Raw genomic sequence first — 138005 nt, forward strand, 5'->3', positions numbered from 1 at the left:
CAGGTAGTCTTGACTAGAAGTGATGTTTGATATTGGAAAAGAGCCATTGAAAAACGTAGGCATTTTCAAAGATTTTCAAAAAATCTCTGCACAATTGCTAAGGTATTTGCAGGAGTTTGACTTTCTAGTGTCACTGTTCTAAATTTTCCATCCTGTATGACACCATGGATCATCTTCCACATTATAGGTAAGAAATGATAAAGGAGCACAGAGCAGTGGGAGGTTATTTTCAGAGTTTGAGATCAATAAACCACTTTGGAAAGTCAGTGGTCAGTGTATCCATCACGGAATTCAGGCCATCAGTTACAGTTCGAGAAACTAATTCTAGCACAGAAAAGAGGACCAGGTAACACTGTGCCAGATAACTGTCTCCATAATGCTGTATAACTACTGTGGATGGCTTTGTAGGAAATATTCAAAGTGTCTGTCAACCCAAAGGGCCAAGTATGTGACAACAATCTTTGCTGCTTAACATAAGCAAAGATTTTTTTTTTCCTCAGATGATGTGAATGAGTTTGTTTCAACAGTTCAATAATACTCCTTAGCTTCAGCCATGACTAAGCCTCTCAACCTACCTGCCGTGAGGAGACTGCTGTGTTATGTGTCCAATTCATCAAACAGCACCTGGAACACTCTGTGGTCCAAACCCTAGGAGGAGATCCAGCTTACAGGTGGTGAGCTCTGTGTCTGTGATGTATTCCATTTTTAACTTCCAGCAGAAAGCAATTTCTGCTGAATAATGCAAATGAGTAGATGTAAAAGCCGTGTCCTTATGTAACTTACGACATTAACTTACGACATTAACTTACGACATAACTTACGACAGTTACTTACATTTAATGGCAAGTCCAATATGAGCATCATCTATCCCAGGAACATCATCTACATAAAATTGTTTGAAAGTTTCCTCTGTTAACAAAAATGAATTTCTTAATTGCTTCCTCGTATTGTGCCTGTCATGGGCATGCTGTCCAAAATATTTTCAATCATAGAAATTCTCAAACCCTTGGGGCTTCCCTGGTGGTGCAGTGGTTAAGAATCCACCTGCCAATGCAGGGGACACCGCAACTAGAGAAAGTCCACGCGCAGCAACAAAGACCCAACACAGCCAAAAATAAAAAAAAATTTTAATTAATTTTTAAAAAAACTCAAACCCAGAGTGAATAAATAGAGCTAATTATTACATCTAAGTACTACTAAATATGTACCTTCATCAGCTGTAACAGCAAACGTCAGAATGTTTAAAACTTTTCACACAATTTATCTTTTCGTTTCCTAGCCATATTTCCAGGACATTGAACAACAGCATTTCCAGTTACGCTTACATTTGCACGTGCTTCCATCTTTTCAGGACACACAGTTTCCGCTACATTCAAAAGATACTCTGTTACAACTTGCGGTCTGTGAAGACTTTGATGTCCCAGGCAGATTTTTCACTTAAATGCATAACTGCTTATTTTATGAACGACCAGAACCTTGTTGACATTTCAGTTCTCTTGGCAGTGCATTAGGCTTTGATCACATCTCTTCCACATCCCTGGTCTTTGTTCTTACAGTGGTTTAGTTCATAGGGCATCTAGGCTGTTTTCTTTAATTACATTTGTCAACTAAGGAAAAAAAAAAAGGTACAACTTAAAGAGTTATGTTTTATTCAAGGACATGACTGCGGACTATAGACTGGGAGGCAGCCTCTCACATAGCTCTAAGGAACTGTTCCAAAGTGGTAAGGGAAGAGCCAGGATATACAGTTTTTGTTGGGGAAAAACAAAAAACAAAAAACAAACAAAAAAAAAACATGTAGCTGAACATCAAACGATTACTGCTAATCACAAAAAAACAGACATGTCAGGTTAATGATTTTAGTGCTTTTCTACATATGGGAAGATGCAAAAGTCTGGGTCCATTGAAATTATTCCTTTGATAAGCATCTTAACTATCTAGGGCCAGATAGTTTTTTTCACCATCCTGAATTTCCTCTCAGGGCACACAGTGGGGTGTGTGGGCATAATTATGGTGGGCATAATTCATTGTTTACTGTAATGGCAGGCAAAACTCTTTGTTTACTAAAATGGCAAGCAGTATTTTTTTGTCCACATACCCTTTGCCAAATAAGCACATAGGAATGGTTTTCAGTTTATAAAGAACATTTGACCCTCTAGACTTATCTTCTTTTTCCTCCTTTTCATAGAGATATGAGAAATATCTTTGCTTTCCTAACACTATGTAGTAGAAGTGATTTTCACAAGCTCAAATCTCAGTTTTTAAAAATATTATAGGGCTTCCCTGGTGGCGCAGTAGTTGAGAGTCCGCCTGCCGATGCAGGGGACACGGGTTCGTGCCCCGGTCCAGGAAGATCCCACATGCTGCAGAACGGCTGGGCCCGTGAGCCATGGCCGCTGAGCCTGCACGTCCGGAGCCTGTGCTCCGCAACGGGAGAGGCCACAACAGTGAGAGGCCCACGTACCGCAAAAAATAAATAAATAAATAAATAAATAAATAAATAAAAATATTATAATTTTCAACCTCTGGATCTAGTATCCCTCTACCTGGTGGGAGAACTGTCCTCTTAGTTTCCTCCAGGGGGTCAGTCAGTCACTTCCACAAAGATGTTGGGTGGGCTTGGTTCCTGTTGCCCCAGAATTGACCCTAGAGCCCACACTATAAACCACCCAGGAAAGTACCCTTTACCTGTAGTCGTTCTCAACCATCCCCTGCTCCAAATTAGGCTTGCAATGGGGAGCTTTGGAGATGCCAATGCTTAGCTTTTCTCCAGAACAACAGCTCAGAATTTTTGAGGGTGGGAGACCTGGGTGTGGATTTTTTTTTAAAGCCCTTCAGGTAATTCAGGCAATTCTGGTAATGTAGACAGGGTTAAGAAGGACAGATTAAAAAAGCAGCCAAGAACTAAGGCTACGTACTTACCCTGAAAGTTTACAAAAATGCAGAAATGCCAGCCCTACTGTAACCAGCCAGGATCCCAACAGCAACCCTCCACCTCGGTCACACTTGAAAAAAGATGAGGGGAGGGAGAGAAGAGGAGGGTGACTTGAGTCATGGGCAGCATGCTGGACAGTGCCACAAAGCCCCCTCAAGGAACTCACCTGTGCTCCTCAGGAGATAGCCAGTACAGGGATGCCTGGCCCCCAGAGGCACCACGGCCAGATAGTGTAGGGGAAGCAGCACCCACAAGACAGTACATTTACCACAGCAGCCAGTAAAATAATGAGACATCTTCCGGCCCCCCTCTCCACACCAGCACCCTGGAGGAAGAGGAAGGAGAGACCGGTGTCTCAGAGCCTACCCCATTCCCATCCAACCCAAGCAGATGGATCTCAGCTCAAACTGTGCTTGGGACAAAGGGAGAAGGTTTAAACCAAATATGAACACTAAATTGGACTGAGTAGTAATAATCAAAAAAGACTAGGAAAGATACAACCTGCCCAAGATATCACTACAGGATTGAAACTGAGCAGGACCTTGTGGGGTCCCACCGGGTACAAAAACCTTTCCATGTCTCCTGTTTCTTGTTTGTAGGAAAAGGTTTTAGACTCCTAGACCTTTCCTTGAGTTCCAAAGCACAGATTCAAACAGTTACAACTAGGGAAGTGAGGGAATGCAGAAACAAAGGAAAAGCAAGCCCAACAAAATCTTTTCCATGATGGTTAGCTTAAACTAATGCCTTGACTTATGACCCCAAACTGTGGAGATAGTGTCCTGTGGCTTCAACCAGCTGCCCCAAGTGAACTTAAAATTGATGACACCAGGGGCTTCCCTGGTGGCGCAGTGGTTGAGAGTCCGCCTGCCGATGCAGGGGACACGAGTTCGTGCCCCAGTCCGGGAAGATCCCACATGCCACAGAGTGGCTGGGCCCGTGAGCCATGGCCACTGAGCCTGCGCATCCGGAGCCTGTGCTCCGCAACGGGAGAGACCACAACAGTGAGAGGCCCGCGTACCGAAAATAAAAAAAATTTGATGACACCAGGAGGGCTAATTAAGAAATGAAGCTGGACTTCCCTGGTGGTGCAGTGGTTGAGAGTCTGCCTGCCGATGCAGGGGACATGGGTTCGTGCCCCGGTCCGGGAAGATCCCACATGCCACGGAGCGGCTGGGCCCGTGAGCCATGGCCGCTGAGCCTGCGCGTCCGGAGCCTGGGCTCCGCGGCGGGAGAGGCCACAACAGTGAGAGGTCTGCAAAAAAAAAAAAAAAGAAAAAGAAATGAAGCTTCTGAACCACCACAAAAGCTCTGAGTAAATAATAAAATGCTTCAGCCAAGGCTTTTGCTCTCTCCTGGAAAGAAGTTAAGGGATCACAAGACCATGATTTACTAGTTTGCTTTGCAGGCGCTCATAGATCAATCACAATCACCAAGGACACCCTGAGTCACACGACAGTGCCAGGAAGTGTGCAACGGAGGTCTTATCAGGAAGGTGAGATCACAAAGACCCCCTCCCTTTACCTTTTTTTGCCTTTAAAAACCTCGCGCCCCAGCCAGCCAACCAGTTGGATTTGAGATGAATCTGGGTCTCCATCTTCTGAGTCAGCGCCTCCTCTACTAATAAACCTTTCTCTGCTCCAAACTCTGTTTCAGTTTGGCCTCACTGTGCATCGGGCACATGAACCTTGGGTTAGACAACAGGATGGGAATAGATTCAACAGCACAGAGCTGAGCACTATGATTAAAGGGGAAATCTTGTTCATGTTCATCCCCCTCACTGAGTTGACACCGCTCCCTAAACCAATTATTCTTTAGTGTTTTCTCAGTCACAGTAGGCTTGAACCCTAGGATTACAAGGTTTTCTTAGGGGTCCTCCTTCCTACCGTCCCTGAGGTGAGGTATATGTTGTCTGGGGATCAAACAGAGACTTGGAGCAGGGCAGGAGGTGGATGTTCCTCTGTCCTTGCACTGGCTTCAACAGAACCCAAGCTTGCAAAGCCTCCTTGGTATGACCGACCACCAGACCCCCTTGGAATCTCCTAACTCCATCAGCAAATTTCCAAACCCTTTTTGTGAACACAGGGAAGATACAGTGATTCTCCCAAGGATGGATGGGCTGTGGGAGACTCCGGAGCAAGGTTGCAGAGTCCCCTCTGCCACTGACACCTCCGCGCAGCCATGAGTGATGGGCCAAGACGTAGGGCCCCTCTCAGAGAGACGCTTACCCTCTCCAACTCTTCCCTCCCACTTCTTTCATTCCTCCCTAACTTGGAAAAGCATTTTCTAGTCTGCATGGTGGTGCTTGAGACAGAAGTGAAAGGAAAATGGTTCCCCAATCACATATTCTTCCAAATCTGTTCTATCCTACACCTGGACCAAAGTTTTTGAACTTAATGGCTAAGAATCTGAAACCTTTGGTGTTTGGTTCCACCATGAGAGTCTCCCCAAAATACAGGTGTCTCCATTCTAGCTCCCCAAATGAGAAAGGATCAAAAAATAAAAAATAAATCGGCCCCCGATCCCTATAAATGCAGTGCCTGCCCACACGCCCCCGATGCTTTCACCTATTAAAATCAGAGATAAACGTGAATGAACACCAACAGAAGATGCTACCAAATCAATGGAAATCAATAATTATGTGCAAGAAATTTGGGGAGATGTTATTTATTCCAAACTTGTATAACTTGGGACAGAATAAGAAAGATGAATTCACTGCTTTTTTTTTTTTTTTTTTTTTTGCCGTACACGGGCCTCTCACTGTTGTGGCCTCTCCTGTTGCAGAGACCAGGCTCCGGACGCGCAGGCTCAGCGGCCATGGCTCACGGGCCCAGCCGCTCCGCGGCATGTGGGATCTTCCCAGACCAGGGCGTGAACCCGCGTCCCCTGCATCGGCAGGCGGACTCTCAACCACTGCGCCACCAGGGATCTGGGCAAACCAGAACAGTTGGTCACCCTAGCATCACCCAATGACTGAGGCGATATTCAGATTTCAAGTATTACCTTCCAACTGCAGTCATGCTATTCTCTCCAGTGGCCTTCCTTTATGAGCAGATATGCACACACTTGAACTTTGCACATGCACATACATGCCACCTTCTTAAAATCCTCCAATGGGCTCCCGTTACCCACAGATCTTCAGATTGGCGTGCAAAGCCCTGCAAACTGCATCTCAGGCCTACTTTTTCTGACAGATCTTGATGCTTTATTTTATTCACTCTACGGAATATAAACACTTACAAGGGCTTAGTTCTCTTTTTAAAGTTTAATTACGGAAAATTTCCAACATACAGAAAAGAGAAGAAATATACGAGGATCCTCTATGTATTAAGCCTCAAGTACTATCAACATTTTGTCAGTACCATCTATCGAAAGTTTTGAGTAGGGTTATTCTATGATTCAAAAATTTCTAGTAGCTTTAGCCCAAAGGATTTTGTGGGTTCTAAAGTAGAAAACTGTAGCAACTTTGTGTCATTTCCCCTAAATGCCATGACCATTCTCAGTCTGTGATTTCATTGCCTTCAGATCGCCATACGTGTGTTCTCTGAATTTTAGCTCTTCCAATTCTACTTTGCCTGTTTCAACAATGGTTAAGTAGGCCCCGCTGTATTTAGCTTAAGTTCCTCTAAAAATGGTTCTGCTTGCTTTTCCTGACTCCTCTGTCTCTTTGGCCATTTGTGATGCCACACAGACCCTGCAACTATTCTGTTTTCTCTTCTCATAAAGCAGTTGAACAATTTCACATTACTCTTCAATATGTCTGTCTTCATTTGAAGGAGTTCTACATTAGTCATAAACTACCCGTTTCTGTTCTCACATAAAAATCAAGAAGAAAAGTCTTAAGATCTCTTTATCCCCCCCTGCCCCCACCAAACTATGTTTTAATTACTTTCCAAATCTCTTTTCCAGCTTTCTCAAAGAAAGCTTAGTGCTGTATGTCTGCCTTCTCAGACATTTTCACCTAGGGTGTGTAGGCAAATTGGTTCTCTGGAGAAGAAAGAAGGAAAGAAAAGAAACAAAAGAAAAGAAAGAAAGAAAGAAAGGAAGAAAGAAAGGGAGAAAGAGAGAGAGAGAAGGAAGGAAGGAAAGAAAGAAGGAAAGAAAGAAAGAAAAAGGAAGGAAGAAAGGGAGAGAGAAGAAAGAAAGAAGGAGGGGAGGGAGGGAGGAGGGAAGGGAGGAAAAGAAAAAGAAAGAAATCCCTAATGTGTAGAATTTTCTGATTTCCATTGGGTAAATTCTCCCACCATGATGGACTTTGAACTACCAAGGAGATGTCAGTGGATGGATCGCGGGGAAGAGATGCACACTATCTACGCCCTCTTGGCGGTAGGAGCCAATTACAGCCCCACACTCCCTCTTCCTCTCGGGCAAAAGAGCAGAAAGATTGTACATACTGATTCCAGAGCCACACAGTCCAGATTTTAACACAGTAGTACCTCTGTGACCTTGGGCAAGTTGCCTAACTCCTCTGAGCCTCAGTTTCTTAATCTTTAAAATAAGGGTAATAACATGTCTGTCTCATGGGGTTACTGTCGTAACGTGCAAAATTCTTAGAACAGTGCCTAACATACTGCAGCCACTGTACAGTAACGCATTTCCTGTTATTACTTGGGACTGAAAATCAAATGGTGTTGTATAAATTTACTGCCACTAGATGGCACCCTCCTCATTTCTGTAGCAAAAACCCTTTCCGCAGAGGTATTCGCAATTCGGTACGAAACAAGTCATTAATTCAATCACAGGAATAAACTGACAAAAATTTTCCTCTTTCGTCTCCCAGTTTAAGCTTCATATTTTCCTCTGAAAATCCATTAGGAACCCAGCTATTGACCCTTGAGTGTAGCCACCTCTAAAACTCTAGGCAGGATTTCCCTGGTGGTGCAGTGGTTAAGAATCGGCCTGCCAATGCAAGGGACATGGTTTCGAGCCCTGGACCGGGAAAATCCCACATGCCGTGGAGCAACTAATCCCGTGCGCCACAACTACTGAGCCCGCGCTCTAGAGCCCGCGAGCCACAACTACTGAAGCCCACCTGCCTAGAGCTCGTGCTCCGCAGCAAGAGAAGCCACCGCTGGGCTTGCCTGGTGGCGCAGTGGTTGAGAGTCCGCCTGCCAATGCAGGGGACACGGATTCGTGCCCCGGTCCGGGAAGATCCCACATACCGCAGAGCAGCTGGGTCCGTGAGCCATGGCCGCTGAGCCTGCGCTCCGCAACGGGAGAGGACACAACAGTGAGAGGCCCGCGTACCGCAAAAAAAAAAAAAAAAAAAAAAGAGATAAGCCACCGCAATGAGAAGCCTGTGCGCTGAAACGAAGAGTAGCCCCCGCTCGCCACAACTAGAGAAAGCCCGTGCGCAGCAACAAAGACCCAACGCAGCCAAAAATAATAATAAATAAATTTTTAAATAAATAAATTTATATTAAAGACAAAACTCTAGGCAGAAGCTATTAATATTTTCAATCTTATAAGAAATCAAACCAAAGTCGCAGTTGTCCCTGTTACAGAGGGGTCACCTCCCTGATATTTGCTCTCATCTCTCTCCCCTTGCTCAAAAGAAGACAAGATGGCTTCAAATATGACGTCCATTACCACATCACTCGTTTCCCTGCTCAGAAAGGAGACCTAAATCAACTGAACAATAGTTCAGTTCTATAAATATTTACTTAGCTACTGTATATGTGAGATACTAGGCCAAGCAGTAAGGATATAAAGGTAAATAAGAATCATATAGAAGCAAGGAACTTACTTATCAACAAATCTACAAGATTTTTCCAGAAATAAAATATTAATTTTTAAAGGAACTCAACAACTTATTTCTAAAACTTATATAGAAGAATAGAGGCATCTACTAGATAGTAAGGCATACTAACCTCAACCAGATATGAAGGCATGCTACGAAGTTATAGTGAGACTAATACACAGGAAAATGAGCATAAAAATGGACTCATTTATCCATGGGAATGCAGATATGATAACATGTGAACCACATATACGTGGGCAGAGGATGGATCATTCATTAAGTGGTACTATGAATGAGACTCACTGTTGGGAAGAAAATAAAGTTGGATCCCTTCCTCTTACCTTATACAAAGGTAAATCCAAATGGATAAAAGACCTAAATGTGAAAGGTAAAATGAATAGAAGAAAATATAGAATAATTTTGTGACTAAAGGGTGAGGAATGGCAAGATCCCAAAAGCTCAAAAAATGGCTGGAGTTCCATTCAATGAAAGGCACAGATGACAGTCAGGGAGAAAATATTCACAACATAGGAGACCACTAGCTAGACTGTATAAGGAAAACTGGGGTACACACACACACACACACACAGAGGCAGAGGAAACTCAAACGCACAACAGGAGAGGTCGGCGTCCTCACCTGTAACCAGAAATACCCAAGTTAAAACAACAATAATATACTACTTCACGTTCATCAGAATGGCCAAAAATTACCCAATGTTGGCAAGGATGTGAAGAAAAGAAAGCTTGGTGCTGCTGGAAGGGGTGTGAAATTGCACCGTCATTCTGGAGAGCAATCCGTCAGGACTTGGTGAAATAAAAGATTCACACATGCTTTGACTGAGAAACTCACTCCCGGGTACATTCCAAAAAAGAAACTGTAGCACAAGTTCATGGGGAACAGAGATAAGGATGGCCCTCACAGCATGATTTGTGGAGGTCGGAGCTGAAGGCACCCCGAGAGAGGAGACGGGTCAGCAAGGTACAGTGGGTGCCCGGTGCAGGATGGCATGGAGCTGTCACCCTCAGTAAGCTAGAGGGACAAACAGCACCGTGGAGAGGGTGCAGAGACGAGTGGAAGAAGCGAACAAGATCTGTAGCCCACAGAGGGGCAGCAGGAGGTATTTCGGGGGGCGATGGAACGGTTCCGTATCTTCACTGTCAAAATAAACTGGATGCCAAACAAGCAAAAAAAAGATCTGTAGCCCAGCACCACCTACGCATATGGAAAACACCTCCCACACAGAACAGCGGTAGAACAGCTGTGGGATGTCATCACCTACAGCGGCGCGTCTGGGAAAGGCACAGAACAGGGCTTCTGGAGCCAGACCACTTGGCTTCAAATCCTGCCTCTGCTGCTTTGCTTGCTCGGTCACCTTGGGCAAGTCTCTCAACCTCTGTGTTTAATCAGCTTCTTCATCTGAGGAATGAGAGATAATAATAGTAACTGACTACTCAGTGGGGCTCTTGTGAGGATGAGCAGAGTCAATAAAAACACTTCATGCCCATCAGCAAGCGCTGAGGTTGTTATTAGCCATAATAATATGAGGGGCGGAGGAGTGGAAGAGAAAATTAAATTAAAAAAAAAAGTGTGTGGACTTCCCTGGTGGCGCAGTGGTTAAGAATCCGCCTGCCAATGCAGGGGACACGGGTTCGAGCCCTGGTCCGGGAAGATCCCACATGCTGCAGAGCAACTAAGCCCGCAAGCCACAACTACTGAGCCCGCATGCCACAACTACTGAAGCCCGCGCGCCTAGAGCCCGTGCTCCGCAACAAGAGAAGCCACCGCAGTGAGAATCCCACGCACTGCAACAAAGAGTAGACCCCGCCTGCCGCAACTAAAGAAAGCCCGCGCGCAGCAACAACGCCCAACGCAGCCAAAAATAAATTAAAAAAAAAAAAGTGTGGAGACTTGTATGTATGGTCATAGTGAGCTATGAATTGAAGGGAATGATTAACTTAACTTGGTACCTGAGGTTAAAACACACACACACACACATACACAGGCACACACCAACACACACGTCTTCCTCCCTGCAGAAGCTTGCAATACAATGGGAGAAACTGAACATTTCAATATACTATGGCAAAGACGTGGTAAGAGAATGCACAGGGCGGTACAGGAACCCAGAAGAGAGGCATTTAGCATAACCTGCAGGTTCACAAAGGGATTCTGGAGGATAGGAGTCTTGATGGGCAGTACGGTTTAGGGCTTAAGATTTGGGACCTGAGTTAGGATCACAGTTGTGCCTCCTACCAGCCTGTATCATTTTTGGCAAGTAAAATTCCCAGAGTAAAGACACCTAGAAAACACCCATCCCTAAGAATATATTATTAGAACTCAAAGACCCCAGCAGAACCTCACCATAACCTTAACTGTGATCAACACTCTCTCAAGGTAGTTCACATCTCTTTAAGAATAATCCCTCAAAGTGCATATTGTCAAGCATGTGTACAGTAACCTAAAGGCCTAAACATGCATCTCCCCCCTGGTTTGTTTAGAGCACGGAGAAGGGGCAGGGCTGTGGCATCCTTTTGCAGTCCTCAGCAACGGAAGGGAACAGACAGTGGTGATCATATCAAATCTTGGAAGCAGCGCGAGTGATGACTGTGCTGGCCTTTGAAATCAGGAGGCGTAACCAGTCAGATGCAAAGGGTCTTTTGAGCAACTGGCCCGTGAGTGGCTGCAAGTCGGCCCACACACCATCATCAGCACGTGTACTGTTGGCTACCAGCTGCCGCATTAAAAAAAAAAAAAATCCACCAGACACACACATTGAGCCAGTAGCTAGAATGTTATTTTGTCCTAAGGATGTGTTTCTTGGTCCAAGAAAGGGACTCGATCACTGGAGAGTTTACAAATCCCATTTGCAAAACACTTGCTAGGTTTGTTCATTTTTCTCATGGAAGGAACACGAAGACAGAAATACTTGAGTGGCCTGAAATTTGCTTAGGGAATGACCTTGGAAGGAAAAGGACATCACAGACATTCTTTCAGGCACAATTCCCAGGGACAGAACTGAATAACATGTTCTCTAGTAGTTTCAAAACCAAAATCTGGTCAGGGAAAGAACACAAGGTGCATTCTTTGAAACGGAGAGCAGTCTCCAACCCAGGAAGTGGCCACCAAAGTTTAGGGTCAGGTTCACAGAGACCAGCTCCAAATTCCACAGGTTCAATTCTCACCTCCACCACTTACAGGCTTTATGACTTTATGCAAGTTTCTGAATCTCTCCATGCCTCAGTTTCCCCATCAATAAAACAGGGACCAGGGTGATAATAGTACCTACCTGAACAGCCATTTGGGTGGACAGTTTGTCAGTTTCTCAAAGAGTTAAACATAAACTGATTGTTAGACCCAATAATTTCACTGCCAGGTATCTATCCAAGAGAAATAAAAACTTTTTCACAAGAAAACTTGTATGCAAATAATCCTGGCAGCGTTGTTCATAATGGTAAACAGCTGCAAATAATCCAAATGCCCATGAACTGGTGAATGGATATACAGAATGTGGTCCATCCAATGCAGTGGGGTGCTTCAAACCCTGAGAAGACATCTAGTAATTATATGACCTCAGAGAGTTCCGCTGTGGACTTCCCTGGTGGCGCAGTGGTTAAGAATCCGCCTGCCAATGCAGGGGATACGGGAAGATCCCACATGCTGCGGAGGAACTAAGCCCGTGCGCCACAACTACTGAAGCCCACGCGCCAAGAGCCCGTGCTCCACAAGAGAAGCCACTGTAATGAGAAGCGCACGCACTGCAACAAAGAGTAGCCCCCGCTCGCCCCAACTAGAGAAAGCGCACTCCAGCAACAAAGACCCAACGCAGCCAAAAATAAATTAATTAAATAAATAAATTTTTTTTAAAAAAAGGAAAGAAAGTTCCACTGTGCCAATTTTCAGTCAAAACCCACTCCTACTCCCAGCCTCAGGAGAAACCACTGATCTGCTTTCTGTCTTCTCCCAAAGTTTCATATAAATGAAATCATATGATATGGAGTCCTTTGCATCTGTTTTCTTTCACTTAGCATATAGTTCGTCACAACTGGGGTTGGAGCATGCTACTGCCATCTAGTGGGTAGAGGCCAGGGCTGCAGGTAAACATCCTACAATGCACAGGACAGCTCCCACAGCAAGAATCACCCAGTCCAAAATGTCAGTAGTGCTGAGGTTGAGAAATCCTGCTCTAGTGGAATGGAAGTGTGAATCGATGAACCAATGAATCGTGTTTTACACTTGAATTTAAGGATTGTCCTCTCAAATTCTAAGAAAAATCTCTAAAAATATTTCAGCACCCCTTCCCTTTCCACGATTTGACATGTGTTGCTCTAATAATAATATTTTTAAAGAAGTCCCCAGGATGGGCAAAATGTCAGAATTATTATATCAGGAGCACTGTGATGCTCTGCACAGATCACCTTTCAGACATGGCCCCCATCTCGCGGGGTGTTGCCAGCTGACAGCCTGTAGGTGGGAAGTCACCTCAGCCAAGGTCAAGCCCTCTTCCCAGGGCAGCTTACATCCTATAACAGGTTTATTGGGGGAGGAGGGCGGCAGGTAACAGGCAAGCAAGTCACCCAACTCGGGGTAACTCTGAAGGGCCAGCTCAGCTTCAGAATTCCTTGGGGGTTGGCTGAGGCCTCTGTTAAGACAGCATCACAGCCCAGCATCTCTCTCCTCCCCTTCTGGTCCCTTCCTTTCCACAGGTGTCAATCATAAAATCAATCCCTAATAGAGCTCCTTCTCTCTAATCTCCAGGAATCAACCTCCCAATTGTGACAACTGGAAACAGTGGCTCTGGCTTCTAAAATTTATTTTGGAATATAAATATCTTTAATGTATAAAAGTCTAATCTAACAGTGACAGAAAGATTCATGCAAACTAACCTCTAGTGACAGAAAGCAGGTCACTGGTTGTTTGGGGATGCAGGGTGTGGTTATTGCCAAGGGACACAGGAAACGCGGGGGGGGGATGGGTATGTTCACATCTTGATTGTGGTGATGCTTTCACAGGTGTATGCATATGTCGAAACTTAGCAAAGTGTACACGTGAAATATGTGCTGTTTACCGTATGTCAGTTATACCTCAATAAAGCTGTTTTAGAAGGGGGAAGAAAAAGAAATTATCAAAGCCTGAGAGGGAGTCTTAGAAATTAAGAAAATTATGTATAATCCCTAATACAGCTATTTTCATTTTTTCCACTGTGTTTTGGTTTTGTCCCTATGTCCAATATGTGAGTATTTTACAAGGGTATAATGACAGCATATATTAGCTGTTCTCAGGCTGCGATGTTGTCACACTGGTATGTCCTGATGAGCTACAAGATGTTCCAACTAAATTTGTTATTAATCGTATTTAAAATGCCTGGTTTGGGGCTTCCCTGGTGTGCAGTGGTTGAGAGTCCGCCTGTCGATGCAGGGGACACATGTTCGAGCCCCGGTCCGGGAAGATCCCATATGCCGCAGAGCGGCTGGGCCCGTGAGCCATGGCCGCTGAGCCTGCGCGTCCGGAGCCTGTGCTCCGCAATGGGAGAGGCCACAACAGTGAGAGGCCCGCGTACCGCAAAAAAAAAAAAAAAAAAAAAAAACCTGGTTTGCCAAGGTTTACCTCTTTTAATATAGCACAGCATATTCCAACACTAGAACCATAATAATGTCAACTTGAGTCTCTTGTATTTTGGTTTCTTATGTGTGGAAGCTAGCACACACAACTTCATATCACCCTTGGCATATCCTTAGGAAAATGTCAGGCGCTGAGAACCAGTGATGTAAATACTCAGTTGTATCTTGGAAAATATTATATCTTAAAACTGTGTCACATGTGTTGGTACATGGCCTTCATAACTGACATTTTCCTTAAATCAAAGTAAAATATACAAAAGCTAATAAATCATGTAAGTAAATCTCCTTGAAGTCCCCTCCCCCCCTTTCTGCCAGTACAAATTCCTAAAGGCACCTTCCTTCCTTTTTTAATTTTTCTTCCTTCCTTCCTCTCTTTGTCCTTCTTTCGTGTCTTCCTTTAGTGGGTAGATAATATACTCACATGGGTCAAAAATCAAAAAGTAGTAAACAGGATATACAACAAAAAGTCTCCTTCCTGCCCTGCCCCCAGTCACCTAGCTTCCCTCCTCAAATGCAACTGGTTTTACCAGTTTTTTAGCTCTCCATCTATCGGTATCAATGAGCATATATGGGCATGTGTATATCCACACACTTAGAGAGTATTTAAACCCTGCAAAAAAAGATAGCAAATTATTTGCACTGTTTTACACCTTGTCTTTCACTTTTTAATATACAGGCTATCATCCAATATTAACACATAAAGAGCTTCCAAATTCTTTTTAAAGTTGTAAATATTATAAATATTGGTGTATTGAATTAGACCCACATGGATGAAGATTTAGGTAGTTTTCCAATATTTTGTTATGACAAACAACGCTGGAATAACCTCACAGCACATCATATTGCATGTAGGTAAACATGTTTATAGTATAAATTCTTAAAAAGGGAATTGCTAGGTCAAAGGGTGTGTGCATTTTTAAAACAGAGAGATATTGCCAAACTGCCCTGCTTAGAGGTTGTACTGATTTACACTCCCACCACTTACATAAGACAATGACTTTCCATGGATTCCTGCCAACTACCTGAGTCATAACCCTTTTTGATCTCTGCCAACTTGATAGATGAAAACATATCATAATGTAATTTTAGCTCACAGTTTTCGTAAGTGTATACAACCAGGTTGGTGTTTTAGAGCCATCTATTTGTCTATTTCTGTGAATGTTCTGTTCATATCATTTGCCTGCTTTTCCACTGGGCTTCTGTTCTTTTACTTTATTGATGTTTTAGCTCTTTCTACACTAGGATAACTACCTTTCTGACTGTGAAATGAACCCAGATATTTTTCCCAGTTATTTTTTGACTTGCTGGATTTTGCCAAACAGATTTTTTAAAAATTTTATGTAATTGAATATATAAATCTTTTCTTCTAAGGCTTCTGCATTTGGTACTAGTTAGCAAAGCTGTTTCTACTCCCAGAATTTTTTTAAAGGTTTTTTCCCCTAAGTTCCTCAGGTACTTTATTGGTTTCTTTCTCTAACATTAAATATTTGATCCATCTAGAGATGTTCCTTGTGTAAGGTGTGAGGTATGGGCCTGGTTACATTTTGTTTAAAATTACCAGTTGTCCCATACCATTTAATAATCTATCTTTTAATGATTTTAAAAAGCAACTTATTTAAAGCATTTCTGGTTTCAAATATGTAACTCCAAATTACATGATTAAAGCTCTAGCGATGTTCTGAATGCAGGCTATTTCACTAACTTGTGTGTGAAAGCTGGGATTTAGTTTCCGTACGCTACCCTTTCTCTCCCTCCTCCAAAGCTTGATAAGTACATCATGTTTAGTTCCTCTGTTACTAAGTACTATTAGTTACTTTAGCTACCTTAAATCATTGACTTACACCGCTATTTCTAGTTCCAACTAATCAGTACCAAGACACTCCTTTCAGCAAAGTGCAGATCATTCTGCGCAGAAGTGTACATATTTTTTGTTGTTGTTCCCACTCCATATTACCCACAACAGGGCCCAATCTAATTCATAACAGTGATAATAATAATGGTGCATGAGGCACTGTACAGACACTCAGATCAATGTTTACCATTCTATGACTCTTAAAATAAATATCCACGAGTTCACAGTGATATAAATAAATCATCAAATGAATGAATGAGTGAATGGGACAATTCTCCTTTCAGAAGAATTCTAATTAATAAACGTAGAAGAAATGAAGGAAATAGAAAATCTTGATTAGAACACCACAGTAATCATTGCTGCAGGCAAGTTCTACTGATAAATGATAAAATTGGTAGGTGAAAGTTTAAGGAGGAACAAGACTTATGCAAGCCTCAAAGTATCTCCCCCAAAATATGTCTTAATTACTGTGATGGTTATAACATATGTCCACAAATTCTCTGATGTTCTTCCCTCCAGAAGGTGGGTTTAATTTACCCAACCCCTAACCCCACCCCCAGAGTGGGCTGCACTTAGTGACTTCCTTCCAAAGAATAGAACACAGAAAGGAGGGAAATACTGATCAACAGTGACCAAGTGATCAAAGTTAACATCACTGATAATAAATCATGTTTATGTTGGAAACCCCCTGACTCGAGTGCAGGAGAAGAGTACTTCACCTCTGTGGTATACTCCCCCCAAATCCATAACCCCAGCCTTGGCACGAGAAAACACCAAAGCCAAATTGAGGGACACTCTACAAAATACTTGCCCAATACTTTTCAAAAGTGTCAAGATCAGAAAACACAAGAAAAAGCCAAAACACTTTCATAGATAAGAGGACTGGTGGCGCAGTGGTTAAGAATCCACCTGCCAGTGCAGGGACACGGGTTCAATCACTGGTCCGGGAAGATCCCACATGCCGAGGAGCAACTAAGCCCGTGTGCCACAGCTACTGAGCCTGCACTCTAGAGCCCGCGAGCCACAACTACTGAAGCCTGTGAGCCACAACTACTGAAGCCCGTGAGCCACAACTACTGAAGCCCACGCCCCTAAGAGCCCATGCTCCTCAACAAGAGAAGCCACTGCAATGAGAAGCCCACACACCGCAGGAAGAGGAGCCCCCGCTTGCTGCAACTAGACAAAGCCCGTGTGTAGCAACAAAGACCCAAAGCAGCCAAAAATAAATAAATAAATAAAAACTTGGGGGAAAAAAAAAGAGAGGAGACTAAAGAGACACGACATCTAAATGCTGTGGGGTACCCTGAACTGGTTCCTGGAGCAGAAAAAGTCATTAGTGGAAAGACGGGTGCAGTATGAAGCCTGTAATCTAGTTAATTTTTAAGTGTTAATTTCTCAGTTTTGGTGTTATACCATGGTTATGTAAAATGTTCACATTAGGGGAAGCTGGTTGAAGGATATGCAGAAACTCTTTGTACTACCTTTACAACTCTTCTGTAAGTCTAAAATTATTTCCAAATATAAAGGTATTTTCAAAATAAAATCTTATTACCGGGCTAAATTAGCTCTTGGATACTTTTAAATTAATATCAGTATTATTGGAGGAAAACAAAGTATAATTTTTTTCAGTTTCAGTGATCATCAAGCAATTAGTTTAATGTGAAAGCGAGTGAAGATAACCTCATTTCTCCTTCCATTTTCTTTGTTTTACTCTATGTAAAGGTTTCCACTGTGTCCTTGTACTCTAAAGGCCTAGGGTTGTTTTTCCAATGCGCACAAATGAGAAGTGGAAGGTTTATTATGTTTTAAAATTCATAAAATTAGCAATACTAAAAATAATTTTAATAAAATTAAATGGAACTTAGAAAGTTCTGTTTCTTTGCATTAAATGTAATCCCAGTATAAGACAACGTGACATACTTACCGGTAAAAGTAGGGCCGACCATTCCCATTATCCCTCCAATTATCGGTGCAGTAAGGTCTCCTTTCCTTCACTCACTCACAATATGTATTGATTAGCAAATATATTCCAGACATCGTCCTAAACTCTTGAGAAATTAAAAATAGAACAAACAAAAGTATCATTGGGGCACTTCTTACTCTGCCCGTCCCAGAAAGTTCTTGTAACTACCAACCAACACTAATATCTAACGTGAACAGGAACTCTTTCACTCCTCACAAGTCTATAGGTAGGGTTATCATTATGTATCCCGTATTTTTATGTCTATTTTTACGAGGGATGAGGATATTGTGGTTCAGAGAGGTCAACAGGCTTGCCAGAGGTGCACAGCTAAGCAAGAGGCAAGGGCATCTCAAACCACGCCCCTCTGCCCCACACTCCACCCCAGGGCAGGGCGGTGACCACGAGGTGGGCGGGTCACCACAGCGGCGAGCTCCCCGGGGGACGTCCCTCACCCTCGCCCTCCGCGGCCGCCCTCAGGTAGCCCCCCACACTCCGACCAACCACCTGACTCTGTCCCGGGGGCGGGTTTCCCCTGCGAGGCTGCGCGGCCGGGGCGGGGCGGGGCGGTCCCCTTGGGGAGGCCGGGCGGCGGGGCGGGGCCGCCGGGCGGCGGGGCGGGGCCGCCGGGCGCAGGAGGAAGGAAGTACCCGCCGGCGCGCTTCCGGGGCCGCGCTGGCTTCGACTGCGCCCAGGCGCACCATGGGGTCGCTGCCGCGGACTCTCGAGCTCTTCTACGATGTGCTGTCCCCCTATTCCTGGCTGGCCTTCGAGGTGACGCCGGGGGAGCCGCTTCAGCCGGGGCTTGGAGGACGAGGGCAGAGGGAAGGGCGAGCGAAGGGCGTAGGGACCGCAGTCTCGTGAAATTCCTGGCGCTGCCCGACGCGTTTTAGGACAAGCAGTTAGAGAGCCAGGCTGAAGGTCACTTTGTTGGTAAACCGGATACGATCACTGGCTCCAGGTCGAACCCTTATAGCCTAAGGCAGGGTCTTCCCCCAGTGGTTAAGAAGATGATCAACTTTAGAGAATAAGGATATAAGCCCTCTTCGTAGCCCTCCGATTTCCGTTTGGTGGTGGGGTGGGGGGGAGTGAAGAACAGATTAAAAACTGCCCACAGGAGCAAAGGTCGTGGGGTCGATTTCTAGCAGTGGAGAGAGTTTTGCCCTTTCAAACCAAACAATTTAGGACGTCCTCATAACCCCTTGTCTGCGCCTATAGCTTCTGGCTGATGACTGCCGTGAAGCACCCTTCCCTCCCTCAGCCGTTTTCACTCTCTTATCTTCGCCCCCGCCCTGCAGGTCCTGTGCCGGTATAAGAACATCTGGAACGTCAGCCTGCAGCTGCGCCCGACCTTAATTGCAGGGATCATGAAAGACAGCGGTATGAAGGCAGCAGCGTTTTCGGCAGGGATTTGAGGGAAGACTGATTGCAAAGGCCCAGGGGAGTGGCCCTCCACTGGGTCTTCATATTGGTGGCAGCAGCTAGTAACATGCCCTCTGCCTGAAACCCCGGTAGGGGTCCCCCAGTCCTGGGACCCTTAGGTCGTCCCTCACCAGTGAGCCCAGCTTTCCACTTGCAGGAAACCAGCCGCCAGCTTTGCTTCCCCGCAAAGGCTTATACCTGAAAAATGACGTTAGGCTCCTGGGACAGCATCTCCAGGTTCCCATCCACTTACCCAAGGATTTCTTCTATGTGATCTTTGAAAAAGGTGAAGAGAGCGGGATATAGATGGGGCCTCAAGTAGAGAGGAGTGGATTTGGAGATTGCAGGGCCAGAAAGGAGGGGTTCGGGTGATTCCATTAAGTGAAACAAGCCTTGGGAAAACTCAGGATCAGAGTTCAGGGAGCAGAAGGTTTGAGGATGTCAGGGGAGGGAGAGCGGGACAAACGGGTTATCAGAAACTTGGGTGGGAGCCTGAGGGCGTTGGAGCACTGGGGGGTGTCAGAAGCAGGAAAGAGCTGGTCTTCCATGGGGAAACAAGCTAGAGGAGCCCTACCTCTGAGTGCCTCCGCCCCACAGGAAGTTTGACAGCCATGCGCTTCCTCACCGTCGTGAAACTGGAGCACCCGGAGTTGCTGGAGAAAGTGTCCAGGGAACTGTGGATGCGCATCTGGTCTCGGGTGAGGGCGGGGCTCTGGGAACCCACCTGCAGGGAGACCCTGGATGATTTGATGACCCTGCCCTAGGTTCAGTCCAGGTCCTGCCTTCCCCATCGTTCACTGACCTAGTGTCCTCCATCACGCCCCTCACCTCGCCACCCCCTCATACTGAGTGTCCTCTTTTTTCCAGGACGAAGACATCACAGAGCCCCAGAGCATCCTGGCCGTGAGTGTCCCCACTCCTCCCGTGGGGAGTCTGAGGACAGTTGACATCCAGGGGCAAAGAGGACATCGTTTTCTTACTGGGTGGAAGAGGTCATAGTTGGGGAGAAAGGACCTTTGATAGGCCAAATTACTAAAGGGTTGGAACTAAGAGGGCTCGCGAAAGACTATCCCATGGTTGAAAGAGGAAGTGCAACATTCTACATGGGCAGCACGTATTTGATGCAAGAAGTCAGTGGGAGAGAGGTGTTAAATGTTGGCACCTGCAGATGTGAAGTACTGGCAAGCCTTGGCCCCAAAGGCTCCAACACAGACCTCACCATCACATCCAGGAGCCTTTAGAAACAGGCTTTAAAAAGACAAAGAGAGATAACTGACTCAAGCCAAAATTACGCAGAAGCCTGAGTGAGAAAAATGAAAATAGCTCAAAACGTTAAAATGTGTGCCAGCCATAGATAGGGCTATAAAAAGTAAGTGTTTCTGCAGGATTAAATCGGAAAATTCAACACCATATTTTTTTTTCCTTAAGTTTACAAAAGACAGTTGAGGCATATTCAAATGTAATAGATAAAACGACAAGTCACAAAACAGTTAAACATACAAAGCATGCTCGATATATCCTTCATCTTTTTATTCTTGCAAAGTCTATGCATAGGCTTGCTTTTTCACTTAATATTTAACAGTCATTTTCCATGCCACTTAACACTCTTGGAGAGTATAATTGTTAGTTTCCACATAGCATTCCATTCAGTGGATTTGTTTACTTAACCACTGCCCTATTATTGAACCCTTGGTCAGAACACAATTTCCTCATGTGGTCAAAGACAACGTCATGGATGACTTTGCATTTCCCAGTCCAGGTCGTGGAGGTCAGATCACAGTGGCTGTCAACCCTGGCTGTATATTAAAATCACCTGGGCACCACCGCCCAGAAATTCCGATGTAATTGTTCTCAGGGATGACATGCAAACTGGGATTTTCAAAAGCTCCCCCAGGAGATTCTCATATGTGTAGCCAAAGTGAAGAGCCACCGATCCCAGCAAACCCCAAACTGAAGCCTTCAACGTTCTCTTGAAGCCAGATACTCATAGCTGTAGCCGTGTGCCTTGTCCAGAGTCCGCAGGAAATTCTATAGGAATTAGAGCCCAGCCCTTGATTCAGGAGTTCTAAGAAGTAGGAAGGCATGAGCCCCAGACTTACTGTCAGGGGACTCAGATTCTAGCATTGGCTCTGCTACTAACAAGCTCTTCAACACTGACCAAGCCATGTACCGTTTCTGGACTTCAGGCTCCTCATCGGTTGACAAAGTGGTTGGGAAGCTGGTCTCTAAGATGCCCTCTGGCATTAAATTTCTGCAACTATGCCTCTGCCACCCACTCTTTCCACCCATCTCGTGATTTTGAAGGGAAAAACAGCCCCTGTTGGCAAGGATAGACCTCCACTCATGGGTGGGTAAAGGCATTGCCAGGATAACATGGGGACAGAAAATTTAAAAAAGTTTTTTCCTAAGATTCCCCTCCCCCACTAACGCAGACACAGTTGTGTTCCCTACCCCATCCCTTCAGGCTGCAGAGAAGGCTGGCATGTCCACGGGACAAGCCCGGGAACTTCTGGAAAGGGTCTCAACACCACAGGTGAAGAACCAGCTCAAGGAGACCACTGAGGCAGCCTGCAAGTACGGGGTGAGCAACTCTATGTCCCCAGCCCCAATGCTGAGACAGGGCGAGGCTCTCGGCTAGGTCCCCATGCTCCTGTCCAAAAGCTGCTCACCAACCGTGAGCCCTCCTGGCTCTCCCAGACCACCCGCACCCTCTCCCTTCCTTTCCCTGGACCCCAGGAAAGGAAGGGAGGGAGCTAGATGGTGAGAGAGGAGACACAGAACTCTCCCCAGAGACCCGGAGCCTCTTATCGGGCGCCTCTGGCTGCTTTGTGTCTGTGACCTCAGACCAGTATTGATGGGCAGCCTGCAACGGCAGCCCAGTAACCACCTGCCCCGTCACCCCCCTTCCTGCGCGCTGACTGCTTGCTCCAGGCCTTTGGGCTGCCTGTCACTGTGGCCCACGTGGATGGTGAAACCTACATGCTGTTTGGCTCTGACCGGATGGAGTTGCTGGCACATCTCCTGGGTAAGTTACAGGTTCACGCTGAGCTGCCCTTGACCCCACCCCTGCGCGATAGCAGTTGCCCAGAAGGGTGGATTCAGAGCAGAACCAAGAACGTTCTAGGCCCTTCCAGGAAGGGAGCCTCAGACAGACACAGGTGTGCCTGAGGTAGAATGGGGAGGGGGCACCCTCCTCTCACAGGAGAGAAGGAAGCCTCCGTACCTTGAAGCCAGGCGGAGCTCGTCCTAGAGAAGCCCCGGGGCTTGTGCGGCCAACCTCTGGCATGATTTTCTCCATCCAGGAGAGAAGTGGATGGGCCCTGTGCCTCCAGCTGTAACTGCCAGACTTTAAGGAGGCCCAGAAGCAGCAGGATTATTGGTATAAAAAAGCAGACTATCTCCCTACCCCTCCTCTACCGTGGGGCCCTGGGACTCTGGTTTCCTGTCTGATAGAGGTTCCTCCCTGGCCCTGGGGGATGCCGGCGAGGGGCTCTGCAGTTCACCGTCTACCATCAGTCTCACGGCTGCTGTTACTTCTGTGCCTCACGAGTGCCTTTCGAGAGCCCCAGACTCTGCTTCCCACAAAATAAACCTAACGCTATTAGGCGTCATATTTCTGAGTCTGTGTCTTCCCTGGTGTGTGTTTGTGTGCTCTTGTTCCTGCGTTCACATCCGGGCCATTCTAGGCGTTTGAGAAGAGCAGCTCACTGTGCTCCCAGCCCCCTGCCCACCTTGGGGCAGCTTATGTGGAGAGAGCGGGAAACAGTCCCTCTTTCTCTTCTACAGAAGCTTCCTGAGTCTGTCAGAGACAGAAAACTAAGCCGGATGGGTTTTGCCACTAACCAGTTGGGCACGGTCTTCTGACCAGCCATGGTGCCTGAGACAGGGCTGGGGCCAGAAGCCCCTGGGGAAGGAAGGCTGGAGGGAACCAGAGCACGACTGAGATTGCGCCCAGATATTTAAACGGGGTCCCGCTACTCTGACCAGCAAAACCAGGACACGGCCAGGCAAGGAGACTGGCCGGAGCTGCCACGGCCTGAAGTTGCTCATCCCCTCATGGTTCCTCCCCCTCACCCACAAAGCAGATCCCAAGGAAAACTCAGGCCTTTCTCCCGGCCTATTATGACCCCTGTTCCCTCCCACACAAACCTATGGCTTTCCCACTCCCCCAGTTACTAATCCAAAGTCCTTGCTCTTTCTGTGCCCACCGTACGATAATCAGAATGCCTTGTGTTTCGATAGGGTCTGGACTTCTTTGACAATACTCTGTTTAGAAGCTGAAACCACACTTGGATGCCTGTGTGGCGACTTAGATGGCTCAAGGGGCTTTAAGAGGAGATGCCATCTTCCCTTTGCTTCACTCTGGCTTTCTCATCTCATATCCCATTTTCCCCTCTTATCCCCTATCACTTTCTGTCTTCCTCCTCTCCCCACTTTTTCATTATTCCAGCATACTCCAGGATTTCAAATCATCCTACCAGGCTTACCTGTGAAGTAATGTCAGAAGTACATCTCCAAATAAGCACTCCTTCCTCCAAAGGAGATTTGTGACATGTGCAGCTAATATAAGATAAAAATATGGGGAAACATAAGGGCAAATTAAAACAACATGGAACTTTTCACGTATTGAAGTTAAATATATTCAAGTATATTGAAGTTACATATGCTGAGAGCAGTGTGAGTAGAGACAAAGTTTTATGAATAGAGATGCTTGTCTCACCATTATTTGTGATATCAAATGACTTAAATATCAAACAGGAGGATTTTTGAATGTCATGGTACATCCAGGATGTAAGGTTTCATAGCCATCAAAAAATATATTTGTGAAAAATTTTTAGGAAATTTGGAAATTCTTAGGATACAATAATTGATTGGAAAAAAGATGAAACTATATAGTAAGATCTCAATTAGGTCTTGATGTTAAAAATACATTACAGAGGGCATTAATGTATTAATCTGAAATAAAATACATCAAAATGTTTTCATTTTATTTGTATAGGTTTTTTAAATGATCATTTATTCTGGTAAACAAAAAAAAAACTTAAGTAAAAAAAAATAAAAATTTGTAAACTCACATTTGGGTACAATTGTGTATCTTCATTGTTTCCTAAATTTATCGATTGCTTAACTTAATCCTAAATCTCATCCCAGACTAATGTGGTATAATCTCTTATTGTAGAGGCAGATTTCCCAGTCCTGGCCACTCTTCCTTTAAAGGCTCTAGCATCCTATTTTTCTTTTTCTTTTTCTTTTTTTAAGAGGAGTGCTCTTTTTTTTTTTTTTAAGTTACTCATTTATTTATTTATTTATTTATTTATTTATTTATTTATTTATTTATTTATTGGCTGCGTTGGGTCTTCGCTGCTGCACGCGGGCTTTCTCTAGTTGCAGCGAACAGGGGCTGCTCTTCGTTGTGGTGCGTGGGCTTCTCTTGTTGTGGAGCACGGGCTCTAGGCGTGTGGGCTTCAGTAGTTGTGGCACGTGGGCTCAGTAGTTGTGGCTCGTGGGCTCTAGAGCGCAGACTCTGCAGTTGTGGCGCACAGGGTCAGCTGCTCTGCGGCATGTGGGATCTTCCTGGACCAGGGCTCGAACCCGTGTCCCCTGCATTGGCAGGTGGATTCTTAACCACTGCGCCACCAGGGAAGTCCTAGCATCCTATTTTTCTAATCCAATGGAAGAATTTAATCTTCACTGAAGGAATGAGACAATTTCTAGACTAATCCTTACACATGTGATCTAGATTTTAATGTCTGAACTTATGCCAAATAGAATAAAAAATGATTATATTAGGGTTCTCCCAAAAAGAATCAATAGGATGTTTATAAATATATAGAAAGATTTATTGTGAGGTATTGGCTCACATGACTACGGAAGCTGAGGAGTCCCATCATTCGCCATCTGCAAGCTGGAGGCCCAGGAAAGCTGGGGTCAGTTCCAGTCCAAGTTTAAAGGCCTGAGAACCAGGAGAGCCAATGTCCGAGGGAAGGAGAAGATGGCTGTCTCCGTTCAAACAGAGCAAATTCTCCCTTCTGCCTTTTTGTGCTATTCCGGCCCTCAGTGGATTGGATGATGAAAACCCGCATTGGTGAGAACCACCTCTTCTACAGATTCAAATGCTAATCTCTTCTGGAAACACCCTCGCAGGCACACCCAGAAATTATGTTTTATCAGCTCTCACGTTGACACATAAAACTTACCATCACAGCGAGAAAAGGAAAAGCCTCCAAATGCAGCTATATTTTATTTCAATTAAGGAACACTTTTCTATAATTTAAACCGTTTCATACTTAGTTGCTTCCTCTCCTCTCCTTCTGATCAACAGTTGTAATATAAAATTTGCAATTATGTCAATGCTCAGAATTCAATACTGAACCACTTCCTTGTGTTGTAATTCAAATTCCAAGCTTACCAAATAATGTTATGCTTCTAAAACACAACTTTTTTAGGTAAAATTCTTAAAAATTATATATATATATATATATATATATATATATATATATATATTTTTTTTTTTTTGGCCGCGTGGGTCTTTGTTGAAGGGCGCCAGCTTCACGGGCTTCTCTCTAATTGCGGTGTGCAGGCTTCTCTCTAGCTATGGCGTGCGGCCTCCAGGGCGCCGTGGGCTCTGTAGTTTGCAGCACGTGGGCTCTCTCGCTGCGGCACGTGAGCTCAGTAGTTGTGGCACGTGGTCTTAGTTTTCCCACGGCAGGTAGGGTCTTAGTTCCCTGACCAGGGATCGAACCCACATCCCCTGAATTGGAAGGTGGATTCTTTACCACTGGACCGCCAGGGAAGTCCCAAAAGTGATACTTTTTTACAGAACCAAAACACAAGTATGGACGTGTATACACTACCAAACGTAAGGTAGATAGATAGTGGGAAGCAGCCGCAGAGCACAGGGAGATCAGCTCGGTGCTTTGTGACTGCCTGGAGGGGTGGGATGGGGAGGGTGGGAGGGAGGGAGATGCATGAGGGAAGGGATGTGGGAACAGATGTATATGTATGACTGATTCACTTTGTTATAAAGCAGAAACTAATTAAAAAAATAAATAAATAAACTTAAAAAAAAAAAACACAAGTGGTAATTAAAGACAACAAAGTATTGCATGCATGTGGTAAAACAAAAACAAAAAACAGAGCAAGGTGTGAAATGAAAAGTGAAGAGTCCTCCCTTTCACACTCTTCACTTTTTTGTGTATGCTTCGAGAAATGCCCCTTTTTTTTTTAACACAAATGTCAGGCATAATACACAGATTCCATATACCCTTCATCCAGTTTCCCCAATGGTGACATCTTGCATGTCTGGTACAATAACACAACCAGAAAATTGGCATTGATACAATCCATCAACCTCATTCAGATTTCACCAGTTTGATATGCACACATTTGTGTGTCTGTGTTTAATTCCGTATAATTTTATCACCTGTAGACTCATGTGACCACAACCAGTCTAGACACAGAATGCTTCCAGCTTAGGGATCCCTCATACTGCCCTTTTTGTAGCTGTAGCCACCTCCCTCCCTCCCTCCCTCCCCACTTCCCTAACCCTTGGCAACCACTGTGATCTGTTCACATAGTTGTCATTTTACGAGGGCTGTATGAACAGAATCAGATTGGCTTGTTTTCACTCAGCATAACCCCCTGAGGTCCACCCAAGGTACTATGTGTCTCTGTAGTTTGTAGCTTTTTTCTTTTTATTGCTGAGTCCTGTTCCTTGGTATGGATGTGCCAGTTTGTTTAACCTGTTGAAGGACATTTAAGTTGTTTCCACTTTGGGGCTGAAAAACAGTTTCTGGACCAAATTCCAACGTGTGTGTGTGTGTGTGTGTGTGTGTGTGTAGGCTTCCCCACACCAACAAGCAATTTTCGGATGCCAGCAGGGTGTTCGAGAATTCAACTCAATTCCAACACTATCTACCCGGAGATAGCATTACATTCCACATGTAAGACCACCCTCCACTTCGAATGCCAGGTGCAAGTCCAGGTTGTCACCTGTGCTTCTGACAGACTGGTTATAAACCAGAGGTTCCCATGACCCCCTTCTCGGGTTTAATTAATTTGCTAGAACGGCTCACAGAACTCAGTAAAACCCATTTACTCACTAGATTACTGATTTATTATAAAAGTATATTAAAGGATATGATTCAAAACCCAGATGAAGAGATACATAGGGCAAGGTCCTGAACAAAGGAGCTTCTGTCCTCATGGAGATGAAGAGATACATAGGGCGAGGTCCTGAACAAAGGAGCTTTTGTCCTCATGGAGCTTGGGGACCAGCATGGTGGCACATGGAAGCATCCTGGTTTCCCATTGTGGAAGCTCTCCGAAAATGGGGTTTTTATGGAGACTTCATTACATAGTCATGATTGACTAAATCTCTGGCCAATGGCAATTGATTTAACCTCAAGCTCCTCTCTCCTCCCCAGAAATCAGGGAGTGGAACTGAAAATTCCAACCCTCTAATCACTTGGTTGGTTCTCCTGGCAACCAGGCCCCCGATCTTTAGGTGCTTCTAAAAGTCACTTCATTCACAAAAGACACCCTTATCACTGTCAATGCTTAGGAAACTACAAGGCTTTTGGAAGCTGTGAGCCAGGAACCGTGGACTAAAACCACATATATATAAGAAATATATTTTGGTCATCTGAATATCCCAATATGTGTGTATATAAATATATATATATATATATAAAAATATATATATATATATATATATATCTTATCAATCACAATACCACAGGGGCTATTACAAGTAAAGCTGCTATGAACATGCATGTACAGGTTTGTGTGTGCACATAAATTTTCATTTCTCTGGGGTAAATGCCCAGGAGTACAATTGCTGAGTCACGTGGTAAGCGAGTGTTTAGTGTTGTAAAGAAACTGCTATACTTTTCCAGAGTAGCCGTACCATTTTCCCTCACACCAGCAATTCATGAGTGATCCAATTTCTCCACATCCTCACCAGGATTTGGTGTTATTACAATTTCTTATTTTACCTTTTCTGATTGGTGTGTAGTGGTATCTCATTGTGATTTTAATTTACATTTCCCTAGTAATGTTGAACATCTTTTTGCCTATGGGGTTGAGTGGGAAGGGGAATGATAGAACTTTCTGGGTGATAGTAATGTTTCCTCTCTTGATTGGAGTTTGGGTTATACCAATGTAAATTTTATCAAAACTCATGGAATGGTCCAGTTAAAATCTGTGCAACTCACTGCCTGCAAATTTTACTTTAAAAAAATGTTAGGGCTTCCCTGGTGGCGCAGGGGTTGAGAGTCCGCCTGCCAATGCGGGGGATACGGGTTCGTGCCCTGGTCTGGGAAGATCCTGCGTGCCGCAGAGCGGCTGGGCCCGTGAGCCATGGACACTGAGCCTGCACATCCAGAGCTTGTTGCTCTGCAATAGGAGAGGCCACAGCAGTGAGAGGCCCGCGTACCGGAAAAAAAAAAGAAAAAAAGTTAACTGTAAACTAATATTTAATTCTTGTTACTTTTATGCACGCTGAAGTAGCTAGGTGGAAGTGTGCTGCTGTCTGCAGCCTACTTTGAAATGTATCAAAAAATAAGATATATTGATGGATAGATAAAGTGATGGATAGATATGTAAAAAAGTATAATGAAATTTATTTTATAAATTTATTTATTTTATTTTAGTTATTTTTGGCTGTGTTGGGTCTTTGTTGCTGCACGTGGGATTCCTCTAGTTGTGGCGAGCGGGGGCTGCTCTTCGCTGTGGTGCGCGGGCTTCTCATTGCTATCGCTTCTCTTGTTGCGGAGCACGGGCTCTAGGTGTGTGGGCTTCAGTAGTTGCAGCACGCTGGCTCAGTAGTTGTGGCTCGTAGGCTTTAGAGCGCAGGCTCAGTAGTTGCAGTGCACAGGCTTAGTTGCTCCACAGCATGTGGGATCTTCCCGGACCAGGGCTTGAACCCGTGTCCCCTGCATTGGCAGGTGGATTCTTAACCACTGCGCCACCAGGGAAGCCCTGTATAATGAAATATTAATTATAGAATATAGATGGTGTGTACATGAGTGTTCACTGAAAAATTCTTTTCTGTGTTTTTAAGAACTCATAATAAAATGGTCTATACATGCTGAACTGTACATACTGATAAGGAACAATCTCCAGTATATGTTGTTAGGTAGAAAAAGCAAAATATAAAAACAATATCTATGACATGCTCCCATGTGTATAAAGAAAGGGAGCCTGATTATATTACATTTGCTTGGTCAATATCTCTCTGGGAGGCTCTCCAGAAAAAGTTGGGAAACTGTAGTTGTCTCTAGGAAAGGGGATTGAGAGACTGAGGTTTGGGGGTGTAAAGAAGATTTACTTTTTACTCTAATCCTTTTTTTTTTTTTTTTTTTTTGCGGTATGCGGGCCTCTCACTGTTGTGGCCTCTCCCGTTGCGGAGCACGGGCTCCGGACACGCAGGCTCAGCGGCCATGGCTCACGGGCCCAGCCGCTCCGTGGCATGTGGGATCTTCCCGGACCGGGGCACGAACCCGTGTCCCCTGCATCGACACGGCAGGCGGTCTCTCAACCACTGCGCCACCAGGCAAGCCCCTCTAATCCTTTTTAACTGTTGAAATCTATACTATGAGTATAGATTATTTTTTTAACTAAAATAATTATTTTTAGTAATCTATATCTTTAAGTTTTATGTTTAAAAAATTTGTTAATATCCACACATTGATACTTTCACACATTGATACCGTCTCAGATACTGTGTTTAATCATTAACTCTTTCATACAGCGTGTCAGGCTGTCATCTTTCCATCCACCTCAGAAAATCCTGGAGACCAATATCAAAAGTGTTACATTTCCTGGATAGATAACTTTAGAGATTAGCAGAGGATGATGTACAATGTAAGTTACAAACAAATGCTTCAGAGTGAAATCCAGTCCCCATGACAGGATGGTGGCCCTGTTACAGGTGGGTCCCTGGTGTGGCCATTACACTCAGACTTTGGCTGTAGCTCCTGGGTCATAGCCAGGCTGCAGGAGCGGGGTGGGAAAGGGGTGATAAGCTTGGGCTTATTTTCACCAATTTACAAATTAGAAACTGAAGCCCAGAAAGGTTAAGTACTTACCCAAGGTCACACAGTTAAGTGGTAGAGCTGAGATTTGAAACCTGGTTTGGCCATCTCCAAAAGATATGTGATTAACCACAATACAGCCCTATTTTCTCGTGTGTGGGGACACAGGTATGTGGGACACTGTTGCCACTATCTGTAGAATTTTCTAATAAAAACAATGCTTTTTGTGTTACTTGGCAAAAACCACACTCAGTTTCTTAAATTTCAGGATTGCTTTTTGTGGCATAGTGCTGAATACCTGACAGCACTGACCACCACTGTTCACTCAGTTCATTCCCAGTGAGCTTTGTACAATGTTACAACTAGCTGGTGAGGGTAATATTTATCCTTACATACTTGGGGATTCTTTGAAAGCATTTCCATCCCCCAAAATATCAATGTTTCTGATTTACTTCCTGTTATGTCATTTAACCACCTTCCCTACACATTTGGAGGAGCTGTAAGGCAACTAACACAGAAGAAAAAACCCTCAACAGAGTTAAAAGATCAAGATTCTGAGTTTGATTCTAACTAAACAAATCGGGGGCTTTCTCTGAGCTGGTTTCTTCCTCTGTAACATGAAAATGATAATCAGATTCACCCCACAATTGTTATTAAGGATCAAATGAGATTGTGGATGTGGACCAAATTGTTTCTACCACCAACACTGTGTTAGAAGAAGTCACGGTGCACATGAGGCTTCTAAGAGCTGTTCAGTTAAAATGTTACTTTTTATGATCAGTCTTAATTAGCTCATAAAAGATGAAAATCCTGATAGAGCCTACAATCTTAATTTCTAATCTTGCTTTATAGGCCAATAACCTTATCTTATCTTCTGATATTCTCTTTTGCTACCTTTGCTATCTGAAAATCAGTCTTTTCTTAAGATGACAAACAATGGGGAAAATGGCATCTAACCACTCCTCCAGGGAAGACCAGGGTAACATCTTAGAATGTCATAGGTGTTGTGTTAAATTAGGTAACGATCTTAGAATGTCATAGGTGTTGTGTTAAATTAGGTAACGATCTTAGAATGTCATAGGTGTTGTGTTAAATTAGGCAGCCAAAAAAAAAGTGTTAAGAGTTGGATGACATAGTGGTTAAGAGCCAGTGCTCTGCACTGGGACTGTGGGTTCAAATCTTGACCCACCCTTGATTAGCTATGTATTTTTCTCAAGTCTCTGACCTCACCTACAAAATGATATAATAACTACCCCTTATTAAATTATATTTTAAATTACCTAATTTGTGTAAAGCATTTAGCACAATGAGCAGTACGTACAAAACACTCCACACACGTTGGCTGTAAGTATAAAACAGATCCAGATTCAGAAACACAAAACCACAGAAATCTGGAGACACAGAAGCACACAGCGGTAGACACCCGTGACCCTTCCCAGAAAGTCTGTGGATTATCTGCACTTCTCCCTTTTCCCCTGACCACCCACTTCCCTGCACCATTATCCTCCAAAATGAGGCAGCGTGGTAGACCAGCCAAGAGGGGAGTTCCAGCCTCTAGCCAGGTGCTTTGTGAGAAGCAGGCAAGTAGAAAGCGGAAAGACAATTCAATTAAATGGTGAATTCATATTCTGCTAAGGATACTAAGTTGATAAAGAAAAAAGGAAAGTAAAAACTTTGGGAAGGAGTTTGGCCACATGCATTCAGAACAATAAAAACTTTCACCATGCTTGTCTCAGTAATGACATTCCTTAGAATTCAGCTGGAGGAAATAACCCCAAAAGAAGGAAAAACTACACCCAAGAAGATAGAATTATTTATATATATATATATATATATATATATATGTATGTATATATATATATATATTCTTATTTTTGGCTGCGTTGGGTCTTTGTTGCTGCGCGCAGGCTTTTCTCTAGTTGCGGCGAGCAGGGGCTACTCTTCCGTTGTGGTGCGCGGGCTTCTCACTACGGTGGCTTCTCTTGTGGAGCACGAGCTCTAGGCGCACGGGCTCAGTAGTTGTGGCTCACAGGCTTCAGTAGTTGTGGCTCATGGGCTTAGTTGCTCCGCGGCATGTGGGATCTTCCCAGACCAGGGCTTGAACCCGTGTCCCCCGCACTGGTAGGTGGATTCTTAACCACTGTGCCACCAGGGAAGTCCAGAATTATATTTTTTAAACAGCTTTATAGAGGTACAATTCACCCCTTTAAAGTGTAAAATTCAATGGGTTGTGTGGGGGTTTTTTTTGGTATATTCACAGAGTTGTACAAGCATCACTACTACCTAATTAGAAAACATTTTCATTAACCCAAAGCAATAAATCCATTCAGTTACTTCCTATTCCTCCCTCTCTCCAGCCCTTAGCAACCACTAACCTACTTTTTTGTCTCTTAAAGCATTATTTTTGATGACCAAGAGGAAAAAAAAAAGAAAAATTGAATAAAATAAACTCAATGTGGGCTTCCCTGGTGGCGCAGTGGTTGAGAGTCCGCCTGCCGATGCAGGGGACACAGGTTCGTGCCCCGGTGCGGGAAGATCCCACATGCTGCGGAGCGGCTGGGCCCGTGAGCCATGGCCGCTGAGCCTGCGCGTCCGGAGCCTGTGCTCCGCAACGAGAGAGGCCACAACAGGGAGAGGCCCGCGTACCACAAAACAAACAAACAAAAACACATGAGCCTAGGACAGTGGTGGCGGTGTAGGAAGTCAAGGGAACTTAAATAGGAAAAAATAAAAAATAAAAAAATAAACTCAGTGTTATTGAATAACATAATATAAAGCTCTGTTAAATTATGGTATATCCATTCAATAAAATATTACCTTATTGGCTGTTAGAAATTACTACAATAAAAACTATAACAGGGCCTCCCTGGTGGCGCAGTGGTTGAGAGTCCGCCTGCCGATGCAGGGGATGCGGGTTCGTGCCCCGGTCTGGGAGGATCCCATGTGCCGCGGAGCGGCTGGGCCCGTGAGCCGTGGCCGCTGGGCCTGCGCGTCCGGAGCCTGTGCTCCGCAACGGGAGAGGCCACAACAGTGAGAGGCCCGCATACCGCAAAAAGAAAAAAAAAAAAAAAAAAAACTATAACAAAAGGCAATTCTGTTACAATGTTTAAAGTTTTTTTAAAGATAACAAAATGGTGAACATACTCTGATCTCAACTAGAGTATATTCTGGTTTGTGTGTGAACAGACTGGAAGAAATGTATAGAAATTTTAACTGGCCATGTTAGGGTAATGAGATTGTGGACAACTTTTTCTTTAGCCTTTAAATATTTTGTAACATTTTATATTTTGTAAAAAATGGAAGTTTTAGAAAATCTATTTAAAATTATCGAAATAGAGAATATATTGTAGGGCACAGCCAGACAGCAGTCCAGCCCCTATGACTTGGATCCAGTTCTTACTTAACAAATCTCTCTAGTGCAGGCTCCTTCTAGCAACCAAGAGCCTTAAGCTACAAAGGTCCCACCTCACCCAGGCTGCATGACTTTTCACACTGTAGACTTTCAGGCCTTCACCCTTTGACCCTCTTACCTCTCAGCCGACACTCCCCAAACCCCCCAGAACTCACTCCTTAACTAAGCCTTCTTAGTTATCATTGCATACCAATGACTCTTGGCCAATTTTCTTCTATTAATATATTCACTGTAGGTCCAAGTCCTTCTGATCCCAGCCGTACTTTCTCCTTATGAGCTGAATAGTAAGAAAATTGGTGGAAACAAGATAGTCATCCCTCCGTATTAGTAGGGGATTGGTTCCAGGACCCCCAAATGTGATGAATGTGGAAAAGCCTTCATTCAAAGCTCACATCTCATTGGATATCATAGAGTACACACTGGAGTGAAACCCTACAAATGCTCAAAATCTGAGGATGCTCAAGTCCCTTATATAAAATGGTTTAGTATTTGCACACAACTCAGCACATCCTCCTGTACACTTTAAAACCATCTCTATGGGGCTTCCCTGGTGGCGCAGTGGTTGAGTGTCTGCCTGCCAATGCAGGGGACACGGGGTCGAGCCCTGGTCTGGGAAGATCCCACATGCCGCGGAGCAACTAGGCCCGTGAGCCACAACTACTGAGCCTGCGCGTCTGGAGCCTGTGCTCCGCAACAAGAGAGGCCGCAATAGTCAGAGGTCCGCGCACCGCGATGAAGAGTGGCCCCCACTTGCCACAACTAGAGAAAGCCCTCGCACAGAAACGAAGACCCAACACAGCAAAAATAAATAAATTAATAAACTCCTACCCACAACATCTTCAAAAAAAAAAAAAAAAACCATCTCTGTTACTTATAATACCCAACAATGTAAATGATTTGTAATAGCTGTAAATACAATGTAAATGTTATATAAATAGTTGCCAGCACTCAGCAAATTCAAGTTTTGCTTGTTGGAACTTTCTAGATTTTTTTTTCTGAATATTTTCTATGCGAGGTGGGATGAATCTGAGTGAATGCGGAACCCGCAGATTTAAAGGGCCAGCTGTAACTGAAACCATGCCCCTCAGATTGCGACTTGAACTCAGCCTAAACCCAGATTGGGACTCGAACCCATGCATCTGGGACTCAAACCCAGCCAAAACCCAGTCTTCCAACTGAGATCACACACCTGGTTTCAGAACTTAATGAAGCTCTGGTTCTTGATGTTTCATCGCAGAAAGAATTCAGTGAGAGACAAACGGATAGATAAGAAGTGGATTTATTTAGAGAAACACACTCCATAAACTGTGGGCCATCTCAGAAGGTGAGAAAGGCACCAGGGTATATGGGGTTGTCAGTTTTTGTAGGGGTGGGTAATTTCCTAGGCTAATGAGTGAAAGGAGTATTCCAGCTATTTTGGGAAGGGGCGGGGATTTCCAGGAATTGGGCCACTGCCCACTTTTTGATCCTTACGGTGGGTCTTGGAACTGTCATGGCACCTGTGGGTGGTGCCATTTAGCTTGCTGATGTGTTACAGTGAGTGTATTGTGAGGCTCAAGGTCTAGAGGAAGTTGACTTGTCCACCATCTTGGACCCATTTGGTTCTAATCAGTCTATGTCATGTCCTCGGGCTATGTCATGCTTTCAAAGGTTGTGCCCAGCCCCTTTCCCTCTGGTTTCATAACAACCAGCTCTCCTGTTACTGAGTCCAAGCACCCCATGCTCGCCACACGATGGGCCAATAAATCAGAGGCGAGGTGTTGAGGCAAGGAACATTTGGAAAGCCGGTAGACCGAGAAGATGGCGGACTAGGGTCCCCCAAAAAAACATCCTATTGGGGTCTGGATGCCAGTTTCTTTTATAGAATCAGAGAAGGAAGTAAAGTAAAAAGGTAGAATAGGGAGAGAGAGGCGAGAGAGAGGCGAGGAGGAAGTAAAGTAAAAAGGACTATCAGTCTGGCAAAACCTCTCTTGGAATGGCCAGCCTCGGGAGGGGATGTGTTCATTTCTTCTTTCTTGCAGCCATTCACAGGTGGGTAGGGTTCCCTGAGGCAGGCCATTATGTATGATTATAATCACAAAAGCAATGAGAAAGGCTAAAGTCAAAGCAACAGATCCCACACGGAGTCAACATTGGCTCTCTTCCCTGTTACACTCCCACCCTGCATTCCCACTTCCTAGAGAGACACAGCTCACTTATCGACTATCCTAGCCTTCCTGTTGCATGATCACCTCCCTCTCCGTTGCCAGTCTGGGACAGAGAATCGACACTGACACCCCACCACTACATACACACACAACCCCAGGCACACTCGCTCTCACCCGTGTCCTCATTTTTGTTCTCCTCCTCTCTCTTCCGCCCCACCCCCACCCCGCAACGCCACACATCCTCCGCTGCAGTAGCCCCGGCTGTGCCCCAGCACTGCTATCTCTTTGGTTTGTCCACTAGTAACGTTCTGAAGGCACGGAGTCCAGCCCTGTCTCAGGAACAAAGTACGCCTCCAGCACCTGCCTCACCCAGACTTACTGCCAGATCCATAACTGAACTGGGTTCCAGATCTCCAGTGTGTGGTGAGGCCAGGTGGAGCGGGAGCCTTCTAAGGAGAGCCTCGACTGTGTTCAGTGAGCACCTACCATGTGTCAGGAGCTGCGTTAGCTTCAAAGATTGAGGATGGTTGACACTAATCACTCACCCTGAGAAGCTCACAACAGAAGTGCTGCCCAACACAAGTTCGCTTGTCTGCTCCACAGTGAGGCCCAAGAAGCCCAAACGGCAGTGTCTGGGGCAGAGAAAAGTTATTGCAAGGGCTGTGCAAGAAGAAAGGGAAGCACTTGCTCAAAGGACCTGAACTCCCTGATGGTTTGGGGGAAGAGTTTTCAAAGGCAAAATACGAGGTGAGGGCTGTGAGGTGTGCGACTTTCCTCTGATTGGTTGGTGGTAAGGTAACAGGGCGGTGCTCCAGGAATTTTGTGCACAGCCTGAAGTTACCATCCTCCACCTGGGAGGAGGCCTTAGCTCCTGTAGAAGAACTCAAGGGTATATTGTCACTATATCCTTTGAGGAGGAACCAGGACTTGGCTTCATCGCAGAGCTATTGTTTCTTGACTGCTCCTCCACGGTTTCTACATTGCCTTCCTTCCGTAATTAGAAACTGTTGGAATCTGCCCTTTGAAACTCAGGGAAAGTCTCGGAGGCTAAAGCCTTTTTCCTACCAACAAGAAACAGGGGACCCAGAAAGGCTTTTGTACCCAGGAGGGCTCCTCAGGGTCCTGCTCGGTTTTAGAAGGAAGGTATGTAAACAGAACGTCACTGTATAGCGGGAAAAGGTGTGGGCAGGGGAGGAAGGGACGCCGTGCGGACGCAGTGGAGACAGTCTCCGCAGCAGGCGTCACCTCGGAGGGGGCCTGTGAAGAATCAAGCGTTAACTGGGCCAAGAAGCATACACAACACGTCTTACGGGTCTGCAGAAAACAAGGAACTTACAGAAATGGTACTTTGGCAGCAGAAGTAGGACACATCATTCCATGCCCACGGTGGTGCTTACAGTGTGCAAAGCACTGCGTGTTCCGCAGAGATCAAATAAACCGTGGCCTCCGCTCCCAGGCACAAAACGTATGACCTAAATATAATGCAAACTGCCCGGAATACCAAGCGCATTGAGCAGAAGGGAGAAGAAATGCGAATTTCACTCTGGTCCGAAGTACAAAGATCACTGGGGGTGAGTCTGGGGATTTCTCTCTTTAGGGCGCTGTAGGGGATGGGTGGAGTAAATAAGAGGCAGAAAAATCAAGGTGGGGCAGTAGGAGTTCAGCCTTCAGCAGAAAAGGGGAGGAGGAATCTCGCGCAGGATTGGGGCAGAAAAGTGGGTGGAACCAGTGGGCGCCACCCCGTCTCCTCCTCCCACCCCCGCCCACAACCTACCTACCTTGCAGTCTGGTGAGACAGGTGAGGGAGGAACTCCTAGCGCTGGTAAGAGGGGCAGGAGGGTCGTGGCTTTGGGGCTGGCATGTAAGGAAGCGGTCTGGCCCCTTTGTAGAATCGGTGACTCCTTCCTCTGCAGAGCTCAGGGAACTCCTGACAGGCTGGCTGGGGGTAGTGGCTGCCTAGGTGCTGCTGCTGTGTTGCAGGGGAATGGAAAGGCTTCTCCCCACCAGCCTCCCAACCCCTGTGCTAATAACTCCAGGCAGGAAACTTGAAATCTGAGTTTACCAAGTGAGGGCCGGTAGAGGGCGGGGGACCGTGCCAGACATGGGACACGGAGAGGTCAAGAATCATCTGGGCCTCTGTCCATTGCCCTAGACCTCTGTCTGTAAGATTCTCAGGTAGTTGTGTCCTGTGGCTTTGTTGTGTCTATGTGCACTTCCTCCCTCCAACTGGAGCATGGGGCTGACGGGAGGAAATGGGAAGACGGGGTCAAACAAGGTAAGTGGTGCCCTAAAGGGTCAGACTGAGGGACTCAGATTGGGCAGGTGGGGGGGTGGACGTTAGATGCAAGCAATAATAAAGGGCGGGGCCTGCCTATCACCTGGATTCCAGAGATGCCGTGAGTCCTGAGGCCCCAGGCAGGGCCTGCCCAGGACTGGATCCTGGAATGGGTAGAAATACAGAGATGGAAGGGAGACCATAGGGAAGAAGGAAAAAGTAAGGAACGCAGGGCTCTGACATAGTAAACTCACATGAGGGCTGGGAGTCAGGACTCCCGGGCTGGTTTCCTGGCTATTCCACACATACTGATACCCTGGGACAACAGTGTGATCCTAGAGAGAATTCCAGAGCTGAAGGGGACCCTGCAGATCACTTCTCTGGGCCATTTATTTGATTTGAGATTGAAGAAACGAACCCAAACAAAGGTGTCTAATATGCTTACTTTGAAATCTAACCCAGCGGTGATGCCAATTGCTAGTTTAGACACAACAGCTGTGTGTCTTTTTGCAGGAGCCTGGCGAGGGGCCATGGTGCCAAGGCAATTGTGGGGGACTCTGCAGAAGCCGCTTCTCTTCCTGTGTTGCACCTCCTTCCTCCTGGGGCTGGCTTTGCTGGGGATACGGCCGGACATCGCCCCTGTTGCTTATTTCTTTCTTACTTTGGGTGGCTTCTTTTTGTTGGCCTGCCTCCTGGCCTGTGTTTTGGAATGGGGGTCTCAATCAATGCAGACCGAGAGCCCAGGGGCCTCAAGCAATGCACGGTGAGTTAAGGGGTGGGCAGGATTGGAGGATTACATGTGGAACCATTCTCCCTGTGTCCCTCTAGACTCTAGGCGGACAGCCTCTGCTTTCCCCCTGTCATAGGTATCAGGGTCAGGGGCTAGTGGAGGGGTCTTTTGCTGGTAGAAGATAGAAAAGGGAAAAAAGGCTTCTTTCAGGAAGCCACTATTGACCTTATTTCTCCCCCCGCTCAGGGACAATGAAGCCTTTGAGGTGCCAACCTACGAAGAGGCCACAGTGTTGGAATCACAGTGCCACCCCCCAGGGGTGGATCAACCACCCTCCTACACCAGTGTTGTAATCCCCCCAGAACTTGAGGTGGGACAGCCTAGCCATCCAGGGGAGAACAGGAAAGCCAGACTGGACAGGCGAGTGGGCTCAGAGGGGTCTGTGATCTCAGGAAGCCCTGGAAGACCTCCAGTCAGCCTGCGGCTTCGGGGACCACGAGTGGCGTCCACTGTCCCTGATCTGCAGAGCTTGCGGGAGCCCCCCAAATTGGAACCTCTCACTCCACCCCCTGCCTACGATGTCAGCTTTGGTCCCCTTGATGATGATGTTTTCTATGGAAACAACTGGACACCCCCCTAAAGGTCTTTCCCAGGATATATCATCTTTCTGCACCAGACCCACTCATTCATTCGAACAATGCTTCCCAGTGCCTGTTATGGGTCAGGAACTGTCTCCACCTGGATGTCACAAATGATGACTTTAACCCAGAGGGGAGTGAGGCTATGGTGAGCCCTTCCCAGTTTTACAGGTGGCACATCCCAGGGATGTAGGTGGCACAATTTGAGTCTTCAGGCAATATTCAGTGACCTACCCCATACCTGGTATTTCCAGTTAGACTGAGGTTGAGATGAGATTCCAGAGAATCTAGTGAAGGAAGAAAAGAAACAATATCTGAGTGACAGCTCTGTTGCTTCTGTTCCAGGTGCTTTGCCTCTATTAGATCACAAAAATGAGGTATTATTGTCCTCATTTGAAAAATGAGGATCCTAAGGGTCAGAAAAAATTGATAATTTGCACAGGGGCACATCGCTAGTAAATAACACACAAATGTCTTGAATTCTGCTCTTCTGATCCCATAGCCCTTGTGTTTTCAATACAAGGCAACAGAAGCCAGTTCATGCACACATCTCTCAATTTCTGCCTTGGTCAATGGCTGGTGAGGGGTAGAAGACTTCGTGTAGACAGAATGGGGGACCAGCTGTGTCTGCAGACAAGGAGTGCTGAGTGGGACCAGGAGTGTGCCCAGAGCTGATCAAAACTGTGATGGTCCCTGCTCCAGATAGGAAGTTCCTGGCCCGGGGGGGCTAGACAGCAGTCCCCAGTGCAGGGTCCCATCCTATCTAGAAGCAGTGGAGTAAACTGCCCCAGGGGGAGGGACATCTGATTCTGAGGATGGGTGGATATGATGGTCAGAAAAGAGAAAACCCGAGGTCCTTGGCGAGGGGTGGTGGAGCATCTAAGGATCCCTCTCGCATCATCTATTATGAAGCACTGGAAACACCTGTACTGTCTGCAATAGCTTCAGCCTCACCCCTGCGCCTGACCACGCTGGGTTTTACCCGAGGACCCCCTGCCCTGCTTCCTCCGATACAAAGAGAACACCAGCTTCTCTGTAATCATGTGCTGTGCCTGTGATGCAGGTTTGAGCCAACCATCGCTGACCCACGCTCATTCTTTGCGCGGGTATCTGTCTAGCGCCTTCTAGTGCTGTCCTTGTCCTCCTTACCCTGGTCCCAACGGTTAACTTTAATAAAGTGAAAAGTCCGGCCACACCCATCTCCATACGGTTCTTGCAACAGGCGGGTGAGGAGAGGGGGGCGGTCCCGGGGAGGGAGCTGTGATTTCCGCGGGAACCGACGGCCAATCGGATGGCCAAGTAGGGCGGGGCGGCTCCTCGCTTCCCCTTCCGCCGAGCGCGCTCGCTCACCCCATTGGACAGCGAGTCCGCCGCGTGGGTTCTGCGCCTGCGCGCGCTCCGGCGACGGCGCGGCCGGCGTCGCGTGGGGGCGGAGCTGGGATAGCAGCGCGCAGGCGCTTTGCGCGCCGGCGGACGGGGGAGGGATGCGGAGGACGCGAGGGTTCGCGGTTTGTTTGGGTTGTGGGCGGTGCGCGCACAGCCCGGGAAAAGCGGGAAATGGCGGCGCCGAGCGCAGGCCCCCGGGCCGCCCTCCAGCAAAATGGGCTGATGACCGCTGATAGGGGGCGCAGGTGAGTGGGGAGGGTCCCAGGGGTCCGTAGTGGGGCCCAGGGAGGGAGACGCGGGTTTCAGGAGTATGGCCCTGGCGCCCCCTCCCCTCGGAGCCCCTGGAAGCCTCGGTGTCCACGCTTCCAGCCAAGGGTGGGAGGCCGGCTGAGCCCCCGAGGGGAGCGCGGGCGGGCGAATCTATTCTGGGCCTTGTCCCTCTCGAGCAAAGACTCCCCAGCCTCGATTCTTCCAACACCGGAGGCTCTGAACCAGGGGAGCTCTTTCCAGTCCTGTCAAATCTCGGTTTCTCTTAAAAGATTCTTTATTCTTTCTGTCCCTGGGTTCCCTTTTGAGGAACTAAACTCTGTACTCATAAAAATTGATGAGACCTGCAGATCTCGGAATTCTGCCTGATGTGCATTTGTTTCGGATTGAATATATCATGATCCGTATTGCGTTGGGTGTGATGACCAGATTTTCACAGCAGTCAACACAGATTTTGGGGTTTGAGTATTCTGAGACAAGGAGGTTCCCGAGGCTCCGAGTGTGTCTCAGCCTCTGCCCCAGTTAAATCATATCATGGCAGACATCACCCAGGATAACATATCTTAATGCCTTCCGGTCCAGACCCAGGTGATGAATTGAGGACTTTGGAACCAGAACCTGCAGAAGGACACAGAATCAAGACTTAAGAATCGCCTTTGTGTCCTTTCCTCCACCCCCTCCCCCCTTTCCCGATGTGTCCTAAAGTTCTAGGTGATTGTGGTTACTTTTGGAAAGTCCACCTTTGAGACTCTGCCTGTAGTATGGAATCCTGCAAGGATTATGTGTGTGTAGAATGGATACTGTTTCAGATTAAACCTAATAAGTTATTGATTGAAAATTCAAGTCTACAACTTAGAGTTAAGAACGGGGAGTGACTTAGTGAATTGTGTGGATGATACTGAGTAGGGAGAGGCTTTTTGAGGGGGCTTCCTAATGCAATGTCAACATTTAAGGGCAGACCAAAGGTCCTGTGAAGGAAACGGGGACCTAGTAAGCAGAGAGGGAAACTGGAGAGAATGGTGTCATGGAAACCAAGGGAGGAGAAAGTTTTAAGGAGAAAATACTACTGGTAAATTAAGGGGAAAAAGTCGAGTAAACCTACCCCACCATTGGTGTGTATCCTGAGGAAATACCCAGAATCCAGCTACTATGTTATTTTGCGATTGAACTATTAACACTTATTTTTACCAGCGTTCATACATGTTGTCATTGTTAACTGCTTTGCTGTGTTCCAAGGTGATTCTTTTTGGGTTTTTTAGTTTATTTATTTATTTATTTATTTATTTATTTTTGGCTGCATTGGGTCTTTGTTGCTGAGCAGGCTTTCTCTAGTTGTGGCGAGCGGGATCTACTCATCGTTGCGGTGCACGGGCTTCTCGCCGTGGTTTCTCTGCGGAGCACGGGCTCTAGGTGCGCGGGCTTCAGTAGTTGTGGCACATGGGCTCAGTAGTTGTGGCTCGCAGGCTCTAGAGCACAGGCTCAGTAGTTGTGGCGCAGGGGCTTAGTTGCTCCGCGGCATGTGGTATCTTCCCAGACCGGGGCTCGAACCTGTGCCCCCTGCATTGGCAGGCGGATTCTTAACCACTGCGCCACCAGGGGAACCCCCGGGATCCATTTTTAAATAGGTTTTTTAAGTTATAATCTGAAGCTGGTACCATATTCCTTTCTCACTGCCATCAGGTCCTTACTGTTGTCATGTACTTGGAAACTGTGACTAAGCAGGCTGGCACACCCTGGATTTATATAAATTAGGCACATAGATGTTATACACTGGAAATGGGATTCTTTTATTTTCTTTATAACATCTTTGTTGGAGTATAATTGCTTTACAATAGTGTGTTAGTTTCTGCTTTATAACAAAGTGAATCAGCTATACGTATACATATATCCCCGTATCTCCTCCCTCTTGTGTCTCCCTCTCACCCGGAAATGGGATTCTTTGAGTTCATCTTTCCAAACGCATAGCAAAACTAAGGAATCCTTGAAATGAAGACATCGCTCGTAAACTAAATTACCAAAATAATTTCGCCTTTACATGCTTTAACTCTTTGAGTGATTTCAGGTTATGTTGATTGTTTTCATCATTGGCATTTATCTACTGTGACTTTCCGTCAGATTTTTTACTTAATTCTGTTCTTATAGGATCCTGGTCATTTCTAGTGTTATTTTGTCACAGGAACTTACCTTTTTAAAAACCATAGTTGTGGGCTTCCCTGGTGGCGCAGTGGTTGAGAGTCCGCCTGCCGATGTAGGGGACACGGGTTCGTGCCCCGGTCCGGGAAGATCCCACATGCTGCGGAGCGGCCGGGCCCGTGAGCCACGGCCGCTGAGCGCCTGCGCGTCTGGAGCCTGTGCTCCGCAACGGGAGAGGCCACAATAGTGAGAGGCCCGCGTACCACAAAAAAAATAATAATAATAAAAATAAAAACCATAGTTGTAATTGGTAAGAGTAGGCTCAAGAAAATGTGTGTGTGTGTCTGATTTATGTTGAAGCTGTCCATTGGCTTGAGTTTTTGCCATTGTATTAAATTATTTTATCACAAAGGATTATTTTAGGCCTTCCTTGGTGGCGCAGTGGTTGAGAATCCGCCTGCCAATGCAGGGGACATGGGTTCGAGCCCTGGTCCGGGAAGATCCCACATGCCGCGGAACAGCTAAGCCCATGTACCACAACTACTGAGCCTGCGCTCTAGAGCCCGCGAGCCACAACTACTGAGCCCACATTCCGCAACTACTGAAGCCCACACACCTAGAGCCCGTGCTCCACAACGAGAGAAGCCACCGCAATGAGAAGCCCGCGCACTGCAGCAAAGAGTAGCCCCCGCTCGCCGCAACTAGAGAAAGCCCGCACACAGCAACGAAGACCCAACACAGCCAAAAATAAATAAATAACTAAATTTATATATTAAAAAAGGATTATTTTAGACTCATATCACTGTCAGCAGCTTAGATAAATAATGTGAAATGTTTTCTGGAATACTCCTTAATGAAAATTGGTGGGTCAGACGGAGGAATATTCCTTCTTGTGAGTATGTGTACTTGTGTGTGTATTATTTTTGTCACGATAGATATTTCCCCTCGTCAGACCATTCATCTCAGAAGATGGTCTCAGTTGAACATCCTCCATAAAGGATTGTATATCATTTCCTTATGATCAGTGTGTTACTGCTTAATACTTCTATGATTTTAAGCACGTTCAATAAAATATGTCTCGTTTTAGTTATCGTAAGTCCTGTTCTTTATATTTCTCCTACCCACACCTCTTCCGCTCCACTTCTCTGTGCCAGATCTTGTACTTGACAGCTTTTCTGTCTTTTATCTGTAGGATATTGGGAATCTATGGCATGCATCCTGACCATCAGGAAGCTCTCAAAAAGAACCGAGTGGTGCTGGCCAAACAGCTGTTGCTGGGCGAACTGTTAGAACATCTCCTGGAGAAGGACATTATCACCTTGGAAATGAGGGAGCACATTCAGGTATCTGAAGGCAAAAGAGAAAAGCCAAGTAAATATATTAGTGGTAGGAAGAGGAACAGAGTATAGTAAAGTGTGAAAAAGATGTCGTGCTTTACTGAGGAAATGAAAATGCTCTTCTACCCTAGAGCATGTAACAGAAAAGACATATAATTCAAGAATAATGGGGGAAGGACTTCCCACGTACATATTTTTCTGTAAAAGGAGTTCTTGAGATGGATGATACTGTTACTAGGAAGCTCATCTGGAGAAACAGAATTACAGCTGGATAAGTAAATGTGATGTCCTGTTTTATTCTTGTATTGTAGGCCAAGGTGTGCAGTTTCAGCCAGAATGTGGAACTCCTCAACTTGCTGCCCAAGAGGGGCCCCCAGGCCTTTGATGCCTTCTGTGTGGCCCTGAGGGAGACCAAACAGGGTCACCTGGAGGACCTGTTGCTCACAACCCTGGCTGGTCTTCAGCACATCCTCCCACCGGTATGGAGCCCTAGACATGTGGTGTGTTGAGAAGGGTTGGTTTGGTGGGAAAGGCATTTTTGAGACTGTGGTGAAGTGGGGAACAGGACTAGATTTCTGTATTATTTGGACCGGACCAGCTCCCTAAGGCCTGGTACGGTGGGTCCTGCTTTCTTACAGTTGAGCTGCGACTACAACTCGAGTCTCCCTTTCCCGGTGTGTGAGTCCTGTCCCCCCCGCAAGCAGCGCCGCCTGTCTCCAGGTGAGAATCGATGGCATAAAATGGGTCCCGCAGGTTGACTTCCGTTTCCTTGACTGACATCTGACTTTGCCCTAGTGTGAAACCCATTTTCGTTCATATTGGAACAGTTTCCTCAGTGAATTTGTTAGGGACCAGCAGGACAGTTTAGATGGGCTATGGGTTGGGCCTGTTTTTCGTCCATCATCGATGGTTTTTTAATGGTGATTGGCCCTTGGAGCAACTTGTGCAGGTAGGAAGTTCCTGCACATAATTGGCCTATCTCCTCTATAAAGCTTAGTTATTTTACGATGAGGAAAGACTACATCATGGGCCTCTACTCTGCTGATTGAGTAGCCTAGTGATTAGAACAAGGGTTTTATCATATACCCCATTCAGTCATTCACTGAGTTGAGCACCTACTACTATATGCAAGCTAAGTGCAGAGTATCCAGTGGTGAGCAAAAGCAAACAGGGTCTCTGCCCCCATAGAGCTTACAGACAAGGGAAGTGAGCAAGACCAGTAATTGTATTAAAAGGCTGCCTGAAGTTATAATGAAGAACTAGAATTGCTGTGTAGATTGTGTGCTAGTTTTTCTGCTCTTTATGATGCAGATACAGTGGAACACTTCCTAGACCATGGAGATGGTCCTCCCGGCCTTCAGGTGAAGTCTTGCACTCCTGAGTTTTATCAAACGCACTACCAGCTGGTGAGTCTTGCAAAATGGCAAGAGGAAAAGCATTGGGAAATGAGATACCCTTCCTGGGCATCTGAACTTAGTTTGTGTATATACATTTCTTTCCTGCCTTTATTAGTCAGAAAATAATTGCTGATTGAATGTGTTCTGTGGGTATTTCTGTACTTGACCTGGTGGGATGAAGAAGAAGAATGTGATGTCTTTGTTTTCTTGAAATGCCTCATCTAGTGGGGGAGGCATAGTTTCTGTCCTCAAGAAGCTCATGGTCTAATCGGCCTCCCCTCCCCAGGCCTATAGGTTGCAGTCTCGGCCTCGTGGCCTGGCACTGGTGCTGAGCAACGTGCACTTCACTGGAGACAAAGACCTGGAATTCCGCTCTGGAGGGGATGTGGACCACAGCACTCTAGTCACCCTCTTCAAGCTCTTGGGCTACAAAGTTCATGTTCTTCTTGACCAGACTGCACAGGTACCCTAGGCAGGACATGCTGACGTGTGCATTAGAGAATGGGACAACACTTGGGGGCCAGAAACGTCCATGCTCCTCTGCCTGCTGGGTTGTGCCTTACTGGAGTTATGTTCTCTCCCTACCTTTTACTTGCTGTGTTCTGCCTCCCATCTTGCAATCTAGTTTAAAAAAAAAAAAAAAAGGGGCTTCCCTGGTGGCGCAGTGGTTGAGAATCCGCCTGCCCATGCAGGGGACATCCCATATACAGTGGAGCAACTGAGCCTGTGTACCACAGCTACTGAGCCTATGCTCTAGAGCCCATGAGCCACAACTACTGAGCCCGCCTGCCGCAACTACTGAAGCCTGTGTGCCTAGAGCCCATGCTCCGCAACAAGAGAAGCCACTGCAATGAGAAGCCCAGATACCACAATGAAGAGTAGCCCCCGCTCGCCACAACTAGAGAAACCCTGCGCGCAGCAGCGAAGACCCAACACAGCCAAAAAATAAATAATAAAAAGAAAACAAAAGAAAAGAGAGAAAGGATTCAGGCCAGCCAGCTGCCTGGGTGTTGACTTCTCAGGGTGGCTGTGCGCTCCCTGAGTAAGAATAGTCCAGGGTCGGGTTCTCATCTTTACATGCTCAGCAACTTGATTCCCAGTCCCTCAGGAGGTGAGATACTGATATGCACCCAACCAACTAAGAAAAGATATTTATAAGTCAGGGTTACACAGGACAGTGACTTCTTGGTTGACGTTGCTGCTTAGGAGTCCAGTTCTCAAGATTACGTTGGCAGATAAAATTCTTACAAGTGAAGGTTTGCTAGAATTGTCCTTGTAAATACTGTTTTGTGGTCATTTCATGAATTAACCTATTTTTTTTTCTTTGGGCTGTGTTCGGTCTTTGTTGCTGCGCGGGCTTTCTCTGGTTGCAGCGAGCGGGAGCTACTCTTCGTTGCGGTGTGCGGACTTCTCATTGCAGTGGCTTCTCTTGCTGCAGAGCACGGGCTCTAGGTGCGCGGGATTCGGTAGTTGTGGCTCACGGGCTTAGTTGCTCCGCGGCATGTGGGATCTTCCCAGACCAGGGCTCGAACCAATGTCCCTTGCATTGGCAGGTGGATTCTTAACCACTACGCCACCAGGGAGGTCCCTAACATAACCTATTCTTATCAGTTGTGTGGCCACAAGACAGATCTGAGCGTAGATTACTTCTGAGCTAGGTTCCTGCAGGTCATAAGCATTCTTGTTAGGAGTTAGTCCCCTTTAGCCTCAGTTACCGGGATGTACCACTGACTTTGTTACCTTTAGGTAGTTCTGTTTTGAAATTGAAAATAGTCCATTGGTAAATTAATACTGATTCTTTATTTTGATTCAGAATAATAGTGCTTTCCTAAAGTTGCTTTTGGGAATATCCGTGGTAAAATTAAGGTTCCTAGAAGATTCTCTTTGGTCTATTGAGGTAGGGTGGTCAGCATTGTCTGTGGTCTTCATTTCTGTTTCTCAGCTGTCTTGCTTCTGTGAGAATAATTGTGTATTTGCAAAATTTTGGGTAAGGCCAGATTCATTGGTAGGGACCTGAATGTTGTTCTTTACATGCTATTACCAGCTTCCCAATAATAGCGCAGGCAAAGAAGTAAACCCACCCTTGCTTCAAAGCCATGGCTGGAACAGCTCCTTTCTACATCAAGCATTCACGTAGGTTGTATGCTTTCCTGAGAGATCTGCTGGGCATGAAGGGAATAAAGGTGGGACAACAGCTGTAATTCTTACAGAGGGAATCCTATTAGAAGGTCACTTAACAAAATGAATGCTATTTACATTTCTTTACAGCTTTTGGTCTAGTCATTTTTTTTTTACTAGGAATTTATTCTCTCATGGTTTTCCAAATTGTATGCAGTTGATAAGGGATTTTATGTGCTTGATAGTTAAAGATATATCACTAAGCACCAGGTCAGCTGTGTACTACTGATTCTTATCTCAGAGACAATAGCTTTGATGGGCCTATGGGTCCACTTCACAAATGCCATTCCCTGATGCAGATTCCAGGACCGGTTGGATTCTGATTCTCTGGTTACGTTGTCCTATAACTTGAATTGCAGTGGAGTTCAATTTTGAGCACCTTATAACAGGGGGCAACTATGTTAGCTGCCAGAGATTTTTTTAAATGTGGACCTTGAGTTCAAGGGACCTCAGTTAGATGAGGGAATCTTGACATCAGTTTAAAAAAAAAAAAAGACACATCCCCTATTTCCTAAGGACAGCAGAAGACTAGAGACAGTGTCTTCTACAGTAGTTAAGAGGAAGAAACCATCACCTGGGTAGATATGGTCAGAAGGATAAGTGGAGGATGTGAGACTTAAGCTGCCCGTGAAGGATGGAAGCTACTGAGGCAGAGGAGGAGTGAAGGGGTCCTACACGGGGAGAACAGCATACAGATTAGAAATATGTGTGTGTTAGGGACCTTGTGGGTGAACCAAATGTCTAGGGCACAGGAGTTCCAAAAATGAGATTGGAGAAAAAGGGACCAGAGTGCACAGGGCCTTGAATGGTCTTCCCAAAGGAATTGGACTTCCTTGTGTTGACATTAGAACATGGTTAGTAGTTTTTGAATAGAAAGGTGACGCATTCACAGTGATGATTCAGGAAGATTGATACGACAGTAATGAATGAGGTAGAGACCAGTGGCAGGGAATACAGTTTGGAGTTAATATCATAATGCCAGTATGAGATGGTGGGGGCCTGGATGGGATAGTGGACCAAAAGGAAAAGAATATACGTGAAAAATAGTATAATGGCAGGATTGTACTGCCAGTGCTTTGTGATTAAATAACTACCTATGGAAGAAGATGGAGAACGTAAGGAATTGAGGGCCTCAGAGGAAGTCAGGACCAAAGATGTGAATTTGGGAACTACTTGTGTAGGAAAAAGACTTTTAAGTAATGAGAGATTATGAGCTTTGAGAAAAAGCAAAAGGGCTAGGACTGAACCTTCGGGATATCACCCTCCATGTATCCTAGTCCTCAGCTCTGGAGACTCAGAAACAGGAGGAGGACATTGCAGAATCAATTTCTGACAGTGGCCAACCGAACTTTCCGATGCAGTTAAAACCAGGTAGCAACAGTGGGTGTGATAATTTGGTGCGCTAGGCATCTGTACAGGATACTATCTTTCTGATAGAACATCTCAAGAGGCTCAATTCTTTTTTTTTTTTTTTTTTTTAACTTTTTGGCCATGCCACAAGGCATGCAGGATCTTAGTTCCCCGACCAGGGATTGAACCTGTGGTCCCTGCAGTGGAAGCGTTGAGTCTTAACCACTGGACCTCAGGGGAAGTCCCTCAAGTCTTTATATAATTTGGTGAGCAAAGAGACAGAACCAAGAAAATTTAGATCCTCTTTTTCTCCCCGTATTATTCCTTTTTGCTTTAGAGATAATTCCATTTAAAAATTGGAGATAGTGTCGTCTCAGAGAATCATTTCACCTGACAGTGCTGGAGAGCACGCTGTTATCCTCACCACTCATGTAGGTGTTCAGTGCTTCTGTTCATCATCACAGTCTTTTCTTCTTGCATCTACCTCATGAGTTTTACTAGTTCTAGACGTACAGTTTATTGTATATTAGGAAATGAGATACACTTTAAAGTGGCAGGTTTCCTTTCACCATGTGGTGGTATTGGTTTGTAACTTGCATTTGGTCACAGACGGATTTGAGGGTATAGGGGCAAGCTATGGCTCATCTCTGGAAAATACAGCTGCCAGTAATATTGTGGGTATCATTTCAGGGAGTTCACATTTCAGGGAGTTTTCTTCTGTGTCCCCCAGCCAAAAACACATGGAAGTGTTAAGAGCCCTGCTATTTATAGAAGTTCTGTAATTTTATCAGAAATAGATCTAGAGATCCTATTTTAAGCTATGCTACTTTCGGAAATATTTCCCCAAATGACTAACCCCCATTTATTGAATGGTTTAATCTTACTAAATTCAGTTACAAAGCCCGTGTGTTAACTTTGGGCTTTGTTGTCTTCTATTTACTGACCTAGTAATCTCAGTTAAGTGCAAAATGCTCCTGAGTGCCTAACCTGTATATTTATTCCCTTCTTGGAGCAAAATGAACTTCACCTATTACAGTTAAATTCTGTTACAGTCAACTCCAGAGGAGCAGTCATACTTATGTAGGCTCTTGAGATGATATATTCTTAAAATGAATGAATTTTGGATATCTTTTACTACCTTAAGATCTCCAATATTATGGTTGGGTTCTGTTTGCTCAGAAAATACACATGCTTTTTCAGCACAGCCAGTTTCTCCATTTCCAGTGCAATTGCAGACTTTCAAGTCTCTTATTAAGACTCAATTATGTGCAAACAGAACTATTCCAAACAGATAAGCAGCTCTCAAACATTAGCACATCAGAATTACCTGGAGGGCTTGTGAACACACAGTTCACAAAGTCTTGGGGGCCAAGACTTCGCAGTTCTTACAGGTTCCCAGGTGATGCTGATGCTGCCCTTTTAGGGGCCACACTTGGAGAACCACAACAATGTATTATACAAGTGTGTGTTTTATTGGGGGCTGTGTATGGACTGTTAGATATATGTGTACCATAACTGTTCTGCCTAGATAGCATATTCTTCATTACATTTTGATCAAGTTCATAGTAAAATGAGCTTTTTTTCTCTCTGCTCATCTCAGAGACAATCCAGACATCTTGAGTTGTAGAGGGAGACATAGGTTTAAAAGTTTGTATCATGTTATTATACTGTTAGGTATAATGCTTCAGTTAGAGTGTTATTCATATATGGCAATCTAGTGCAAGATCAAAAAGATTCTTAAGTTAGACTGCACGGTTTCTTTGAAAAAGTAATATTGTTACCCTTCATGAGACAGGCACATTGTAATGGCAGATCTTTGCAGTATGTGCCAGACATAGCGATAAGTCCTTTCTATGCCATATCTCATTTAATCTTTACAAACTTGGAGGAAATTTACGCTTAATTGTCTTACAAAATGGGTATTAGAGCCTTGAGGGGCTAAATAACTTGTTCTAATTTATGAACCTAGGGATCCAACTTAGGTCTGTCTGATCCCTTGGCCCATATATGTAGTCATGACCCTGTACAGAATCCTCCATAGAGTGTGTTCGTCCGTGGAGAAAGCGTTTTATACAGACATCATCACTGTCTCCGGGAACTTAAATTCTCAGGCAGAAAACAGCAAAGGAGTACTGCTGTCCTCTACTCTCACGATCCTGCGAGCCCGCTGTCACACAGCAGTTCTTGTAGCTGTTACAGTTTACCCGGCCGTCCCCCTTGTGCCATTTATATACAAGGGCATATGCTCTGAAGAAGGATCAGGTTGATGATTGGAGAATGGATAAAGTTAGCTAGCTCGTGCATGATTAGCTTCATTAATAACTTGCTTTAATCCAGGAGTTCTTAACATACCTCGGTGAGTCTGTGAGTTGTAAAATTATATTCAGAATTTTGTCTGAAGTCATGCAGTTTTCTGGTGCATCTCTGACTTCACTTACCGTTGACCACAGGAATGTAGGGAACACACTGTACCTTCTAATAGCTTAGGGTTTCATACACTGAGGAGAAGCTTACATTGGGGCTGACTAGCGGACAACGCTAAAAGGTGTCTTTCTTCTAGGAGATGCAAGCGAAGCTCCGGAATTTTGCCCAGCTGCCCGCCCACCGTGTCACGGACTCCTGCATAGTGGCGCTCCTCTCCCACGGCATGGAGGGCGGCGTCTATGGCGTGGATGGTGCGCTGCTTCAGGTGCGTGCCGTCCCGTGGCCGCAGCTCCGCAAGCTGGGCCGCTTCCCCTCCCGCCTGCCTGCCCCTCTCTCCAGCGGCGGCTGCTGTTGTGTGTAGGGCCCAGGCGGTCCCGCTGACCACCGACCTCCCTCCTCCCTTGTTTGGCAGCTACAGGAGGTTTTTCGGCTCTTTGACAATGCCAACTGCCCGAGCCTGCAGAACAAGCCGAAAATGTTCTTCATCCAGGCCTGCCGTGGAGGTGAGTGCCCCGGCCGACCGGCACCTGGGTGTGGCCCCTGGGCAGCCTCCCACCAGCCCTCACTGTCCTGTTTGCTCCTCCCAGGTGCTATCGGATTCCTTGGGCACCTCCTTCTGTCCACTGCTGCCACCGCCTCTCTTGCTCTGTAAGTGTCTCCCAATGCATGGGGTGTGCTGGGACTTGGGCAGCCCTCGGCTCTCAGGTTGGTCAGCTCTCTGTGCACTGCCACATCCTGTCCTCCAGACGCTCTTTACCAGTGTCTTCGCCTTCTTTCCCGAGGACGCTGCCTTCTTTCTGTGCTTATTAACCCTGATGCGCTTTTTTTGGTTACTCATTCCAGTTAAGGACTTCCCGGCTGTCTCTGCTTCCTAGCCCTCTCACTTGATCCTCTTCCTCTTTTTTTTCCTCCACCTGTCCTCCCCCTTTCCACTTTCTCCTTTTACTTCTCGTCTCACCTGCACTCCGTTCTTGTCTCCTCCCTTCTCTGTGTCACTCACGTGTCATGCAGGAAAGCAGCGCAGAAGCCCCGTGTCAGCCTCTGGCTCGCGCTCTTCTTTGAGCTGCTGCCGTCCCTCTTCTTTCTTGCACGCAGTCTCTTTTACCCCTTGAAGAGCCAGGACTCCCCGACTAGGCTCTGAAGACATGGAGGCCTGCTTCTCATCTTGGAGGAAAACAGTAATAATTAAAAGCTCTAAATGTGGAGTCAAATTCTGCCTCTACCACTGACTAGTTATGTCAAGTTAGAGAAGTTGCTCAATGTCCCTGCACCTTAGTTTCCTCAGTATAAAATGTAGTTAATCATCAGACCTACTTCATAAGGTCAGGCTGTTGTGATGATTAAGTGAAATGGTTCGTATGAAGGACTTACTTAGCACAGTACCTGGCTCATAGGAAATCCACGGAAAGTGCCAGCTCTGACTCTTAGGACATGATCCGTGCCCTTAAGGGGCTTGTAGTTTGATTTAAAGGTCACTTTGTCCAAGCATTCAAATAATACATTTTTTACATGGGTGTGGAGTAACAGATAGATCCTTTCAGGGAAAAGGGGGGAATGCAATATGACAAGCATACCAAGATTTAAAAGATATCCCCTTCCCCCCCAAAAAAAAAGGTGTGCTGAGCCAGAAGTATGCCCAAATCTAATTTAAAAACTGAGCATCTGGGCTTCCCTGGTGGCGCAGTGGTTGAGAGTCCGCCTGCCGATGCAGGGGACACGGGTTCGTGCCCCGGTCTGGGAAGATCCCACATGCCGTGGAGCGGCCAGGCCCGTGAGCCATGGCCGCTGAGCCTGCGCGTCCGGAGCCTGTGCTCCGCAACGGGAGAGGCCACGGCAGTGAGAGGCCCGCGTACCGCAAAAAAAAAAAAAAAACTGAGCATCTGCGTCAGTCATATGTAATGAGATGTGGCTGACCACGTGACAATATACCTTTAGCTACAGCTGAGATTTTGGACTTTGGACTTTGACACATAATAGTACAGAGCTATTGGGAGCTTAAGTAAGAAATAGTGTGATAAATTTTTTTTTCAGGACAATTACCATGGCAGGGAAAAGTGCTAAGAAAAGAGTATGTGCAGGCAGCAGCTTACTTTTTTACGCACCTGCTGTATCCCCAGGCTCAGAGCACTACCTGATATGTAGTAGCACTTCATAAATATTGAATGAATGGATGGAAATTAATCTGCCTAAAAAGCGTAGCAATAATATAAAACATATATATGGGGATACTGTGAAAAAAAACATTTATTGATTAATAGATCTGAGAGACAAAGACAAGGGAGGAGCCTCCTTTCTCTTGAGGGACACATTCAGCTTGGTCTGTTTGCTTTAGGAGGTGTCACTAACAAAATAAAAGGAAATAAACATGTTCGTGATCATTTTCTCCTCCTATGTTCAGAGATTATATACAAATACTAGACCTGGATAGGGAAGAATTGCTCTTTTCTGGGCTAACGTGAATCTTCTCTCTAAAATTAAATCCTTCAAGGCATGACCAGTAGCCAGCTCTTCCTTTGAAAGCCTGAGTTCAACTGTCTTCCGCTGTATCTAGTTAACATAATTGATGCCTGTTAGAAGGACTGCCCCACCCCGGATGACTGGCTCCTAAACTGGAGTGTAAGCTCCAGAAGGGCAGGGACTTTCTCTTCACTATATCCTTAGGGCTTCAAACAAAAACAGTGCCTGGCATATGGCAGTTGCTCAATAAATTTTTATTGGATCAGTGAATCTTGGTCATTTTCTGCACAGACCTTCAAGCCTCACTCCTGTTTCAGGCTGTCTTGGGGGTCCTGTGGAGAGGGAGGTGTAAGAAAGCATACTTACTCCTTCACCTTCGGCGTGACAGCCGTGTGTCCTGTGTCTCTCCTACCGCCCCCACGACAACAGCATCAGAAGGAGAACATGTCTTGGGGTAGATAAGGCCTAGGTCAGGAGGTTGGACATGTGCTCAGGTTATGTTGAGAATCTACTGCTAATATTGAGTAACAGTGTTCTTTTTACATGTTGTAGGAGAAAATAGTCAAATTATCCCAATTTTAAGTTTCTTTAAATTTCTCTTAAATTTTGCACGCCAGCTACAATTTGGCTTATGAAATTAATAAACAATAAGTGATTTAAAAATACCCAAAACACCCTGAAAACAGCTGATCATGCTTAGCTTTATAATTTGTTTATTGATAGATAGATTTGAGGTTGTAGTTTTCATATAGCATAAGTGTAGTAATCATATTTTTGGTTTCTTGTTTTTCTTTTTTATATAGTAAAACTAAATATATCAATATTTTATTGTGTATTGCAATAAGGAGCACTTTGACTTCCAGGAATATTGACAATTGAACAAGTGAATCATGGACACAGGTGGCTTTTCATTCTGTTTACAAGGAGTATTTGATGCAGCATTTTCCCTGTCTTACACAGAGTGGACAAAGCTCAGGCTGTGTATATGTGCATGTGCTTGGGCACGGTGTCTGGCCTGTCACGGGCACCCTCTGTGTGATCGGTGTACTCTGGCAGAGGAATGGGAGTAATGGTGTTTGTTCGTTTGTTTGTTTGTTTTTTAATTCATCGGCCACAGGTTGGAGGCAACAGCTGGAAATGGTTCTTCCCAGTCAAGGTTTCAGGGCACTCGGGCTTGCCTGTGACAGGCCCAAGAGAGGAAATAACATCTTTGTCCACTCTGTCTGCCTTTGTACAGATGAAACAGATCGTGGGGTCGACCAGCAAGACGGGAAGAACCATGAGCGATCCCCCGAGTGCGAGGAGAGCGATGCCAGTAAAGAGGGGCTGAAGATGCGACTGCCCACTTGCTCGGACATGATTTGTGGCTACGCCTGCCTCAGAGGTATCGTGAGTTCCGAAGGAGAGATCCAGAAGGTGGCGTCTCTCTCTGACTGCGGGGGGAGCGGGTGTCGGCGAGGTCCGTCCAGCTGTGTGAGGGTGCCCGGGACCTTCGCTGTGTGCTCACTGCTGTCCTGGTTGCAGGGACCGCTGCCATGCGCAACACCAAGCGGGGCTCCTGGTACGTGGAGGCCCTCACTCAGGTGTTCTCTGAGAGGGCCTGTGACAAGCATGTGGCCGACATGCTCGTGGAGGTAAGTCGGCTCTGTGGCGCCAGGAACCTTCTACGTCCCCGCGCTGTTCTACCTTCCTCCGCCCTTGCCCTGTTTTTCACGGTCTCCCTACCCTTCCTCTTCTGCTGGGATCATGGAAACACCCGATTCTCAAACCATGGGCCCTGCGTTTCTGCCTTTGCAGGTGAACGCGCTCATCAAGGAGCGGGAAGGCTACGCCCCGGGCACGGAGTTCCACCGATGCAAGGAGATGTCCGAGTACTGTAGCACTCTGTGCCGCCACCTCTATCTCTTCCCGGGACACCCTCCCACGTGATGCCGCCTCCCGCCACCCGTGCCACGAGGAGGCCGCTGGACCACAGGAGGCGTGATAGAGCCTCCTGTCTCCAGGACGCACGGTTTCTGTCCCTCCCCCTCAGGGACTGGGAGTATCCCAGGCGCGTTTCACATGCCCATCGTCTCCACCTTTGACCTCGTCTCCACCTTTGACCTTAGACTACAGGCTGGCTACTCCCATGGGAGGCGCTCTCCCTGTGGAACCAGCTCCGGCTGGACCTGTTGCCTGGAGCGTTTGGCCTCAGTCGAGGGACCTGGCAAATGAGGTTAAGAACACCGTGTCTCGATGGGGAGAGGGCGTGTGGGTTTCCTCGATGCTTGTGTTCGGTTTCTGCCCCCAGGGCTCTTGTAGGACGCGTTTGGTGATTGCTTTTATTCCTGTAGTTGGGGTGTCTCAGAGGTATGTCACATCCCAGCCCCATTTGTCTCAGAGTGAGAGTTTGAAAGGTGTCCTGGTTTGACAGAGACCTTTTTCAGTTGATTTCAGAAGGCCAAGCAGGACAGGAGTCACTCTCTGCTGCTGTGGGTGGGCCCTTACCTGTGCATACATTCCCGTCAGTTCCGGAATGTCATCCCCTGGAAGGACTGTCTTCTCAACTCCACTCTTGGCTCTTTGGGGCTCAGGGAATCCAGCGTTCAGCGGAGGTTAGGGTTTGGATGCCTTGTATCTGTTACTTGTTGATCTTTGCCCATGGAAGTTTCAAAGATCTTTTAATCGGTTGTTCCTTCTCTGAGCTTTGTACCCGAAATGAGCCTTGCAGGGCGTGTCAGCAGAGGCAGATAAGAGTGGTAGGCTTGCTCGTACTTTGTAATCTGTCACCTTATCCTCCTTTTTCTTCCTGTGAAGTGTCCCCTCTATAAAAGCTTCCTAGTTATCTCCCTGCTTCCTGTTTCTCCCTTCTTTACCTTCGTCTCATCCTGTTTACTGCTCCACCAACGCTGTCTAAAATACTGCTTAACTGGATCATTTGGCTGCTCAAGGATGTGATGTAGTACCTTGTTCCCTCTTTCTGCCTCAGTATCAAATCCCCTTTTGATTTTATGTGGCCTATTTCCCCTTGCCGTTATGACTTTCCATTTCAGGGAGACCACTGCTATGTATGTTATTTGTTCACCCTAGAAGCCATCTTTATCTGTGCTTTTATGAAACTTCCCTATTCTTTTTTTCTTTTTTTTTTTTTTTTTTTTGGCGGTATGCGGGCCTCTTACTGGTGTTGTGGCCTCTCCCGTTGCGGAGCACAGGCTCCGGACGCGCAGGCTCAGCGGCCATGGCTCACGGGCCCAGCCGCTCCGCGGCATGTGGGATCTCCCCAGACCGGGACACGAACCCGTATCCCCTGCATCGGCAGGCGGACCTTCAACCACTGCGCTACCAGGGAAGCCCGAAACTTCCCTATTCGTAAAAGCCTTCTTTTTTGCTGCTGTTCTTGCCCCTTTCAATCCAGTCTCTGTATGACAGATTTTGGTTTGGGTTTTTAAATATAAATCTGATGCTGTTACTCCCCTGCTTGGAACCCTCTGGTTTCCTATCACACCTCAAATAAAATCCAGACTCTTTACCTTGGCCTGCAGGGCCTCATTAAGTGCTGATTTCCCTGTAAGCAACAGCCCACTGCTGTCCTCAGTTTCTCAAACATTCTGAGGTCTTTCCTGCCCTGGGCCATCAGACACTCTTCTAGGGTCCACTAAGCTCCACTCCTCACCACTCTTGGCTCTGGTGGCTTCTTTCTTTATCCTTCAAGTCTGAGCTTAAATGCCACCTTTTTGTGGAGGCCTTCCCAGGCCATTCTGTCTCTAAGAATCATGTTTCTTTATTACTGTGTCCTGTTTAATCCCCTTTATTGCACTTATCTCAATGCATAATCATCAGTTAGCGTGCTTCACTTGTCCATTCCTGTCTCTACTTTAAGCTCCATGAGAGCAGAAACCTTGTCTCTTTTGTTCACTAATATGTACCCAGTGCCTGGCACATCTTGGGTCTTCAATAAATGTTTGCGGAAGGAAGGAAGCAACCTAGACTCCTACTTTTTTTTTTTTTTTTTTGCAGTACGCGGGCCTCTCACTGTTGTGGCCTCTCCCGTTGCGGAGCACAGGCTCCGGACGCGCAGGCTCAGCGGCCATGGCTCACGGGCCCAGCCGCTCCGCGGCATGTGGGATCTTCCCGGAGCGGGGCACGAACCCGCGTCCCCTGCATCGGCAGGCGGACTCTCAACCACTGTGCCACCAGGGAAGCCCTAGACTCCTACTTCTGGACAAAATTTCCCTTTTGGCAAAATACCCAGTTTAGTATTTGTACTTTATTTTCCCACATGTTTTGTTTTATCCACTCGTATTATTAGCTCCTGAAGACAGAAATCACACGTGGGACAACTTTTTCCACGCCTCCCGTGGTTCCGGGCACAGTGCTCAGCCTCTCATAGTTCAGGTGCTCAGTGAATACTTGTCCTGCAGGGGTTCGGAGACTTGTTGCCAAGTCCTGCCCTTGGCTCAGTATCGTATGGAAGTACTTGGGTGACAGAACCTCTCCTCGTCCCACTGCCAGGATTTTGTATTGCCATCTGGTGCCAAATAAACGCTCATATTTATTACCGACGTGTGCCTGACGTCTCTGTATCTGTAGATAATCTGTGTTCTAAAGCCCGCTTATTTCCATTGCCTTAGCTTCTTACAGTGTTCCTCACCACCTCACAATGCATACCCAGAGCCCAACACCTCTTGTTTTGCTGCCAGGTCTTTTTTATACAACCAGATCCACACCTCGGATGAGCCCATCTCCATTGTCATGGCCACAGGCAACTGGCCAAAATATGGCTACCAGCACTGGGATTCCTCATGGTCAGAAGAGATGGAAGAGTCATTGGCAAGCAGTGTTGGTTCTGGATTGCTTAGATTATGGGATGGAGGCTGGAGAAGCAGGTTGAGCTAGAATAGGATGAGGAGGATCCTAGAATTCCTGATCTCACGTGATCCAACTTGGATTTAATATTTTCCAGGGTGGGCGTAGATCGTAAGAGAATTCTCGGGCAGCATGGAAGAGGTCTAAGTAGTGGGCTGTGTAACCTGGGGAGTTCTCAGGGTGTGATGTGTCTACGCCCAGAAAGGTAGGTGTACACATGCAGGTGGGCTATGGGGGGCTAACACGTTCTGTTGGAGCATTGTGGTAGGAAGCTGCTGTGGACCTTGGGGGAAGGAAGCTTGTCCAGGAATCCAGAGGAGGAAGAGTTAAGAGGGATGAAGTTGAGCTGCAACATCACTGGGTGGAGGAGGGGCACTGACCTGCAGAGCGGGCTGGACCCGGGGACCTTCTCCAGGGGTGGGAGGCGACCTTCTCCAGGGGTGGGAGGCGGAGACACAGCCTCTGGGAGGGGCACTGGAATAGTGGGAGGAAAGTTTGGGAGGCTGGTGTGTCGGGGATTAGAGAGCAGCATATGCTGAGCTGGATTCCACGTCCTTCCCGCCCCACCCTTGAATAAGGGTATCAGGTTGAATTTCAGATCTCTGTCCCCTCTGCCAGGAGATTTTCTAAAATTATACCCCATCCCTGAGCTGGGGGCGGCCGTTTGCTGCCCTACCCCATCCCGTTTTCTGTAATAGGGAAGAGGAAAACAGGAAGAAATGGGGCCGATGGGATATGAGCAGAGGGGGAAAGTGGTCTGAGGCGAAGAGGTTCATAACGGCTATAGTTGCCCGAGCGCTCGGTGCGTCTCCCAGGCCTGTGCAGCTTTACACCGTCCTCCCACAGGCCAGGAGGGCGGCATCTCCCTGGTTCTTTTTCAGAAGTGGAAAATGAGGCTCCGAGACTTCAATTACCCCCCAAAAAAAAGATGTAGCTTTAAGGACATGGACTCTAGAATTAAATAGCTGGCAAATGGTGGCTTGGCCTTTTAAGGTATCGGAGACTGTGGCTAAGGTAGCTAACCTCACCCTTATCTAAACACGGGGAAATCATTGCTACCTTAAAAGGATGAAGGACGCTACCCTATGAGGATGCATGGTGGATCCCACAGGGTTAACACATTACACATCTGTTAACCATCTGTTAACCCCGTAGCCCACCTGCATGTGTACACCTACCTCTCTGGGCATCTGAGACGGCTGTTAACCATCTCACAGAATGAGCTTCAGTTTAATGACACAACATTCAGAGCTCACTTTGGGGCAGGCACTATGACTTTCGCATGCGTTCTTTTCTCTCTGTAACCCTCTTAAATTACTGCCTTTCTGAGGAAACGGAGGCCAGGATGGAAACAACCTGGCGACTTGAGTCCATGCTGTCAGCTAACAATATTGCTTCTGTGACTTTTTTCTTAGCATGCGATTTTCTCCCTCCTCACTTTTTGGGGCCAGAGATTTTTCCCACTGAGCTGGGAGAAGGAGCCTGAGACCAAAGACTTTATTCCATCTTAGCCCTTTTGGGGCAGAGAACAGGGAAAAAGTGTACTGTATCATGTTCAAAAATACAGAAGGGGAGAAAGAAAGAGCCCTGTCCAGTGCTCTCGGGAAGGCCTCATATGCAGGGTATGGGAAGGGACCAGGGATTTTTGAAGGATCTGGAAGGCAAGGTCCAATAAGCAGTAGAGGAGAAATGACTGCCAGTGAGGAAAACTGCAAAGGGAAAGTGTGTTCAGAGGAAGTTGCAGTTGCCTAGGTGAAGTTTCAGAAAGTAGGTGGTCATGGGTTCCATGCTAGGCTGGATGTGCAAAGGGGAAGTCATGACTGAAAGCGCCTTAAAGAGAATGTAATGGTGTATCGTCCAATGGTTGGAGAGGCCAGACTTGAAGAGGTGGGAGTCTGAAAACAAGGGTTTAACCCAGGGAGAAAGTTCCTGCTTAAATGGATGTGGGGATGCCAAGGGGCTGGCTTGTTCACGACCACCTATACCCTAACACACGTCCCCTTGCACCTGTGACCCAGATGGTCATTTCAACAACCTTCCTTCAAATAGAAATTCTATAAGCCTATAGGGTTTTTGTTTTTGTTTTTGTTTTAAATTTATTTATTTTTGGCTGTGTTGGGTCTTTGTTTCTGTGCGAGGGCTTTCTCTAGTTGCGGCAAGCGGGGGACACTCTTCCTCGCGGTGCGCGGGCCTCTCACTGTCGCGGCCTATCTTGTTGCGGGGCACAGGCTCTAGACGCACAGGCTCAGTAGTTGTGGCTCACGGGCCTAGTTGCTCCGTGGCATGTGGGACACGGGCTCGACCCCGTGTCCCCTGCATTGGCAGGCAGATTCTCAACCACTGCACCTCCAGGGAAGCCCAAGCCTATAGGTTTTAACCTTCTAGTCTCATGGACCTCAAGTAAGTCTACTTAAAACCCCAAAAGAATACATATACAGTATACATATCTCATAGATAAATGCATGCTTATGAATTTGTTTCCAAATTTAGGAGCTTTTCAAAGAACTCCCCAGAAACCCATCTTCAGCCTTCCAAATAAGAGCCTAAGCGCTGTCACCCATGGGGTGTTGGGATGGAGGGGGGCACCGCTTACATTTTATTTTCTTCTCCTGCAGGCTGATAACCCATGAGATTTTAACTAGTTCTAATCTCAGACTCAAGATCATTACTCTCAAATCCTTGCCCTCCAGCACCAGCAGCTATAGATTTCCTTGACCCTCCTGATTTCAGAATCTGGTTTTTATTTGGCTGTACTGGGTCCCAGTTGTGGCACATGGGATATTTTTTTTTTAGTTGTGGCATGCGGGCTTTTCGTTGCGGCATGCGGGATCTAGTTCCCTGACCAGGGATCGAACCCAGGCCCTCTGCATTGGGAGCATGGAATCCTAACCACTGGACCACCAGGGAAGTCCCTAGAATCTGGTTTTTAGAATTGCTGCTGGTTCTTCGAGGTGGCTTGGTGGAGTATGAGGGTTTTCTCAGTGCCAATAACCTCTGCTTTCAAATTTTGGAATCCATAACCAGGACCTGATTTTCTCAGGAACAGTGAAGAAATAGCAATAGCCCTAGTTACTTGTTTCTTGGGATTATTAAGCCCCTACAGAAACTGACTACCTTCAGGGGAGCCATACTCCACAAAGGCGTGAAAATCTTTTCTGTTTCTGAAGCCCCCTGCAAAGAATATAATTTCATTTCGGCATTCTATTTTCTTTATTAAGAAAGTATTTCTTTCATCTCACACCAACCCCTTAGCTCTTTTCTTATATTCTGCCTGTGGAGGAGTGAGATACTACAAACTTCCAGGCCCTCAAATCACACATTTGTAATCTTTGTGGGTAGATTATAGGCCTTCAGATTTATGTTAGAAAAGGTGCTTTTAATGGTATTCATTTCCCCACCTGCTTTGGACAGTCCCATTTAGCCTAGAACAAAATGTAATTGTAGACCAAATGTTTAGTGTCCCTACCCTGCAGTCCCTGAACTTTGGCTGTCCTGGGCCAGACCTCACTTGGTGATGGATCCTAAACCACACATTGGCTCATCTTTATCAATTTTATTCTATAGTGAAGAGCTCAGAGGGGAAGGACTGTACTAGGAAAACTGGTTTTAAAAAAGTGTGATGTGCTGTGGAGCGGCTGGGCCCGTGAGCCATGGCCGCTGAGCCTGCGTGTCCGGAGCCTGTGCTCCACAACGGGAGAGGCCACAACAGTGAGAGGCCCGCGTACCGCAAAAAAAAAAAAAAAAAAAAAAAAAGCGATGCCAGATAGAGTAGTTTGGCCTGGGCCAAAAATTATTTATTGACCTGAAAAGGGAAGAATATCAGAGTACTTCCCTGTCATCTTTTATGTTTGTCGGACTCATCACGAGAAACGCCCTTTCCCTGCCCTCCTCGGCCTCCCTCATTCCCCTGGCCCACTTCCCCTTCTCCCCCCGTTATCTTACCTGCCCTGATAGACCTCCGAGGGATGCTCCACGGTCTAAACGGTCTAAACGGAGGCTCAGTTCCCTCCCTGTACATCCAGGCTGCTGGTGTGGCTGACGTGTACCAGTCTGGGAGGTGGGAGAAATGCCAGAACACAAGGCTATTACCCCTGGGTCCCACACCCAAGGGGTGATGAAGGTGTGGTCAAGGGGATGACCCCAAAGCATCACCAGCAGCCTCTGGCAGACAGAAAAGGCAGAGCTGGAGGAGAAAGCTGAACACCGCTGGGTTGGGAGAGAGCTGGTTCGACAGATGAGAACTAAACCTCAGGAAGACACAGAGCTGGGAACAAGCCCGCAGGGAAAGAGGGCAGAGAGGCGCCGGTTACTCTGCCAGGTGAGCTGCCCCCCACCCCAGGTGCTTCGGGACCCTAGGGTCACTCCATCCATCTCCTCAGCCCTCACGTCCCCACAGACTGAAGAAAAGAGGTGGGTTGCTTAGAGGATGCAGACCCGGGGCAGCACACAGGTCTGAGAGCCTGTGAAGCCGTTTTCCATCCTGGTCTGGGCAATATTTATAGCCGGACCAGTGGCTTGGGGCTGGGAGCCCCCTAGTGACTAAGGAGGGGGACAGTGCTGGCCCTGCTGAGGGAATTCCCTGCTGGGCTGTCCTACAGGTTCTCAGCCCAACCCCTCCCCCGCACGGCTCTCACACCTGCTTCGACCCCAAGCAGATCAGATGTGGCTGGGGGGGGGGGTCATGTGACGGAGAGATGGCTATAAATAGCTGGGGGTGGGCACGCTGCCCCAGACGCCTTGGGGACAAGCAGGAGGGCAGGCTTAAGGAGCCTTACTGGGGGGAGGGCAGGGACAAGCGGGCCGAGGCCTGGCCGGGGGAGGGAGCATGGAGCCATCTGGGTCCCAGAGGCTTGGGGCCGAGCCCACCTGGTGGGGTAGCGCCCCCCAGTACCAGTACATGCCCTTTGAACACTGCACCAGCTACGGACTGCCCTCCAAGAGTGGGGACCTGCAGCACAGGCTCCGGAGGGATGCAGGCCCCCGTCCCAACGCCCGCCCCACACAGGTAAAGTCCTAAGGGGAGGGGGCGGTGGATTCGAGGAGACGGTGGTGCCATGGATTGGGGGAAAAGAGGAATCAGGTGGAAAGAGGGAGCACTGTGATCTTTTTAACTTGAAAAAGTACACGGTCATGTGTTCAAAATATGAACATTCTTCAAAGGTCTGGGTTCAGCCTTGTGAGCTCCTTATACAGAGATACACGGGTACTTTAACACAAGCTTTACTAACAGAAGCCCCGAATCCTGGGGGGAGAGGGCAAAGCCACACATGCATGACGAGCTCCTGCTTACATAACCCACACGAGGTGAGTGGCCGAGGGGACCACAGCTCTGTGTGCCTGAGCTGTCCTTACACCCTCTCCCGCGCGCAGACACCGCCGGATTTCTCCCTCCCCACCCTCGGCAGGACACACACAAATCAGCACTTCTGCAGAAGGCAGAAGAGCTGGGATGAGTGGAGAAAATGGACTGAATTGCATCTCAGTGATCAAAGATAGACCAGTGTCAAATGAGCAGAAGAAATATAATCAAACTTTCAGGTGGGAGGATTCATTAAGTAAGAACCGATGAAGTGGCAGGCACCTGGAAGGGTACAGAGATCTGTACCCAGAGAGAGGGGCTCGTGAACTAATCAGGGATGTCCAGGGATAAATATCCTCCAGGGCTTCTAGACATCTAGGAAAGGGCAATGGGATGAGCACCGCTGAAAGACAGGCTGGTAGCTGGTCGCAGATAAGTACACAGGTTAGGATTAGCCAGTGAATGTGCATGCAGAGAGAGACAGGATAGAACCTCTCAGGAGGACCAGGAAATCAAGATTTAAAAGCGTTTTAGCCAACGAGGGAGTGGACTGTGGTTCCTCTAGTTTATGGGGTCTAGACAGGACTGGGAAACTGAGGGCTGGCCTGGGCTGGTGAGCTCAGCGCTGGGGGTCAAGAGGATCCACGTCTCAGTCCTGATCCATCCCGAGGGTGGTGGGTAAGGGCAGCCCCGGAGGATCAGGTGGGGACTGGGACACAAAAGCCAGCAGAGGCTCCAATGGTGAGTCAGAGTGGGCTTCCTGGAGGAGGGGACCCTAGAACACTGTGTGGGGCTGGACAGAAAGACCTCTCCTCATGGCTCTGGGCTCACTGTCACCGTGTAGGCGGTCTGGGTGGGATGACCACTTGAGTAAAGGTGCAGTTATGGCACCTTCTGGTGACTGAGGAAACCAGGTACACTAGCGTGAAGCTTCCTGTTGGAAAGGAATGCTGAGGTGGCTTGGGAAGTAGGGTTGGGCTGGGCTCCAAAGGGCCCTGAAAGCAAAGAAGAGGAGTTTGGACTTAAGTTTTTCTCTGTTTAAATTTTATTATGGAAATTTCACACTTATACAAAAACAGAAAGAGCAGTGTAATGAATGCCCAAGTACCCCTTGCCCAATGATCAGTTATCAGTATTTTGTCAGCATCATTTCATCCATCCTCCCAGCCCCAGCCCCAGCCCTACACACACGGGTGTTTTTGTTAAGGAATCCAGACACTGCGAATGCTTTCAGGCTTGACTTCTCCCTGCCCTCCCAGCCCTGCTCGACTGGTGCACACTGGTCCAGCCAGCACAGATCCGGCTCTTTCAGTGTTTCCCAGCCCAGGTTTGGTATGGAGCACCCTCTTCTCATCTCCACCAGCCTGGGAACCAAGGGAGCTGAGGCAGCCCGTGTGCTGGCCCCCTGTGGGTAATGTCTTCTCTCGGGGGCCAGGTAGGATACAGAGGGAAACACGGCTTCTCCCAGTCACTAACCTCATCCCAGAAGACGAAAGAGCCATGAGCAGGGTATTAGTGCGTGCCTGTCCAGGACTCAGGCATAAACTCTACTTCTTGTATTGTGAAATCAGATCTCTTCCACCCAGGCTCTCCCAGAAGCAGCAACGTGGCCTGGCCTGACCCTGGCTCCAGAGGACGTAGTTAGTGCAGTGGAGGTGGGGCAGTTAGAGACCTTGCACACACAGACACACACACACACACACACCCCAAACACGCAAGCTCTGCTTCAGGAGGAAGTGGACTGACTTGCTTTATCCGGGCTGGGTCCAGTTTGTGCATTTGAGCACAGGAAGCGGAGGTGGATGGGCTTTCTCTAAGCCTCCAGGGCATCTGAGGGGCCTCATTAAAGCTAGACACACCAAGGCCAAGAGCAATGAAGAGTCACCTGCTAGTCTTTCCTTACCCCATCCACATCAGTGTGAGGGAGTCTGGGGAAACAAGAGAGAGGCTGAGACACAGGAAGCAGTGACACAAAAACATGTAATTGGTGCAGATGCCCAGTATCAGCACAGTTTTCTTTTAATACATTTATGTATGCATGTATGTATGTATTTATTTATGGCTACATCGGGTGTTCATTGCTGTGCACCGGCTTTCTCTAGTTGTGGCAAGCAGGGGCTACTCTTCGTTGTGGTGCAAAGGCTTCTCATTGCGGTGGCTTCTCTTGTGGAGCACAGACTCTAGGGGCACGGGCTTCAGTAGTTGTGGCACGCGGGCTGTAGAGTGCAGGCTCAGTAGTTGTGGCACACGGGCTTAGTTGCTCCGCGGCATGTGGAATCTTCCCGGACCAGGGCTCAAACCTGTGTGCCCTGCACTGGCAGGCAGATTCTTAACCACTGCGCCACCAGGGAAGCCCTTAGCACCGTTTTTGTATCCCTACTTCAGAGTAGAAATTGGTCCCCTTGATGAAGGCTGCTATTGACCAAGATGACTACAGACGTGCAAGGGTGTGGATGGATAGACAAGGGTGAGGAGTGGGAAAAGTGCAGATGGAGAGTGGGGAGTGGAGGGCACGGATGACCACACAGTGACCCTGCCCGAGGCCCTCAACACCCAGGATTTTAAAAAGCTGTTTGTCAGGAATAAAGACACAGACCTACTGAGAATGGACTTGAGGATATGGGGAGGGGGAAGGGTAAGCTGTGACAAAGCGAAAGAGAGGCATGGACATATATACACTACCAAACGTAAGGTAGAAAGATAGTGGGAAGCAGCCGCACAGCACAGGGAGATCAGCTCGGTGCTTTGTGACCGCCTGGAGGGGTGGGATAGGGAGGGTGGGAGGGAGGGAGACGCAAGAGGGAAGGGATGTGGGAACAGATGTATATGTATGACTGATTCACTTTGTTATAAAGAAGAAGCTAATAAAAAAATAAAATAAAATAAAATAAATAAAAAGCTGTTTGTTTCTTTTATCTGTGGATCTATATGCTTCCCTCTATTTCTTTTAACTCTTCAACAAGTCAGACCTTTCCCATCTCCCTCTGTCCAGATCTATGGCCATCACAAAGCGCAGTTCTCACACAAGGAGCAGGACACGGGGATGCCCGAGACGATGGACTCCAGTGCTTCCATGGACAACATGGATGAGGGACACTATTCTAAATGTCAAGGTGATGGGGACTGGGGAATAAAGGAATGTGGAATGGAAGGAGGTACAGGCATTAGGACACTAACTCAGAAGACCTGTTGCATATTTCTGGCTCACCATCCCCCCACGCACGCCAAAGCCCTCCCCCTCCCCACACGCACGCCAAAGCCCTCCCCCAAGTATTAAGGAGAAGACATGGCTCCCAGGTCCTTCTCACTCTGCCTTCCCACCATCCCTCCCACGCAGCCCCAAGAAACTAGGGTTTAGAAAGGAACCAAGTAGCCAGTGGGGAATTGGACTTTGGTGCCTTCTGAAGGGCAGAGAGGTGAGGAGAAACTCAGGGAATGAGGCGTATAGACAAGACCCCAAGGGCCCTGCACCTCCCACCCTCAGCCACACACACACAGTAGTGACTGGTCACCTGCTCCTCTTTACTTTCTTTTCCTAGGTTGTATCCACCGTCTGGGACTCGTGGTGAGAAGAAAATTAGGGGAAGACTGGATCTTTCTGCTGCTTCTGGGGCTGCTTATGGCTCTGGTTAGCTGGTGCATGGATTACGTCAGTGCCAAAACCCTTCAGGGTAGGTTTAACCTGGCCCTTTGCCCTCAGCCCTCCCCATACAGCCGTTGTTCTAGAGTTTCGACCTAGGGTAAGCTGGGGGGGCTTTGGGAGGAGGATGGTGCACAGAGGAGATCAGGTGTAGCTCTGGCCCAGGATGAGACCAGACCCAGACCCAGATCCATTTTTTTCTGCCCCTCCCACCTGCTACCAGCCAAGCTGTGGGGACCCTCTCACAGGGTGACCAACTTGTCCTAGTTCTCCTAGGACTTTTCACTTCAGGCAACTGAAAACACCTGGAGTCCCAGGAGCCCCTCAGTGCCGGGTTAACCGGGGTGGTTGGGTGTGCCACAGCCTCTAATGATGCGCACACAGAGTGTGGTTTGCTGCACTGGCGCCCACTTGACCTCCTACAAGTGGTAGGAACTTGAACGGATCACGTCTCATCCCCCAGCTTAGACCCCCCCACGTGTCAAATGAGAACAGTGCCATTTCTGAGGTCAAACGGGATAGCCATGGCTGGAGCACACTCCTAGCACGCTGTTCCATGCCGCGAGTGTGGGATGGCAGCAACATGCCATCCACATAGGACTAAGCCCAGACGCCTGTCTCTGCAGCCTACAAGTGGACCTACTACCAGATGCAGCCCAACCTGCCTCTGCAGTTCCTGGTCTGGGTCACCTTCCCACTCATCCTCATCCTCTTCAGTGCCCTCTTCTGCCACCTCATCTCTCCCCAGGCTGTCGGTGAGAACTTCCCAGATCCTACCCCATCATGCCATCAGCATAATCCAGCAGAATCTCATTGGCCTGGAGACTCCGCGCTCCCCTCCCTCCCTCCCTCCCCCACGCCCCTGACAGTCCTTTCGCTGCTTTGCTACTGTCCTCCCCCCATAGACCTCTCGCCCCACCCCCATGTCCACTATCTGGATGTCCATCTACCTTTAACCTCCAGCTTGAACCTGCACACAATCATTTTTTAAAAACCCTTTTAGGCTCTGGAATCCCTGAAATGAAGACAATACTTCGCGGGGTTGTCCTGAAGGAATATCTCACCCTCAAGGCCTTCGTGGCCAAGGTTGTGGCCCTGACTGCGGGGCTGGGCAGTGGCATCCCTGTGGGGAAAGAGGTAGGACTCCAGTTACTGTGGGGTGAGCTGGGCAGGTCCTCAGGCAGAGGGCAGCACTGAGTCTAGAGGGAGCTCCGGGGGCAGCGTGGGACCATGGGGATTCCGGAGGAGAGATACATGGGAAGATCTTCATCAGCCCTGGGAGCACCTTAGAGCAGAATCTCGCATCCCGGGCACTGTTGGCATTTGCCGCTAATTCTTGGTTCTGGGGGGCCGTCCCGTACATTGTAGGATGATTAGCAGCCTCTCTGGCCTCTACCCGCTACCTGCCAGCAGCAGTCCTCCCCCCTCCCTCCCGCCAACACCCGTTGTGACCATCAGAATGTCTCCAGACATTGCCAAATGTCCCCTGGGGGCAAAATCTCCCCCAGTTGAGAACCACGGCCTTAAAGACAATCCAGACACATTCTGTGAAAACTGAGACCTAAAAGAGGCTGTGTTTTTTTTCAAGGTTCTGTTCCTGTACCTTCTCGCCCCCCCCCCCACCTGCAGCCAGAGTTATCTTTTCAAAATGGAATCAGGAATGTCTGCCCTCTGGTCAGGAACTTCAAATGGCTTTCCGTTCCTCTTAAAATGAAGTCCACACTTATTCCTGGGGCCTAGGGGGACTATGGTGATCAGGCTCCTTCCCTGAGCTTGAGTGACAGGCACTTCCTGCCACTCTACTGCGGGAGCCTGCCCCCCTCTTGGGGCTGCTGCACTTGCTGTCCCCTCAGCCTGGAACACTCTTCTTCCCGATGCAAATGCGGCTCAGCGGCTCACGCCTCATCTCCATCAAGGCCTTACTCAGTTGTGACCTTCCCCATCCCACCCTCAGCTTTCCTGTCTCTCTCTTCTGACCCTCCCTCAATTTCTTCTTAGCCCCTAGCATTTTCTTTTTCCCCCCTTTTTTGAAACAAATGTATGTATGTATGTATGTGTGTGTGTATGTATGTATGTATTTATGGCTGCGTTGGGTCTTCGTTGCTGCGTGGGGGCTTTCTCTCGTTGTGGCGAGCGGGGGACATTTTCTGAAATGATAATATGCTGGAGTATCACCCCGCTTCCTCCCTGGGATGAAGCTCTGCGAAAGCAGAACCTCTATCTTGCTCACGTCTGTATTTCCAGCCCCTGGTACAGTGCCTGGAGCAACTAATGTCTGTCCAAGAATGCCACCAAGCCCCCCATCTGGCCCCCTGCCCCTGACCCCTCGTCCCCCCCCTTCTCTCCCAGGGCCCTTTTGTCCACATTGCCAGCATCTGCGCCGCTGTCCTCAGCAAGTTCATGTCCGTGCTCTGTGGGGTGTACGAGGTAAGGCTGAGAAGGTAAAAGGAGCTGGGGCTGTGCGCGCTGGCGGGTGGGGCAGGGCTGCCTTGGCCGTGATGCTGAGCCGGGCACTGCGCTAACCCACGCTCCCTCGTCCCCACACACGTGGCGCCACCCGCCTACTCCAGCCACGCGATGCCGCTGTTTAGCCTGTGCCGGTTCCTTGACGCACCTCCCATCCCTGCCCCCGCGTCGGGGCTCGGCACGTGGTCCGCTCCTCAGCCGCCCGGGTGTCAGTTCCCCTCCGGTGCCGCCCCGTCCCTTTGTTGTTCCTGCCCCTCCACCCCGTCTCGTGCGCTCTCCCCCGCCCCAGCGCTCCACCCGCCCTGTCCGCGAGCTTCTCTGTTGCAGACTGCCTGGGCAGCTTGATCTCCTGGTGTCGGCCTGCGCGGTGGGCGTGGGATGCTGCTTTGCAGCCCCTGTCGGAGGCAAGTCCCACTTCCTCCCTACCCCGGTGGCCCGAGGGGTTGGAGCGGTTGCCACAAGCTTTGGGGTGGACAGGCGTGCTCGCGGAAGGGACTGGTGGGTGGGCCTTCAGGGTGTGACCCTGGATCACAGGCCCTGGACTCCAGGCACCCGAGCTTTTTTTTTTTTTTTTTTTTACCAGAGAGCTGTCTGTTCATTTGAGGCTGGTGGCTATTTCTTGCCGGCTTTATTGGTGCTGTTTGTCGGAAGTCCTTTCCTGTCTCTCTTGCTATTGACACTTCTTGCCCTGATTGTCCCCATCTCCAGCCCCTCTCTGGTGACCATTTATTGGCTGACCTTCCTCCCATATATTTGCCTAACATTGATTTCATTTTCTATGTTTGGCCTTGTGCTAGGAGATCACTTCCTGTTTGCCAAACTAACTTGAGTTTCTCTTGGCCTGGGATCGCAGGGGGGAGACGGGGCCACTGTGATTCCCTGTGACTTAAGCCGCTCCTTCTTTATTCCCCACCCTTGCCTGTTCTCCTTTCCTCTTCTGCCCCCCTGCCCATCCTTCCCATCTGGCTCCCTGTCTGTGTCTCCCCTAGTAGCAGCCATACTATTACACTGACATGCTGACCGTGGGCTGTGCAGTAGGAGTCGGCTGTTGCTTTGGGACACCACTTGGAGGCAAGTGATTTACCCCCGCCTACGTCTGTCCACTTGCCTGGTCTTGCTCCCAAAACAGTTTTTGTCAGCATCCCCGAGTTCGAGTATGAGCAGTTAAAACACGAGTCAAGCAAGAATAGCTTTTAGTGAGCATTTACTATGCGCAGGCAATGTTCTAAGGACTTTACATCCCTTCCTGCCCAAAGCTGGATGAGATCTATATTAAGGAAGAGAGAGAGAGAGTTAGTGACCTGAGCAAGGTCATCCTGTTAATAAGTGGTAGAGCCAGGAAGGAAAACCGAGGCGGCCTTTATGAGTCCCGTACTTATATTAAAACCCTTGGTATTGTTGGATATTTTTGCCCTTCACGTATTACATCTTCTAACAGGGGACTTCTATGGATGTTCCTCTTGGTTTTTTCCTCTTGAATAATTCTTTTTTTTTTTTTTTTTTGCTGTACGCGGTCCTCTCACTGTTGTGGCCTCTCCCGTTGCGGAGCACAGGCTCCGGACGCACAGGCTCAGCGGCCATGGCTCCCGGGCCCAGCCGCTCCGCAGCATGTGGGATCTTCCCGGAGCGGGGCACGAACCCGTGTCCCCTGCATCGGCAGGCGGACTCTCAACCACCGCGCCACCAGGGAAGCCTGTCATTGTTGTTTTTAATTGAAGTATAATTGACATCTCTATGTGTTTTCTTCTCCAAGGGAAGACTTACCTTTGGTTGTATGTTGTTAAGGACAGAAGTTTAGGTGGACCTTATTTAGATTAACAGTCAGCTTTATTTTTATTTTTTGGCCGCGCCTTGGGGCATGCGGGATCTTAGTCCCCCGGCCAGGGATCAAGCCTGTGCCCCCTTCATTGGGAGCATGGAGTCTTAACCACTGGACCGCCAGGGAAGTCCCAATAATCAGCTTTAAATGAGGACTACAGTGTCGTTTTTCCTTGGCAGCAATTTAAGATTGAGTTTAGCTCTTTCTACTAATGTTAGACAAAGGGTAACCTTTCAGATTATTGTCCTTGTCCTGAATAACTAACAAGTGGGCGTGGTCAGAGAAAGCTGTTGTATCTGTTTACTTACTCATTGATAACAGTTATAACCAGACTAACAGAGCAAGGATTATATAGATCACTCATTGGATTCATTGGTGATAAAAAAGACACCTTGCTGACAATCTGAGAAGCAAAACTGCAGGAAAGGCATATGCTTCTTAAACGCACCAGCTGTTGGAGGTATCTTGCAATTATGAACATGTAATCAGTCCATTCCTAGAGGAGTCTTCAGGAAACTAAGATGACTTGGCTCAGAAGTGATATATGGATAAACATGTACAGTTAATGAAAATGTACCATGCTCACCTGAACTGACGCTGCACCGATGTCAGCGAACACGTCAGCTGGCATCCTGTTTGCACTTTTGTTGTGGGCTCTTGTCATTAAAGCCATAGTCCCCAGCCAGTGAAGGGTAGTGTGTTTGAATTTCTGCACACATTAAATGTTCACACTTGCATTGATACCCGCTTTCACCTTTATTTGGTCTTTTGCCTTACAAATCCAGAAGGTCTGAAGAATATTTTTAGAAAGGTGGCATTTTTTTTGTTTTTGTTTTTAATCAGATTCTTTTAGAGTGAAGAGAATATGAATTTTTTGCATAAAACTGGAATTTCTGGGGTGAATGAGGAAGGTTCTTCATGATCCTGTGTAGAGAACGGGAGAGGCAAATAGAAAAGTTACAGATAAAACATGGCTCTTGAGAAAATGTTAAGCATTGAAAAGTTAAAATGCTGTTTTCAGGATGTTTGTAATAAATGGCAAATATTAAAGAATTTGCAGATAACATTACTTGATTGCTTTTATTTTATGAACATAGACTAATTCTAAAATAAAAAAATTAGTATTAGAATAATTTATTCACTATATGGTCAACTCTTAATTCCTTACACCGATGAAAGAAATTTGCTTCAGTGTTTGGCTAAAATGGCAAATATGTTTTTGCTTCCATATGTGCCCTCTGCCGTGAGCCCTCTGGGCGCTGTGCTGGTTCCTGTGCTCTCAGGTACCCACGGCTGAAAGGGCAGACAGGAAGGCAAGCAGACCATCACAGTTCACTCAAGAAGCGTCCCAGTGGCAGCCTGGGCCAAGTGCAAGGAAGATATTCTGGAGAGAGAGGAGACAGCCTTGCAAAGTCAAGATGTAAGGGACTAAAATTAACATATATGTGCATTTCTAGAGGATACAGGGGAAGGAATGACTGGAAATGAGTCTGGATAGGTATGTGGGGGCTGAATCATGAAGGTCCTAGTAGGAAATGCACAAGGATGTCGATTTCATTCTCTAGGCTAGAAGCAGCCCGAATGTGTTTTATGGAACACAGTTCATGGTGTTAACAGACATAACCTGTAAACAGTGTTCCAAGATAAGATAAGTTGGAAAATACTGGGTTCAAAAGGTAGTTTTTTAAACTGGAAGAGTTATCAGAACGTTTGATATGCTGACATGTATTGTGAATATCCCAAGTGTAGCATTTCCCACAGAATTCTTTTTGCAAGGACCTTCTTATGGAACTCCTAGTATCTCATGGACCTGACTTTGGGAAACGCTGTCACGGGTGAAGGGGAGCCATGGAAGAATTTCAAATAAGGAAGTGACATGGCCAACTCCGGCAGATCTGTGCAGGATAGAACTGGCCTGTGGATTAATAGGATTTATCCAAGATTAACAAGAAGACTATTGTCATAGTCCTGATGCTAGATGATGAGAGACCGAACTGGGCAGAGGCAGAAGAGATAGAGAACAGGATGATATATATGGGTGATAGAAAATAAAATCGATGGGGCCTGGTGGCTGATTTATGTGAGGATGTGAAAGGTAAGAAAGGAGGAGGAATCTACGCTAACTTCCAATTTTATAACGAGGGAAATGGCGTGGATAGTGATGCTGCAAGCAAGATAGGGAACATAGGGGGCTTCCCTGGCGGTGCAGTGGTTGAGAGTCCGCCTGCCGATGCAGGGGACACAGGTTCGTGCCCCGGCCCGGGAGGATCCCACATGGCGCGGAGCGGCTGGGCCCGTGAGCCATGGCCGCTGAGCCTGCGCGTCCGGAGCCTGTGCTCCGCGATGGGGAGAGGCCACAACAGTGAGAGGCCCGCGTACCGCAAAAAAAAAAAAAAAAAAAAAAAGGGGAATATAGGAAGTGCAAGAGGTCTGGGGGAGCTGATACATTTCACTTTAATGCATTGCACTTGAAGTTCCTGTGGCGTCTCCAAGTGATATCCAATAGGCAGCTGGCTTGGTGAGTCTGAAGTTCAGGAACTGAGCTGAAAGCGTGGCTTTGTTAACCAGTAGGTTTGCAGGGAGGTGGTAGTTGAAGCCATGGGCATGAATGAGACTGAGAAAGTGTGTCTATGAGTAGCCATTGTCGGAGACCAAGGACAAGGCGCTGGCTGGGCAGAGGCAGAGGCGCCAGGGAGAAGGCAGAGAGGAGCCTTCAGGGTGGGAAAGAGAACAACAACATTACGGAACCTAGGAGACTAGAGAGTTTCCAAACGCTGTTTGTGTTTTTAATGCTTTGTTTCCTCCTAGCAGCACATTTTCTGTCTGGCTCAGGCGAATATGAAAATGAGCTCTCGTTCCGAAGTACACAGTGACAGACTGTTAGAGAAGGTGTCCCAGAACCACATCGCAGGAAAGAAAATCTAGCCCAGGATTTCAAAAACGGGTCGTAAACTATTCATGAGCTGGATAGTTTACATCCGACAAATCAAAGCCGACTTTGGTTTTGTTACTGGTAAAGAAAAGGAGAGGGGCTTCCCTGGTGGCGCCTAGGTTGAGAGTCCGCCTGCCGATGCAGGGGACACGGGTTTGTGCCCCGGTCCGGGAAGATCCCACATGGCTGGGCCCGTGAGCCATGGCCGCTGAGCCTGCGCGTCCGGAGCCTGTGCTCCGCAGTGGGAGAGGCCACAGCAGTGAGAGGCCCGCGTACCACCAGAAAAAAAAAAAAAAAAGAAAGAAAGAAAGAAAGAAAAAGAGAGACTTGCTCTACCTGACTCCCCACTGTGTCAAATCCTCCTTTTAGGCCAAGGAAACAGCTGCCTTACCTGACAGGATTTGGGGAGCAGGGGCAAGAGGTGGTTAGCAAAGCTCCGCCCCTCAGACTCCCTGCTTCCTGCAATGCCCGCCACCTATTCTCTTCTGCTCTCGTTCCTCTCCTTTCTGTGCATCCATGAAACAAGCCTCGAGCCCTGATTATGTACCAGGCACTGTGTTAGGTGTGGCGTTCCAAGGAACTTTCAATTCTGGGGGAACTCAGAGATGTAATAAATAAATAACTCTACCTGAAGGTGCTAAGTGCTCTGGTAGTCCAGAATTCCGAGAGAACAAGGTAAGGAAAGGACTGTTTTTACCCACGGAGGGGCATCGGGGATACCTTCCCAGAGAAGGCGCCATTGAGCTAACCACGAGGAATCCTCTGTCCAAATGCAGCAGCTCCTCCACGAGGGAGTAACCACACTGCCTTGGCATAAATGACTTTCTGTCATCGCTGACTGTCACCTACGGAGGAGAGGGCTGGGGGTCTTGGGCTGGCCAGCAGCCGTTCTCGCAGAGAGCAAGGGGAGACGAACCTTGTCTAGTTCACGGGCTTTCCTAGGTCTGGGCCTCTTCTCCATTCATCTCATTATGGGCTGCATTTCCTTGTTTTCCTTCTTCATTTCCGATAAAAATGAGGCTTAGCCAGGTGTTAGGTAATTCTCTTGTAAGTTTTTTCTTTGCATCTAATCACAGCCTATTCCCTGATTCTTGGTATGTTTAAAGACTATTTTCTTTGCATCTTTTTTTTTTTCCCTTTATTTATTTTTGGCTGCTTTCTGTCTTTGGTGCTGCACGCGGGCTTTCTCTAGTTGCAGAGAGCAGGGGCTACTCTTCGTTGCAGTGCGCGGGTTTCTCATTGCGGTGGCTTCTCTTGTTGTGGAGCATGGGCTCTAGGCACGCGGGCTTCAGTAGTTGTGGCATGTGGACTCACTAGTTGTGGCTCACGGGCTCTAGAGCACAGGCTCAGTAGTTGTGGCACACGGGCTTAGTTGCTGCGCGGCATGTGGGATCTTCCCGGACCAGGGCTCGAACCTGTGTCCCCTGCATTGGCAGGCGGATTCTTAACCACTGTGCCACCAGGGAAGCCCTCTTTGCATCTGTTAAGTCTATCTTTTATACCCTTATTAGCTTCCTTACTTTGTCTCCACCAACTCTTGCTATTTTTCTATCTATTTACCTTCTCATTTGTGTTCCAGCAACTACTCTCAGAAACAGTACAACTTAGGACTCTTAATTAGGTTTCCTTCTACCTTACCCACCTTTCCTTTTTTTTTTTTTCACCTTTCTTTTTTTTTTTTTTTTAAATTTATGTATTTGGTTGCATCAGGTCTTAGTTGCGGCACGCGAACTCTTAGTTGCGGCATGCACGTGGGATCTAGTTCCCTGACCGGGGATCATCACCCACCTTTCTTAAGCATAATTGTTTATAACTTCTTCTGCCTCTTGGTTTTCCCCCTGGATTTGGTCCTTTTCAGTCAGGTTTTTAATATTAATTTTTTTTTAATGGGGATGAATCCTCTTTCCTTTCTTGCAATATTGAGTATTGTCACCTCTCACAAAGCCCTTTCCTATTCATTTTTCTTATTTCTTCCCTAAAAGTTGCATGGTACGTGGTGCATGGGAGAAGGGAGGAGAGATTGAGGCGGGTGTTAAGGAGAGTCCCTGTAAATCTTGAGCTCTGCTTGGTGCTCTGGTGAGCACCTGCTCTGGAAGCTTTCTCTTCTGTAACTTTTCTTGCAGAAATTTTTCAAATCCCCGTGGATACCAGACAACTGTGAATCCTACCCAACCTTGCTTTCTAAGGGATGGAGAGGGCACGACCACCTGACCCTCAGGTTTTGTGGGTTAAACCCCCTCATTTCCCATCCTCTCTGTATCTTGTTGAACCACATCCCTGGCCTGCAAAAAACTGCTAGCATGAGCAGGTATATGGTTTAGAGCATGGCACATTCTAAGAGATCATCACTTCCCAGTTCTGCTCCCCCTGTGATTGAAGTTTCAGCAAAAGCTCCTTGGGTCCACGGGGTGGGAGTGTGGGAGAGAGCCTCACACTTTTGTCTGCACCTGACCCTCCTTCCTTGCCCCTACAGGAGTGCTGTTTAGCATCGAGGTCACCTCTACCTACTTTGCCGTGAGGAACTACTGGCGAGGATTCTTTGCAGCCACCTTCAGCGCCTTTGTTTTCCGAGTGCTAGCTGTGTGGAACAAGGATGCTGGTAACAGGGGAGCCCTGGGGTGGAGGCAGCGTGAAATAGGGAGGCTGGTAATGGGGCGTGGAGGGAAGCTCTGTGGGGCAGTGCAGAAAAGGAGTGGATGGCATCATTTGGAAAGTGAGACCAAGGCCCAAGGGTATATATAGGGCAAGGATACAGGTCATGGAATAGGGGAGAGTGTCTCAGCCAGTAGTGTTAGAAAAAGGAAATCAAATAGAAGAGGAGGCATTGGGATGGGAGGAAGCTTTAATCCTTAAAACTTATGACCCTGGTTCCTTCTTGGTGCGTTTCTGTGATGCTCCCACCATAATCCTTGACCTTTCCATCCTCTAGTCACCATCACAGCTCTCTTCAGAACCAATTTCCGAATGGATTTCCCCTTTGACCTGCAGGAACTCCCAGCCTTCGCAGCCATCGGGTCAGTGGGTTTGTCTGCTCTGGAGGACAGTGGGGAACCAGGGCTGGGGCGTGGCTTTGCATTGGAAGGGACCCAAGCTGGGAAGGTGGGGTTGGTTGTGGGTGAAGTGTAAATTGTTGGGGGAGGTGGGTAGAAAGGGAAGGTGTGTGCCTGGTATTTGTTTCCCTGCGGTGGCCAGGTCCGAGGGATGAGGGTATCATTTCTGCATAACTTACACCCTCAGGATTTGCTGTGGTTTCCTGGGAGCTGTATTTGTGTACCTGCATCGCCAAGTCATGCTCGGTGTCCGGAAGCACAAGGCCCTCAGCCAGTTTCTGGCTAAGCAGTGAGTCACCGCCTCTTCTGCCCTACCTGTTTGCCTTCTGGTTTCTCCAAGAGTTCCTCCCTTTTAATCTTTGTGGAAGGCGTTAAATGCCTTTAGGTGGCTTGTGATAAAATATAGAAGCCCTGATACTCTACCAGGGATGAATGGTGCAGTTTTCCCTTTAAAGATTGCTTGTTGGTGGAGAGAATGCTCTGTCTAATGGCCTGAGACTCCAGTAGACTCCAGTTTTCCTGTAGTAGACTACAGTAAAACTTCGGCTTACCAGAGTCCAGAGAGTTGTCCACTGTGGCCTGGCTAAATTAGGGTGAGGATGAATTCTGTTTCTTTTTCAGCCGCCTGCTCTATCCTGGAATTGTTACCTTTGTCATCGCCTCCTTTACCTTTCCACCAGGAATGGGACAGTTCATGGCTGGAGAGGTCAGCTCCAAGGGTGACCTCTGAGGGTGGGAGTCAGGTCACTGAGCACATGACTGGGACCAAGCCAGGATGGGGCCACATGGAAAAGAGGAAAGAGCACAGGTGTCCCTCAGGCTTCTGAGCGTATGTGCTTTTGCCCCAGGATAGACTCTCTCCCTGAGAAAAAAGCAAAAGTGTCCCCTGAACAACGAAACTGGGGAATTGGTTCTCTTAAAAAAAGGGAAGTACCCAACATCCCTGGAGAACTGCTCCCTTTTGCTTCCTCCTCTCACAGTTGATGCCTCGTGAAGCCATCAGTACCCTGTTTGACAACAACACGTGGGTAAAGCATGTAGGCGACCCTGAAAGCCTGGGCCAGTCAGCTGTGTGGATCCACCCAAAAGTCAGTGTTGTCGTCATCATCACCCTCTTCTTCATCATGAAGGTACCTCTCCCTACACTCCTGGCTCCCTGGGCTTCTGTTTTCAACCTAGGAACCAGGGTGTGCATAGGGTAGGGAAGGGTAAAACTTCATTTGGTCTTCATCCAACCTAATAAAAAAACAGTTTGGAAACCAGCACATAAGTAAGTTGCTCATCTAGAGAAGTGAACCAATATCTGGGTTAGTGTTCCATTCATGTCAGCTTAGTGATGTTGCCATAATTATTATAACCCTTCTCAAGGTTCCGCTTGCTAGATTATTGAGACATCACAGCAGCCACGTAAGTAAGGACAAGAGCTTAGCAATACAGAGCTTAGCAATACAGATAATAACTGTGTAAAGACCTCAGATAAATTAACCAAATCCCCCCACATGATAGATAATTAGGTACTTCATTCTCCATGCATCTGATTATCCATTTTCAGATGATTTGCATATCCATTTTTTCCCCAGTCTAGTGGATGATCTCTTTTCTAGAATTACAAAAGGGATAAAATATTTAAATCCACTTTCTTAGTGACTATAAATAATTTTTATAAATGTTATTATTCTCTAGGTAGTGAGGCTGTGAGGATTTTGCCATTCTTAAACCATTTTCTTCTAACTTCAATTAGGAAACAAAAGCTGATCTCTTTTCTAACAGTTCTTTTTCATATTTGCCCGTCAAGGATCATGTGTTTACAGACTTCTCAATTACTGCCTTATACAAGTATATTTTTATTTCCATCACTGGTTGTGACATCTGTTATAATTGCTGATGGCCTTTTTTTTCTCTTTTTTGATGATTGCCTCCTTATTCATAGTATGTCTTGCTTGAATAACCCAGCATTTTCCTCTCTATATTAAGGGCCTTCATTTGAAAGTCTGTCCACATTAAACTTTCATGTTTTTTCGTACCTTGCTATTAACTTATTCTTGATACTGATTGTGAATCTATATTTCCCCAGGATATGAGTCACTAAGTTATATTTATATTGTAATAGCTGAGTTGGGTTCATTTATTCAATAAATGTTCTCATGCACCTACTGTGTGCCAAATATGTAATACTTGATTATTGATCTTTGGTGAATCTAATGCTTATGGTTGAAAAATTATTTTAAAATTTCCTTCGTGGTTTTTTGCTGCTCATTTAATGTGCTTGTCAATGGTCTTATCCTTAGAGATACCAGGTGCTTGACACACCAGGTTCCAATTCTGTCACTTATGTTCTCAGGATTTGCTGTGCGGTTTCTGGAGGCTGTATTTATGTATGTTCTTTTTCATTCCATTCCAGGGGGATTAATTGGGTCTGTGGCTTCCATATTTTGCACACCCACTTTATTAATTAGATCATTTTCATTTCTTCCTTCAAAAGATTTGATATTTTTATCATAAAGAAGTTCTCAGTGTCTTGTTAGGGGTCTGATTTTTGGACTTTCGTTATAGAGTTTATCTTCTCTAATTTATAAACCCCAGCTTCCTGTAACTGGTTGTTGAGCATACAAACCCATCTGCAGTAACCAAGTCCAAGTTTTGATGGCATCTCAGAATTTCTTGTTCAGTGATAACAATGGTGTTTTTCTGATACTCCTCTAGACTGAGCTGTATGGTAACTTTGGGATCATATATACTTTTGAAATGTTAAGCGTTTGAAAATTTTTGGAGAAACAAAATTCTGTATGTATTTTCAACATTTCCTTCCCACCTGACCTCATTTCCTCAGATTCCCAAGTGTATCTCTGGATTTCACCTTACAGATTAAAATTTATTCTGAGAAACCTACTTGGATTATATAGCAGGACTCAACTGTATGTCATTCTTATTAATTTCTCACTGAATTACATCCTCAACAATGTCTACATAATAAGTGAATCGAGAAGAAACTCACATTTCTTGGGCTATATTTCAAGCCCAACAGTTTGCAGCAGGCCTATGCTATTCTATAATATTTAAAATGTAGGGCTTCCCTGGTGGTGCAGTGGTTGAGAGTCCGCCTGCCGATGCAGGGGACACGGGTTCGTGCCCCGGTCTGGGAAGATCCCATGTGCCGCGGAGCGGCTAGGCCCGTGAGCCATGGCCGATGAGCCTGCGCGTCCGGAGCCTGTGCTCCGCAATGGGAGAGGCCACAACAGTGAGAGGCCCACATACCGCAAAAAAAAAAAAAAAAAAAAAAAAAAAAGAATATAAAATGTAAAACCATTCACTGCTATAAATCCATGATATTACCTAGTAATCACTGCTTCCAGCATTTTCACTGTCTTATCATTAGACGCATAACCATACCCTTATTATTTCCAAAGTGTGGACAATAGGGTGCGTAGGCACATTAAAACATACAAGTGACTTAGAACTATTTTTCCACAGTTTGATTTGAAATTTAGCTTATGTGGTCTTCTGGCAGTCTCAGTGCTCACAGATAAGATTCTCAGTTCAGCTGTTTATAACATTGATGAAGGGACCTTCCATCTTCTCAATTTTAAGACATGGAAGGCATCACCATGTTGTAACTCTGGAGTGTTTATAATGAGTACGGATATAATTACAACATCTCAGTTCCCTTTTTAATAAGTCTAACATTATTACCTAGATCACTCAGTTCTCAGTACAGCCTGAGGCTCTGTAGCATTCTTGTCTAATCTTCCTGTGGTTCCTTCCTGTGAAGGGTTTAAATAAAGTAGAATCTGTGATAAGGGGTCTCTAGTTTCCCAGTTCTCTAGAACTGGGTGTCTAAAATCTTGGGAATTATTGGTGTTCCAGATCACTTACCCTGCTTCTGGATCTTCCCTTTCACGTGCTAATAGCTCAAAAAGAATGCTAGTCTCAAGTGTCATGCTCTGTGCTATAGGAGTTGATAACTTCGGTGTCCTCTGATCCTCCTGCTCTTCTTACACTGATCTTGGAGGATAATCTGAAGTTCATCCTCTGAAATCAGACCAATCAGCCACCTATTATCTTTATTACTGGAGCTTTCAGATTAACCTGAGCCTACAAAATCCCTTATGGCTTCCGTGGACTTATTCCAAAGAGACAGCACAGAATAGTTCAAGGGGTCTCAAAATGTTATATGTCAGGATCACTTAAGAAGCGCCTACCAGCGCCTAGAACTCTGTCTCCAGACAGTCTGATGGGGTAGCCTCCAGTGGTGTCTGGTCATCCGCAGTTTAAACAAGTTCCCCTGAAAGCATTACTGTTGGATGTTTTAAGCAAATATTAGCTCTAAGTGTCTCTGCTTTGCATGAATACTGTTTGACCAAACTCTCTTCTTTCCTTCCTTCCTACCTACTTACTTAACTTACCTACCTACATCCTGCCTGCATTTACTGAGCACTGTGCCAGTGCTGAGAGAAGGCAAAGACAACAAGATACACCCTTGTTACACACTCGAAGAATTTGCAATCTGTATCCTCTTCAATTGTACATTTAACTTGGCTGTCCTCAACTGTTTTAAAGAGTCCTATTCTGACATGGTGACATATGTATTTTGCCTCTTCTCAGAGCTTCAGGGATGAAGGCTTCTCAGAGCCTTCATCATTGTCTCTTGAGGACAGCCCTGGCTCAAAAGAATCTCTCTCTAAGGTTCAGAAAATTAGGAAACTTATTTCTCATTAGTTTACGATAAAGTTGGTGTAGTGTTTAAATTGTAAATAGTTTGAGCCTGGCAATTTTTTTTTTTTGACCTTTAGCTGTTGTCATCTTTCACCGAATTAGTTTGAGATCTTTTTCTAAGATCGGCTTACTTATTTTGGAAATGATATGTAAACCTGTTGCTTAATTTATATATTATGTCTCATATGTTTATTTCTTTTACAGATATTTCAAAAGTTCAACCACTACTCCTTTTTCCATTCGGTTTCTCAGTTCTTTTGCATTCTTTGCTGCAGAATGTACCTATTGCTTTTGCTAAAATCATCCCAATTCCTGTTGGAATACTACCTTGGCCTTGGAGGTCCTTTCTATCACGCTGGCTGATTTAGCTAGCTCTCTCAATGTGCTCCTGCAGGTTGGTCAGGACCGATCTGATTTTCTGATCCTTTGTTGAAGGTGATTTGATGTTAAAGGAAATGGCTCAGGCAGGACTGTCTTCACTCCAGGTTCCCTTGTGAGGCTTGCCATATAGATGGCTTTATAAATGACCATAGTGAAGCTAAAGCAGTCCTGCAGTAAGTCACTATGACTTTAAGGTGCCTGCCACTTAGAGCTGGGGCTTTTTTTTTTTTCAGAAACATAGTCTGGCCAGGAAAAGGTATCCTCCACTTTCAAGAGCTCAGGCTGCTTAGCTGAGGTGACCTTTTTGGGCTAAGAGGATACAGTAGGCTAGGGCCCTTTTGGGGGCAGTGACAGAGGAGTCCTCTGGGGCCTCACTCCTTGTTTTGATTGCCTAAAGGCAAATATTGTCACTCCAGGTAGGAACAATTTGGGTTGATTGCCTGGAGGAACCTTCTTATAGTGTTGTCTTTAGTGAGCTCTTAGCCTGAGCGCTCCATGTGTTTTTGGTTCTGGAGGAAGGGTGACAGGCAGGATGGCTTCCAGAAGGATTAGCTACCCCAGGATTTCTGTAACTCTTGAAGCAAGAAGGAGGAGGATAGTGGGAAGGAGGTTGAGTGTGTGTGTGTGTGTGTGTGTGTGTGTGTGCGTATTGGGCAGAGTTGAGAGGGTGTCCTGACGCCTCTTTTTACCCCAGTTCTGGATGTCCATCGTGGCCACCACTATGCCCATACCCTGCGGAGGCTTCATGCCTGTGTTTGTGCTCGGTAAGTTCTGATGGGAAGCCTGGGATCTTACTGATGGCTGCAATCTAGTGTACTGAGAAAATAAGGAAAGGCCTGGAAGGCTGGGGGTTTGTATTTAGTCTTAGCGCCCAAGGAGGTATGGCTCTGAAAAAAGAGGATAAAGGCCTTGAATCTCTCAACACCTTCCTTCCTTTTGTCTCTCCCTAGGAGCTGCATTTGGAAGGCTGGTAGGAGAGATCATGGCCATGCTTTTCCCAGATGGTATCTTATTTGACGACATCATCTACAAGATCCTACCTGGGGGCTACGCAGTAATTGGTGAGACACATTCCACCCTCCTGTCACCCCGAATACCCACACTCGAACTCTCCCATGATATCTGCATTCCAGGCTACACAATATGGTTTTGTTGTTGTTGTTGTTGTTTGTTCGTTTGTTTGTTTTGCGGTACGCATGCCTCTCACTGTTGTGGCCTCTCCCGTTGCGGAGCACAGGCTCCGGACACACAGGCTCAGTGGCCGTGGCTCACGGGCCCAGCCGCTCCGTGGCATGTGGGATCCTCCCGGACCGGGGCACGAACCCGTGTCCCCTGCATTGGCAGGTGGACTCTCAACCACTGCGCCACCAGGGAAGCCCCACAATATGGTTTTAATTTAATGCTGTTTAATTCAACTTTTATTCACATAATCAACCCTTGGCTCTGACTCATTGGCTCTTATTAAACATCTCTGAGCTTTAGTTTCTTCATGTAGAAAAGGGATTATGGGGATTAAATGAGATAATAAGGCTGAGAGCACCTAGGATCACCTCTGAATGCTTGGTAAGGGCTTTTTTTTTTTTTCCAAAGAATCGTGGAAACAACAGTGCAGGTGACTGGCTTGAATCCTCCTAACCTGCAGGTGCGCTCTTGTTAACGGGACTTAAGTGCACATGACTAAGAGCTAAGAAACATGGGCTCTGGACTCATCCCTGTCTTTTGTCACTGGATGACCATGGGGCAAGTTAGTGGCCTTTCTGCACCTTAGTTTCTTTCTTCTAAAATGACTTCTGAGATGTCTTACAGCCCTAACATTTTGAGAATCTGAGATAATCTTTTTCCATTAAATCTATAGTCCCTTCCAACCAAAGGCCATGTCTAACAAAATGACCAGTATATGCCCCAGAATTATTATGCTTCCTCCCTCCCTCCCCTCCTCACTGAAATTCCATAACATCTAAGGCCATGCCTCCCTTTGCTTTAGAACTAACCAGCTTTATAGTGCACACAGTGACCTTACTTCCCCTGTCATAGTTCTTTACAAAAACCTCCTTCATCAATAAGAGTCATCTGCTCTTATTCCCCATCTTCATGCCTCTCAGGTATCCCCCCAGTCTCCCTGGTGGACCTTTGCCAGTAGATCTCCTGTGTTAGTTTATGTTCTGAAGGATATTGGGTACACCATCCAGTAGAATCATTCCTCCCAATATTTCCCTTTTGTGACTTTTTCTTGTTCCATTTTGATGTATGGCTTCCCCAGCATCTTTTCTCATAGAATATCTTCCCATATTTAAATAACAAATATAGTTAATGCCCTAGGGACTATTTTGGTTGGTGGGAAAACATAACCAAAAACAAGTAAGACAGATTCTATCATCAAAGAGCTTATGGAATCATAATATTTTAGATCTGCAAGCGCCTTAGAACTTATCTAATGACCCCTTTCACCTTAGAGATGAGAGCATGGGATTCCAGAAGAATTAAGCTCTATTCATACAGTTGAGAAATAGTAGAATCAGGATCTCATTGATCCAAGTCCACAGCATGATTCCTGAATTTTGACTCTATCCACTCATAAATTGTTGGCATCAAAACCTGAGGTCTGGGCTTCCCTGGTGGCGCAGTGGTTAAGAACCTGCCTGCCAACGCAGGGGACACGGGTTCGACCCCTAGTCCGGGAAGATCCCACGTGCCGCGGAGCAACTAAGCCCGCGTGCCACAGCTACTGAAGCCTGTGCACCTAGAGCCCATGCTCCACAACAAGAGAAGTCACCGCAATGAGAAGCCCGCGAACCACAACGAAGAGTAGCCCCGGCTCGCCACAACTAGAGAAAGCCCGCGTAGCAACAAAGGCCCAACGCAGCCAAAAATAAATCAATAAATTTATAAACAAAACAGAACAAAACCTGAGGTCCAAGGTAAAACACTTGTAAATGGGGTTTTAAATGCTCAGTTAAGAGTGATCCAAACTTTTAAAAGCAAGTAATAGATGCCACATCACCATCTTTATTTTATAAATGAAACTTTGGCCACACACAAAATTTTTGTAAATTGCCCAAGGTCATAGAATGAGATCAAAATGACGATTTTCTAACAGTTCAGCATTCTAACCCTTCCTACTGACAAATGGTTATCTCAGGAGTGTTGGCACTGCCCAGGATCATGTGTCCCCACCCTGTGTCACTCCCGTCACATCCCCGTGTAGCCCCCATGACAAGAAAGGCAGCCCTAACCCACCGGTACGCTCCCGTGTCTCATTCTAGGAGCAGCAGCGCTGACTGGTGCGGTATCCCACACCGTCTCCACAGCCGTGATTTGCTTCGAACTAACGGGTCAGATCGCTCACATCCTACCCATGATGGTGGCTGTTATCTTGGCCAACATGGTGGCTCAGAGCCTGCAGCCCTCCCTTTATGACAGCATCATCCAGGTCAAGAAGCTGCCCTACTTGCCTGACCTTGGTTGGAAGCAGCTCAGGTCAGGGGCACCAGCTGGGATTAGTTCAGATTTGATGGGGTTGGTGTGGGAGGTTCTGAGATTGAGCACGAGGTTAAGGTCAACGTCTGGAAGCACTGCTTTTGACTTAGTTTTGTATTCCCATGCACTTCATAAATATTACGAGTGATCAAGTGCATGGCAGACCTCACGGGAGGAGTGGAAGGGACAGGCATATGGTAAGGCTAACCCTGCCTGTGCTTTCTCCCTCTGCAGCAAATTTACGGTCTTTGTTGAGGACATCATGGTACGGGATGTGCAGTTTGTTTCAGCTTCTTGCACTTATGGGGAGTTGCGAAACTTGCTCCAGACCACCACAGTCAAGACTTTACCACTGGTCGATTCAAAAGGTCAGTGGGAGGGAAGGAAGCAGATTCCTGAGCTAGTGACCTGAACAAGGGCTCCACGGAAGTGGAGGGCGGCACTGTGGTGTGGGCTTGTCTAAGGGGCCACCCAGGCTGCTGCAGGATGCCCAGCCTTAGGGAACATGGTCACCTTCAAGGATGGAAAAACACAGCCATAACACAAGCACAAGAAGACAGTTAAAAAAGCCAATGAAAGGGGCTTCCCTGGTGGCGCAGTGGTTGGGGGTCCGCCTGCCGATGCAGGGGACACGGGTTCGTGCCCCTATCCCGGAAGATCCCGCATGCCGCGCAGCGGCTGGGCCCGCGAGCCATGGCCGCGGAGCCTGTGTGTCCGGAGCCTGTGCTCCGCAACGGGAGAGGCCACAGCAGTGAGAGGCCCGCGAACAGCAAAAAAAAAAAAAAAGCCAATGAAAGAAATACAGCTGATTCTCATTAGTCCTTGTAATTATGTTCTATAAAGTTTCCAAGAACACTGAATTAGGGACGCTACACTGAACCATTGCTCCTAGAGGAAATTCAGGGTGAGGTTCCTGCAAGCCTCTGGTCACAACACTTTCTTCAAGTAATCAAAGTATACACTTGTCTTAGGTGTGTTTCTCCTTAAAGACACCTTATTTAATATCTATTGTTAATTCATCAGCATTGAACTCACCACGACCAACAGAAGGTTAGCTCATGGCTGAACAAAGCTTTTATCTAACACACTTCTTTTCTCCATAAGGCACAGCACAGCCTTCCTGCTTAGCGGCAATTTTAAACAGCAAAATTGGGCTTCCCTGGTGGCGCAGTCATTAAGAATCCGCCTGCCAATGCAGGGGACACAGGTTCGAGCCCTGGTCTGGGAAGATCCCACATGCTGCTGGGCAACTAAGCCTGTGCGCCACAACTACTGAGCCTGCGCTCTAGAGCCCATAAGCCACAACTACTGAGCCCATGTGCCACAACTACTGAGGCTGCACTCTAGAGCCCGTGCTCCGCAACAAGAGAAGCCAGCACAATGAGAAGCCCGCACACCGCAACGAAGACCCAATGCAGCCAAAAATAAATAAATAAATTAAAAAAACAAAACCCCTTAAAAAAACAACAAAATCACCAACACAAAACACAAAAAATGCAAAAAACGTGGCATTCAATGGACCACGAAAGAACATTTGTTTACAATATGACAGCTGGAAAAAAAAGGCAGAGCATCCCTTTGTTCAGACTCAGCTTGGAATGTGTGCGTGGGGTAACTCAAATTTTTTGCTGTTCTGCACATGTCTATGAATGATGGGAAAAGTACTGCAATTATTGATTTTGGGTTACAAAGATATTTAAGCCCGTAGGTGAATTCACAAATAGGGAATGCGAGAATAAGGCTTGGCTGTAAATCTTATGGCCCCTTATGTGGTTCTCATTGCTGCCTAGCTAAGTGATAGCTGTCCTTTAATGCCCAATTTGAGGAGCAGATGAAACTGTTCCATATGAAGGAGTGAACGTGTTTAATGAGCAGTGATTTCACCTCCTTCACCATCCTTTCTGCCCACCTTTGGCACTTAATCTTGCTTTGTATTATTTCTTTCTTTATTTTTTTTTTTTTGCGGTATGTAGGCCTCTCACTGTTGTGGCCTCTCCCGTTGCGGAGCACAGGCTCCGGACGCGCAGGCTCAGCGGCCATGGCTCATGGGCCCAGCTGCTCCGTGGCATGTGGGATCCTCCCAGACCGGGGCATGAGCCCGTGTCCCCTGCATCGGCAGGCGGACTCTCAACCACTGCGCCACCAAGGAAGCCCTGTATTATTTCTCTTTTTTTTTTGCGGTACGCGGGCCTGTCACTGTTGTGGCCTCTCCCGTTGCGGAGCACAGGCTCCGGATGTGCAGGCTCAGCGGCCATGGCTCACGGGCCCAGCCGCTCCGCGGCATGTGGGATCTTCCTGGACCGGGGCACAAACCCGTGTCCCCTGCATCGGCAGGCGGACTCTCAACCACTGCGCCACCAGGGAAGCCCCTGGAAGACTTTTGAAATGAGTTTTTAGGAAAAGAGGGTAAGAGCTGAAACAAGATTGGGTGCTGGGCTTCTGTCCCTGATTCCATCCTGCTGAGCAGGGCGGGGCGGGGTAATTGAGTGGGCCCTCAGGCTGAGCTTGGATCTCCCCCAGATTCGATGATCCTGCTGGGCTCCGTGGAGCGTTCAGAACTGCAGTCCCTCCTGCAGCATCACCTGTGTCCTGAGCGGAGGCTGCAGTTAGCCCAGGACATGGCAAGGAAGTTGTCCGAGCTACCCTTCGACGGGAAGGTGCGGCAGGCTGGGGAGGGGCACCGTGGCGTCTGGCCCCAGGGTCGACCTGAGTCCTTTGCCTTTGTGGATGAGGATGAAGATGAGGACCTCCATGGGAAGCCCGAGGTGAGTGGGCTGGGAAGGGCCAGGTGAACAGGATAGAGGGGGCAAAGGGAAAATAGGAAGAGAGAGGGAAGATGCTGATCGTTGACAAAGTCAAAGAGACAAGTGCCCCTGGGTCCAGGGACTGAAGGAGGTAAGTTTACAAATGATGGTACCGTGAGAATTCAAAGTGCTCTAAGGACTTCTAAACTGAATAGAGTTAGAGAGGTTTCCCAGGACACCACCTGGTAAAGGCAGGAAAAGGTAGCCTCTTCTCTAGGACTGAGAACTTTTTCTATTCTTCACAGCTGCCTCCTCTTCCTCCTCCTCACCCCTTTCCTACTGCTCCACTGCCCCCCGAAGAGCCCAACGGGCCCCTGCCCGGCCACAAACAGCAGTTGGAAGCACCGGAGCTTGAAGGTAAAGATTCTCCCATCATGCACCTCACCCTTGCCTCATGCCTTGTGGTTATCTCTGGGCACTCCTCAACCTAAGGGCTCCTACTATGAGGAGGGGTGAGGCCTGAGGATGGCGGGAGGGGGTTTCTATTCTTCGAGTCTCCATGTTACCATCCCAAGGCATGGGGGCAAGGGCTGGATTAGGAGGATGGAAGGGGAGAGTTCCTATGGAGGTGAAGCACCTAGAAGTATGGACCCTTTGTGGCGAAGTATCAGGACCACTTGAAGCCCCTGACCATTTCCTCCCAGGATGGCTATTGCTTTCTTTGCATTTCCATTCACTCACCACTCCTCTCAGGTCAAAGACCCTCCATCTTTCAGTCGCTGCTGCGCTGCTTGCTGGGCAGAGCTTGCCCCACAAAGAAGAAAATGACCCAGGTGAGAGGAGATGTGTTGGGGGCAGGGGGGCGGGGGTGGGGAACATGGGACAGGGAGCTTGTCTTTGAGGAGCAAGAAACCCATGATCCTTAAATTGGGAGAGAAGAGGTCCCACCAAGAAGAAGCTTCATCATATGGAAGGGATGATGGGTTGGAAAGAGGCATCTGTGGCTTGGCCAGGGAGGGATGGCTATGGTTCCACTTGGAAGAAAAGGGAAGGAACTTGGACCTATGTCTTTCTTCTCTAGGAATCAGAGGATTTAGTGGATAACATGTCACCTGAAGAGGTAAGTAAAGGAAACAGGAACCTGGGGTGGGTTGTTTTGTCAAATGAAGATATTGCTCACTTTTTTCGACCTTCTTCATTGTGTTGTGAGAGTAACGTGTGAGTCTAGGCAGGAAAGCATTTTGAGAGGTTGGAAATGAGGTGTGACCATGGAGACAGTACTGAGCACGTTGCTTGGAGGTAGGGGAACATGGCGGTGTCCTCATGGGGACCAGTGTCATTTCAGGAGAGGGAAGTTTTGACCCTCTGTGTGTAGATGGGCACATGGTGCTAGGATCGCCCTTGGAGCTTTTAGACATTAGGGAAGTTCTAGACCAGGCAGAGGCTATGCGGGGTGGGTGAGATTTACCTGCAGGAAAATGGCACCAGGCAGCCAGCACTTACACAAACCAATGTGGAAGAACAGCATCGAAACTAAGATGGGGAATTCAGTGTCTGGTGAGGTTACTATGCTGGACTGATCAGGGTCCTGAGACAGTGGACAATGAGAAGATTCCAGGAAGCGAGACTGGGAAGAACCACAAACTGAGGGCAGATTTTGACAGTGGTGCCTCACTGGGACAAATCACTATTCCCCTATAGAATCCACGAGAGAGAAAATCAAGCACTGAGTGGGTTTGGTTGTGCGGAGGGAACAGAACGTGGCACAGTGAGTGGGAGCAGGTGGCTGAGCTGTGCCGATCAGAACTACCCTGGCGTGTGGAGAGACACCAACAACATCCATTAGCAACCATTCCACTTAGTAAAAGAGAATGCAGCTTGCTTCGAAGGCTGAAAGGTAGAGCTTTAAAAGTATGTAGCTGGGCTTCCCTGGTGGCGCAGTGGTTGAGAGTCCGCCTGCCGATGCAGGGGACACGGGTTCATGCCCCGGTCCGGGAAGATCCCACATGCCGTGGAGCGGCTGGGCCCGTTAGCCATGGCTGCTGAGCCTGTGCGTCCGGAGCCTGTGCTCTGCAACGGGAGAGGCCACAGCAGTGAGAGGCCCGTGTACCGCAAAAAAAAAAAAAAAAAAAAAAAAAAAGTATGTAGCTGACAAAATACCATAATGTGTATTATCTTTAAATAAACATCCACTGGATGTCCAGAATATATATGTGCTAAGAATTAAAAGTACTCAGGGTTGGAGGAGGGGGTGGTGAGTGACAAGAGAGAAAGGCAGTCTTCACCTTCTCCCCTTGACACCCCTCGCGACACACACATTTCTGATAAATGACCTAAAAAATCAAATGGATGATCACAGAAGAAAAAAATCGAACTATTCCTTCTGCCCACAAGCAGGAATCAAATAGGTCATAACTACAGTTAAGGAGTGCCTTACTAGGGTGCTCAAGCCAATAATACTTTTTTTTTTTTAATACACCGAAGAAATCCAACTAGTTGATCAGTGAGGTTATTTAATGACCACTGGAAATAAAATGCAACTAGGGATCAAAAGAAGATAGATCATACATTTTTTTTTTTTTTTTGCGGTACGCGGGCCTCTCACTGTTGCGGCCTCTCCCGTTGCGGAGCACAGTCTCCGGACGCGCAGGCTCAGCGGCCATGGCTCACGGGCCCAGCCGCTCCGCGGCATGTGGGATCCTCCCGGACCGGGGCACGAACCCGTGTCCCCTGCATCGGCAGGCGGACTCCCAACCACTGCCACCAGGGAAGCCCTAGATCATACGTTTTTAGCTGATATCTTTCTCAAGGAAGATTTTAAGCAGCTCTCAACTCCCATGGGAACCACCAAGACTTTTTGAAAGGATAAGATTCAATAGGACTCAAAGTTCAGGACTCTTTAACACAGTTTTCAGGCTAGATCACGATGACACCCTGGACAATACCAAGATGATACCTCTGGGAATAGTCAAAGAATTCAGTTCTAGGTTGCCAGAAGTCCTTGCTATGACTTTTTTTTTTTTAATTTATTTTTGGTTGTGTTCGGTCTTCATTGCTGCACGCGGGCTTTTTCCAGTTGTGGCGAGCAGGGGCTACTCTTCGTTGTGGTGCATGGGCTTCTCATCGCGGTGGCTTCTCTTGTTGCGGAGCACAGGCTCTAGGTGCCCGGGCTTCAGTAGTTGTGGCACACAGGCTCAGTAGCTGTGGCACACGGGCTTAGTTGCTCCGCGGCATGTGGGATCTTCCCAGACTAGGGATTGAACCCGTGTCCCCTGCATTGGCAGGCGGATTCTTAACCACTGAGCCACCAGGGAAGTGCTATGACTTGTTTAATTCTGATGCTCTGTCAGGGATACACACAGTTCGAGCCCTGGTTTGTCATTGATGCTGAGATTTTTCAAGTCATGGAACACATCAGACAAAGAGCAGAAAAAAGCTGGGGGTCCCAGGAACATGATCGGCAGTCAAGGTCAGAAGCCCACCTCTGTGTAATCTTGGGCAAACACTTAAGCACTCCATGCCTCTGTTTTCTCATCTGTAGAATGGGGATAATGACAGGGTTGTTGCAGAGGATTCAATGAGTGAAGCAAGTAGGATAATGCTTGGCACCGAGCAAGTGCTTGGTGCATGTGCACTGGAAATGGTTCTGTTCGTGTTGTTCCCTAAGGGCAGGCAAAAAAGGAACCAGGGAGGCCAGAAATGATCGTAGAATGCTCCAGGAGGACAGGACCAGCCAAACCAGGGTTGGCAAGGGTCTGCCCCCCATCCTATAAGTAAGTCCTTTCTGCAACATACCTGCTAAGTGGTCATCCATCCTGTGAGAATTTTTTGTGAACCTTTCGTCAGGGAAGGTGAGAGTTTAGAGGAGGTGTGATTACAGTCCAGAAAGAGCAGGAACAGGAGAACTAGGGGATGGCCTTCGGCGATGTCCTCGAAGCTTGAAACGTATAGATTTGGACTAACAGGAAAACAAAGTAGTACCTCATTCAGAAGGGACTGCCTGAAAAGAGATTACAGAAAATTTAAAAATCAGTTATGAGAACAAGAGCGATACTGGATTACTTAGAATCTTGGGGATTTGGGGCGTGCAAATCTAAAATCCAGAGGAAAGTTGAACTTTTGCCTTAATGCTTCGGTCATTGACAAAACAGTGTAAACCAAACCAAGCAAACACACACACAAAAACGGTTTGTTTGAGTCAACAAAGTGCCATGTGACCCAGTACAGCTCTTCAAATCCAACAAACCTTTGCCATGATCTGCTGTGTAAAAGGTCAGTGTGCTGGTTTCTCCATGACACACAGCAACTGATGCCACACAGCACTCTGGAGGAGTTCCGCCCAGGGGGCAGAATTAAGACAAACGTCAGCCTAAGATGGTACGCGATCCACGCCGTTTCTGAGAAGGAGAGTCTGGCAGAGCACGTCTGACCCGGAGTGTCAGGCATAGGGTATGGGCGCAGGGTGGGGTTCTTGGGGAAACCCAGAACAGCAGTCGCGGAAGCGGAAGCACATCTGGCTTGACTGGAGCTGTGGGTGTTACAGGAGTACTGGAAAATAAGACTGGAAAGATGCGTTGGAAATAAGTGTTTGGGGCACCAGGAAGAAGGAGCGTGTTCTGAGCACCTGAGGGCGAAGGTTGATTTGGGGCTGGAGGAGGGACGAGGGCGGTGCGGCTCCCTGGGGAAAAGGGAAGAGGGCTCGTGGTCTGGAGGAGCAGTGACGGTTCACTGTGTATTTCAGGCTTCTGGGCCAGGGCGAGGAGGGCTGTTTGGGGTCCAGATCCGAGGTTTAAGGGGGCTCTGATATCGGGTGACGGACCTCCTCTCCGGCAGATTGAGGCCTGGGAGCAAGAGCAGCTGAGCCAGCCTGTCTGTTTTGACTCTTGCTGTATCGACCAGTCCCCCTTCCAGCTGGTGGAGCAGACGTCGCTGCACAAGGCAAGTGCTTGCCCGATGCCCACTGCCCACGGAGCAGGGCTGCTGGGAGGGCCGGGAGGTGCGGGGCCTCTGCGTGCTGACCTGCGGCTCTTTCCGCGCAGACTCACACGCTCTTCTCCCTGCTCGGCCTCCACCTTGCGTACGTGACCAGCATGGGGAAGCTCACGGGGGTGCTGGCCTTGGAGGAGGTAAGAGCGGTTGTCCCCTTTGAGCAGTGAGGAAGAGGGGGGCACAGGATACAGGGTGGGGAGGGCAGGGGTGGCCTTAACATCCGGGAGGTTCCTCCAGATTTCCCTCCTGTTTTTCATGCAGAGACTGAAGGGGGCGGGAGCGCAGCCCTGTGCCCTTCTAAGGACGGCATGGGCTTGGGATGGGGGTTCAGGGCCCGAGTCGTGGTTTCACAGGGGTGCGCTGTGGTGGTGCATGGAAGGCGGAGGAGATGGGAAGTGTCTGAAGAAGGCCTGAGGGTTGCTAGGAAGGGGCCCAAGGAGGTCCTGGGTCAGGGGTCTTGAGAGTCACTGCTCTGTAGGTGGGGCTTTTCGTCCGTCACGCCCCTGTTTTCCTTTTTCTGTCTCCTTTGGATCCATCCTCGCGTGCATTGCTTGCCACGCCATAGCTTTCCCATGTTTTTTCCTTTTATCGTCTGCCCCTCTCTCGTGTCTGTTTCTCTCACTGCTCCTATCTTCTTTTCCTCCCCATGTTGCACCCTCTCTCCCCTTCCCCCCAGCTGCAGAAGGCCATTGAGGGGCACACCAAGTCTGGGGTGCAGCTCCGCCCTCCCCTTGCCAGCTTCCGGAGTACAACTTCGACTCGAAAGACTCCTGGGGGCCCAGTCCCTGCTGCACAGGCCTGGAGCCTGCCTCAGGATGGAAGTGGGGCCGCTGGGGCAGGGGATGAGGCTCCCGCCTCCCCAGAGCCCCCTGTGCCATCCGCCTCCCCAGAGCCCCCTCCCTCCTGGGCTCCGGCCAAGGCAGAGAGTGAGCTGGAGGAACTGGAGCTGGTGGGGGCTCCGGGGCCGGAGGAGGAGCTGGCCGACATCCTGCAGGGCCCCAGTCTGCGATCCACGGATGACGAGGATGAGGATGAACTGGTCCTCTGAGCGCCTCCCGGACCGCCGCACGAAGACGGTCCAGAGATCCAGGCCAGAGGGTGGACCCGTGTGGAAGAGGGTATTTCCTGAAGCTGGAGAGATCGTACCAATATCCGGCCTCTCCTAGGAATTTTACAATGTCATCCTGATCGTGTTGGAGAAGGAGCCAGAATCTGGGCAGGAGTAGCCCTGGTCAGTCATTTGGGCATGTCCCCCCGTCCCCAGACAGGCGGTGGTTCTAACCCCTGCGAAGGGCCCTTGATAGTCCACGGGCTTCTTGAGTTTGCCTGTGTGTGGGTGGGGAATGCCCGCCTCTCCCTGGCCCCCCTCACTCCCCCACAACTTCCCCGTGTTCTTGTTGGCCTTGCCCAGCCCCCGTTAGTTTCCCTGGGGGGTGGGTTAAGGGAGGCCCAGGATGACTGTGGTCCTGCCAGTGCCATGTTGGAGGAGGAGGTGGGATCCCCTCATGGCCTCATGGACGGATGGCCCCAGAATATTCCCGCAAACTGTCCGCAGCCCCTCCTGTCAGAGCCCCCCACCCCGCCCTCCACTTGCCCACAGCCATTCCCTGAAATTTGCCTCCAGACGCCATCCTGGCTCCCACTATCTGTCCCCAGGCAGAGCCATTACTAGGGCAGGAAAAGGCCAATCCCATTTCCCCCTCCTTTGTCCTCCATTTAAGCAGTGAGGCATGGATAAAGGGCCTGTGGGGAAACAGCCTGGAAGAGGAAAGGTCGCAGGAAGGCTGTGTGTGAAAGGGGCGGTACCCAACAGTCCTGCAGGCAATGGATTTACTTAACTCCCTCTGGCAGAAATTCCTCCCCTCCCACATCACAGCTTCCTCCCCGTCCAGTTTCGAGGTCACTCCCTCTCCACTGAAGTCCTTGATCTGTCCAGCCCAAGGGTCAGCTCTGCCCTTGAAGTGCTCTAGCTGGGGCTTCTCCTTCCAAGAGTGGAAGCTCAGGGCAGCTGGGCCACTGGTTCACTCAGAGACTATACCTTCTTAGGGACTGGTTCTTTGTGTTTCTCTTCTAGGGGTTCAGCGTCAAGATGGCAGACCTTTTTGATGCTTCCCACACTTGGGAAGTCAGATCCTTACCCTCCCCAAACCAGCGACAGGGACCCTGCCATCACCCTGCCTTTTCTATAAGTGGTCCCAGGTGCTCTGAGCAGCCAGAGACCCTTGCTCCCACCCCCAGGGCTTTTGTCCATCCCTTCTTTTATGCCTCGTTTAGTTCTGCAGTTGTGCCCCCTCCCCAGCATTCTCCTCCTTCCCCACCCTGTGCCCGGCCTCCATTATCCCCCAAATAAGACACTCATAGCCGAAGGTGCCACCACATTCTGTTTAGTGCCATTGAACACAGCCTGGAGCCCTCTCCGACAATACATCCCTTCCGCCTCCCCAGGCCAAGAGAGAGAGGCTGTAGCCTGGGGACGGGGACTGGCAGTGGGCCTTCGAGCCCATGCCCATGTGTATATAATCTATAATATTTATATATATATTTATATATAAGTCTCTCTGTAATATATGTCATAGAATCTCTCTTGGGCCTGGGTGGAAATGTCACATTAAGAAAACATGCTAAGACTGGCCATAAAAATGGATATTCCCTAGACCTGGAAGACGGAGTATGGGATGTACAGGTGGGGGTGAGAAGAGGTAATAAACTCATTCACCAAGATTCCCTCCTTGACACAAGGATAAGAAGGAAGGTGTGGGTGAGGGTGGGGCAGGGTCGGGGGTGGCGGGAGGGGAGGGATGGAAGATTTTCCTTTAATAAAGGGAACTCAAAATGAAAGGGGACCCCCCACACACACACACCAGTAGAAAATCAATTAGCAAGAGCAGTTTCATTCACCACGATATGAAAACAGCCCCGTTCTGGGACTGCTGTAAAACGTGCGGCACAGCCTTTAACCCCAAGGGAAAAGCAACCCTCCCCCATCCCCCAACAGCCTCTTCCTGCACATGCCCCTCCCCTCCCCCTAAGATAGGCTATAAGCAAACCCCATGCACCCTGGCCCCCCCAGCACCAGAGAGGCAGTTCCTCCCTCCAGAAGAGTCCTGAGAGGGTCTCAGGCCAGCTCCTCAGGTTTTCTCCCTCTTCAGAGTGGAGATGCGCCCCCCGCCGCCTGACCTCTGGTCAGCAGTGATGCCAGCATCCAGGGATGCTGTGCCCCGCTCACGCACACGTCCGAACTCTGCCAGAACCCTTCAGAGTTTTAGTCATCTTTGGGCAGGGACCAGCAGGGACCGTTTGGCTTCCTCAGGGAAGGAGGGAGGGAAGAATGCTGCGTTAGAGGACCTCTCCTAACTCCGCAGAGCCCTGAGCGAAAAAGGAACTGTGATGCATGAACCCGCTCCCTGGACTGGATGTCCGCTGTGGTCCGGGGGCGGAATATGGGACGCGAAGGGGGTGAGATTAAGAGAAAAGGATGATGCCTTAGAGAGGGCAGGTTGCACAAGGTAAGGAAACGGGGACCCCGTGAGAGGAGGGAACTGTGACATGCAAAACCCCAAGGACCTGCAGCAGCAGCGAGGGCCTGAGGCCACGTGAGCACGCACAACCCTTTTAACAGTTTTAGACGAGGTGACTTCAGCTACCGGTGCTCGCCATGCCTACTCCTGTTTCCTCCAAGAACCAACTTCAGGTAGCTATCCTCCCCCTCCCCAGAAGATGTGGGACCTGGCCTCGGGTGCGTTGCAGGGGCACGAGTGTAGGACACTGTGGGCTTGATGGAGGCAGGGTCACAGATGGACAGGAGCACCCCAACTCTCAACCTCCTCATTCTGGGACACCGCTGCAGCAGGGGAGGGGCAGTGTACTGCCGTCTCTTTACTCTACCCTTCGACCCTGTCCTCTGCCCTCAGGATGTCTTACAGAAGTGCTGGGGCTCCAGGTGCTGCGCGGAAGTCCCCACCAGAATGGAAAGCGGGTGTGGAGGGCAAGCAGTTTCAGGGGCTTATGCCTCATTGTAAAACATCCTGGAAGGAAGAATACCCAGATCCTCCCCCCCTCCTCCTCAGGACGCCTGGTTGGGTGGGGGACACCTGGGAGGAGGTGAAGGGCAAAGGGAGCCCAGAGCCCACGCTGCTCCTCGGCAAACACCCTGCCCCGGCTGGGGGCCTGACAGCACCGGACCCCTCCCTCCACCCTACTCAACCCTGAGTCCCCAAGAAGTTATAAAAATGTAGAAAAGGCAGAGAGAAAAGTGTAAACAGCTCCAGAGAATTAGGGGTGGACGGAGGGAGACACAGCCTCATGCTTCCCCGTCTAGCCAAGACACGTGCATCCTGTGTCACCCCCCCACCCTCAGGGCCCCGGGGCTCCCAGAGCAGGAGATGGAAGAAGGCAGAAAAGGGAAGCAAGAGCTGGAGTAGCCAGCCCTGGCGGGGTCCTTTCCCAGATCCTTAGGGTCCTCTTTCAGCCACAGGATAGTCAAGATCCCAGAACAAGTGGCCATGTTTGTCCTCGGTCTCACCAGTGATCGCCTGGTCTCTGGACAGGCCTTGTGCCCCTGTGCATCCCAGCGGCCACGTCCACCTCCTCCGTGACTCCTGATCTCAGAAGCCAAGTTACCTCTGAGGGCAGAGCCCTCTCACTCTGAGGAGACGGGGTCTGTACGTTGCTTCCCCTGTGCCCATCGAACCATGTCCAACAGCCCCTGAGGTCTGTTCCTCAAAGGACGGATGAGCTTGGGCCGCAGCCAGAGAAAACAGAGCTGGGAAAAGCAAGAGTGACGTGGAGAAAGGAGGCCTTCAGGCAGCTGCAGTCAAGGCTCCTGGAAGATGAGAGATCAGGGAGCAAAGAACTGAGATCCAGGGGCCGGCCACGGGCCGCTTTGCGCTCCTGTGCTCAGGATACACACTGGAGCTCCACCACCACAGACCCAGAAACCCGCAGCCAAGCGAAGTTCATGGCCATCTGGTTGCCTGGGCCTCAGTTCCTGGACCTGTGGTCTCTACAGTGTAAGCCTGGATAAAATCCCACCCTGGCCCTCCCTCCGTTTTGCTGGCAAGGACTCCTGGGCTCGTGACAGTCTTCTGCCCAGGTTTCAGCCGTACTGCTGGGGGAAGGGAGGGTGTGGTTGCAGCCATGCCCCTCAGGTGGGAGTGGAAGGTGGGGCATTCGGGGGGAGGAAGCTAGTTGTTGGCCTCTCCCTCCTCCTCATCAAAGGACTGCACGCCTGAGGATGTGACGTCAGACACCTTCCGGCTGAGAGCGGTGGGCATCTCGGGGTCTTCTCGTGGGGAAAGCGACTCCAGGTCCCGGCATCCCGCATCCTCTTCCTCCTCGGGCGCCAATGGCCTCTTCTCCTCCTCGGCAGGGCCCGTTGCCAGGTCCACCCCGCCCACCCCTGGCGCCCAGTCAGTGTCTCCCCCCAGCAAAGGTGGAGGCTCCTGAGCAGAGTATCCCAAAGCAGGTTGGGAAGGTCCCATTTCGTGCAGGCTAGGCTGTGAGTCATCAAATGCAGGGCCGAGATAGGATCCTGTGGCCGGAGAGGCAATGAGGGACTGGTCGCTTGCTTCCCAGGCATCCGATGACCCCAGACAGTACATGCCCTGGGACACATAGGAGTGAGGCCATCCATCCATTGGGGCTTGAGCAAGGGCATCTGTAAAGAGAATCATGGCGGTTGGTGGGGTCACAGAATATCAAAGGCAGTAACAACAGCACAGAGAATTGAGGGTGATATGTGGGGCGGGGGGTGAGAGGGGGAGTAGGAAAGCCTATATGAACAGAAAGTCTTAGAACAGAGATGCATGGAGGTAGCCTAGATAGTTGAGGAGGCCTCTTAGGCCTCTGGGGTCGGATTCTGGAACCATCCCTCACCCTGACTCTCCATCAATTCCTGGTAGTTGTCACTGTAATTGCAGCCCAATGGCTCCTGGGCAGAGTTGACACTCATGTCCTCACCATCCATGGAGGACCAGGCCATGAGAGTGGCCTCGGAGATAGCAAACTGTTCCATGACACCTGGGAGAAGAAACGTAGTTAGCACGAGCTACCTCGGGGAAGCCTTAGACACATGCATGGGGCGGGGGACATCAGTGCAGCGCTGTTCAATAGAGATATAACGCAAGCTACTTATGCAATTTTAAATTTTCTAGTAGCCATATTAAAAAAATTTAAAAGAAATAGGTGAAATTAATTTTAATAATACATCTTATTTAACCTAATCTATATAAAACATTATCATTTCAATGTATAATCCATGTAAAACTATAGAGATATTTTACATTCTTTTATTCATATGAAATCTTTGAAATCCAGTCGATATTTTACACTTACAGCACATCTCCATTCGGACTAGCCACATTTCAAGTTCTCAATAGCCACATGTGGCCAGTGGCTACTGTATTGGACAGCACAGCCTTGGTATATGCCCCGAAACAAGGCAAAATCGTGGGGGACTTCCCAGAAGGTCAGATTTAGGATTCCTAGGGGAAAGAGTTGGGGGGGGGTCTTCTGGTGAGATATCCTAAGGGATTGAAATTGGGGATTTCCAGAAGTTTATCTTTGGAATTTTTTTAGGAATGGTAGCTAGTGTTAGGTAGTCAAGGCCAGAGGAGTCTAAATGGGAGGGATTGTAGGTCCACAGTGGTATCAAGTTCAAGGTCTGGGGAGGACAAGGGATGAAGGATAGAATAATGAAGATGGGTAGACTCGGGGTTCCCATGTTGGTCAAAGCCATGAGTAAGCTGAAGCTTACATTGCTAGCTGCCCTACACTACCCACTACATGTTTGTCTCCCCTCCCCACTGATATTTCTTCCACCACCCACACCACCAACCAAAGAACCCTCTTGTCTATTCCAGATCTATCAGTTTTCCTAGGTATCTTATTGAGATCTGCCACTAGGGCTCGGGCAGGGTTGTAGGTACACCGTATGCCTGCCTCGTGCCTATACTGAATTTTAAAAGCTCTTCTGTACACACCCTCTCCTCACCCAGGTCCCTTGATCTTCTGGTGGTTGTCACAAGTAATGTGCCCTGTAACTGAATTCATGACTGCAGTGTGCTGATGGGCAAAGGCTAGAAGGGAGCCCCAAGGCTTTTCTTTCATTTTCATCATAAAACATGAGTAGAAGCACAGACTTTTGAAGCCTAAGATCCCTGCCTTTTTTTTTTTTTTTTTTCCTCCTGTACTGAGGGAATCCAGGGTTTGGATAGTCCCACCAGGTAGAAGAGATGGCATCAGGTGGACCCACAATCCCATGTTAACTCCCCTCAACTTCTGAGACGATAATAAAAACAAGTTTGAGGGTACTTAGAATAAACAAGTCAGAGTCCTTGAAATTAGAGCTAGTTGGGAAATTAAGTCTGAAGGTATCACATGAACAGAGCCAATCCTGCCATAGGGGATCAGGCTGAAGGGTCGGTCTCTGACCATCCTGAAAAGGTGTCTCTTGAGGAGCTGGGGAACAAGTACCTGCTAGGAAACGTGCCTCCTTCTCGCCATCGCTGAGGTCGGAGTAGGCATCTGTATCCCTGCGCACGGCCTCGTGGCTGTGTTGCGGCTGAACGGCTGGTGCCTTCCCCCAGCCCTGCCACTCAATCATGTGAGCCACCCGGCCCTGCCCCATGGCTGTGGGCTTTGTCACATGGTCCTTCATGCTTCTCGAAATCCCTGAGGGGCCAGACATTCCCCAGGTGCTCCAGAACATCACACAATACCCGCACCAGGTCTGCCCCGCCCCCGCCCCCGCCATGACCCCCACCCTAGTCCCATGGCACTCCATCCCACGAAGGGGGCAGGTACGCCCTAAGACTCTGTCTATGAGGGGCAGCCTGGAGGATGGGAGAGGCTTGACAGAAAGGGCAAAGAGGTCCGGGGTCTGGGGATGAGGGTTCTTCTTCAGGCCTGAAGGGGCCGGGAGACTGAGACCAGGAGCCCCCAGGGAGTCTCCTGTCTGCACGCATCCCCAGGTCAGAGTCTCACCTGAGAACGATGACTTGGCCAGGGCCCCAATGCCGTAGGCGTTAGAGTTTCGCTTAAGCTTCGGAAGAATGGACGTGGTGTCCTCCATGGAGAGCTGGGATCGGGAATGCGGGAGGAGGGGCACAGGAATAAGAGGGTATGAGGTGCTTTATATGTGGAGGACAGTCCTCGGTTTCCAGGAGGAAGGACGTGAGCTAGGGCGGGTGATCAGGCTGCCATTATACCCGGGAGTCCTTGGGAGGGCTATCCCCCAACCACCCTTGAGAGTCTGGGGGTGGCTAAAGCATGTGAGGGCTCCCAGTGCCCCGCTGGAGGGAGGGGGCGCTGTGTGCTATGGCAGCAGGTGGGAGAGGACAAGGAAGAGGAGGTAGGGTGGGCTGGAGAGGCCTGGGGGGAGCTGCACTCACATTGATGCCATCCCAGGAGAAGTCAGTCCGGGTTTGCTGTGAGGAAAGAGGAGAGGGAGTGGGTACCCGGGGCACCTCCTCACAGGGACTTCCAGAAGAGTGTGAGGTAGGGAGGGCTTTCCTGAGATTAGCACAGGGAATTGGGATCTCCGTGTGGAGCATCTGGCTTGTGTTTGAGGAAAGGAAGAGAAATGCTCTGTGAGGGCGTCAGTCTGAAGGCGTGTTTGGGAGGCTGTCCTGGAATTTAGGAAGGTGACTGAAGGACTAGGCTGATGCATGGTGGTTCTGGGGGTGTTTTCGAGGTCCTCTGGGAGGGCAGCTGGGCACAGAGGGCCTCACCTCGGTGGAGGGCCGGTGGAGGCTGCTCCCGTGCAGCGAGCTGGTGCTGTCCATGTTGATTTGGTCCACATCCTTCAGGCCCTTCCAGTCCACGGCAATCACTTCATTTCCTGAGATGGACAGATGGTTAGCTGCTTCCCCTTCACCTCCCTATGCCCACCCCGAAGGCCCCGCCTCATTCTTTTCCTTCAGAACGCTGAGGCCACAGACGGGGGCCACGCCCTCCAGACCCCTCCCTGCCCCCCCCTTCTGGTTGCCTATTTTCTTTTACATCCCCACTCGCCCCAAATTTTTGTTAGGAGAGACACTAATGCTGAACTCAATCAAGAATAGCACACTTGGGGGGCTTCCCTGGTGGCGTCCCTGGTGGCGCAGTGGTTGAGAGTCCGCCTGCCGATTCAGGGGACGCGGGTTCGTGCCCCGGTCCGGGAAGATCCCACATGCCGCGGAGCGGCTGGGCCCGTGAGCCATGGCCGCTGAGCCTGCGCGTCCGGAGCCTGTGCTCCGCAGCGGGAGAGGCCATAACAGTGAGAGGCCCGCGTACCGCAAAAAAAAAAAAAAAAATAGCACACTCGGAAAAAGTGTTCTATGGCCTCATTTGTTGTTGCTTAAATGGACGGGTCAGTGGCTGGGTTTTAGGAGGAAAACAGGTCTCCATTCTATCCTGAGGAATCTCTGAGGGTTTCTGTATGGGAATGCATGGGAGCTGTGCTTTTCCTCTATTTATGTTCCTACAAATAAGGGCAGAACTTGTCCAGGGGCAAGCTTCCCTAAGTTTTGGCTTTATTATTTATGAGGTGCAAGGATTGCATCTTCCCCAGCGGCCCCTCCAGAGGAGCTGGTGGATTTGTCTGACAGGAAGGAGATATGGTGGGGATCGAGGCAAGAGCTGGGTGTGTACACCTCGAAGCAATGAGAGCAGAGAAAGCAACGGGTGAGACGGAATCACTTCACCTGACTCTTGGGAGACGAGTGATGGATTAGAGAGGAGAGAAGGGGGCCAGCAGGAGGAGAGCAGGGGGCTTTTTCCAATAGGAACTAAAAGAATAGGAATTCGAGTCAGAGAGAAGACAAAAGATGATGGGAGAGGGTGGGCAGGGTTTGAGGGCTGACAGGCAAGCTGGAGGACCTAGGAAGATGGTAATTCTGCAGCCGAGGCCACAGCTCCTCGGAAAGGGAGGCTGCTGCCGTGAGGGGGGGGTGCATATATGCCAACTGGAAGCCTTGGGGAAGAATCACTCGGGTGGTAGACCCAAGTGAACCACCTGACCTTATAGATCTTTTCTACACATAAAGTTTTTTGCTTCTGAATTTAGGATTGGGCGTCCACTCTTGAGGAGGGGTGAACTGAACGGGGTCTGGGCAGCAGGAGGCATTCGGCATGCAACAACATAGCTGCTGCAAGAGGAAGGGATTGGGCTTGACAGGCCTGCGAGGGGTAAGGCCCCTCCAAAGTGGGCACACTCTCCCTTGGGGCTACAGGGGAATGGTGAGACCGGTCAGACCAGAGGCTGTGGCTGGGAGGGAAGAGGAGAGATGGACATCTGGGCGGACAGAGCAGGAATGGGGCAGGCACAGGACGACCTCTGAGGGGAAGGGAGATGGAGAGGGCAGAGTGGGAGAGAGGGCTGAGGGGAGGTGGCCTTTGTAGAAGAGGGAGAGCTGAGTCAGAGCCGTGGGGGGCGGGGAGGGGGAGGGAAAGAACCCGGAGAAGAGGTGAAGGCAGAGGAGCAAGTGGGGGTGTCCGTGGAAATAAATCGGGTCTCACAGAAACCAGGCTTCCGGACGGTGAGTGTGTTTGTAATAACAATAATACGAATTATTCTCTCAGCCTGAGGTCACTGGGGCATGTAGGCGGGAGAAATTGGGAGTCGGAATGGGAAAAATTGGGGGTTTGGGGAGAGGGTTGAATCAGTCTGCTGAGCTGTGAGAGAGGAGTGGGTGCACGGGGTGCAGGAGAAGGCACTGGGTAGCAAGGCAAATGCTGAGGGGAGAAGAATTCCGAGGCGCCTCTCTTCCTTCCCCCGGTCAAAGGTAAATAAAGAGCTGGCCCCGCCCCGCCAGCCCCCGCCGACAGGTGCAGCCAGGTCCCCGGGTTCCCTCGCTCGGCCAGCCCCACCCTCCTGGGAGCGGGCTCCCGAACCCTCTCCGGCCCTCGAACCCCCGGCCTCCCCCCGGCGTCCCCGGCTCTTCCCCTGCACCCCAACCCAGCCCGGCCCCGTTGCCTCCGGTCGTGGACCCCATTCCCCTCCCCGAGGCACCAGGCTCACCCCGCCCCCGCCCCGGAGGGAAAATGCACGTGAACAAAGCAAATCGGGGGAGGCAGAAACGACCGAAAAAGGCTACGGAGAGGGAAAGAGATGGGGGCAAAACACCCAAGCCAGATGGAGGCGGAGCGGGGGCGGGGGGCGTGCGAAAGGGACTCGGGGCTGAGACTGAGACTGGGGGTCCTTAGGACGGGGGCTGCTCCAGAAATGGAGGGGGGGCGAGGAGGCGCTGGGGAAGGCAGAGTCCAGGCCGATGGCCTGGAGATGGAGGGTGGGGGGACGGGAGAGTCGGGGAGAGCGACGGAGGAGAGAGAAGGTTGGCGGGGAGATGATGGAGAAGGACCGCGCCTGGGCAAGGGCAATGCAAGGAAGCCGGAGGGAGACGGAGAGGCGCGAGGGGAGAGCGGGGAGGAGAGAGGAAGGCAGGGACCGCGAGGGCACAGAGGGAAAGTGAGGGAGCGCGGCGGGGCCGGGCGGTGCGGAGAGAGGGACCCGGAGGGGCGCGGGGATTGGTGGGGGAGGGGCCGGAGGACCGGACCCCGCCGAGCCCTGCCTCCGCCCGCGCCCGCGCCGCCGGGGTACCCACCCACGGTCCGGGAGCCGATGCAGCCCATGGCTCCGGGCCTCCAGGCCGGGCCCTCACCGACGCGGGGCGGGCGCCGGGGGGAGCACCGGGAGCCGCGCCGCCGCCCCAGCCGCTCTGCAGCGCCGCGGCTGTCTCCGCTCGGCTCCGCTCCCCCCTCCCCTCTCCATCCCTCCCCACGGCAGCCTCCGTCGCCGCCGCCGCCGCCGCCGCCGCCGCCGCCGCCGCTTGGCTCCCCCGCCCCGGCTCGGCTCGCGGCGGCGGGGAGGGGGCGGCCTGGGGATTGGCTGCGCCGGCGCCTCCCCGCCCTGCCCCCGACCCCGCCGCCGCGCTCTCTCGGGGAGCCGGGTTGTCTGGGGTCCTTGCCGCCGCTTGCCTCTCTCGCCCTTCCCCAGAGCCACTCGGGGGCTGCTCGCCGGGTCCCCGCTGAGCTCGCGCCCGGGGGCTGCTGGAGACCCGGAGGATGCCCGCCTTGGGTCTCAGGAGCCGGTAAAGAACCCCGGGCCCACCCTTCGGATCTGGGGGATTGATTTTGAGGCTCGGGGTTGGGGATGTCTAGAGAGAAAGTGGGGCGGGAGTGAGAATAAAGCCTGGAGGAAGGGCCTTGGCCGCTAAATTCCGCAAACACTTGTTTTCTTCCTGGGGCTGCATCTGGGACACAAACGGGAGCGTGATTGGATGCAGCTCCGGTTGCTCTCCGTTTCCTGTGCTCTGTTTTATCCACCCAAACAGATCGCGAAGTCTTCGCAAGTGGATCGTGTTTTAGACTTGCCGGTGCTCGGCGCTCGCGGGAAAATCGGGCGTGGGTGTGGCGATGGTGCAGATAATCTTACTCCAGTTCCAATCGGGGAGGGGGATAGAAGATAATTCAATCCCATCTCGAGGGAAATAAAAATGTCAGGACCCGAGGCTGGCTAGAAGACAGTTTTATATCCAATGTAACTTTTCTGAGCCTCGGCCTTCTCTGACAAATGAGCGCAAGGATGTCAGAAGCGGTCAGGAGCGGGGTGGATTGCCCTCTGGCTAGTGGGGTCGGATGGGGTAGGCACCAAGGGCCTCTTGGGTAAGAGACAGAGAGACATCTAAGTGGCAAGGGTTAGGTGGGCACTATAGTTACAGCAGGCAAGAAGTGGAATCCAGAAAAGTCGCCTGAGAAAAGAAGGAGACCCTTTTATCTAAGCAGTACCCCAAAGTGCAAGAGAGCCGACCTGGTGAGCACCAATGTCAGAAGCAAATGCTAATCTGGGATCTGTTTGCTGCCCACCTGGTTTTATGTCCCTCCTGAGGTTGGACAGGGGGCCCTGGTGTGGACCTGGAACAGGGGGAGAGACCAAGTCTTAACAGATGCAATTTTTTGATCTTTAGATTATGAATAGGAAGCTAAACTTTAGGGTGACAACCACTGCCTTCTGTGGAATCCCAGATGAGAGATGTAGGGGAAGATACTAATAATTTAATTGCAGATCTAGGAGATAGGATGATGGAAAGGGAACTAATCTTTGGTCTCTGTGCATGAAGAAACAAACCAAATCTACATCTATAGAACCATGAGAGAGAAGAGAGAAAGGTCAGTGGTGGGTGGGCTTAGATTTTAATTGTCCAGTTCACTTTGTGGCAGGATCTGCTATCTTATTTTGACAGTGGAGGAAATTAGAAAGTATTTTCCACTCCCCATGTCAGCTTTTGTTGGTTATACAAAAGAGGTACTAAGTGGTTTCTGCCCTCCTGAAATATAGTGTCTAGCTGCAAAAGAAAAAAAAATGGAAAGATGGTTAAAAAAAAAAGATAAAAGGAAGAAATAGCCTCCATTACTATAGTCATGCTCCCAAACCCCTATTGTTTGAGCAGAGAAGGCACTGACTCTCCAGGTCAGGAGTAATGGACCAGGTGGCCAGCTCTGCTCATGCATTCTCACCTGAAACTGCTCTTCCCTTGGGGTGCTTTCTGATTCCAGTATTCTCAGTATTATATATTCTCAGTATTATATATTCTCAGTATTACTCTGGTCCAAACATGGATACAAACCCTTCCTTGGGTCCCCTTAGCACAGCTGTATAAGGCTGGATTTATCCAAATGGTTCAAATCAAGTCAACACAAGGGATCCCAGGTCTAGAAGACTCAGTCCCATCCCATATTCTGTCTTAAAGGTATTTCCAGCATCAGAGAAAAGGAGACTATCATAGGCACAACACTGGCATGCTTCCTTCCTGCTTCTTGCACTGAATCCTCTTACTTCTCACCATTTAGAGACATTCTTCCAGTCTCTTTGCTGTGTTCTGAGCCAAGGTCAAAGATTCTAGTTCTGTTATGAACAGGAACAACCTTTCTGGAGGACAATTTGACAGTACAGATCAAAAAATCTTTAAAATATGCATTACTATTGTTACTAAATTGTGACACAGCAATTCCATTTATAGAAATAATCTAAGAAAATAAAAATAGAATGTGGACAAAGATTAAATCTACAGCATCCATCAGAGCACAATTTCATAAAATTATAAAGATTGTACACAGCCCACATGTTCAAACCTGGGGCTTAATTAAATAAATTATGCTATATGCCTATAATAGAATATTATGCAGCCATTAATACTATCTTATAACTGTATTTGTTGAAAATTATTCATGATACATTGTGATATTATAAAAAAGCAGGCTATAAGAATTACAGTATATCAATTTTTGTTTAAAAATCACACACACACACACACACACACACACACACAGATTCTTCTCCTGCCTTTTGTCAGGCTTTCCATCCCAAATAATTTATGGGATTCCTTGAAGAAAGCCTATGTTTTACAAACGTCCAATTCCACTCATCAGTTACAGATTGACTCTCAATGAAATTACAATATTAATCAGTCCATTTCCAAAGTCTAAAAATACAGGACTTTGGCAGAATGCCCAAGCACGACACTGGCGCTTCCTTATTGGTTCCCTTTGGAACACAACACCAAGGTGAAATTATGCTTCCATCCTCTCTGTGGTTGCTGCTTCGTGCTCCTAATCTCCTGTGGACAGGTCTTGGACAGAAGGACAAACCAAGTTGAGAGCCAGTGCTGCCTAAAATAGGGACTCTTGTCCCAGGATTCATGGACAGAGTCCAGAATCCATAACCTTGGATAGGAAAAAAAATTATGTTCACTAACTTGTAACTGAAATTCCCCATGCACTTAAATTAGGCATGGAGGCAGCAAACCATAGTTGTATTAGAGGTATTGTACTGTGTCTTTATCAGCCATGAAAATTGCAGATGTTTCTATTATACAACAGTTGTTGCAGATTTTTTTACAATATTCTTTATGTTCGTCACTACTTTGAAATTATAGTAGTATTGAACCTGCCTCTACGTTTACTTATTTAATGCTTTTATAAAGAAGCAGATATACTACTAGACCACAATTTTATAACTGTATTTTTATATAATTGGTACCCTTTGTAATCTGTATTTTGTTTTATGCATTTAATATTATTCTGAGAGGGAAACCATGGATTTTCCAGATTGCCAAGGGATCTAGGGCACAAAAAAGTTTAAGAACCCCTGGCCCCTAAATACATATTTGGTGGTGATAGTGGTGGTGGAAGTCTCTAATTCTGTAAGAGATGAATAGTCCAGTTAATATACCAACTTAAAGGACCAAGCAAGATACTCATCATCCCATTTTGAAGACTGGGTCCCCAAGAACAAAGATATGTCCCTTTTTATTTTTTATTTAAAAAAAATTTTTTTTTGCGGTACGCAGGCCTCTCACTGTTGTGGCCTCTCCCGTTGCGGAGCACAGGCTCCGGACACGCAGGCTCCGGACACGCAGGCTCAGTGACCATGGCTCACGGGCCCAGCTGCTCCGCGGTATGTGGGATCTTCCCAGACCGGGGCACGAACCCGTGTCCCCTGCATCAGCAGGCGGACTCTCAACCACTGCGCCACCAGGGAAGCCCTGATACGTCCCTTTTTATCTGCAGGAGTGAAAGAGACGCACCAAAGGCAGGCCTGCCCCCCAAAACTGGAGAGGCAGCTCTAAAACATGACACCAAAGACCTGTACTATCACAGAAACATCTGTGTATCATATCTGAGTCTGTATCTCGAGGCAACAAGTAGGGGATTCAGGCTGCTTCCAAATTTAGTCAGCTTGCGGGCAGCCCTTAGTGGCTCACGGGAGGCCCTATTTGCTTAAGGTACCAGAAGTGGGTGTGCTGATACTAGAGAAGCTCGGTAAAAGGGCTGGGGTAGATGGTTTGGCATTGGCTTGCCTGGAATAGCATGGGGTCTGGGTGGAAATCAGAAGAGTCTGAGAAAGGTGATGGAAGTCTGTATTCTTTTCAAAGGGATTAATCTCCTCAATACCCAGTGAACAGGAAGACGAAAAATGGGGCTTGGGGGTTGGGTTGCTGACACATCAAGGCAGACTCAGACTTAAGTCATGGATGGGTCCACGGTGGGAATGTTGGTAGTGTGTAAGTTGTATTTCCACAGAGTAGGAAGTGGCCACAGAATCTGTGCTGGTGGTCTGTGGAGCTCTCTTTCCCATGCCCACCATCCTCTGGATTCCCAATGTAATTAGTAGATGAGGTTCCTGGCTGTTATGCTGGGGCAGGGGGTTTCCTGAGCAGAACAAGTTTGCTGGGGAAGGAAGGACTTCTCAGGGCAGCTAGTTATGTAGAATGACATGTTCCATAGCAGAAATTCTCTGGTTTCAAATGAGCCTAAAGGCCTCATTTGACCAATCTCTGTTCTGTTGAACGCTAAGGAAGATAAAACCCTTTACATCAGCACAGGTTATTGTGCATTTGACTTTTTAGATGAGGTTTGAAACCTTTGCAAAATATTAGGGATTTAAGGTGAGCTCATTCCAGTGTGGAGTACGATAAGGAAGCTTAGTAGCGTGGGCAGTGGTGGCTCCCCACTCACCCCTGCCCACCTTGGTTCTGTCCCCAGATACACGCCTCCATGCATGAGCCAAAGCTTCCATGGGCGGGGCAGCATGACTGAGTACACATTTCGCAGGAAGGAGCCTATGGTTCCCATTCAGCAGAGAAGAATGCTTGAACAAATGTTTCCCCGGTGACTCCAATAGTCTATTCTTTAGATTATCAAGGGAATGCATTTGCCCTGTCTTTTCTTGGAGAAACAGGACTGTGGGAAAGTCTGGAACAGAATCACTTCAGATTTGGGGGTATTATCCAAACATTCTGATGAGAAAAGCCTGGGTTCTGGGCTGATGGGCTCCTACATCTCTCTCAGAGAAGGGGAGGGTTTAATCCAGAGGACCTGGAACAATGTCAGTGCTTTACTGCTTCCTGCCCCAAAGCATATGCAGGGGCTCAGGGTACCATCATCATGTCCTGGTCACAGGCAGCAGCAGACCAGGCAGGATGCCAGGACCAAGGAAGCAGGCCTAGAGTTTGGGCAACCATGAGTCAGAGGCCAGGTAGGCAATCAACACTGGAGTTCATCAATCCCAGAGAGCTGGACCAGATGGGATCTTCGGAGACACAGCGGGTTCTCAGCACTCATAAATCCCAGAGCCACTGACAGAGCAAGGAAGAATCAAATAGGTAACATCAGGCAGTCGCTGCTTCTAGCCACAGTGACCAGAAAACTGGGTTTAGGGAAGGAGTAGGAGTAATTTCTGCATTCTAAGGTAAGAGCTGGAATTTGCCACTTGATCTTTCTCTCCCTGTATCTCTCAAGTTTCCTTCACAGCCAACGTCCTTGAAAGAGCCGCTGACATTCATCTTCAATTCCTCACCTCCATTCAGTCCTCATCCCACTCCAGTCTGGCATCTTCACTCTCCTGAAACAGCTCACACAGGGGTCTCCTCTATCCTCTATGTCAGTAGATTTTGTTCATTTCTAATCTTTGCACATCAGGAGCATTCCACACTGTTGACCACTCCCTTGTCCCCACTCTTTCCTGGTTTTCTACCTGCCTTTCTGACTGCTTGTTAGTTCATTCCATTCATTCATTCATTCATTCTATATTACAGGTATTTATTGAGCTCCTACTATATATCAGTACTATTCTAGGTGGGGGAGGCTGAAACTCATGCCTTTATGGGGCTTAGGGTCTAGTGAGAAGTAGTGGAAAGGAGACAGCAATAAACGAATTAGATAAGTGATGTAGTGGGTTTTGGTGCTGAAACCCAGGACTGAATGATACATTTAAGGTGATAAAGGATATGAAGAAAAGTGAAGGAAAGGAGGATAACCAGTAAAGCGTGTTGGTATATGTAGTTCTAAATACAGTGGTCAGGGATGGCCTCACCGAGAAGGTGGCATTTGAGGAAAGACAAGAAGGAGATAATAGAGTGATCAAGGAGATACTAGAGTGATCAAGGCAGATGTCTGGGGAAGCGCCTTCCAAGCAGAGGGAACAGCAAGTGCAAAGCTCAGAGGCAGCACTGTGCTTTGCACATTGGAGGGAGAGCAGAGAGAACAGTGTGGCTGAAGCAGAATGAGTCATAGGACATGAGCTCAGAGAATAGGTGGGGCCAGTCTGGGAGAGCTTTGTACTCTGCTATAACTTTGCTCACTGACAAAGGAGCCAAGAATATACAGTGGGGAAAGGACAGTCTTCAATAAATAGTGGTGAGAAAACCGAGCAGCAACATGCAAAAGTATGAAACTCGACCACTGTCTTACACCATACACAAAAGTTAACTCAAAATGAATTAAAGACTTGAATGTAAGACCTAAAACCATAAAACTCCTTGAAGGAAACACGGTCTTGAGTTCCTTGACATTGGTCTTGGAGATGATTTTTTGAATCTGACACCAAAAGCAAAAGCAACAAAAGCAAAAATAAATAAGTGGGACTACATCAAACTAAAAAGCTTCTGCACAGCAAAGGAAACAGACAGCAAAATGAAAAGGCAACCTCTGGAATGGGAGAGAATATTTGAAAATCATATATCTGATAAGGTCTAATACCCAGAATATATAAAGAACTCCTACAGCTCAATAGCAGAGAAAACAAAAAACTCGATTGAAAAATGGGCAGAAGATCTGAACAGAGATTTTTCCAAAGAAGACACACAGATGGCCAATAGGTACATGAAAAGATGATCAACATTATTAATTATCAGGGAAAGGCAAATCCAAACCACAATGAAATATCACCTTATACCTGTTAGAATGGCTATTATCAAAAAGATAAGAAATAACAAGTGTTGGCAAGCATGTGGATAAAAGGAAACCCCTGAGCACTGTTGGTGAGAATGTAAACTGGTGTAGCCACCATGGAAAACAGTATGGAGATTCCTCAAAAAATTAAAAATGGAACAATCATATGACCCAGCAATTCCACTTTGGGGTATTTATCCTAAGAAAATGAAAACACTAGCTTGAAAAGATATCTGCACCCCCATATTCATTGCAACATTATTTACAATTGCCAAGATATGGAAGCAACCTAAGTGTCCATCAGTAGATAACTGGATAAAGAATTGTGGTACATATATATAATGGAATATTATTCAGCCAAAAAAAGGAAATCTTGCCATTTGTGGAAACATAGGTGGATCTTGAGGGCATTATGCTAAGTGAAATTTGTCAGACAGAGAAAGACAAACACCGTGTGAACTCTCTTATATGTGGAATCTAAAAAGAAAAACCCAAAACAAAAAACAAGCTCACAGATGCAGAGAACAGATTGGTGGTTGCCAGAGGTGGGGGGTGAGGAGTGGGAGAAAAGGGTGAAGGAGGTCAAAAGGCAAAGAAAAAAATTGCAGTCAATTTAAAACAGACACTGAACTTTTGAATCATACTTAAAATATTTATTTCATATATATACACACACATATATGTTTGTATATACGCTAATATATATGACATAGGTATATTATAGAAAATATACATAAAAACACTTATGCATACCTATGATTTCCAAAATAATGAAAATGAAAAAAGACATTATATTAAAAAAAACAACAACTGTGGTTTTCATTCTGAGTGAAATAAGGAAGAAGAGTTTTGATCAGAATAACATGCTCTGAAGTAAGATGAAAGGATAACACTGGCTGCTATATTGAGAGTACATTGTAGGGATGTGAGCTATTGCAGTAAATCAGGAGAAATGATGGAGTCTTTGACCAAAAAGGCAGTGGTGGAAATGGTGAGAAGTGGTCAGATTCTGGAAATGTTTTGAAGACAGAATCAGCAGGATGTGATGGATTTGGAGCGCCAAAGAGAGAGTGATGTTGATGATGACTCCAAAGTTTTTGGCCTGAGCCAAAGAATAGAATTTCTAGTAGTGACATGAAGAAGATTATGGGTAGAACAAGTTTTAGGGGGAAAGAGTAGGAATTAAGTTTTGGACATATTTAATTTGAAATGTCTATTCAATAACCAAGTGGAAGGGACTTCCCTGGTGGAGCAGTGGTTTAAGGCTCCGTGCTCCCAATGCAGGGGGCCCTGGTTCGATCCCTGGTCAGGGAACTAGATCCCACATACATGCCACAACTAAGAGTTTGCATGCCACAAATAAGGAGCCCACGTGCCACAACTAAGGAGCCAGTGAGCTGCCACTAAGACCCGGTGCAACCAAATAAATAAATAAAATAAATAAATAAATATTAAAAAATAATCAAGTGGGAATTGTGAGTAAGAGTTTGGATATATGTGTTGTTAGGTCATAGGAAAGGTCCAACACAGAGATATAAATTAGGGAATTATTAGCATATAGATGGCATTTAGGGGCTTAAGACTGGGTATAATCAGCAAAGAAAGAGTAAAAGAAGAGAAGAGGTACCAGGACTCAACCCTGGGGCACCCCAACATTTAGAGGCTTAGCAGAGAAGCTGTAGACAAACAAGGAGACTGAAAAACATGGACCAGTGAGGTTGACGGAAAAGTAGGAGTATGTGATATGCAGAAAGTGGGGCAACCAATGACTGTTTCACAAAGGAGAGAGCAAACAACTGAATCAAATACAGCTGATATGTCAAGCAAAGTGGGAACCAAGCGTTTATTGTGTTTAGCAACATGGAGGTCATTGCTGACCTTGAGAAGAATAATTTCGGTGAAGTGGTAGGGCTAAAAGATAATTACAGGACTTCCCTGGTGGCACAGTGGTTAACAGGACTTCCCTGGTGGCACAGTGGTTAAGAATCCACCTGCCAATGCAGGGGACACGGGTTCGAGCCCTGGTCCAGGAAGATCCCACATGCCGCGGAGCAACTAAGCCCATGTGCCACAACTACTGAGCCTGTGCTCTACAGCCTGCGAGCCACAACTACTGAGCCTGCGCACCACAACCACTGAAGTCCACAAGCCTAGAGCCTGTGCTCTGCAACAAGAGAAGCCACTGCTGTGAGAAGCCCGCACACCACAACGAAGAGTAGCCCCCAGTCTCCGCAACGAGAGAAAGCCCATGCACAGCAACAGAGACCCAACGCAGCCAAAAATAAATAAATTTATATTAAAAAAAAGATAATTGCAGCAAGTTAAGAGAAAATGAGAGAAGAGAAACCAGAGATAGCAAGTATAGAAAACTCAAGTTTTGCTGCAAAAGTGAGCAGAGAAATGGAGTGGCAGGGAGGGGAAAATTTTTTTTTAAGGTGGGGCAAACAATAGCCTATCAGTATACTGATGAGAAGGACCAAGTAGAAAGGGAAAGTCTGAAATTCAAGGAAGTGCATTAATTGCTGGGGCAACCTCCTGGAGCAGGTGAGAGGGAATAGAATCTAGCACAAGGGTGACAGAGGAGGCTTAAATAGGATTATGGGTAGTTTGTTATACTGCAGTAAGAGGAAGAAAGGCAAAGGGCAGGAATGGGCACTCAGGTGGGAGAGGGGATGTCAAGGGAGTCCCGGCAGTCTTTTCAATTCCTTCAATTTTCCCAGTGCAACAGGAGGCAAGTTCATTGGCTGTGTGTGAGGATGAGGAAGGAGAAGTTGAAGAGAGAGAAGTCTTTTGAAAGAGTGGGAAGTGAGTGGACAAGAGAAATTAGTATGCTTACCGGAAGTAGCTTCGCTGAGTGGCACCTGAAAGTCGTCATGAATTTCAAATGAGACTCGGCAGAAGGGCTGTGTGTTTTTCTCCAGCCCCACTGAGCTGCCTGGGTGCAGGTGTGGGGTTGGTAGAGTAGGGTTGAACCCAGGTTTGGGTTTTGCCCAGTGAGTACCAGAGTGAGAGAGAGGCACAAGGGAGCTGAGAGCAGATTCAAGGGAGTAAGTCTCCCGATTGCCCAAGGAATTTAAACTGGGTACGGAGGGCATGATGGGAAAGGGAGAGAGAGAAGCTGACATGAAGTGTAGGTCCCACTGGGTCTAAGGATTGTTAGGGTTAACGTAAAAGAAGAGAGTGAGCTGGAAAGACAGAAGGAGCTTGTTGGAGAGAAAGTTACTTAAAATTGAGATTGAAAGTTACTTAAAATTGAGATTTAAGTTACTTAAAATTGAGTTACTTAAAATCTCAATTTTAAGTGGTACAAGGTCTGTCTAGAACTGGGTCCAATGCAGTAGCCACTCGCTACTAGTGACTAGTCCGAATGAAGATGCACTATAAGGGTAAAATTCATATCAAATTTCCAGGACTTAGCACCGAAGAAAGGTAACATATTTCATCAATAATTTTTAAAATATTTATTATATATTAAAATGATAATATTTTGGATATACCGGGTTAAAGTATATTATTAAAATTACAATTACTAGTTTCTTTTTTAGTTTCTTTTAAAATTACACATGGGTCTCACACCGTATTTCTATTGGTCACCATTGGTTGAGGTATTATCGTGAGAATAGTGAGGTACAGCCGACTGGTGGGAGGAGAGAAGGCAGAGAGGCAAGGGATAGGAAGGATCCTCTGTGTGGTGCTGAAATCACCAAGAATTAATAGTAAAGTCATATTGGAGAGAGTGCCACTGAGCTAGGACATAACAGTGTTTGAGGAATGAGGATGAACAACCTAGGCAACAGATGGCTGTACACGGATGGGCAGTAGGTCTCTGAGCTCCGAAGGACACCTGCGATGGATTCAGGAGCTGAGCAGGGAGAGAGACGTGGGGTGAGCTGGGAATACAGGGCTTCTTACGGTGACTGACCAGTCGGGGTTAAGGGGCTTAATGTAATTAGTTCTGGTGGTCTCGGGGCAGGGCACATGGAGGCAAGGCGGTGAGTGTAAGCAGATTAGAGGGAAGAGGGGTCCTTTCTTCTCTCCTGTTGGAGGAGACATGGAGGCTTGGAAAGCATAGTCTATGGAGTCTGCGGAAGGGCTTCCTTACTGTGAGAGTCAGGCCTACCTCTTCCAACTGTCCATCAAACACTATCATCCATCCAAGCCCGTCCTAAGCCTTCTCAACTTCTCAGGTAATACTCGCTAGGTGACTTTGTCATCCAATAACAGATTTGAATTACTACTTAGAGGCCAATGACTCATACATGTGGATTCTCAGCACAGTCCTCTTTTCTCTGCTCTAGACCTGGATATCCCACGGCTTACCATACACCCTCTTTTTCCCAGCACGTCCAGAACAAAACACACAGTCTTCCTCCCAGATCTGCTGCTCTCAGCAGAGAGCACCACCTTCTGAGCCAGAAGCTGCACTGGATCCCCGATGTCTCTTTCTCCCCGCCTACCAACCCCCAGCCCCAAATTCAATCCATCACTCGGTTCCGTTGATGATTTCATGTCCTATGTAGCCCTCTAATCTATCCACCTCCACAAACCTCCCCATTGCACCTAGAGCTCTACCATAGCCTCTGTACGGGTCTGTCCACATCTGTACTGGACCCTTCTGTTATTCTCCACACCGTCCCAAGATTGGAAATCTTGGGAGATTTTCAAAGCTCTCAAGCCTTTTCATTCCATTCTTTTCAACCTGAAACTCTGCAGCCACTCCTCCCTGTTCTCAGGACAAAGTCAAAATGCTTTAACATGATCAGCATCTGCACAACCACCTGTCCAGCTCTTCTGAAGCCTGTGTCTACACCTCGCTCTCAGACACCCTAGTCACGCCTGCCTCCTTCAGTGCAGGCAAGGGACAGGCTGTGCTCAGAGCCGTCCCAGGGCTTTGCAAATGCTGCTCCCTCCCCATGGAATGCTTCCCCTCCCACTTTGCCTGGTTAAGGCCTCCTAATCTTTCAGATCTCAGCTTGGACATCCCTCCCTCGAGCTCCCCAGCCAGGACACATAATCTCCCAGTCAGTTACGTGCTCAAGCACTTGCATCATCAATCTTTCTCCTGAGGTTCTGGTAACAGTGGCCGTTTTACATTTTGTTTGTGATTATTTGATTAATATCTCCCCTGGCCAACTCCCCGAGGGCATGGACCCTCCATGAGAGCTCCAGATCATGTCTGGTTTTGCTCAATATTACATTTCCAGCACCTACCAAAGTGTCCCACACCTAGTAGATCCTCAATAAATACTTGTGGAGTAAACAAATGAATGATCCAAGATGTTATAGAAAGCCTTTAAGCTTTATCAAACGCAGGATCTCCCTTGATCTAGTACGAGATTTCAATGGTTCTGGAACTCTGTTTCAGTCGGTAAGTGTATCTGAGGTCCTGGCTTGGTGGCAGGCACTGTCCTAGGCCTCCTCTGCTGTGCTGGAAATGGGTAGGTTGCTCTGCGGCCTAAGTGTCCTCTGGAAGCATCTCACACGTGGGAACAGAAGGCCTGTCTCCAGCTCTCTCAAGCACGCTGAGAAGCCTTGGTATGAAGCCACCTGCTGTTCGGGGTGGGTCCCTGTCCCTTTTTCTGAGACTGAGCGTCCATTTGCCACGTTCTGAAGCAGCATATATCTGGATGGCAAGGTCAACAACAACTAAATGGGTGGCAGGAAGGTGCTTGAGGAGGCTTGAGCAAGCTCTGAGGGTTGGCTCAGGGGCACTCACTTCCTGCGTCAGGCTAGCCTGGTGGGTTTCTTTACATTAGGACCACTTTATTAAAGGGTCTGGGGTGGGGAGGCAACTAGGTTATGTATCTGTATTTAACATCCCCACTCCCTGACATGTCTACTTCCTGTAGTGACTTAGTCGGCTATTTTCAGTGACAAACAATCTAGCTTCTAGCCCTGGCTCTCTCTGATTTTTTTGGCTTCCCCTGGGTTCGGGGAGAAGGAAAGCAGCAGACGCTCCGCTAGTGGCGGCCTCAGTGCCAGCAACCTGCCTGTGCTGCTGTCCTGGGCCTCCTTTCCTGTCTGCCTTTCCCAGCTCCCTTGGCTGCTGACTCTTTGCCATCTGACCATCTGCCTTGCTCTACCCCTATGACCACCACACATTTCTGCCTGGCTGATGCTTGCAGGCTCTCTGGGTGACCATCTGGCTCAGACCTTGGGATGTATGGAGACTTCTGTGCCTTTTCTTCTTCTTTTTAAAAAAATTTATTTTATTTATTTATTTTTGGCTGCGTTGGGCCTTCGTTGCTGCGCGCGGGCTTCTCTTTGCAGGGGCTTCTCTTGTTGTGGAGCACGGGCTCTAGGCGCGCGGGCTTCAGAAGTTGTGGCATGCAGCCTCAGTAGTTGTGGCTCACGGGCTCTAGAGCGCAGCCTCAGTAGTTGTGGCGCGTGGGCCTAGTTGCTCCACAGCATGTGGGATCTTCCCGGACCAGGGGTCAAACCCGCGTCCCCTGCATTGACAGGTGGATTCTTAACCACTGCACCACCAGGGGAGTCCCCGTGTCTCTTTTGACCTCTGTTCCCTAAACGCGCTATGCAGGCTTTGCTCCCCTAGTCCTGGAATCCTCACTGCTGCTTCAGACCTGGTGGGATAATAATAATGAAGTTTAAATAATGAGAAGTCCACCCAGCTATTGTAATTAGTGTAGCCACGCCAAGCCAGCACTATTGGGTGGGTGAAAACTTTGTAATCTCACCTTAGCACTTACTTGATTATATTAAAATACCTACTTAAGTGTTTTTACTCTAGTTCAAGAGTACCTTGAGGGAAAGAACTGGGCTGATTTATCTTTATATCCCGGGTGCCTATAACATAGACGTTATTGGTAAATATTGGTTGAACTGAGGCTGGGGAATGGAAGAGAAAAGTGCACAGACGATGATGTTCTGATGTCAGGAAGAAAGGAGGAAAAGGGGGGTATCTGTGGCTTTAAGTTCATCCCTTCCATTGTGGAGGTGGGCGTAGGGAGGGGGATGAGGGGTAGACTGGAGGGGTGGGGCGCGGCGTGTGGGTGCCCCTGGGCAGAGCAGGGAGCTGCTCTTCCTTGGCTTTGCCACAAAGATCCCTGGGCCTTGCTGGGCACTTCACACCCCCCCACCTCCATTCCCACCCTACCCTCCATCATGCCTGCAGTCCCACGGATGAGAGATTCTTTTGTCCTGACAAGCAAATGCAAGTGGGGACTAAGAGAGGAGTAAATTTGGGAGGAAGTGGGAAAGCTGTAGACCACGTGCACCCAGTATTCAGTGCAAGAAAACACTCTGATATAAGGAAAAAGAGATGATGTCTCTGTCATTTCTCTCCTTTCTTTTCCTTTTTTAAAATGATAAGAGTAATACGTATTCATGGAGAAAAAAACAGTTATAAAAGACTTCTGCCTTCCCCCAATTCTATGCCCTAACACCAACCACACTGTTAACAATTCTTTGAGAAGCCTCTGGAAATGTTCTATTACACAAATATATAATACATCTATATATATCACATACACAAAACATGTGTGTGTATACACATATGCGGATGGACAGAGAGACAGACAGACACAATTTGATGGTACGATGTAATGGAAGAAGAAAATGGTGGCCCAAGGACTTAAAGTGGGGGATGGAGTTGGAGGCTGACCTGAAGAGGCTGTAGATGCACCAAGCGGGGGCTCCTGAGGGAGCAAGTGATGCACTGCAAGGACGTAAGTAGCGGGCAGGGCTCTATTCAAATAATAAAATACTTGCATTGCAAGAAACTTTCTGCAGTTTAGGAGGTGGAAAATCTAACATCCGTTTGGCCTCAGTTTTCTTAACTGAAAAATGGGATAATAATGTACATTTCTCACAGGTTTATTGTGAAGATTAAGTGGGGTAATAGGTATTGTGCTTAGCACCCCATGCTAAGCTTTATCTAAGTGCGTGCTGTTGTCGTGGTTGTTACGGTGGTTGCTGTTCTTGCTGTTGTTTGTGAGCCTAGCACAGCACCTGGCACATAATTGACCCTCTGTCCGTCTGCAGCCAGCATATGGAAAGGACCTCGTGATTGCATCCCTCCCTCTTCTCATTTCAGAATTTATTTTTTTGCCATTGCCCTTGTTCCTTCCTTTTTTTTTTTTTTTTTTTGCAGTACGCAGGCCTCTCACTGCTGTGGCCTCTCCCGTTGTGGAGCACAGGCTCCGGACGCGCAGGCTCAGCGGCCATGGCTCACGGGCCCAGCCGCTCCGCGGCATGTGGGATCTTCCCGGACCGGGGCACGAACCCGTGTCCCCTGCATCGGCAGGCGGACTCTCAACTACTGTGCCACCAGGGAAGCCCCCTTCCTTTTTTTTTTGCTTCTTTTTCTTTACTACTTTCTAACTTCTTACTTTATGTTGTGTGCCCTTGAAGAAAACTTTCTGGCACCTGGTGGATATAAATCCTTGGAGGTCTGTAGAGATGTTTTAAGTAGCAAAGGTCACTGCCCATTTTCTTACTTCCTCTCTCGTCTGGCCTCAAGCTGTTGGAAACGATTAGGTGGAACATCTACTTATGCACTACACTTTACACACAGTACCTGAGGAGATCAATTAGAATTGCTTACTTAAGAAAACTAACTAAAAATCATTAGGACTGCTCCTATTCATTGTGTGCATTTAATTAAATTAATTTATTTATTTTGGTTGTGTGCATTTTAAAAGCATTGACCTTGCAACTCCACTTGAGACATCCTGGCCTAGTGAATCTGTCCTTCTGGAATATTCTGTGTTTCTACCTGTATTCACAATGACTGGCTTAAAACTCTTAGCTTCCCGAATAGCATTCTGCATCCCGAATGCTCTTAGCTGTCAGTAAAACTGCGCTTGCCTATGCACTCTTCTATTCTTGATTTATAAATAGGTTCAGCTGCCTAACAATTAAATATACTATACTTTGCACATGCACATTCCTTAAGGAGACATTTAGAGGGCAGATGGCTTTTACTGTCATGATGCTTTCTGGAAACCATCTTCCTAACTTTCCTAAGTGGGTATGTTTTGAAGGATTGGCGATGAGACTTTTGGTCTCACAGGAAATCTAGTATCAAATTTCTAGCAGATCTTCACAGGGACAGGCCCAGGACCAGCTTATACGTGTCAGAGAAGGTCTGCACTGCATGCTTTATGTTATACATGGCTACACATGCTTGTGGCTGTGAGAAATACCAGTGACAAAGGCAATAAGACACCAGAGAAAAGAAAGATCAGTGGGGTCTGAGAAGGAGACAAAGAGGTAGTCTTAGGTGTAATTAAATATTTGATCAAGTTGAAGGAAGGAGACGGCATGCATAAACCAAGGCCCATGAGAGACGTGCCTGGCAACCTGGAAGGGGACATATGGGGAAAATGGCTTTAGGTTAACCTGTCAGAACTGCGAATTGAATAATAATACTGGGTATTACACAGCATTTTCAGATATGATATTGCATTTATTTCGTTATATAATTCAATAAGGTACATGGATTAAATATCATCACTCTTTTATACATGGAGAAAATGATGCGGAGAGAACAAAGAGACTTGTCCCTTAGTTTGGGCACTCCGGCTGGGTCTCTCCCCCCCTGACCTCACGCTGCCCTCCTGTACCCAGGGTTGCTTCACCTGACACCAGGGTGGAGAGGAATGAGCTGTGACATCAGAGCCCTCAAAGAGACCCAGTTCTAGTCTAGATCCTGCAGCTTACTGGGCATGACCCTGGGCCCATCTCTTAAGTTCCCAGCCTGTGTTCTCATGGTAAATATAAGGGGTGAGTCTGGACAATCTCTAAAGCGTAGCGCAGATGCTGGTTGACCGTAGGATGGAGCCAATTTGGAAGGCCAGGGACTGGAAATACTGAGTAGAGTGTGCACGAGGGGACTGCCTTAGATGGCAGTGAAGTCTGGCAGTACAGAGTGAGAGAAAAGGAAGCGTCTGAGGGTGATACGCTGGACTTACAAGCCAAAAGGCCATGTGAATCCATAGTTTGTAGGTAGTGAGTGTGGAATAATTCAGGAGGCAATTCGGTAAGTTTCCATGTTCAATTAAAACAAAGACAAGAGAAAGAAAGAACGAACCCAGGTTTGTCCCTTTCCTGTGACCTAGGGCACAAGAAGGCTGAGGAATCCGGTCGGACCAATGGGGGGCTCCACCGAGCGCAGTCTCCGAATCCCCCGAGGGCCGCCCGGCCGCGCACCGCCTCCTCGAGGGGTGGGTCATGGTGGGCGAAAAAGGACCGGCGCAGACGTGCAGCCAGCGCCCACGTCCGTTCTCCCCGGCCCCAAGCGCGCTGGCCGCTCTCGCCTCCGCTCCGCCCCGCCCTCCCACCTCCATTGCCTGGCCCCACCCGCCGCGACTCTCCCTCCTGCAATGTTTAACCGATCCGCAGGCGGGTCGCGGGTGATGCGAATTCCTCGAAGCCTTAAGTAGCTGCCCAGGATTTGAAGTTAGGATCCCCCAAAGGATCCTTGAGGTTCGTGCTCACACCGCCCACTCCTGCCCCAGGGCACAGAGGGCCTAGGGGTCCGTAGGCGGGGAGGACGCCCCCCACTCACCATCCCCGTCCACCTAGGAGCCCAGTTCCAGCCCAGTCCCTCCTGTCTGGGCTGACCCGGAGGGGATTTGGGGCGCGGGGCTGGCGGCTGGCTGGGAAGGCGGAGGAGCCACTGGAGGTGGCGGAGGCAGGTAACTGCAGGCCCGGAGAGGAGGGGGCTGGGCCGGGGCGGAGGCGCCACCGGGCTGCTTGGGCACCTCTGGGGCCCCCGCCCGACCTCCGCCGGCGTAGCCCGGAGTGGGGACCGTGAGTCAGATCTCGGGCACCCGCCGGAGTGTGGAGGGGGTCAAGTCAGGAAATGACATCAGAGGCCTGTGTTTGGGGAGGGCGGTCCGTGCCCGGCCGGGGCGGCGGGGGCGGGGGGAGCGGGGGCGGGAGGACCTTGCTGAAGCCTCCGGCCGCGGGGCAGGATCAGGGCCCCTTCCTGGGGGAGTTTCCTGCCCCGTCCGCCCTCCCTGCCTCTCCCCGCCCCCTCCCCGGGCCGCTCCTTGTATGGTCTCGGCGCCGCTCTCTCCCCGCCCTCTCCCTCCCTCCCTCTTCCCGCGTCCCTCCCCGCCGGGCTGGAGGCAGCTCGGGACCGGGACGCAGAGTCCGCGGACCCGGCTGCGAGGCGGCCACCCGAGACGCGGCGCGCACGCTCCGGCCCGCGGTGAGGCGCGTGGAGCCGCTCCGCGGCCGCCCACGGGGTCGGGGGTCGGGGGCGCAGGGGGGAGCCGGGCCGGCGAGGGGGTCCTCTGCCCGGCTCGGCGCTGCGTAACCCGGCCACCCACCCCACGCAGCACGGCCTGGCCATGGCGGCCCCCCGCCCGCCTCGCGCGATCTCCGTCTCGGCTCCAGTTTTTTACGCCCCGCAGAAGAAGTTCGGCCCGGTGGTGGCCCCAAAGCCCAAAGTGAATCCTTTCCGGCCCGGGGACAGCGAGCCTCCCTCGGCCGCTGGGGCCCAACGCGCACAGATGGGCCGCGTGGGCGAGATTCCCCCGCCGCCCCCGGAAGGTATGTGGCCGAGCTTGGGGGCTGGACCTCGGCGGGCGCCGGCCTGGGGGGAGTGGTTTCAGGAATTTGGGGATGTCTGGAGAGGTCGCAGCGGAGGGGGCTGGGCGCAGCCACCGAGTCCCGAGCAGATGTTCTTACCTCATCGTGGAGCTCATGGCTGGTGGCCAGGGCTCCTGGGACTGTTCCAGGTCTCCCGCCTGGGGGTGGGAGGCGGGAATGTGGGGCACCAATCTTCCCCTCTGGGTCCGTTTTCCGTAGTGTAATGGGAGATGTACCACTCCTCGGCTGAGCCCCGGCCTTTCCTGACCCAGTGCTCCCAGGGCGTCCTGCGCCCAGCCCCCCACCCCGTTGACTTCCCGTACGCTCTAGGACCCTCCAGAGAGCTATTGGGTTAGGGATTAGAGCTGCTGCTTCAAGGAAGGGAACTTGAAGGAAGCGTAGAGGGGTCCCTGCTGACTGCCCTCTCTCTCCTTCCAACACCAGACTTTCCCTTACCGCCTCCTCCCGTGCTTGGGGAGGCCGACGACGCCGAGGGCGCTCTGGGAGGTGCCTTCCCCCCTCCCCCTCCCCCGATCGAGGAACCGTTTCCCCCTGCGCCTTTGGAGGAGGAGATCTTCCCTTCCCCACCGCCTCCGCTAGTGGAGGAGGGAGGGCCTGAGGCCCCCATACAGCTCCCACCACAGGTATGGAGGCCTGGGAGAGGCAGCTACAGTGGACACCCCAAGGAAAGGTCCTCTCCGCTGACCTCCCCACATCTCTGCCCTCATGGGGGGTGGGGTGGCAGTGGAGAACTGGGATGGGTGCTCTGACCCCTGACCCTCTAGCCCAGGGAGAAGGTGAGCAGTATTGATCTGGAGATCGACTCTCTGTCTTCGTTGCTGGATGACATGACCAAGAATGATCCCTTCAAAGCCCGGGTAAGGGGCAGGAGAGTAGGAAAGGCAGGGCAGGGAGGAAGGGCGTGGGAATGGAGTTATGGAGGGCAGTAGCCTCTCTAAGGCACTTCTCTCTCCCCTCTGCCTTCCCTTGCAGGTGTCATCTGGATATGTACTCCCACCGGTCACCACTCCATTCATTTCCAAGTCCAGTTCTAAGCCTGCAGCTGGGGGCACAGCACCCCTGCCTCCCTGGAAGTCCCCTGCTAGCTCCCAGCCTCTGTCGCAGGCTCAGCCTCAGAGCCAGACACAATTCCACGTGCAGTCCCAGCCCCAGGCCCAGGCCCAGGCCCAGCCTCAGGTCCAGCTCCATGTCCAGCCCCAGCCCCAGCCTGTGCCTTTGGCTAACACCCAGCCCCGAGGTCCCCCTGCCCCATCTCCAGCCCCTAAGTTTTCTCCAGTGACTCCCAAGTTTACTCCTGTGGCTTCCAAGTTCAGCCCTGGAGCTCCAGGTGGACCCGGGTCACAGCCCACTCAGAAGTTGGGGCCCCCTGAAGCTCCCTCTTCCACTGGCACAGGCTCCCCTCAGCCCCCCAGCTTCACCTATGCTCAGCAGAAGGAGAAGCCCCAAGTGCAGGAGAAGCAGCACCCAGTGCCCCCACCGGCTCAAAACCAAAACCAGGTGAGGGAGGGTGGGAAGACCAGGCTGACACCAGGGGGCTGGGGGCAGGGCTAAGTCAGGAGTCCGAGAATGAGGAGGAAGGTGGTCCTGGAAAGTGGGGTGGGCGTGGGGTGGTGGGATAGTTTTCAGCCTCTGGGGTTGAAATGGTGGGACAATGGCAAGAGAAAGCACTTCTGGAGGAGAGCCTGGCAGGGTCTGGGGCTGGGTGGGGCCCGGGGGGTGGGGGGGTGGGGGAGAGCACACAGGCTCTGAGTTAGGAGGAGGATTTGGTTGACCTTCCCTTGCGCCCTGCCCCAGAAAGTTAAAGAGGAAGGATGAGATCATCACCAGTCCAACTTCACATCTTCCCCCTTCTTGGAGTCTTGAGTTAATCTCTGCTCCTCTGAGCGCTTTCACTGCTCGAGGGCCCATCTGGTGATAAGAGTCACTGGTAAACACTGGCTGAGCCAGCCAGCTTCTGCTCAGTGCCAGGCACTGTGCTCTGTACTGGGGAGGGAAGAGATCGCAAAAGGGTTGAGCCCGAGGGCGTCAGTGGACCTGGAATAGAATTGTGGCTCACAAGACCCCAGGCAAGTTAGGTGAACTTTGAGCCTCAGTTCACTATCCATCCTTACAATGGTTGGGAAGATTAAGTGAGCTAAAGTGTGGAAGATTAAGTGAGCTAAAGTGTGGAAAGTGCTGTGGGTCTGTATCCAGCACATGAACGCCCAAAGCAGAACAGTTATCATTCCTGCCTGGCCATTCATGCCTTCCAGTGCAGGAGACTGATCTTCTGGGTTGAAGGGACCCTGCCAGTCACCTATCTAGTCCAACCAGCCACGGAGTTAACTGACAGCATGGATGTCTGTGTACAGGCACAGGGTAGGAAGAGATGCCAAGTGCCAATGAGTTTTGCAGAATCCTATGTTACAGGAACTCCAAACAGGGAGTCAACGTTGAGTCTGGGAAGTTAGGGAAAGGCATCATGGTGCTCGTGTGCCTTGAAGGATAGTGGGAATTAAGAATCCAGAGAGGAGAGGGACGAGCATTCGGGTGGGAACAGCATGAGCAAAACTCAAGGGCACAGATACACCAGGGGTGTCTGGAGGATAGAAAGTGGAAGGTCCCTGTGGGGAAATTATAGAGCCATGCTTAGAGAGGTGGGAGGGCGCATAGTGGGAAGGAAATGAAATAGCGCACCCAGGGAGCCTGTGGGTCCTGGAGAGGCAGTAATGATTTTTGAGGTGGTGTGTGCCTGGGTGGGGAGGTCTGGTGACAGCCGTGCTTTTGGAAGCTTTTGGGAAAGTTTTTCCAGCAGAGGTGTGGACTAGACGCAGGAGGTCAGCGACGTGTGGGGATTCCCTCCCGGGCGACAGTAACATTAGTGGAAATGAAAAATAAGGTCCGGAGAGGAGAGCTTTTACAGAGGAAGAGCCTCCAGGCTCAGTAACTGACACAGTTGCGAGAGGAGGGAGAGGGGTTAAAAAAATAAAATAAAAAAAGCCCTGGTGTGTTGGGGAATGATAGTGTTGCTGACAAAATAGAGAAGTCCAGAAGGGGAAATGGTGTGGACCGGAAGAGGCGGGTCCAGCTGTCAGCCTGTTGAGCAACAGGTTCCAGGAGGACCTTCTTTCAGCTGCAACTGTCATTCAGTTAGAAACGGGGGATGGGTGGCAGGAGAGGGCCTGGGCTTGAGGTGCGCCTATGTGCAGTGGTTGTATGTGGTGATACTGAAGCCCCGGGGACACTTACACAGGAGGGGCCGGGTCCCTGGGAAGAACCTTGGACCAGGGGGAAGAATGGCAGGAGGAGAGTCACAGATCAGGTGGCATCTCAGCGAAGAGTGATGTCCGAGGAGCTCTTCAGTGGGGGTCGGAGGAGGATGAGGACTGAAATGAGGCCAGAGATTGGATGACTCGGAAGCTATGTCCTGTGATGGGGACACAGTTGAGCAGTGAGTGGATGGTGAGAAAAGGCAGTTGCCAGAGTGGCCTGGTTCTCAGAGGTTGGCAGGAAGAGGAAGGCGCGCGCGCGCGTGTGTGTGTGTGTGTGTGTCTGTCTGTCTGTCTGTCTGTCTGTCTGTCTCTGACATTAGGGGAGGAGGGTTCAGGTATGGGTGGGAACCAGGGGGAAGAAGCCCGTGGAAGAGGGGTTCTGCCTGAGAGCGGGGAGGAGAGCGCTGCTGGTGACCGCCCCGCCCCCAGGGCTTTCCCAGCCCAGAGACCCTGGACGGTGTGGCCGCAGGTGTGGCCGCAGTCTTGCGTGGAGAGGGAGCTCGAGCGGGCCAGCTCCCAGCTCCTCAGTCACGTAGGAGGTGAGGTCATCCGTGAGAGCCAGGGCGCGACGACGACGCAGTTGGGGGCTGGAGGAGATGGAAGGGTTTGGAACAGCTGCTGTGGGGAAGGCGACTGGGAACCCACAGGAGCCAAATACCAGGCAGCCGAGCTGAGGCTGGAGGGCCGGAGGGCGCTGCCGTGTTTGGTGAACTCCCTCTGCAGCATTCAGGGATCTCTCCACCTACTTTCTGCAGTTGGGAGGCAGAAGCAGGAAGCGGGTGGTGGCGTGACCCAGGGTTGAGATTGGATCAGATAAGCGGTGGTGGCTGAAGGTGGCAGGAGTGGCCATGAGAGCCTTGTAGGAGTCGATGGTCGAGGGGCTGGGCTTCAGGGGAGGCAAGCCAGAATGGCTGGATGCAGAAGGCACGTGGAGAGGGTTGGGAGTCAGAGAAACCAAAGCCTTTCTGAGCAGGTTCGTTCAGTACGTGTGGATGGGAAAAGGGGGAGGAGGTGATGGTTGGGAGGTCAAGCCCAGGGTCTTGGAGGCAGAGACCAATAAATCTCAGGTCCAGGCTGTCCCATGGTGGAAGGTGCCTGAGCTGGAGGGACGTTTGGAGCTGTTGGAGTTGCAGAGGTCTGAGTGCCATGCCTGTTGAAGCTGGGACATCGGTGCTCGCAGGCAGAGAGGGAAAACAGTGGCTGGATTTGAGTGTGTCGTGGGGGAGCGTGGGTACCCAAGGAGGGCTGATGTCTGAATAGTTCATACTAAAGAATGGAAGAGGCATTTAAGTGGCACCAGAGACAAAGGGCTGGCTGTGTCCTCTTTGTCTGTCCCCGAGATGCCAGGAAGGGATGACTGGGAGAGGAAAAGGTGACGCTTACATAGAAGAGGGGGCTTACAGGGGACTTACACAGTCAGTTACGGGCAGGAGGTAGCAGGAGTCCGTGGGGAAAATGGCTGAGAGCTGGAGCATCAATGGATCTGTGCTTCCCCGGGAGGATGCAACTCTGGATGCAGGCAGGTGTGAGGGTGGTAGAGCCAGGGCTGAGGGGAAGGTGGCCACAGGAGGAGGGTGCAGGGAGGCTTTGAGTTCCGGGTGGCAGGCGGGTGAAGGCATGGGCAGGTAGAGCATTCAGTATCGGGGGCCTTGGTCCCGGGTGGACTTAGTAACGGAGACCCACCCAGCATTCCCCTGGCACCGTGTCCTGGAAATGCTGCTACAGGCCAGACAGCCCCTGCAGCGCCTCCTCCCGGGAGATCTCAGGGTTCCTGGCACTGCCCCCCTAACCTCACCCCCACCCCCAGTCTCCAGCTGTCTCAGGATCCCCTAACAGGAGGGCTGGGCTGGCCTAGAGAGTGGCCCTTCTCTGAGGCCTACTGGGAAGGGACCGGGGTCAGGTGGTCCAGGAACCCCCTCTAAGGAGGGACCCCAGGACCTCTTCGTGGGAGCTGGGGGCTGGGCTCCTGCAGACAGCCCTGGGGTTTAACCTGCCTCCCGCCTGTGTTGTATCCTCACGCTGACAGGGGCTGCTGGGCAGCCGGCGGGACGGGTAGGTGTGTGCGCGCGCGTGGGTGCACACGCCGTCGCGTGCCGGTCTCTTCACGGGGGCCGTGTCCCAGCATGCTCTGTGGAGTTGACGCGTGGCCTGGTGTGTTCAGTGCTTCGGTGACCTGCGCTGCTGTGTGCGTGGCCTCCGTCCGCTCAGTCCTTCTGGCCTGCCTGTGACCGCCCAGGGGCTCCGGGCAAAGCTGGGGGAAGTGTCGTCCCCTTCCCCTTCCCTGTGTGGTGCTGGGCCTCGGGGGGTGGGCGGGGAGGATGAGCAGCCTTTTGGGTCCAGCCAACTTGAGTATCTGGGAAACGGGAGGGGAGTTAGTCCTTTTTGGAAGAAAGTGGGGGAGCCCTCTGGGGCGGGTTCTTGGAGGGCGTGACCCTTCAGAGAGTGTGAGGAAAGTGTTGGGGTTGCAGGTGCGCTCCTCGGGGGCCCCAGGAACCTTGACCCTGAAAGAGGTAGAGGAGCTGGAGCAGCTGACGCAGCAGCTGATGCAGGACATGGAGCATCCTCAGAGGCAGAACGTGACGGCCAGCGGTGAGCCCCCGCCCGCCCGCAGGGACGTCTCCGTTCCCGTGCTTCCCGCTGTCTGTGGTTCCACTCCCTGCCCAGGCCAGCTCAGCCCCTGCAAGCTTCACGCCCTTCGTCCCATTCACTTCCATCTCTGCGGCTTCCCCAGAGTCCTGTGGTCGGTGTCACCAGCCCCTGGCACGTGCTCAACCCGCGGTGCGAGCTCTGGGGCAGCTGTTCCACATCGCCTGCTTTACCTGCCATCAGTGTGAGCAGCGGCTGCAGGGACAGCAGTTCTACAGCCTGGAGGGGGCGCCGTACTGTGAGGGCTGCTATACTGTGAGTCAGGGTCGGGCTGGGGACACCCGGGGCTCAGCCCTGGGTGGGGGTGGGGTGGGCGGGGGGCGAGCGGGGGGCAGACGTGCTCTGGCAGCTGGCCTGTGGGTGCCAGCTCCCTGCCAACCTCCTGCTGCTGACTCCTCAGGACACCCTGGAGAAGTGCAACGCCTGTGGGCAGCCCATCACTGACCGCATGCTGAGGGCCACAGGCAAGGCCTACCACCCGCAGTGCTTCACCTGTGTGGTCTGCGCCTGCCCCCTTGAGGGCACCGCCTTCATCGTGGACCCGGCCAACCGGCCCCACTGCGTCCCCGACTACCACAGGTGAGGACCCTCCACCCCCCCGCCGGGCTCTTCTCTGGGCGCCAGCTCCCATATTTCTGGGAGCCAGGCTGCCCCCTGACCCCAAGACAACTCCAAACCCCTGGACTTGCTTTCTGTCCCCACATCCTGTCTGTAGACAGCAGAGACCAGTTCTTATGGACTGAGCTGTCCAGCGGCCTTTGGCCTGGATAGCAAGTCTTGCTGCTGGCTTGTCCCTTTCCCCCGGCCCATGGCTCTCTTTATTTTGGGTGTGGTCTTGCATTCAGCACTGAGTGCTGGAGTGACTTCATCTCACACACAGGCTGGATTCTAAAAGTTCCTTTGGAGATCAGCTGTTTGGAACTCGGGTTTCCCCTTAGAAACAGTGTTTACAAGGTGGCTACTTGCTCAGGCCACTGGCAGAATGCCATGATGCAGCTAAGGGCGGGAGCAGGGGCGCTGCAGACTCGGATTCCCACCTCTGAGTGTGTGGGAGGCGTACGTTTCAGGGCTTCACCTTGGGTGGCCAGAACGTCACACCTCTCTGTGCCCCTCAGCAGTTGGGCAGAGGCAGCCACGTGGTGCGGGGTAGGCGAGGGGCAGGGTTCCAGGTATGGGGTCCCAGGTATGGGGTCCTCTGGGGGTGCTTTCTGCAGGAGCTGCAGGGTGGGTATGGCAGGGGGTAAGGACCTGGTGGCAGAGGTTCCTGGAGCTGATGGTGCTTCGGGAGGGTGACGGGAGAGGTGGGCAGTTCCCCTGATGAGGGCCAGTTACGGTGGCCAGTCTTAGGCCTTTCTGTTGAGCCTCTTCGACCTAGAGATGTGAGGCAAGGCGGGCAAAGAAGTGTGCCATCTCATTTCCCTGCGCTCTTGGGGGCAGCGCCGGTGCCCCTCGCCCCCATTCTGACTCGCACCCGGCTCTCTGCCCCGCAGGCAGTATGCCCCCAGGTGCTCCGTCTGCACAGAGCCCATCATGCCCGAGCCTGGCCGAGAGGAGACCGTGCGTGTGGTCGCTCTGGACAAGAACTTCCATATGAAGTGCTACAAGTGTGAGGTTGGCCATCACTCCGGCCCCCTGGGGATGGGAGGTGGTGGGACGCTGCTCACCAGGTGAGCAATGGACAGCGCCAGGCCCTGGAGGGAATCATTGCTGCAGTTTTGAGGGTGGACAGTGGCGGCATCCACGCCCGCCCAGCAGAGATGCTTCCCCGTCACTCCAGGACAGCGGGGTGTGGGCCCTCTGTGAGGTCACTGAGTTTCCGATAGACCAAGAAAGGGGACCGGCCGATGGGAGGGAAGCGTGTTGTTTTGTTTTGGTAGGGCTGGGGGTCTCAGTGAGGTTAAAGCAGAGTCAGAATAGAGGTGAGACAGGTGGGAGAGGCCGCACATCCTTTATTGGGGTGGGCGCCTCGGAAGCGGCTCTACCCACTGCCCGTCCTCCTGGGGAGAGTCCTAGGGGACAACAGTGAAAGTGTGGTGATGGAGGCGGGGATAGGAATGGAGGTGGCTGTGATTTGGGAGACACAGACAACGAGGGCCTGGCTGAGCCATGAAGCATCTGGCCTTCCTAATTTAAAGAGGGGAGGTGGGGTGCTTAGGGGCCTCCCCACCAGTGTGCTCTTTTTCCTTCTCCCAGGATTGTGGGAAGCCACTGTCCATTGAGGCGGACGACAACGGCTGCTTCCCCTTGGATGGCCACGTGCTCTGCCGGAAATGCCACACCGCCAGAGCCCAGACCTGAGCGAGGACTGGCACCCTTCTTGACTGCAAATCCATTCCCCATTAGCCGACCACCCACAATGAGAACACCTCCCCCCTTCACCCTCCCCACAGTTAGTTTTTGATGTCGAGCCCCTCCCTCCATACCAGACCCCACCCCAGTATCCCTTGTGCCCTGATTCAGGGCCCCACCCAACATGGCCTAGGGCTGCAGAGTCCCAGCCCTGGGGTCCAGTCCTCCCTGATCCTGCAGGGACCACCCACCATCGTCTAGGTTCCCCACCTGAGGGGGCACCAGACTGAGCGCTGCTGCTTTCACTGCTGCACCAATGCCCTCGGCCCTCGGCCCTCGAGCAGCCTCTTATTCTGCTTGCCGAGGGCCGGGAAACGCCCTGACCTGCTGGGAGGCTGGGCTGGGCTCACCAGCCTGGACGTTCCCACCCACCCCTGTGCTGCCAGGTTGTGGCTACAGCTACAAATAAAAGATGTTTTCCAGAATTCTTAGTAGTTGACTCTTTTGTGCCTACAGCCCTCGAGGGTGAGATGGAGGAGAGAGAGGGATAGAAACCCTGGGGTAAAGTTGAAAATTCAGTTTCTGTTTATTAACAAAAATATATATGTATATGTATATAATATATATTAAACCCTCCCCCAACTCCCACAAGTATCTTTTTACTTTTACCCCCCCGCCCCTTTTAAAACAATAGGCCTCCTGGCTCCAGAGGCAGTTCCTCAAGGAAGGGTGGACAGGAGCAGCACCGAAGTCCTACGTCTGGCAGGTCAAGGGACCATGGTCCCATGCTTGCTCCCTGAGGACAGGGTGGGTGAGGGGAAGGCTCAGTCCTTGAACCCCTGAATACTGCAAAGAATGCGCTTCTGGTGTGCCAGCAGTGTGATCCCCATCTGCGCCAGGTCCCTGTGGGCAAGGAGAGGGAATCGGTGAGTCTTGGGCCTCAGACCCCAGCAGCCCTCCCCTGCCCGGGCCCCCAGGGTCCTCACTCAGCCGTCAGATCCAGCACACACTCCATGGTGTCCAGCCCGGCGGAGTGGAAGCGCAGGATGTAGCGTTTCATTCGGATGGACTCCAGCCATTCAGCCACGCTCCGGTAGGGGATCCCATCCGAGCCACTCAAGCTGGGCAAGCGAAGGGTCACCCTGTGGGACATGGGCTACCTCAGTCACACGCAGGGGGATGCAGGGCTTTCCTGAAACGGGGGCTCTGCCTCTGTGCATCTGCAGGCAGCATTCAAGTTGGGTGTCTGAGCACAGAGATTATCTAGACTTTGTGGATTAGCCTGGCCATTGTCAGTGAACCCATTTCCTGGCCGGTTTCCTGGCAACAGCACCGGGCAGGCTGACAATCCTGCTGCACTGACAGACCCGGGGCAAGCGGCAGCCTTGGAGGTCCAAACGGAAGGTACCACGAGCCCATCTGCACTGCAGTGGCCAGCTTTGGGCAACTGATGGGAGCCAGTAAAGACATGAAGTATCAACTATCCCAACTGAGAGGAAGCAGGAAGACGAGGTGAGCAGAGGCCCTGGACGGCCAGTGTGGTCTCGGCTTTTTTCAGGGTGGCCCCCCGAGTTCTGGGAGCAGCCCCCTGCTTGCCACCTCCAACCTTGGCTGTTATTCTTGCACTCTGACACCCACAATACAATGAGTGTTCCTGTCCTAAAGCCAGCCAGAGCCAAAAACCATTAGTAAAGTAAATCTGCTGGGGGAAAAATATCCAACATTCCAGAAAGATTAGCACATGCGGTCTCCAGTGTATAAGGGAGTTGTGCTCCAAAAGATAGCTTCAAAAGTTGGAACTTGGAGCACATTTTCTCCCAGAACAAGGTTATATATGGTGGTTTGATACAGAGGCCAGCACGCCAGGGCTGGTTTACCCGATAAAGCATTTGAAGCCTTGCCCGTCTCTCCCATCTTACCCCCTGCAAACAGTTGATTCTCCATATTCTGGCAATGTTTTTGGTAAAATGCAATGATCATGTCCCTCCCGTGGACAGTTTTAAAAAATTGGTCAGTAGTTCTCTAGGCTCAGGATAAAGTCCAAACTTCTCTGCACCCTGCACTATTTGCAATTGGCATGCCCTCAGCTCCCCAACCCTTGCTGGCTGCAGGATCTGGGCGCCTTCCCAGAATTCCACAAGGTTGCCCCTCTCAGTCACGACACGCATCCCCTGTCTGGCTCTTGTTGGTTTCTCTGTCTTCCCTACCCCATTCTAAGTGACCGAGCTCCCTGGAGCAGGTATCAGGTTGGCAGCTGCTTATATGTACTTTGCATCTTAGTGTGTTTGCTTCCTATCTTCCATCAAACCAGAGCTATCAAGGGCGAGACACCGCATCTCCTCCATCAGAGCGCTGTCTTCCCAAAGGTGCAGATTTGGGGCTGCCTCCTATGCCTGACTCTGTCGGGAGCTCCACAGGCCCAGCGCTTGCTGGATGTGGCCAAATGTCCATTTCCATTCTCCTAGATCTGCCCTCCCCAGGGTGGTTACCTGGGATCAAAGTTGGCAATGGTTCGCAGGGAGTGGGGGTTGGCATGCAGATTCTCCAGCTGTGCCTTCAGCTGGTGGAAGGGGGGCCGACGGGTACAGTCATAGGCCCAGCAGTTCTTCATGAGTTCATAGAGGCGGGCAGGGCAGTCCACGGGCGGGGGCAGCCGGTACCCATCCTCAATGCTCTTCATTACCTGAGCGAGGAAGAGGGTGAGAAGCTAACCCGGCAGGCCATGAGGAAGCTCTGTTCACACAAGATCGTTGCAGTGGAGCCTCTAGACCCCCTGACCAGGATGGCTATAATCAAGACAACAGGGCGTGAGGTGAAGGGGACGAGAGTGGATAGGAATGCAGACAAACTGTGGGTCAGAAAGAAGAAATGAGGCTATTTGCAGGAAAGGGCCATGGAGGATTTGGGGCGGGGGGATGAGATGTGTGAGAAGCACCTGGGCTCACCTCCTGATTGCTCATCTCCCCATAGGGCTTGTCCCCAAAGCTGAGCACCTCCCACATGACGATCCCAAAGCTCCACACGTCGCTGGCCGTGGTGAAGATCCGGTGGGCAATGGCTTCGGGGGCCGTCCAACGGATGGGGATCTTTCCTCCCTAACAGGGCACGTGGGGTAGAGGGCTGATGTGTTTCAGGGCACAGAAGGGCAGGGGACGTTACTGTGTCCACATGAGCATGCATCGCGTACTCTGTACATACTGACTGTACGTACGTACGTACGGCATGTAAGTGTGTGTGTGTGTGTGTGTGTGAGAATGTGTATGTGATAAGTACAAGGCTCTAACCTGGGTTTCATAGGTGCCATCAAAGTTGTCCAGGAGGCGGGTCAGGCCAAAGTCAGACACCTTGCAGCACAGGTTCTGACTCACCAAGATGTTCCTCGCGGCCAGGTCCCGGTGGACATAACTGTGGTCACTGAGGTAATTCATGCCAGATGCTATGCCCTGCAGCATGGCCACCAGCTGCCCAGGGACCAGCTGGTCCTCCTGCTCCTGCAGCAGGGAGTGGGAAAGTTAGAGGATGGGCTGGGTCTCCTCTTCCTGGACCCAGAGCCAATGCCCAGGGCTCCGTGGCTCATCCCCCTTCCAAGCTGGTCCTCCGCCCTCCTTACCCTCAGGAAGGCATCCAGGGCTCCATTCTGCATAAACTCCGTGATGATCATGATGGGCTTTCCTGAGACACAAAGCACACATCACACAGCAGCCTCCACCCCGTCTCCACCCAGAACCAGACTTCCTGCCTCTGACAGCGCATCTCCCTCCACTTCCGGTGGTCTCACCCCTCCTCTACCACTCCCTCCCTGCATGCCCTTGGGCACCACCCCTCGTACTCTTCGTGACAACGCCTTCCAGGTGCAGAATGTGCGGGTGGTTGAACTGGCCCATGATAGTTGCCTCTCGAAGGAAGTTCCACCACTGGCCATCGGGAGATGTGTCTTTCAAGGTCTTAATGGCCACAGTCTTGGCACCCTGGCTGGGGATTCTCAGGGACCCTCGATATACTTCCCCAAACTCTCCTGGGTGGAAAGAAAACAGGCTCATGGCCAGATGCATTGTCAGGCTCCCCAGGGGGACAGGCAGCGATATCTCCAGTCCTCCAGTTCCCTTTTCTTCTCTGGACCAGAGGATCAGAAACGTGGTGTACCTTCCTCCCTGAGACAAGGGCTTGGCTGTACTTCCCAGGGCCAGGGGCCGGGAGTCTGGAACAGGAGCGCAGCTTTGCAAACTGTTCGGCCCTGTCTCCCCAGTTAGCAGAGTTCTGATACTCAGGAGGTGCTGGATGAGTGGGGGTCGTGCAGTGGGGCTGGGTTGTGTTCACGAAGGACAGGCTGGTCAGGGCCAGTACAGAAGCGACCGGGGAGGCTGACCACGGCCGCCTCTCTTCCGCAAGCTCCCCCGGTCACTTGGCCACACAATCAGCCAAGACACTGCTGAGCTTTGTTCTCTGTTCAGATCCATTTTCCCTGGTGACCCAAGGGATCGGGG

At 49.1% G+C, this 138005-nt stretch overlaps 7 protein-coding genes and 1 long non-coding RNA gene across 20 annotated transcripts in view; 5 read left to right on the top strand and 3 right to left on the bottom strand.

Annotated features, from left to right (window-relative positions):
* Window positions 1-876: 876 nt before the first annotated feature.
* LOC308622614 lies at window positions 877-18789 on the bottom strand. The gene is made up of 5 exons (XR_014016660.1): window positions 18754-18789; window positions 18068-18191; window positions 3102-4187; window positions 2923-3005; window positions 877-1607 (listed from the first exon to the last, which is right to left on the bottom strand). It is a non-coding gene; the product is annotated as an uncharacterized lncRNA (long non-coding RNA).
* On the top strand, window positions 18368-23145 carry GSTK1 (glutathione S-transferase kappa 1). 3 transcript variants are annotated; one of them, XM_081244145.1, is made up of 8 exons: window positions 18368-18583; window positions 19402-19483; window positions 19683-19811; window positions 20123-20223; window positions 20393-20428; window positions 21990-22106; window positions 22457-22550; window positions 22828-23145. In XM_081244145.1, exons 1-8 carry the CDS (start codon window positions 18383-18385, stop codon window positions 22875-22877), a joined length of 810 nt encoding a protein of 269 aa, XP_081100271.1. In that variant the 5' UTR covers window positions 18368-18382; the 3' UTR covers window positions 22878-23145. The 3 variants fall into 3 exon arrangements, with proteins under 3 accessions (XP_081100271.1, XP_081100272.1, XP_081100273.1); XM_081244147.1 differs by lacking the exon at window positions 18368-18583 and adding an exon at window positions 18728-18877; XM_081244146.1 differs by lacking the exons at window positions 22457-22550; window positions 22828-23145 and adding an exon at window positions 22316-22450.
* Window positions 23146-37614: 14469 nt separating this feature from the next.
* On the top strand, window positions 37615-40965 carry TMEM139 (transmembrane protein 139). Of its 5 annotated transcripts, none has more exons than XM_081243625.1 (3): window positions 37615-37691; window positions 38909-39158; window positions 39372-40965. In XM_081243625.1, exons 2-3 carry the CDS (start codon window positions 38926-38928, stop codon window positions 39763-39765), a joined length of 627 nt encoding a protein of 208 aa, XP_081099751.1. In that variant the 5' UTR covers window positions 37615-37691; window positions 38909-38925; the 3' UTR covers window positions 39766-40965. The 5 variants fall into 5 exon arrangements, with proteins under 5 accessions (XP_081099751.1, XP_081099752.1, XP_081099750.1 ...); XM_081243626.1 differs by lacking the exon at window positions 37615-37691 and adding an exon at window positions 37778-37942; XM_081243624.1 differs by lacking the exon at window positions 37615-37691 and adding an exon at window positions 37839-37918.
* A 280-nt stretch (window positions 40966-41245) lies between these two features.
* CASP2 (caspase 2) lies at window positions 41246-59233 on the top strand. 3 transcript variants are annotated; one of them, XM_081244946.1, is made up of 11 exons: window positions 41246-41394; window positions 44742-44892; window positions 45198-45365; window positions 45525-45606; window positions 46198-46292; window positions 46570-46746; window positions 52372-52500; window positions 52648-52738; window positions 55930-56076; window positions 56217-56326; window positions 56490-59233. In XM_081244946.1, the coding sequence occupies exons 1-11, from the start codon at window positions 41321-41323 to the stop codon at window positions 56619-56621; spliced, it is 1356 nt and encodes a 451-aa protein (XP_081101072.1). In that variant the 5' UTR covers window positions 41246-41320; the 3' UTR covers window positions 56622-59233. The 3 variants fall into 3 exon arrangements, with proteins under 3 accessions (XP_081101072.1, XP_081101070.1, XP_081101071.1); XM_081244944.1 differs by having other exon boundaries at window positions 41247-41394; window positions 52654-52738; XM_081244945.1 differs by lacking the exon at window positions 46570-46746 and having other exon boundaries at window positions 41247-41394.
* Window positions 59234-64347: 5114 nt separating this feature from the next.
* Window positions 64348-99140, top strand: CLCN1 (chloride voltage-gated channel 1). Its single transcript, XM_081243439.1, has 23 exons — window positions 64348-64542; window positions 67829-67949; window positions 68376-68507; window positions 69103-69231; window positions 69480-69613; window positions 70826-70903; window positions 71935-72013; window positions 78167-78292; window positions 78623-78707; window positions 78931-79032; window positions 79365-79449; window positions 79724-79873; window positions 84532-84601; window positions 84788-84898; window positions 87101-87314; window positions 87549-87682; window positions 89835-90079; window positions 90364-90475; window positions 90812-90891; window positions 91140-91178; window positions 94892-94996; window positions 95098-95184; window positions 95724-99140. The coding sequence occupies exons 1-23, from the start codon at window positions 64363-64365 to the stop codon at window positions 96093-96095; spliced, it is 2970 nt and encodes a 989-aa protein (XP_081099565.1). The 5' UTR covers window positions 64348-64362; the 3' UTR covers window positions 96096-99140.
* Window positions 99138-106832, bottom strand: FAM131B (family with sequence similarity 131 member B). Of its 3 annotated transcripts, XM_081243438.1 has the most exons (7): window positions 106630-106832; window positions 103777-103886; window positions 103438-103473; window positions 103031-103124; window positions 102521-102718; window positions 100922-101065; window positions 99138-100703 (listed from the first exon to the last, which is right to left on the bottom strand). In XM_081243438.1, exons 1-7 carry the CDS (start codon window positions 106655-106657, stop codon window positions 100231-100233), a joined length of 1083 nt encoding a protein of 360 aa, XP_081099564.1. In that variant the 5' UTR covers window positions 106658-106832; the 3' UTR covers window positions 99138-100230. The 3 variants fall into 3 exon arrangements, with proteins under 3 accessions (XP_081099564.1, XP_081099562.1, XP_081099563.1); XM_081243436.1 differs by lacking the exon at window positions 103438-103473 and having other exon boundaries at window positions 106630-106776; XM_081243437.1 differs by lacking the exon at window positions 102521-102718 and having other exon boundaries at window positions 106630-106776.
* Window positions 106833-124112: 17280 nt separating this feature from the next.
* Window positions 124113-134006, top strand: ZYX (zyxin). Of its 2 annotated transcripts, none has more exons than XM_081244713.1 (10): window positions 124113-124201; window positions 125062-125275; window positions 125759-125958; window positions 126100-126192; window positions 126308-126832; window positions 131055-131175; window positions 131318-131487; window positions 131633-131811; window positions 132723-132843; window positions 133426-134006. In XM_081244713.1, exons 2-10 carry the CDS (start codon window positions 125074-125076, stop codon window positions 133528-133530), a joined length of 1716 nt encoding a protein of 571 aa, XP_081100839.1. In that variant the 5' UTR covers window positions 124113-124201; window positions 125062-125073; the 3' UTR covers window positions 133531-134006. The 2 variants fall into 2 exon arrangements, with proteins under 2 accessions (XP_081100839.1, XP_081100838.1); XM_081244712.1 differs by lacking the exon at window positions 124113-124201 and adding an exon at window positions 124813-124931.
* Window positions 134007-134199: 193 nt separating this feature from the next.
* Window positions 134200-138005, bottom strand: part of EPHA1 (EPH receptor A1) — a 15072-nt gene continuing 11266 nt past the window's right edge. Inside the window, exons 12-18 of one of the 2 annotated variants that reach the window (XM_081244533.1) lie at window positions 137351-137536; window positions 137132-137193; window positions 136806-137012; window positions 136467-136616; window positions 136011-136204; window positions 134508-134642; window positions 134200-134424 (exon numbers count right to left, since the gene is read on the bottom strand). In XM_081244533.1, the coding sequence (XP_081100659.1) occupies window positions 134346-134424; window positions 134508-134642; window positions 136011-136204; window positions 136467-136616; window positions 136806-137012; window positions 137132-137193; window positions 137351-137536 (1013 nt within the window). In that variant the 3' untranslated portion in view covers window positions 134200-134345. Of the gene's footprint in view, window positions 134425-134507; window positions 134664-136010; window positions 136205-136466; window positions 136617-136805; window positions 137013-137131; window positions 137194-137350; window positions 137537-138005 lie in introns of both variants that reach the window. The other variant, XM_081244532.1, reaches the window with a different exon arrangement.

Source organism: Mesoplodon bidens, assembly GCF_964165515.1.
Source record: "Mesoplodon bidens genome assembly, chromosome: 9".
NCBI classification, from domain to species: Eukaryota; Metazoa; Chordata; class Mammalia; order Artiodactyla; family Ziphiidae; genus Mesoplodon; species Mesoplodon bidens.

What these genes read in the sequence shown, in the direction of transcription:
- TMEM139 (XM_081243622.1), top strand. Translation starts at nt 38,650, where the DNA reads ATGAGGGCTGGGAGTCAGGACTCCCGGGCTGGTTTCCTGGCTATTCCA. An exon ending in GGGGCCTCAAGCAATGCACG is followed by an intron (nt 39,159 to 39,371) that starts GTGAGTTAAGGG and finishes CCCCCCGCTCAG; the next exon opens with GGACAATGAAGCCTTTGAGG.
- CLCN1 (XM_081243439.1), top strand. Translation starts at nt 64,363, where the DNA reads ATGGAGCCATCTGGGTCCCAGAGGCTTGGGGCCGAGCCCACCTGGTGG. An exon ending in CCAACGCCCGCCCCACACAG is followed by an intron (nt 64,543 to 67,828) that starts GTAAAGTCCTAA and finishes CCCTCTGTCCAG; the next exon opens with ATCTATGGCCATCACAAAGC. An exon ending in ATAACATGTCACCTGAAGAG is followed by an intron (nt 91,179 to 94,891) that starts GTAAGTAAAGGA and finishes CCTCTCCGGCAG; the next exon opens with ATTGAGGCCTGGGAGCAAGA.
- CASP2 (XM_081244946.1), top strand. Translation starts at nt 41,321, where the DNA reads ATGGCGGCGCCGAGCGCAGGCCCCCGGGCCGCCCTCCAGCAAAATGGG. An exon ending in GCAGCGCCGCCTGTCTCCAG is followed by an intron (nt 45,607 to 46,197) that starts GTGAGAATCGAT and finishes TTTATGATGCAG; the next exon opens with ATACAGTGGAACACTTCCTA. An exon ending in CATCCAGGCCTGCCGTGGAG is followed by an intron (nt 52,739 to 55,929) that starts GTGAGTGCCCCG and finishes GCCTTTGTACAG; the next exon opens with ATGAAACAGATCGTGGGGTC.
- GSTK1 (XM_081244145.1), top strand. Translation starts at nt 18,383, where the DNA reads ATGAGGATATTGTGGTTCAGAGAGGTCAACAGGCTTGCCAGAGGTGCA. An exon ending in CCCTCCGCGGCCGCCCTCAG is followed by an intron (nt 18,584 to 19,401) that starts GTAGCCCCCCAC and finishes CCCGCCCTGCAG; the next exon opens with GTCCTGTGCCGGTATAAGAA. An exon ending in CTATGTGATCTTTGAAAAAG is followed by an intron (nt 19,812 to 20,122) that starts GTGAAGAGAGCG and finishes TCCGCCCCACAG; the next exon opens with GAAGTTTGACAGCCATGCGC.
- FAM131B (XM_081243438.1), bottom strand. Translation starts at nt 106,657, where the DNA reads ATGGGCTGCATCGGCTCCCGGACCGTGG. An exon ending in GGCCAAGTCATCGTTCTCAG is followed by an intron (nt 102,719 to 103,030) that starts GTGAGACTCTGA and finishes CTGGCCCCTCAG; the next exon opens with GGATTTCGAGAAGCATGAAG. An exon ending in GGAGGCACGTTTCCTAGCAG is followed by an intron (nt 101,066 to 102,520) that starts GTACTTGTTCCC and finishes TTCTTCTCCCAG; the next exon opens with GTGTCATGGAACAGTTTGCT.
- ZYX (XM_081244713.1), top strand. Translation starts at nt 125,074, where the DNA reads ATGGCGGCCCCCCGCCCGCCTCGCGCGATCTCCGTCTCGGCTCCAGTT. An exon ending in TGCGTCCCCGACTACCACAG is followed by an intron (nt 131,812 to 132,722) that starts GTGAGGACCCTC and finishes TCTGCCCCGCAG; the next exon opens with GCAGTATGCCCCCAGGTGCT. An exon ending in TGAAGTGCTACAAGTGTGAG is followed by an intron (nt 132,844 to 133,425) that starts GTTGGCCATCAC and finishes TCCTTCTCCCAG; the next exon opens with GATTGTGGGAAGCCACTGTC.